We start from the raw sequence: 144,179 nt of genomic DNA, 5'->3' as shown, positions 1-144,179 counted from the left end.
AAAAGGTTACCAAAGTGAAAAGGGGGCTCTGAGGGCTGGTCTTCTTTGCAGCCAAGAGACAGGAGTGGAATGAATTGATCAGCTTTACATGGGAGAGGAGTGCCAAGGATAGGCTAGCTGGTGCAGCGAGCAAAGGAGAAGAGCATGCCAGCCCTTGTAAGGTAAGAAGGATGGTATGGAGAGAGCCAGCAGCTAAGGTGAAAGCAAGCTGGCTATGGACAAGGAAACTAACCAGAAAATAAGCTAAGAAGAAATTGTGCTTGTCACAGTGACTTGGACAAGCTGACAAAGTTCGCTAAACATAATGGGCCTGCTATCCCTGTTAAATGGTTGAAGCCTTTATATTAGTGACAGCTACAGAACAGACACTGTGCTTTGTCTATGTATTGCAAACACTGTCTCAAAAGAAGCTTTCTCGTGCACTAAATGGAAACAGATCACTTGGAAACTCTTTCATTCTGAAAGATTAGGGCAAAATGTATTCACTCCTAGTATTCATAACAAATGCTATAGCAATGGTAAGGTAAGCATTAGCTAATCTATCTGAGGAGGAAAATATATTCCATAGTATAAATGGAATTGTTCAGATTTTCTTTTAAAAACACTTTACTACATGTGTTGGGAAGCAGGTTATGATATGGCTGTGCCCCAATCTTGCAAATGTTGATGGAACCAAAGTCTGTAAAATGTACTTTCGGTAATTGTATTAAAACCCAAATGAATTCATTACCAACCAATTCGCCATGACATGAAACAGCAGCAACTTTGCAAATGTCACAGGGGCTGTATCTAATTATGCTGTAGATGATTTGGACTTCTGGCTTTTACATGGTTCACTGAGGTTCACTGAGGTTCACTGAGGTAAAACAACATGGTTGTTTTACTCCCCATGGAAAAATGTGCTATAATTTGCTACCCAGCAGAACAAAGCGTGTGGCATAAAGTACTTTACTATTCTTATCCTTATCTTCTTGCTTGCAGACTATGCAAAATTCATGTTGAGCAGATTTACCCAAAGATGTTTAAAACATTCAATTATAGGTATGTCCTTCACTGACGAAGTGTAAAGCTAATTTTGGTGGCAAAGAACTAAGTGACGCAGAATACGCAGACACTAAGGGCTTGATTCAATTGCCTCAGCAAAATTCTCTCATGTCATTTGAGACACTGGAGAGTTTGCATAGGGCTGTCAGATATGACACCCCAAGAACCTAAGGAAGACTTACGCAGTTTTGGATTTGCATGTGAATGCCATGCGGGAAATCCTGGGCATCTCAAATGTCACTAAATGCTTGTGTTTAGGCAGCTGAATCAAGCTCTTACTGTTTATATTCCCATAATAGTGATGCTCACTGGCAGCATATGAAATAATTCATTTTTATTCCTTTTGCTGGTATGGGCACAACCTTACTTTATTACAGTAGTTCTTTGTGTTAACTTCATTGAGTTTTCAACACTACTTTTGAAAACAAGGAAAATTCCAAAACAAATTGTATAAGAGTTTAGATAACAATGGCTTCAAAAGAGAGCATTAATCAAGACCTAGCCCCTGGTGCCTCAATAACTTTCAAAAGGAGACAAACAGTGTTTGTTTTGCCTTTTTTTTTTCTCAGCTCAGACTGTCCAAACTGAACTTAAGCCTGGGGCAAAATGAGTTAAAAAAAAAAAAAAGCTAAAGCTGAGTTAAAAAAAAAAAGAAGAAAAGAAGTCTATAATACTCATAATCAAAAAATGAAGGAAGGCCCAAATCAGATCTCATCCCAACTTTACAATGGTATGATGACATTGACTTCTACACGATTGTGTTGATGTAATTGAAAGCAGAACTGCTCCAGTGCATTATACTGGAAGCATGGCAAAAACACAGAATTTACTCTTCACAGATGATTTTAAAATATAAAATTTTAAAATAACCTATAATGTCTGTTTGTACTGTTGTAAATATTTATACAAAGAAGCTTTTGGTATTTAGAAACTGATTGTCCCCTTTCACATTTTTCTGACTGAAGTAAGTTACCTTCTGTTTAAACATTAAATTTATTTCTACAGCACGTCAGTATGATGTCACTAAGAGAAGATCAACATCTGAACTAGGGAATAAATCATTATAAAAGAGGAAATACAAATCGATTAGACTGAAACATTATTTACTAAAAGAGTTATGTTTTTGGAGAACAAATGTTATCAATGAGAGTGTAGAAAGGCATTAATGAGAAGACCCTCAATTTTAATACCTATTTTTTATTTTACACACCTGACAGATGTTTGTTCTGTGTATTATATAAACCATTTGAGTGAAAATGTTGTATATTGTCCTTATCTTCACAAAGAGCCATAAGTGTCAGCAGGGTTTCTGTATATGAATGTGACAGAAAATAAGGTGCTGTAACAGCGTGCTGTGCAAAGTAACTGAACAAGAGGATAATTCACCTCTTTTGCCAACAAAGACAACTTTCTATATACAGACTATATGCAGGGAAACAGTGACTATTATTTTAGATCCTCTAGCTGGGTTATCTGGTAAAATTGAATGAAAGAAAGACATTGATTAAAAATGTTAAATCTTCATTCAGAATTTGAAAAAAAAAATTCAGAAAATGTTAGTCAGTGTCTGCCAGTAAGCTGGTGCTATGCACTACTAGCCAATATGCTATAGGTACACTATGAGAATTTTTATGTATAAAAAATAAAAATACATAACATATTTTGACAATGCAAGACAGGTATTTAAAAAGAATCTGAATTTTTTTGTTCATATTTATAAATCATAGAGAGGGCTCCCTCTCTGCCAGAAACCTGAGCCCATTGTTGCTAATAGCTAACATAATGTTGTTTTTTGCCTCTTTTATTATTCGTGGTATCACACGCTAAGAGAGGATTTAGAGTATAGTGTGCAATTGTAGTGGCAACAAAAAGTGACTCTAATGAAGTAACAGACTGCAATTTGTACGTAAATCTACCTGGCAGAAGCAGAAGCCAGCCTGCTCCTGATGTAGCAACAGGAGAAATTGCGCCCCGGGCTGCACAGTTTGCTTCTCCACTGCTTAGGCCTTGACTTTCCCAGGTGATTTGCTCTTTAGATGAAGCAGGTCTTCTAAGCAGATCTCTGCTTATAGCAGTTTAGTTGTGATCTGAGGTGCACAGATAGTAAGCAAAAGCAGGTAGATGACTTTTCTGTCCTATTAGTTGATGGATAGCCTGCAAACTGGCTCTGCAGTGTAGACTCAGATTGTAATTGTCTGCTTTCCTGAAACAGCACATTGAATGTCAGGGCTGGAAATGCTTCAGAATACACAATTTTTTTACACAAATATTTACATGAATACAGCTTTTTGCACAATATGCAATTCTTGCAGAACTCCCTTTCTCCTGTGTGCATCTCTTCCCACCTTTTGTGATTATTATTTTGCAAGAGGCTTGGCCTCAAGAGAAGTAAATTGACTGAAAACAGATTGACTAAAAACAGATGTATGAAAACTCAGTTTGTTGCTTGCTTCCTTGAAGGTCAGTAATAACCGTAATGCCTGGGAGAGTAGATTCCCAGGCAGGCCATTGGGTGACATTTCTTCTGTGCACTTCTTTCCCACAGTTTATGGAGCTGATTCAAAGCTCATGGAATCACTGGGAATATTACAGTTATCTCCTCTATGTCTTAGGTCAAGTCCCCCAAGCCCCAAAAGAAAACCATTTCTGACCAGTACACTTTATTTCATTTGAATGCTTGTGTCTCTTATGAACAGTGAGAGTGGTTTTATTGACTCATACAGCACGATCGGGCAAACGTCTGACAGTGGCAATGTGCCAGGAGGACTTTCCAAAGCACCTGCTCCTCCTGCCACTTGTCCTGAGTGCTTGTGACCTCTGCTGTGACAAGGAGAGAGCTGAGTGCCTCCCGCTCTGTTTTCTCTTGCCATTCCTTCTGCCTTCCTCCCAGCTTGTTCTAAGTTAGATAATGTAAAAGTTACAGAACTCCTCATGACTAAGGATCTACCTTCATTGTGGTTTTCCTGTAATCCTTGCAGTACTGCGGTGGCCTAAGTAGAGCATTAGCCTTACTGGGAATGTTGTTGTCGATCTGCAGCAGCTCCCCCCCCCCCCTTTTTTTTTACTGTTTTTTTACTGGAGCTACACTGTGGAAGACTGGCAAATCTGAGAGCAACAGTGCCAGTGATCCGCATGCACACTCCTCTCCCTCTTATTAGCTGCTAAAGCAGAAACAGGACAATTCCATAAAATCCCTCCTGGGGATTTTTCATGTCACTTTACTGTAGCTACAGATAGTGAAGGGAGGAGCAGGAAGTATAAGAATGGAGACACATCAAGACAGGAGAATTTTCTACTTATCCCGAAATACAGATGGGTTTAATGCAGATACATGTGCTTGTTGTATTGCACTTACCTCTTTCTCTTCTTTAGAGGCAAAAGATGGAACTTTCCCATGAGCGCAAATGAAACGATTGGTTTGAATTAGATCTATTTAGTCATAGAGCTGTTGTAGCTGTGATGGTGTAAGAATATGAGGCAGGGCAAAATTTCTAGGTAGCAGTAGTATGTTTTATTGGATCAGAGAGTACAGTTAGAAGAAGTAGACAAACTGTCAGGCACACAAGCCTTTCTTCAGATTTGAAATAGAAGTCTCACTTGAGTTCTTTACTGTGTGCAGCGTCTAAGGACTGTCCTTTGGCCACAGTCATGTGTTTCTTGAATTTTAGAATGCTTGTGTTTCCCCCACCTCTGCTCATTTCATTTCCATTCAGTGACTGGTCCTGAAGGGCTAGATAGCTTTCCTCTCTAAGAGAGATGTGATTTGTGAATTATTTCACTGTTTATTCTTTTCCTGATGCAGTCAAAATAATGCTCAGAAGTGGTGTTGTAGCTGGTAAGGGATGTTCAGTCCAATTTTTGTTTGTTGAACTTCTTGGGACTTTTACAGCGTAGAGTTGTATTAGAAATGGTTTCTTTTTGGCTGTGGGGAGTTATTTAAGATGGAGTCAGGGAAAAAATTTTCAGCTCTTTGTTTTTTATTATATTATGTAAGTGTTTATCTGGACAGAAAATTTAGGCTTTCAGAGAGGACAAGCTGTTCAGCTCGGAGTAGTGAGCGTTTAGATAGACTGGTAATGGTGGAGAGCTGAACAGTTCCCTCAGCCCCAGAACTAGGCTGTTGGGTAGTGCTGTGATTTTTTCCCCTGGCAATTTTCTCTTTACAGAGGTAATCTGTTTAGTCTTACACCTGTTTTGAGGCAGGAGTTCTTTAGCAATGGTTCAAAATCTCAAGACTAACAGTTATGCCATAACAATGATGAGTATCAACTCAGCTACATAAATGAGGAACTAGAAGAGAGAACAGCTCAGGTACATGACAGAAGAAAATTCTTGAGCTTGCTGTTCCTTGGATTTACTTAAAGTAGAAGAAATGTTATAGCTCTGCTTACTTAAAGGACACTTAATGGCTTGCTCTTGTTTTTTCAGTTTTTGTAGGAAGTATCCCAGAGGAAAGGTGTGGGTTGTATCAGCTGGGAGGAGAATATCAAACTCCCAGCTGTGATAACCATCTTGTGGCCACTTACGGCACGGAACAAGAGTTAGGGACTCAGACCTTAGGGAATGCGTTTGAAATGCTGCCAGTTTAGCCAGTCCCTTCCTACTCTTGAATTCAGCTGCAATCATGTCAGCCGAGAAGCTGGATAATATGGTAGCACAGTAAAATGGGAGCTGGAAAAGAAGTGTTACCACGGTAAGAAACTGATGAATCTACATTAGGGGATTTGTTTCATACTGGGCAGCAATTCTTTTTGCTTACTTGATGGTGATGCTTTTACATAGGAACAGAGGAATAAAGACAGCTTTTGAGTCATTAAATCTAGGCCTCCAAAACAGCAAATCTCAAGCCCTGAAGAAAGATAAAAGCACTGAAATTCAAGATTTGGATATTGGTTCCCATCAGGGAGAGGGACAAGTAGAAGGAAAGAAAGTTGTTCTCTTGACTTGGAAAGACTGTTCTAGCTGCTGAGAACAGAGGACACAAGCCTCTTCGTGTTTACTGGTGAAATCATATTTCAGAAGTCCAGAGAAGTGTCCCAGTGCCTATTACATTAGGCTCTGGAGAAGTACAGTGAAGCTTTAAAATACCCCTTTCAAGAACTCCAGCACCATTAGGACAGTCTTCACTGTCTCTGTTTTCTGATGCTGAAGAGGAACCTAGTATATTGCTGCCTCATAGAAGTGTAAAGTCCAGAATTTGGGTAGGTATCGCAGGGATCCAGAGCCTTTGCGAAACCATATCCAAACGTCCCCAGTTTGAGATCTGAGTTAGAACTTCACAAAGATAGAGGCTCATAAGACTTTCAGGGTTTCCTATTTTCAGCTGAAGCAGGAAAAAAATTGTTTCAGCATTTCTGTTCCCATATTTCAGAAAAGAATAGGAAATTAAGTTTCCTTTCTCTCCTTTGAGTTTTAAATTAGTATCATCCTTTGAACTAGTTCTTGTTCAGGTTGGGCTTCATTTCACCTGATCTGCCCTTCCTTTGCATATTAGATTCAATTCTAGAAAATATTCTGATCAATGTAAATATAGAATCAGAAAAGGGTTCATCTTCACTAGGTAGATTATACCAGAATCTGAATCTGAGCTATCTTTTACAGAGGAAAAAAAATCACACATAATGCCTGCTTGTATTTGCTCTGTAATAAATTGTGGTAAAGTAAATTATTTCAAGGTAATGAAGCATTCAACTGGAAAAAAAGAGGAAATGGAGATAATCTGAGGATAAAATTGGCACAAGAGAAATTTGATAGAAATCCTCAATCTCTTTATCAGCTAAGTGGGAAACAAGACTGTTTTATCATGTATTTTTCTGCAAGGACATTTTACATCCCTAAGTGCTCAGTGAAAACTGATTTGATGGAAGAACTGCAGCACTTTGGGTGTGATTTAGGTGTCTGGGCCTCTCTCTGCTCTCTTTGGTGCCTGCCTCAGCACCTAGCCAGGCTTTCCCTGAATGACCCCAACTCTCTGCAGGAGCTGAGGTACATCCATGGCACCTCCCACTGCCTCTCTGCACATCTGCCACTACCCATGCTGGATCTATGATGGTGTGGAAGTGGTGGTGGCTTCGTGAGCTGGGACACAGAATGGAGCCAATGCTAGGAAATGTCCTCGCTCTGTCCCCATTCTATCTCTGCAGATGATGCGAGCCTAAGTTGATAGTACACCAGGCTGTTTTAACTTGTGAACACCTGCAGGTGTTTATAAACTGCTATGTGTACCTGTTGCGAGGGACAGACAGATATGATTATATTCGTCATGGGAATTATTTTGCAAAAATTACTTTCCTAGTTTTTTACATGTTTTTAAACATGAAAGGGCCCAGTTTTCCTCCTGTGGTCTTATAACAAAGTCAGTGGGCCACATTTAGATCAGAGGTGTGCAGTAGTACTCTCAGAGAAGGAACCTTTTTCTGATGTTCCTAAAATAGTAGAGCTGCTGATAATAAATGGCTATTCATTGACTCTATGAAGAGTATGACAGTAAAACTGGAATTGAAATAACACTTTATTAGAGCTTCAGAATTCAGAGGATCCTTCATAAAATGCAGTAACTGTAACCATTTATATCTGAGAAATCTGTTACTATATAGAAAGACTTGACTGCCTTGGGTTTTGTGTAGAATATAAGGCAATTTGGGGCTGATGTTTATAACTGTTTCTTTCCTTTATGAAAACGTTTAAGTAACCCTGATCTGAGGTATGATACTGAGATTGATACTGTTTTAGTTGACTTTGGTAACTACAAAACTTGCAGCTTTGAGTGATGCAACTTAAATAGGTTATGTTTGGAGATTTATGTTGAGGTACCAGTAAAATGGTACCAGTAAAATGGTGAGAAATAGATGGGAGGAAAGAATAGAGTTGCAGGCCCAGCCCTTTTAAACTTATTTATTACAGCCCAGGTTGTAACTGAAGCAACTGAAGTTGCATCTGTTTACAACAGTGTGGTTCTTGTCCTGTGATAACAGTACCAAATGAAAAGGGGAAAGCTGATAGAAACACACATATTTACTTTTGGTATCTAATGGATGCCAAGAACCATTCACAAAAAAGCCCGCATAAAACTGCTAGAGATAGTCAGGCCAAATTATAATCTTTTTTTCCATAAAAAATCAAGTCTGTTGTATAAAAAATACAGTGGATATGAGAAAAACTATGATCTAAATACACTGAAAGAATTGTCTACCCATGTTTCAGTAACTCAGCCCTGAAATAAGCAATGAAACAAACATATCTGGATTGCCTTGGTTTTTTAATAAAACAGACTTCCAACTAAAGGCTGAACACGGACTTCTATTTTGGTATTTTGATAGTGCAATGGCCTAAAAAGATTTAGAGCATGACTGCAGAAGCAGTATGAGTTTTGAGCTCATATTCATGGATGATATTGAAAGACTTAAGAAGAAAGACTCAGGAGTCTTATATCCTATAGTGAACTCAAGACTCAAGATATAGGACCAACATAAATGAAGCTGTGAAATGCAAATGCTAAAGGAGGGATGGTCATATTGTCCATGTTATATATAAGCTTTCAATTCATATCTGAAATTTATTATTTATTTTGAGTTTGCAAAAGCTAGCAGTGATTTTCTGAACTGGTCACCAAATTTCAGATATTGATCATGGGGAGAAAGGGTTAAGTGTGTTATCCCATTTGACAAGGACTGGCTGATGCCTCACCCAATCCAAATATAAGGGAGGTGTGAGTAAAGAGGTGAGACAGAGAAATGCTGATGTGATTTGAGCAGACCTGAGACAAGAGCCCTAAGGGCATTCGGGTCTGAGGAATGCTAACCAGTTTTTGAATGAAGACAAGCCCCAGGAAAGGGCAGTGTTGACTGCAAGATAGTCACTTATGGAGGTGACTCATGAAGACATGTGCCTATTTTGCAATGACTTTGGTGGCATTTAAGCAGGTGATTAAATGTTTTCTTTAATAGTGGTAGTTTTCTGAAGCAGGGGCTTTGGTCCCTATACTTTAGGAACAGATGGGGTAGAAGGTCACAAATATACTTTTTATTGAAAACATTACCTTATAAGAAAACAAAAATCAGATTTCCTCCTGGCATTGAGTGAAGGGCTTAACTAACTATTTTATTAATATTTGCTCCAGGAGTTCTGTTGTTGTTGTTGTTGTTGTTGTTTGTTTTTTAAGAGGTCTGGAAAGGTTACCATGGCCTTGAGAAGCAGTAACATCCATTGGAGTTATGACTGGGTTGTTGACTGAGCTCAGCACCATTGAGGGAATATGCAGTCTGACCAGCTCATCTCTGCCCAACAGGCACAATGGCAATCAGCGGAAAAGTTTATATAGCAAGAGGGAGTCTCAGGTAGATGGCAAAGGGATAGTCTGTTCGTATCAAAGAACATAAGCCACAAAAATGCATCTTTAACCAAGCTTTCACATTAACTGTCAAAAATACTTTTTTCAGTCATATCAGAAACATCTTTCTGTTGAATATTCCTTTTCATTAGATGGTCCAAAATCTTAAGGCAATCCTGATTATTGGTGAATGTGATAAAGAAATACTACTTGCTGCTCTGAAAGTAAGTAGTCGAAAAGCTTTAGAAAATTTCTGTCCCCTGAATCATCTGGCTGAACCAGAAGGTACTGCAGATGTGTAGTGTCTGAGAAGCCCAGCTCAAGCTTGGACGTAAGAAGAATAACAGTCTTATCAGCAAGAATATTTATTGTTAGGGGAAAAGTTCTCAAAACAGCAGAGATTTGACTAATGGCTGTTTTTCTAAACACCCCTGGGAACTGCTTTTTATATGTGAATGAAAAATTCAGATGGCAGCAGATGATAGTAAACAAACACAAATGCTCTCAAAACATAGCTGAAAATGATATTTTTCCGTGTGTAAACAGCAGTATTGCTAATGCTAAAATGATCCCCTTGATAAAGGTGATATGAGATTATTATTTCTTTTCAAGACTCATATTACCAAACTACGCTTTTAAACTAGAATAGTTTTTATGCAGTCATTCAGGAAAACAAACAAAAGAAAAGAACTACACTGGTCAGAACAACTACGCTAGAAGTTGATATCACAGGCAAACTTTCATGTTGGCGGTAGGCAAAGAGCTTAGAAACAGCTCTGCGAATTACAAAAGAAGATGGTGCTTGTAGCTTTTTGCTTTTGAGTTGTTGCAGACAGAGGAAAGGGGCCCACCAACCTATCATGAGGTCATCAAAGAGCACTTGCTTTCTTCTGGAGGCTGGAATAAGAGGCTGAACAAAACCAAACTTAAGTAACTAAAATTAAAATTAAAAATAAAAGAGAAAAGTGTTTTTATATTCATGAAAAAAATGGTGCCATGTGTTCTGTAGGTTACTATATTGTGGTAGCTAGTAAGCAGTGGGTCAGTGCTCCCTGAAACTTTGACAATTGAACAAAAAGATGATCCTATTTTGAAGAGTCAGATCCTGAAGCCTTTCCTCAGTTTTCCGTTAAAAGAAAGGATGCATTGATCCCTTAGCATGCCAAAGCAGTAAAAAGAGAAAACAAAAGACATGAACATTCAGGGTGAAATTGCATAGGTCTGTGGCTGACCTTTTACAGAACAGCAAAACTCATTCACTTTGGGTGCACAGTTAAAGTTATCAAGTGCAATGAAGAGCAATTAAATGAAACCACTTGTTAAGAGTTTTGAAAGAATAAAAGATAGGAGTCATTAGTCTTTGCTTCATATCAGTGCTGTGATTTCCCAAATGGCACAAGAGCCTGTGTGTGTGGAAGAACAACTGGTAATTTCCAAAGAATATTAACTTTCTTTAAAAAAGGAAAAGAGAGAGTGAAACAGGGAGGAAATTTTAATCTTCAGTGATTTACAGAAGACATAATAGAAGGAAATGTTGAAAAAGCCTATGTTCTTGGATCTGGATCTTAATAAGTATGATGTAAAGATAAAAAAAAATACTTTCCACCCTTCCTTAAACTGTGTTTATGAAGTCCTCTTTCATCTCTTTACACAGACACACCCTGTTAGACTCCAGCCTCCCACAGTTCACCCCCTGAATTTATGAAATTTCATACTCTTAAAACACTCATCAGATTTGGCCATGAGAGCTGCAAATGTTGTATCAGGTGCATGGCACATGGTTAAGCTATCACACTCGATAGCACAACTTAAGTGCATGTGAAAACCCTTTATCTGAGAAAGAGAAAAAGGTTGTAAGATTAAAAGCCCTTTGCTGAGGTCCAAGAAAGGTGATTTTTCTGAGCTTATACAGTATTCCAGCACTTCTCCCCTGTGGCTTTAGGTATTCAGACAGTAATCCTTTCTTTTTGATTTAATTATTTAATGTAAAAGCTCTAGACAATCAGTAAGCAATAGTATTCAGTATTTGGCTTCTCTAACAGTTATGCATTGAACCATCAACTTCAGAGTTCACAGAAAAGGTCTAAGGACATAATCACTAAAACTGAGTGTTGATTGATCAATGACATGGTAGATACTGATAGGACTTGCAGCACACAACACCTGTTTATTAAACTACAGCAGGGCACACAGTATGGTGGTGCAGATTTTTATCAAAGTTATCTCAAAATTTATAATTTCAAAAAGTATTGACTTTAAAAAGGAAAGGAGTATCTTGTTTCAGAGTAAAACAGTGCTGTTGCTGTTCTGGTTGTTTTTGCAGATGCCTGAAGCATATTGTGGCATAGTTACCCTTACCACAGGGATGGGCTGTCTATTCTGTGCATTGCAGGCATCTAGATTTTCAGCTTAAAAGCAATGGAAACTATGCCTAGAATTTTACATTAGGAATGATTGTTCACATCAGTCAAGCTGTTTGATTGCAATGCACATGGTGTCACTATGATTGAAAAGGGCACTCGTACGGGCTGATTCAGATTTCTAACTTGCTAACCATTGTATCGTCACATATATGGATTATATGTCTGTTTTGTATATGTATCTAAACATATACATACCTGTAAAGAATACTCTCTCACAAATATATGTGTGTGTATATATATATTATATGTATATATATATAAAAAATTTCAAATGGAAGGACCTAGTCCAGTTGTCCTTATTTAAATAAAAATTGTTTTATTCTAAGTGGGAAAGGATCTTTTGCCTAAGCAAAGACTGCAGAATTTCTGAGTTATGTGATTAATAAATATTTACTAAATCTGAATGGTGAGAGCAAGATACTATGCTTAGATCTTCCATATTTCTAATATTCAAGGCTTTATTTAATTACCAAATGCAGCAAACAAAGGACACTAATACTAACTGGAGGCCTGGAGTTTTGGGGAGTATTTAGATTGGAAATTCTCATATAGTCCAAAGGTTTATGAAGGGAAAGAAAAGACTTTCTGCAGCTGGAAGAGATTGTGCAAATTTGTAAAAATTGAATTTCCTTTGCCACTACTTGAACTTTGCCTCTTAGATATACTTCCAGTTCCCCCTCTTACAGATCCTGTGTTAAGACTGTCATGGATGGGACAATGTGGCTTGGAGTGGTTGGAATCCATCCTCCAGTTTGCGTTAATACCTGAGGAACTTCCACAAATTGTTTTCTTCTCTCCTCCTGGTATCCCATTGACAGCCTTTTAGGAATTGAACCCACTCATGAGCACAACCTCTCTCCATCCCAAGAAACTGCTGTTCCTTGTTTACTGTGGAGAATTTGGCCATTGATTGAAAATCTACCTATTTCAGTTTTATACAGACTGACTACCTTATTCACTTTGTACTTTAAAAATAATGCATTATTCATAATGATGCTTTCAAACCAGCTTTAATCTGCATTTATGTGATGAAGTATATGCAGCTGTGAACTACATTTCGTTTAGCTTCAAAATAATCTGATGCTAGGCTATGCCTTACAGGGGTTTATTGACACAGGTTAAGGATGATTTTGATTAAGATAATCTCTATCAACAGCTAGTCTATCTATTACACAAGATATTATTCTCCTGTAATATGTTGTTTTGTTTTTCCTTTGCACCAGGTTCAGTAAATTGAATAGAGAGTACTTGCATGTGCTATAAATACCCAAAACAATTGCCTTCCTTTATTATGGTCTTCTTCCCCAGCCAGTACAGCCTTATTTAAATATATGCATGATCTAGTTATACCCCTCCACTGTGAGCTTTGGGGCATGGATCATCTGTATTGCTTCTCAGTATCATGTTTAGTGCAATGTGAGACTAATTTGTGACTAGAGATTCTCAGTGTTACTGTCCACTAGAATTCAAGGTTATTTTATTTTTCCATTTCTGAACAACAGTGGGAGGGTCAAGCCAACATCTCATTAATTTAAAATAATCCCTGTGTTCTGATGAAAGGAGAAAACATCTGAGCTCCAGGAGATATGTGTTAAGATTTTTATAAGAACCGTCATGAATATATGCAAAAGTATACTGGTGATAAGTATATTATGGTATAATCAAAGTTTTTCATCTGAAGGAGGGGATATCTTTTTAAAGATACCATTCAATAAGATCATGCTTCACCCTATTGAACATTATATTGTTCAAAAACTAATTATAATTATGTCCTTTGCCCAAATCTAAGTGCATATTAAAAATGATGGATTTTATGGCTTTTTCATGACATACATGAAAAACATTTTAAACATTCATGATATTTAGAAGACAGAGCATGCATTTGGAGGAATTGTTCTGGCTTCCCCCTCTGTCCTCCTAACCCTTTGCAGAAACTGAACTTTTTGTGCTATGTTTCCAGTAAAAATAATGCTACAAGATTTTCCATGCCAAAAACCTAAAATAACACCCTTGTCTTCAGCATTTTAACTTCAGCTGTATTACTCCTTTGAAAAGGGAATGTTGTTATTTAATTGAACTGATACTTGCATGTATTGTATGCCTATCTTCTACCAGTGATATTCTTTTTATTATGACTGGATGAAAATCTTCCATTAATTTGAAAATTAGGTCTCCAATTACAATTTGAGATTTGTTTTTAAAAGTTGCTGCTGCTATGAAAACATTCAAATTTCAGACTGGAAAGTTTATGTAGTGAAATACTTGCCTGGCGCCTGAGTTGTAGTTTAGATAACCCATGCTCTGACTTTTCTATGAATCAGGCTTCCCAACTGACTTCACTGTTCATAATACCCTGTGGCCTTGAGACCATCAGAATCTTTTCCACAAGAAGGAAGGCTGTTGTGAAGATTCATAGATGAAACCCAATTTTCTTTAGGAAAATAGTGGGAATGTATAACCTCTCAACTACAAATGCCATCTAGCATCACAGCAACGTTTCCAAATTTTAAAAAGTTGCTTTGGAGCTTTGCACCCCAAACGAGAGATTTTCAGTGGGGGGGGGGGGAGGAGGGGGGAATAGGGGAGACCCAAGAAAAATCAGAGCAGAGATAGTATTATCCCATTTTATTTCCAGCAGGACTGCTAAACCAAGGCAGTTTTGAGAGAATGGGTGAAGGTCTCTTTATTTTGGTTCATCACCTCCAGAACAGTCTGATAAATTCCCATTGTTTCCGTATCTCCAACCATCAGTGTAAATGTCAGTTGCAAGTCAGTGGGAGAATATGCTTATCCCTGTGCCACTCTTTGGCCTACTTGAGAGGGGAAGAATTCACCAGTCCTCTCAAGGGCCTAATGGAGTAGCGCATGAGGAGATGAGTAGGTGTTGGAGAGACAACCAACAAAACTTTTGATTCATAAACCAAGCCTATGTGAGGTGGATTAATGAGAAAGAATAAACATAGAAACCCCAAACCTGTTTCTTCAGAGCTGCTTTCAAAGCACAACTCGGTGTTGGACACAAACAAGTCATATCCTATGCTTCTGTGACTAGGACTTAATCATGACATCAAAGTTACTGCAGATCTCTTTAATCTTTGTGCATAGATATGCCTGGTTTGAACACTCGTGTTTGACATCAGCCCTTCTCAAACATCATAAATGGGGGGGGGGCAGGAATTTTGCCTTATGTTCCGTCCTTTTTTTGCTTCTGACTGAAGAAGGAAATGCAAGGAAGGTGACTCCCCTTGACAAGGGCTAGGGCATTTTTCAATTATGCTAGTAGGGAAGCATTGTTTCATATTCCATGGCCAAGTAAAGGAAACAGTAATATCTCCTTTCCTTCTACATGGGTTAGTATAGCCAACCAGCAAGCTACAGAGGGACTGGCCACATAGTTCTCAGGAAGGATGCAGGCTGCGTTATGCTATGAGCTGTGCAACTGAAAGAGCAATTTTTGCCTGTAAGATCTAGTCCTTCCAGATTGCTCATTCTTGATTAGTTTGGCTCTGCTCTGCTCCCACTGTCGGCTGGATTTGTAATTTACGTCAGCTGACTCAAGTGACCATTACAGTTTTATTTCCCTCCCCTGCCTGAGAACCTGGAGTGAAAAATGTGGAGGTAGTACGGTTATTAACACAGATTTAGATTAGATCTAGGCAGTCATGTTTAGAACATTATTATCTTCTTCAGCATTTTAGAGAGGTTCATCACTGTTGCCTTCTGATGGACCTGATATTGACAATTTCCACTGTACAGAGGAGTGATTCCATTGGGGAATACCAGTGTATGACAAACAATTAGAATAAGGTTTATATTTTTCATGTGCCCAGTTTTGTCCAGTTGAGTGTATTTGTCCTTTTTCTGTTTTTGTTTTTTGTATTTTCAACTGGACCTTCTTATGAAACGGGAGACAAAAGTTCCTGGTAAAGTACTACCTCTTGTTCTGTGTGCAACAGTTTTATCTGATCTTCTAATCTATGCTTCATGGGCAATAGTGACTAAAGAATCACATTTCTTTACAGCTCTGTCTGGACTACAGCGATAATGATCTCTGCTTGTGAAGGTATTCCTTGCAAGGCAGCTGCTACCCTTCACTGTGAAATCTGCCATATACTCCTCTCCAATTACTTGATACATCCATTGTATGATTAGTAATCTTTGGTACCTGACTGTAAATCCTACATTTTGGACACACACCTTTCTTACCATCTCTCTTTGCTTTAAAATACCTTGGGTAGTGCTAACTAAAATCTTTGTTTCTTTTTTCAATCTTTTGTGCCAATTTATCTTAGAATTTGCTTATAATGTACCGCTTCCTTTTTATTAGTTTTTTAGAAAAATCTCCTCCTGTACTTCTTTTCTATTTCCTTTTATATACCACCTGTCTGACTGACTGACTTATGGTCAGTATGAGAATATATTTGATTTGGTTTTGGAACTTGCTCCCTTTTCCTGTCAGTCCTTCATATACCTTAAATAATATTTTTACTTTATTTTGATGGCATTTTCATGTGTCATACCACTGTTGATGGTTCTTAGCCCAGCCAGTTTTCCTTTTCAGTGGCCTCTCTTCTATCCACAAGATGAATATATGCTGAAATACAGTACCTCCCATAGGTGCTGATCTTCAAGGCCTGTCCTGTAGGCCATTATCATATTGCAGCAGACAGTTGCTATTGAGGTATTAAAACCTGTCCATTAACACAACACAGTGTTTTCACTGATGTCCCAATTTCCTGTGGTTAAATGACAAATGCAAATCTCAATTTTCATTTCATGTAAGCATCTAGCCCTTGCAGTTATGTGGGAAAAGTTTGAAACATGATACATGTTATTGTAGAAGCACAGAAGTCAGAAAGCAAATATAAAGATCACATTTTTTTGGTAATATCTTGATTTTTGGAGGCCTTGGGATTTTTGAGTGTAACTGGCAGTACTGTGTCCTTGATAGAGATTTTTGGAGGTCAGTTAGGAACTTAGCATAGCAAATGACTATCTGTGACTGTTCCTGTCACTGGTGCCTGTGGACTTCAAAGGAAAAAAATATCGAGGTATGTAAATAAATCATAGGAGCCAAAGGTCTAGACTTAAAAAAAAACAAAACTAAAGCCTTTTTCTTATGAGTGACAAGGCCCTTTCACACTTCATCCTCCTGAAAGCTTGGTTAAAAGAGCAGCTAGGCCTCAGAAACATCTCATGTACTTTTCTTCCCTTGTTCTTTTTAGTGAAAATATTTGGATAAAAAAGGGATACTTGTTTCCCAAGAGTTCATCCACCTCTTCTGTTTATTCTCTACCTGGTGTCATAGTCCTCTAAGTTTTGGCACTGTAGTAATTTCCATAGCAGTCCTGCTGTTATGTCACAAACAGAGGATTAGGATTTCAGATTATTAAGTAGAAAAAGAAAGATGAATATTAAACAAAGACTCTATCTTCAAGTAAATATCCTTAGTAATGTACCATAAAGAAAGAAAAATAGAGGAAATTTCTAGCACATAAGCAGAATTGTATCAGAACAGTATAGCTTTTTCCAGCTTTTCCACACACTCCCAGCTGGACTTTAAGAATGCCATTGTCTTTTGTCTTTATGCACCATTAAGAGCCCGAGTCTGTATTTTGGGGCAGAAGAAAACCCTCAAGAAAGTTTTAGACCCAATGATTTAGATTTTAGTCACCTTTTCAAAAAGTTGAATGGCAGGATCCCACCTTGATTACTGGGCTGGATTCCCCAAATGAATATTGCAGAGAGAATTCCTGTTATGCAGAGGCAGAGCTTGATGCATAGGACATGGACTGGGAGAGCAAAATGAGGCTGCTGCTCACTGTTTTTAGGATTCAGGGTTGTGAAAAATACCTGAAGTTGTTCTAAGAAGGCCATCAGTTACAGCCATCTCTAAGGCTATTCTAACTTGCACTGTGGATCACAGCTTTCTCTAAAACAGATAGAGAGGTTAATCAAACTGGCTTCAGATCACATAAATAATTGTGCATTTATGACTTTAATTAAAAGTACTATGAAGCAATTAGAGTTTGAAACCGTGAATACAGATCTCCAGGTGTAGCTTACATATCTTTGATGCAAGTCAAAGTAATCACTAAGGGCCACATTGTGCCGTCAGTATTCCCACTGGGTAGTTGTTTATTCTCCGAGCAGTCCCTTTGCAACTGAGCATGTTTAGAACAGCAGAATCTGCTACCAGCAACTGACCAGAAGGCAGGTAACAACCCTCTGAAAAAATTATGGAGACTATTTCCATTTTTTTCTCATGTCTCTGCTACAATGAAAATAAGGCTTTACGAGAGGTGTATTTTACAATTGCCAGAATAATATTTCAGTGTCAGCTATCCAAGTCATAGCCTTTCACATGACCTCGCAGATAGGATGACTGTAATGTTCTGCTCAGCTATAGCCCTTGGGAAATCTGCACTTGTTCCTGATTAAAGTTGTAGCTTGCCTGAGACACAAACATACAGAAATAAGAAACCAAACATGGGCCAGTTCTCAGACCAAGAAAAAATAATGTGCTGCTTTCCATGGAACATGAGCAATAACATTTCCAATGCATGTTTACTGATACAGTAGGGACACAATTTTTTAGCTTCATTTAAAAGAACCAGGGCACAGTCTAGGAGGCTGGTACTTTACACAGCATATCAAATTTCCAGGAGTGTTATTTTCTTATGTGAAATATTTCTCATCAAAGTACTGAATGACTTGCTCCAGATGTACATTTTAGATGTTCTGAGACTGAGTCTTCTCTTGCTTACATCAGAGTAAAAGATCCTGAGGGTCTGCTCTGAGGGAAAATCAGCCCTTGGTATATAGTGCCTTACGTGTGCATGCAATCTCTTACACCAGTTCAGTAGTCAGAGCAGGAGATAATGTCAATATATTCTGCTACTGTGACTAACCTCCATAGTTCCAGTCTGTGTTGTGTTAGAAGCAAGCTGGAAACATATTGCATCACAGTATGTTGCTGAATGCAAAAGCTTGCATGGGCTCCCTCTTGCAGGAAGACCTGTGTGTCAGTGGGCCAGAGTTGTCTGTCTGCCTGTATGTCTTGCTTCTTTCTTATTTCCATTTTAGAAGACAAGATTCCTGATAACCTAGCTGCTGGTAAGGAAACGAGTCCTAATTTTCTGAAAGTAAAGGGCAGAAATAAGAGATAGCCCTTGAGAGGCCTGGATAGACAGTCTGCTACCATCTAGTTCAGGCAGGTTTTCAGGACTACATTTGCGTTTCATGTATATATTAGTGCTACATGGACAAGTTAGTAATGCTGTGACATGTTTATTTATGCATGCCTGCAGCAAGTTACTGTGTAATTTGCCCCTACAGTGGTTTCATCTGCATATACAATCACTATAATTATATTTGCAAATTAGGTATGTATTCATGTACACATGTGGGATAACTGTATACACAAAATTTTGACTATTTAGCCTATAAAATTTTTCAAGCAATCATTTATCGTATTCATTCATCCACTTTATTTGCATAAGTCTTCCTTCTGGGTGAGAACTATTGCAGCCTGCAAATTACTTTGTTCTTATCTGCTCTAGAAAAGACATTTACTGGCATTAGTACAGCTCTATCTATAAACTAAGTTGTATGATCCGGTGATGTCAAAACACTCATGTCCCTCTTCATTATGGTTTCCATTCCTAATAGTTAGAGTGCCACGCCCTCCGTAGCTGAGATATTCCCTGTAGCAGTTTAGCTATGGCAGCATGGTCTAATCAACCAAACATTTCCACAGCTTTTTGGGTAGGTTTCTGATTCACATTGAATTCTGCGTGGTTGTAGGTAAATTAACAATGGTTAACCTAGCTGGTTCAGAGCTAGCCCATTTTTCCCTACTCTGTGCTAATCACAGTCATGTAGACATATGCTAAGATAACCAGGGAAGGAAAAAAGAGGGAGAATTTAATGCCACTGAGGATTTGGGGACTTAGGGTTTTTTTTTAATTTTCTTTTGTGGGAAATTCATTTTTTGGCATAAGATGCAGTGTCAAAGGCAAGGAGAGAAGGTTAAAAATGATATCTGTATTGAATGTTGAAGTAAGATAAAATTGTTTTCTGTGCTGTCAGAGTGAAAGAGTCTTTTACTTGTAGGACCATCTCACAGTGGCAAGTGGTGACAGGTTGCCACTGCATGTATGTGGCCTTAAACCATGGGGTAAACCCCTCCGTGCAGGCCTCTACTGCTGGTGAGTTGTGTGCCACCATAGCCCCCAGCTCCTCTGCGAGCTCCTCTCAGTCTCCGTTGCATATACATAGGCAGTCGTAATATCTACCTTTCCTGTTCAGGGAACAGGAGCAGACTGCAGCAGGATGAGGTAGAGAGCACAAGCTCGGCAGAAGGGGGAAAGTTACTGAAGTATTTAGGCAGCAAGCAGATGACCAAGGCATATGAGATGGATCCCAGTTTGGGGGAAAGCCAGAAGGGAACAAGAGGTTGAGAGTGCGAGAGGTGGGGGAGACTGAGGTTGCATGAAAGATGGATACAAAAGCAAACATTTATGTCTTTCTGTGCATTTGTGCTAACTAGGATTGATTCAGGAGTTGCAGGCACACTACCACCACTCACAGTGCATAATCAATGTTTGTTGAGGAAGCCCCGGTCTAGTATTCCCTCTGGGTCTTTAATTGAAGGAAATTCTGTAAAGAAGTTGGGAATTAATTGTTCACATTAACCAAATTATAAGACAGTAACAAAACTCTTGTAGTGTCAATGTCCTGAGCCTTTCAGAATCAGACTTGGGAAACAGGATATGGGATTTAGCATGCTGAGAGGAAAAAAACCTACATTTATTTAGACTACATGAAAAATAACAGCAGAATAAAGTTCTCACAGTGCTGAGAATCCCAAAGGATTTAAAACAAAGATCAGCCTTCTTCAGTAGCAGGTCTGCAGGTGCAGGTGGCTCTTATTTCCCAGAGGTCTTTGAGCAGGAGTCAGAGGAGGAGATTTCAGAACAATTCAGAAATGGATGTTTAGTAGTCAGAGGGGCTCTCATACGATTTTAGGGTAGCCTTGGTTTGGATTAGATGAACAGCCTGCTGCCATCAATTCCTTTTCCAGCAGGATTCATTTAACTAGTCCTGATAGGTTAGCCTTCAAAACTACTGCTGAGGCCTTCTGTGGGGCTGAGAGGCTACGGGGAACAAAAAAGTAGCTTCCTTCACATTACAGGTGCATACTGCTGTACACCAGGTCAGTGTGCTAAGGCTGTTAGAGCAGGGGAAGGGGCAGCTGCAAGTCGCACTTCAAGCCTGAAGCTGCACTGGGCCCTTATGGGAGTCAGTGCTGCCCGGACAGGAGATGCATACAGTTTCACCTCCTTTCCTTTTGGTGCAGGAAGAAAGGGCACCGTAGAAAATACTCTGTCATTTCTGCTACTTTTGGGTGGTTCGTCCTCCAAATTTTAGAACAATATTTTTCCAGGAAAGCCATGTAGGGTTTAGCCCAATATAATTCCAAAAATATACTGTATGTTGTGCCTCCCAGAAATATCTTAAATGTTAAGGAGCTCCCTGCTCAGACTGGACATTATGGGTTTTATAGGACTTTTTTGAAGAGGGAGATTTGCCTTCAAGCCCTTGCCAAGATATTGCCTTCCCTATGCGACTACTGCTGACCTGCAAACTAGCTGCATTTCAGTGGTGCTGCTTGTGCAAAATCTGAAATGTATTTTGGGATAAAAATAGTAAACAAATGTTAAAATATTATCTATAAAAAAATTCTGGGGATCCTACAGTAGCTTTGTAATAATAATAGACCCATTAAGCTGGACTTTGCCTGTAGCTTCCACTGAGGAAGCCAACTGAAAAGTTGCAGGCCAGATAGGTCTCACAGCATGGGTCTTTTCAAACTGCAAGGCAAAAAGGAGTTATTACATTTGGCAAGGTTGGAAGTTCTTTGTTTTCTGAGTGAAGAGTTAATCCTTAGAAAACAAGATGAGCTGGATTTAGACTATACATTCCTATATCAGCACATCTGAGAGCTTGTTTTGGAGCATAGGTTTCTTTTTTTATTAACAAGGATTAATCAGAAAAAAACACACTACCAGAGTAACGGTATTGGAGAACTCAGACATTAAAGGTTCTGAAAGAAGAGGATTTCTCTGTTGAGGAAATATTGTTGCTATGGGGTCCCCATCACTGAAAGGCGACTAGAGTAGGCTGTTAAGGCGTTCTGACATTTTGTATTGTTTCATCAAACAACTGTTCTTTTTCCCTCACTTTCATGAAGTCATGTTTGTGACTGTCTTGGAAACATAGTCCCTGTTCTGTAACGTTGGGTTGCTTTCACATCTTGTTAGTATTTGATTACTCTTACCTTTAATGAATCATTATTCTTATAATTTTGTTCTGAGCATAATTATGTGGAAAAAAAAGTATTTGGGCTGAGAAACCAGAAGAAAAGGGGGATTAATAGTGTCAGGTTTAGCCTCTTTTTATTTTAAGAGGAGAAACATTATTTGAAGTGAGATGAATGAGGCAAACCGAGGGATCTTACATTTTGCTCAGGACTTGTTGAGGTCCTTTCATGGCCAGCAGGTTACTTTATAGGAGAAGCAACTATTATTTTATTTTCAAGCTGTAGCGTGTTGCCACCAATCCTCCAATTTCTTGTTTTCCCCATAGGAAATAGTAGCCAGGGTCGCAGCTGAACTGATAACTGTCTCAGGGTCTTCAAGCTTTCCTGAAAAACTATTATTTGGATTAGTTCTAGATCAATACAAAAGCACTGTGAGTTATTTGGAGAAATATTTTCATTGGTTTCAGTGGAAGCTGAGGTGGGGTAGTAGGGACAATCCCAGAAAAGCTTTTAGCACTTGAGTTCCATCTGATTTTCCTTGAATTTCTGAGTGCTTGCTGAATGTTCAGAACCTAAATGGATTTAGACTGTAACTAGTGATCCTGGTGATGAGTCAAATATATTGTATTGTCTCCCAGATTGCACCATTATGTTTTAATGCATTTTCATGAAAATGAAGTAGCCATCTATGTCTCTGTATTTGTAATCTGTTCTGGCACAGGGGCGGGTGGTCTTGAGTCTTTAAGTCACTGTGTAAAATGCTGAACCTCTTACAGCATCAAATTTTGAGAGAGCAAGGGCAAACAAAGAAACGTGTTTCTAAACATGCATTAACTTCAATGAGGCCAAGGTATTTAATGTATCTTAACATATCTAATACGCTAACATTTATAGATCTCAGTATACCTAATATGTAAATATTATAATACCATAAAATGTTGTCCTAACTTTGGATATAGGAGTGATTATAAATCTTTCTTTAGTTTTTCTTTAAAAAAAGTTTTTTTCCACAAGCTAGTACTCTTCTGTCATAGCATCTTTTTCTTTTAGAGAGAGCTACGTGAATTTGGAAACTGTTTTTTAGCTTTCCAGAAGTTTGATGCTATAGGAGTACAGTTCTGTTTATCAGAACTTTGTCTCTGAAAGCTTAGTTTCATATTTTAATTCTCCTGTAAGCTGTATCTTATTCTATTTTATTGAAAGAACAACAGGTATATTTTTATTAAAATCAAAGATCAATAGAAATAACTGAGCTAAATAATTTTTATGAAAATATTTTATGGTATTTGCTTTAGTGTAGTCAATACAATTTTGCAACATTGTGCTAAAGAGTAAGAATTAGAGAAGGAAATGACTTGCAATTGTCTGTTTTCTTTGATCAAGATGAAAGAAAGGAAAATTAAACTGCATAAAGAAGAAGAGTAGTTACATCTAACCAAAACATTAAAATATAATTTTTCAGTTTGTCGTATGTCCTTTTTAGATATTAGTTGAAAAAGACATTATGGTATTTTTATATACATGCAGGACTTATGAAAAAGGTATTCCTCTGCAAGCAGTCTTCTGAGCATACTTGTTAAAACTAAAGAATTAAGTAATTGCTAAATTTGGTAAATCTTTTACTGAGTAACTTTAGACGCTTCAGCTATGCTTCCAATTAATTTGATTATTTTGACTATGATTTAATTAACTGAGCGACCCAAATGATGTCAAGTACCCTGCAGTCACAGAGCTAAACGTGGTTCCTGTCCTGCAGAGCTCAAGGTACAAAGGTACCAGGATCCAAACCTTGCCTGGTGACTCAGTGGTCACATACAGCTTAGCGGGAATAAAGTCTGTTGATTCTGAGAACAGAGGTGCTGAATTCTTCCCAGAGAGCACAAGGTAGTTCAGAGCCTCACATAGGTCACTGGGGAAGGTCACTGTGCTCTGCTCGGGCACCACAGCTGATCCGAAATTGTTATCGTTGGATCTCTGGCTAGTGGAGTAGCGTACATACTACATCATGCTACAATGTCAAGCACTGTGAGGCATATTAAAGATGCTAGAAAGCATTCAGCTCAGAACTTTCTTTTTTGTGCATTTGTGGGGCTGACAGGCCTCCTGTTTTAATGTAATGTAATTCTTTAATCAGTCCTCCACATTACTATGCATTTGTGGAGCTGTTGTAAAATGTAATTATTAAATGTGTAACATATAAAAAAAAGTTCAAATATGTGCATTAATTCATAACACACAACTGTTACACATAAATAAAAAATACATATTTAAAAGGCAGAAATATATGTCTATATGTTACTTTATTTTTATTTACTGTCAAAAGTTTTATGTGGATTTGTTCATATAGAGGCATACTAAGGGTCTTGAAAATTTGAATTAAATTGTGATATTTTTACAAGTAAGCAACATGAAACCTGTTAACAGTTACATTTATGATTAGAACATTAGGTGCACTTTGTGAGCCCATGTATCCAAATAGCATATAGTTAAGGGGCTCCCAATGTGATCAACAGAACTTAAAGCCTTCAATAACAAGAAATTTTGTACCATGGAAATAAGTCATTTTATCAAAAGAAACCAGCAGGAATAAGAGATTTGTAAGGCTAATCTTATTTTTAAGAAGTGAAATGTGTTTTTGAGTAATTTGCTTCAGAGTTGCCTATAGTAATGAAATTTTGCAAATGTTTATTATAAATTTGATGTAGAGCGACAACAGAGGTTAGGCATGAATTAACCTAGAAGAAATGCAAATGACCTTCCCTAAGTTCCCTTATTGAGCAAGCTGTGATGAGGGATTGAACCAGACCGTGCTTAACATTGTCAGCAACCAAAATGAAACATCACAAATTGCTTTATCACCAATAGCAGATGTGCAGGTGATTTTCACCTATTGCTGTATTTTGCTAGTACGATATGCTATAGGAAGTTACCTACTTCCAAATCCAGTACCTGCAATAATAGTTGCAGAAAAACGCTGATGAGCTTCCACTGAAAAAGCAAAAAAAGTCTAAAGCAGTTGTGCAAGAGTACGTAAATGTTTGAGTAGTGTGGATGCTAGTTTTTCAGGTATCTTCTATGGCAGTGTACAAGGAAAGCTACAGAGAAGTATAGACCCTAGCAGTAATGATGATATGGTGTTATGAAGGATAACTCTTTTTAGACATTGAGCTGAAATATTTCTCACAGTGCTCCAGCTGCAGCTTTGACTGCTTGATGCATCACAGGAAGGATTCCTACCTCTTGCCATTGCCATCTTCCTCTGAATAAATATCCAGCCTGATACTGTTAGAGAACAAATAACGTTTCTATAATATTCGTGAAGAACAAGATACCAAATCCACCACAGCATCAGGAAGAGAATTCCTTTTATTGCCCTTAATTTAGACTCTAAACTCTTTGGAGCAAGTATCATCTTTTTGCTCGGTGTTTGCATAGTGCCATCCTCAGAGAAGATTTATTCCATAATTTGAAATTCCCAGATGCTCTAATAATGCAAGTAGCAACATTCTGAAGGAGTATCCCCAATAATAATGCTCTAATTTGCCTTAAAAAGGGTGAAAAGGGCTCAGAGGCTGTTGAACAGCTTTAACAGAGAAAAGCACTTTTCTGTAGGCGATTGAAAGATTTTCTCTCTCTTTTTCATATTAAATAGTACTTCTTTGTTAGCTACCAAATGCAGATTTCTCTTACTAAGGAGGGTTAACCATACTGAAGAACGACATGGGATGTGAAAGATGCTCAAGGTATAGCTGTCTGCTTCTTCATTCACAAGGTTGCAACCTGTTTCAGCTGTGAATTCCTAGGTTTGTTCTCCCATAACTTTGGCCTGGAAAATTAATTTGACCTGGAAAGCATCAGACCTGCCCTGAAAGCAATGGATCATGGTGGAATTTCTTCAGACTTTAGAGAAACAAACTGCTGCTGAGTAACAAGTGAGATGGCTTTCTGATTATGCTGCAGAAAGGTACTTCCCTTATTTCATTCATTCACTGTCTAAATAATGGGAAGGCTGAAACAATCAAGTCTTTACAGAGCAGCATTAAACAGTATAACCATTGATTAAACATTGTTCTCAATGTCAAATATCACCCGAAGAATCCTAGCCTTTTAACAAAACTGATCATAAATCTCCAAACAAAAGAAAATGCTTGTTGACCTTTCTTCATGACCTCAGAGACTGCTGAATTGGACGGCTGAAATAAATCATGGCTTTGGCTTCATGTTTGATGGTGTATTGAAACATGATACTACTCCAGCCTTCTGCTTTTGCACTTGCTGCTTAGATAAGAAAAGGCAGGCAAAGAAGAACATTTCTGGAAGGGTTCATTACTGCGTAGGTAAACAGCAAATGCTTGCCACATAGGGGCACTGGCATGTTTATTGTAAAGGTTCAATGAGTACTGTGGGAAGGACAGAGCAATGTGGTGGAAAGTCAGCTCCTTCTGGCAGGGCCTGGCAGTTTCTAGGTGGAGGATTTATATCATTGACCTTTATTTATTGAAGGTTTGTTGTCTTATTGTATATTGTGAAGTGAAATGTTCAGCATTTCTCATATCAAGTCCTGCTTCTAATGCTATGTTAGAAAGAATATTTTATGTAAACAGAAAAATTGCACAAGCAATATGGATTTTATGAAGCTTGAACTTCCCGTTGAAGTTAACTTCAAGTTTATATGTACAAAGGTTGTTTTCAATTGGTATTAACAAAAACAAAACATTATTGAACTACCTCATTAAATGATAAATTGACACCATAATTGAATTGTACAGGTGAAAGCTTGTAGAAATATAACTGTAAGAGAAAAATGCCTTGTACATGGGGGAAATTGTATTTCTGTAAAATATACTTTAAGATATTGTCCCTTAATTGTGTGTGACCATCCTAGTATCATGTACAGTCAAAGAAAGAGCAGTAATCTGGATTCCATCTGGTTTTAGTTGCTCTTGCAATTTTCTGATTTTGGTTTCCTTAAGTATTTGCATTTCTACTATAGCTGTGTGAAAGCTGTGACTAGGCCAAATGTATTAACAGCCTTGTAGATTTTTCAGGCCTATTCTTGTTAATATAAACTTTAATATCACATTTATTTGGGGGGTTCATAGGACATGTAAATGTAGCACTAACTAGTTCCACCACCTTCACAGCTTCCTTGTGCCCAGCTGCCAGCACAAGGCTGCTCTAAGGAGCCAAAGAATCAGAATTTCTTTTTTCACTTTCCTTCAGGAAAAGAATAAAATAAAGTTGTTTTAAAATAAGCAAGGAACTACAAACTTCAGAAATCCTGAGTCCACAGCAATTAAAACACACCCACCCACCTTGCTATGGTAACCTAAGGAGCTGTTTTTCAGTGAGATTCAGACATTTCAGGATGGGAGGGGGGGACAAAAAATTACCTTGTTCCCACTGATTTAGATGTTTAAATCCCTTTGAAAATCTTGCCTACAGTCACATTTAAGGTACTTAGCCATCATACTACTTGCAGTCCTCCAGTGCTGGGGAGCAAGGAACAGAGGAGTTAAAGAGTAGATCATTTTTAAGATATCCACATGAGGTAAACATAATTGATAGAACTTTTTAGTCTGATGTTTAAAGATAAAGCCTGTTTGGAGGAAAGCTCCACTTCTGACATCTAATTCTACCTCTTCAGGCTTCAGCAAATCAGTTCTACCGTTTCTTTTTTGATTTGAGCCTAGAATGAGTTATTATTAATTTGGTAAAACTTCACTGATGCAAATTAACAATATGCAGTAATCCTACCCCAGGATATGTCTACATGCAATTTATACCAGAAATAGACAGCTCTTCTCAATGTACAGTGTTATTTACAAGAAACAGTAAAAACTGTTTTACCAAAAATGCTACAAAAAAGCAGCAGTAGCCCATAGACTATATTAGCTATTTGCATGTTTGCTGTATCTGTGCTTTTTCTTTTTTCTCTACTATCTAATGAGTAAATCTAGAAATTGTTTAAAACATTGTATAAGAATCTTGCTTATAATCAAATCTGTTTTTATTTTACTTTTGCAAGGACTTCAGTGATGCAAGTAGTATAATGTCTGTGGTCTCCCTGCTTTTATTGATGTATGCTCCCTTGTTTAATGAATGCTTCTTGGATCTTGGGTGCTAACAAGGAAAACATGTATGTCTCAGCAAGGTTATTCCTTTTTTATTGTTTAAAACCTTAACTTCACACTGAAGCCATGTAATTTATTTATATGAATCCATGTAAGATGCATTCTGTATTGACTGTATTTTTCAATCCTATCTAGAACTTTTATTTTTAAATCTATAATTTTGCTTCTCAAGTTCTTTGGGATATAGAATTGCTGTGTATCCTGTACTTGTCACACTGGCACCTATCATACACTTTCCCTCCCGCTGTCTTCCCTGCTCTGTTCTACATCATTTTTAGGAACTGGGGAGAGGAATGGTTTTCAACAGTATGAGAAAGATCTTGATACTGGATTTGAAGATCTTAGCATTTGTCATTAGTAATAAATCATCAGATCAAACTCATTCTACTGTAAGCCCTTGAGATTCTTGGAGCTCTATTCCAAATGCCTCCCTGGCAATGTCATCTTAGTTGTTAGCTGTCTGCAGTAGTGATAGTGATCTGTCTTCACATACTCAGTATCAAAATATGCAGTGGTAAATAATTCAGATAAAATGGAATTGAAACAACTCTTCAGATGCAGCTGGTGCAAGTTCAACAGTTTTCCAGGAGGAACCTACAGTTGTCAGTACTGGTTGCAACTCTTTAACCTATTTTTCACCTTTCTAAGGATATGAATAACAAAGTGATTTGATAAAAAGGGAAAATTCTCGCTTATGCCAAGCCAAATTAAAATTGAACGGGCCTTTTTCTTTAATGTTTATTTTAAAGGAATGCATGACAGAAGAGCTCTATAGAGATCTCAGACCAGTGGGGGAGAGAAACAGTAGGCTTTGTTTGATTCTGGAGTTGCCAACTCAAGCTTCACTGTAGCATGAGAAGATAAAGCAACTGGAACAAACTTTAGAGCAAAGTGAAATGAAGATGCAGCAGCTGGTAGCAGGTCTTAAATCCCAGGCTATTCTGGTTGCTAAAATCCCTCAAAAGTATTTATCAAAAGCACCAAGTGGCCATAATGTCAAAATAAATTCCATGGAAGCTTCTGAGGACTGGAACTTGCTTAATTGAAATTACTGAGTTCACAATGTGATGTGAAAGCAGCTAAAGTCCATACAGTTCTCAGAAGGGAAAGGTACAACAGAATATTTCCCAGCAGTAAATAGATTTTTTTCCTGCTTTGTTATATCATGTAGAAATAGAAAAAAAAAAAACCACTTCAAAGCAAAATCAGAAAATGGAGCCTTAATGATAAGTTTAATCATATAGTTAGCAAGGCATCAGTAACCTTGGATGAGGGAGACACGATATCAGTTAAACAAGAAAGAATGCAGCAGTCACACTCATTAGAAAAAGCGCTGGAAAATAAACAAAAATGCTAGAGTTCAAAGTTACCATACAGCTGCATGCAAAGGTAGAAATGTCAAACTCTGTGGGTTTCTTTTCATGTTTTCTAGTTATTGAACTGACTGCAGAATTATTGCTAATCAATAAATACACCTGGGAAGATTCTTTAGATGTTTTCTCAGTTTGTTTTGCTGCTTTTTATTTTTGTCTGGAATGCATTTCATTAACACTTAGTATATGTTTACAATACTAAAAAAGACAAACAATCTAGACAGACTGTGGTGGAATAATTCCAGTCAAGTAGATAAATTCCCTAAGGATGGTACCATTGCAACTCCATGGGAAAGCACAAGATCCCTACTTTCTCTCATGTCTCTAGCTGACTAAAAAAGAAAATGGAAATACCAATTAATGTCCACCTTGCTCAGATAACATGATAGGATAATTGATGGAGAAAGAAGATTTTTAAATGGGAAAGTGAAATTTTAATGAATCTAGGACCACATTGTGTCTGGCCCCTGTTCAGAATTCCTATGAGCTGACTGACAGCCTTATGAATGTTATGGGTCAGTCAGAATTGCAGCCTAAGCACTTTCCTTCCTCTTCCTTAGATGATTAAATCCCACAGGCTGAGCAAAGGTATGGGCCTGACCACAAGTCCTCAGCAGCTCAAGGGGAAGGAAAGGGAATGCATGTTACTCCTTGCAAAGCAAGATCTTTGCTTATATGCTGTGGAGCTCTGGAAAGACTTTTGATTTGCATATGATCTATTGCTAAGTGGCAGAGTATAAAACATTAAAATATGAAATCATACTTTGTAATCCATTAAGGATAGCTTCACAGATAGCGATACTTTCTTTGCTAGAACTTAAATGTAATAGTCTCTTAAAAGAAATGAAATCACTGAATGGGTCCCATTCATATGACAGTTTAATTTTGCCACGTGTCAGTCAGATGGTATATCCCTAACACTTATTAGCCCCTCTGGACTTCCAGGGTGCTGATACTGTATAGGAACAAACATAGTTTTGGTAGAAAAAGTATTTAACCAATTTTCCAGTAGATAAATCTGCTTCAACAAAAACTTCTTTGTTAAATCATAGCAATTTTGATCTAATCTTTTTGTTACAAAAAAGGAAAATATTTTTAAAATATCCAAAGGCCCATTTTGATATTTCTAATGAAAGCTTTATTTCTAATTTCAAAATAATTGTTTGCTTTTAAATTTTATCTTATGGTGTTTCAAAGGGAATTGAAGTCCAAATTAAATATTTCAGATTTGTCAAGGTACAATACTTAAGCCGATCCATTTTATCCTTCCAGACAAAGGCAATTTTTTCTGAGACAGAAAACCCATTTTCTGACAAGGCATAAATAAGCCTATGGTATAAAATAGGCTTTTTGGACTACAATAATTAATAAGATTTTTAATCTTACATAAAGCACTGAGTAACTTGAGTTACTCACAGAATGAACACCCTATAGTCATGTAAAAATTTAATAAATTCACAGAAAAGTAGAAGCTAGCACAGAGTCAGCAAGACTACAGCTCCTTCTGGAGTGATAAAGCGGGACTTTCTTCAAAGCCACTGTCACAAAGTTATATGCACAAGTACTAAAGAAACGCTAGAACCTTATTTCTTTGATCTTGTATTGATTTCGTTGAGAGTCTTGAATGACTATGACCCAAAGTAAACAAAGTGTACAGAGCAAACATCTTTTTTTTAACTTTACAAAGGTAGGCAAGTATTAAAATTCTTATTTGGCAGCTACGAAAGACTATGAGCTGCTGAAGGTTACACAGGCAGGCAGGCAGTTATGAAGTTGGGGAAAGAGCCCAGTACTGATACATTGTGAAAGCCCTCCCTCCCATGCTACCCATCAGAAATAATCCAGTGAGAAAGTGGAGGAACTATTCAGGCCAGCCTCTCTCTGCTTTTTGGCCAACATACCTATAAAGATCCTAAAGTGCAATATTCTAAATTTTTTAAACTACTGAATTGTTGCTAGTTATCACCTAGGTCCTGATGAAGTAAAGAGCTTGAGCACCAATGTTAAGCCCTTTGACTTCAATGAGCTTTGAGTCAAATGCTTTTTTGTATGCATACCCTTTATTGTAAGTGTTTTCTGATGCAAAACAGAGTCTAAGCTGGTTACATCATCTGCTTGCATACTAAATCCTCCAGTTATATGTAAAAGACATTTTTTATTGTACAGTTAATTAATCAAATCCAGAAACGCCTCACTTGTTCAAAGTATCCAAAATAGCATCATATGGCATTGCTCATTAAATAGCATCCCATGTACACAGTATAATATATGTGAGGATCTGGTCCTGCAAGGAATTTGGTCCCCTTAAGTATCATTCCTTCTTTAGAGCTAAAGATATTGAACTATCGTTGGAGGAGTTGCATGAAAGAAACATCCTACCTAAAGAAATGCCAAAATGTTTTTTCTATGAAAGTTCTTGCTGTGATTTAGAAACAAATTATATGATTTTTTGAATGTAATTCTAAAATAGAAAGTAGTATAACATTTGTTTTATTTAAGACAATTTCAGCAGGGTAAGCTGAAAAAATTAGGTTAACATATGTTTAAAAATAAAAACAAACCCTTCCATATGTACACTTCCTACAGCTATAAGGAACACCCAAACTCTAGCCCGGAATGATGTTTAGAAAATCTCAAGAAAAAGTATTCACAAGGAACTCATCTTAAAAGCTAAGCTGAACACTTCTGCAGATCTACCACTATTTTATTTCACAGGCTTAAGTAGCTGAATATGTGATATGTTTATTCCTCTGTTTAGGATAAATAATCATTCTGATTGCACTCTAGTCTTAATCATCTAGTTCCTTTTTTATATTTCTTTGCTTCAGAAATGTTTATTGTGAGATGAGATCATCCCATATGTACAGACATGCTAATGACTAGTTTCAGCTCTTCAAGAAAGAAAATCTCAAATGAAAACATTGCACAAACACAAAAGGCTTTGGCAGTAGGTCTTAACTAGACCAGTGTAGCTATGAATATATTTGAGGGGAAAAAACCTGCTTTTCCTCAATATTTGGCTTGTAATTGGAAAGTCTTTCATATTAATTTCATTCCGCATTGTTTACAAGGGAGTGAGAGTGAGATTGTTTTATTGGTGACCTGGGAAATAAATTCTACTCATGACAAATATTTCTATTGAATTAAAAATAACAAAAAGCACCATTTCCCAAAAATGTAAACAGGTAAACAGTATGCTGAGGAGGTAGATGGGAAGGGCAGCTAAGTCACATAGGCAAATAAAAGGAAAAAATAGGGATGGTCTATGTCTCCCAGAAACTTAGCTGGGAAGCTGTTGTCTGAGTTGAAAAATGAGTATTCTCATTAATATTAAAGTAGTATAACAGCTTGTCAAATATGTGTGAGGACTATGGAGAAAGTAAATGATTAAGCTTTTTCTAAGCCCTGAATAAATAAATTACTCATCTGTAAAGAATATGTCATCGGAAGGAAATGTTTATACAAGGGTGAAGATAACCTTGTACTTTGCTACATTTTGGTTCCTTCTAAAGGAAAACATCGTGAGTAAACCTCAGCTCTGAGAAAATGGAACAAAAGCAACATAGGAAGGAAGAACAGACCAAGTAACTTCTTTGTTCTTCCCCATGATGTGTGTAAAATGAACTGTTTGTGTATAAAACACCACATTCAGATTGGTGAATTTCTGCTTACCAGTGATGGTATGGATTATTTTACTGACTTATGTATTCATATTTATTTTTTCGTATTCAAGGGAATGGGAGGGTAGAAGCTGATGTGAAAGTTTCCCCTTTTGTTTTTGGCAGTCATGGGATCCTGCTCGTGGAAGGTACAAGAGCTAATGTTTGTATACGTGGGATATGCTAACAAATACTATTATTGAGAGAGGATTGTACATCTCTTTGCTGGGGGGAGCTCTGGAAGGAGCTCTCATAAACCTGTCTAGGGCAGGGGAATCATCGGGGTCTTGACAGCTTCATTGCCCTGAGCAGCCTCACCTGGGCTCTCGCCTACGTACCCTCCACCCATGGGCCCAGGAGCACCATTTAAGCTCAGGCCCAAGCCCCCTGCTCCTTCCCTGAGCTAGGCTGTAAATAGGCCTGTGTCCAGCCCTGTCTGACCTGCTGGCCAGGGTTGTCCTTGGGTGTCACTAGTTGCCTTGCAGCTGTCTGATGATTGCAGGACTGTTAATGGACCCTGCTGCTGTCGCCAACCCTGCCCTGGCCCCCTTGCTCAGGTATGGTGGGGCTGGGTGGGTGACCTTGGCGCTCATCTCATCCACCCCAGTGGAGCAGTCTCACTCTTGCTGCTCCCTGGCAGCCATGTCAGCCTGTAAATCAAGGGCTTAGGCTAGCTAACTCCACCACCACCTTCCAAATCTCACTGTCCACAGTATAATGGTTAGTCTTTATAGCATGCCTTATAGAGGGAAAGGAGCTACAAACACAGAAATAATGTTGCTTTTGGTAACATCCTGTGGCATACCAATGCTTACTGAGAGGAAACAAGGCAGCAAAATCTTAAAAGATGATGATCTAGCTTGGAATAGCATGGAGAAAGGGTTTTCTGTGTCTTAACCTTCCTCAGTGAAGGGGGTGGATCTTAAATCTTTAGCCTTCCTTTGGAGTTAATGGGTGGGACAGGAGGAGAAGGGAGTAGCCATCTTAGATAACAGAAACAAGAAAGACTTCATCTCAAAAGAGGGAAGTTTCAGCCTAAAAAGATATAGAAACTGAGGTGCTAAACAGCCAAGGAACATCTTTATCCTTTCCTATCACTATAACTGTGTTTTATTATTTTACCTTAATAAAATTTGCTCTTTTACTACAAAACTGTGGGTTTCTTTTTTAAAGAGCGTAATTTTTGTCTTCAAAGCTTGCCTATTGGTAAAGCTGCCTGAGCAGTCCGAAACAAAAGATAGCCTCTCTTTCCCAAAGGCATGCTGGGAATGAAAAATGGGAGTACTGGGACCTCTAATATAATTGCCCTTATGTATGTGAAATACAGGAAAGCAGGCCCCTATCGCAGGGGCTCATTTGAGAGCAGGTAAGATAAGGGCCTTGAATACAGGCTTTCTCCCAGCCAATTTCCAACTTATTTTAGAGGCTTGGATGCTCTTCTGGACGAAAGTGATTGCAACAATTTTCTTTAACTGTAGTCACCTCACTGTTGTACATTCAAGAGTGCATCTTCTACAGCACTGCAGTAGCTTAAAGCACCTGTACTTTAGTCAACATTATTATTTTTCCTTCCAGACAGTTATCATTTTAGGATTTTATGGTTTTATTTTTAACTTACTGAAGTAACTGAAGATGCAAATAGAAGCCTCAGTGGGACTTTCGAAAGCTGGTTAGTGTTAACTTGAGACAATTTAGGTGGGCAGAGGCTTTTGAAAGGTCTGCTTAGGCATCTAAATCTTTAAGTACCCTAATACCTTTAAATATCAGGACCTTATAATTGTTATTACAGGCTTTTAGGGACAGCCTTTAAGTAATAAGCCCTATTTGTAGAACAAAACATCTAAGTACTTAAGCATTGCTATCAAGGTAAGTTCAAATGTGTATACTAACTTTTCTTCAGATCAAAACAGTGCAGCAATATATAGAGGATGAACAGAGCAATTGGAATGCTATTTAAGATTTTTTTAAACTTTTGCAAGAGGAAAAACTTGGACTGAGATTTTGGTCTAATACATTGTTTTTGGAATGTTATTTAAATAGACAGCTCCCATGAAGTGACAAGTTCATTCTCACTTGTCATTTTGGCAGATCTGCAGTAAGTTTTCTGTTCCCATGACATCTTGTTTCTCCTTAAATTTCTCTCTGTGTGAAGTCTGAGAAGCTATGGTTTTGCTACACTTTATATTTTAAACTTATAAATATTAAGGGAGTATTAATAGTACTTGGAGTGAATGATCCTCTCACGGCTCACCCCCTGCTACACTTGAAATTATTGTCATTTCAGTTGCTAGCGTAATGCAGCTCTGTAACACGCAGCAGTGTCAGTTAAGACACTCCCCTCTTGGCTACATCTCTTATGAGGCAATAGGTTCCTCTTTTTCCTTCTTTGCCCAAAACATGGGAATTTCCACTCAGCCTCAAGAGACCACCCACCCCTGAGTGCTGCAAACAGTTACTACGTACTCACTGTGCGTTTCCCAATAAGGAATGAAGCCAAATTCTTTGACCTTTCATTTAGCTTTCACAGTAGTTATGTTCCACTGACAATGCATTGTCCTGCCTAGCATGTTCTGCAAGTCTGTCCATAAAGCCAGCTTTAAAGGAGAAAGTTTAGAAGTGGCATTGCTTGCTCGCTAATTAACTTTGCAGACATTCAGAAGCCAGGAGTCAAGTCTCATAGCCCTGAGTTTAAAAATAGGCATTTAGGGTTATTTGCCTCTCCCCTTCTCCCCTCTACAGAAGACATTATGGTAGCACTGTTCAAAGCCAGCAGCTGCCACATCTTGAATTCTGTATATAGTTCTGAGTTGCCCATATTGCAAAAGGATTCAATAGCATTGGAGAAGGTTCACAGAATGGCAAAGCAGGTGATCAAGGGGAAGGAACGGCTTGGAAGAAGGAATAAGAACACTAGGAGTGTTCACTTTGGAAAAGACTGAAAAGGAATCGGATGGAGGTCAATAAAATCATTAGTGTCATGGGAAAAAGCAAATGATTTTTTCCTTGCCTCTTCAGCTACAGGAATTGGGAGATATCTAATGAAACTACCATCTGGCGGTTTCAGCTAAAACAAAAGGGCGGGGGGGGGGAGGGCTAGGTTATGAAAATTCTTGCCCCAGGAAGCTGGGAATGCTAAAAACTTTCATGGATTCAAAGTGACCATACAATTATCATGGAAGAAAAATCCTGCAGGGCTGTTAAATATACTACTTCTGATTAAAGTAGTCCTTGGCATCCCAACTACCGGAGGCTGAGAGTTTTCCAGGGAAGTATTACTAAGTGACACTAATGTTCCCTTTTCTTGATCTTAAGCACCCAGTGTTGGCACCTTTTCCTGTACACTCTTCACTATTCTGTTTTTTTTGTGCTTCTCTGCAGATTTTGAAAAGACAGCACTGACACTGCTTGTCAGGTTTTTTTTTCCCCACAAGTATAACTGCATCTGTCATGGTGATTGCAGCACTCTGTCGCTGAGAGTATACTAAAAATGAAAGTCCTCTCCAGACAGAGGGGATTCACAGCAGTGGGGGGGAAGGCTTTGATTCACTTTTCTCTTCTGGCAGAGGCCATCCTTATCCCCCAGGGAGATTCCTGGCACTGGCCCGGCTCTGGCTATACTCTCAGACAAGCACAGGCCACCTGGACAGAGCGAACAAGGCTCCGGAGCCCCAGGAACTGACAAGGGAGCTGAGTACTTGCTCAGCTCCTGTCATCCATTGATGCCTGCCCCCCACTCATGCTCGGTGACCCTGTAAAGAACAAGCTGGTGTCAGGAGTAGCCTCAAGTTCGGAGTTTTCCTCAGGAGTTTTCCTACTTACAAAGTGTATTCCCCATTTTAGCAGGAGGGTACTAAGGACACTTCTGGGAAGGTCTTGTCTGCTTAATATCAGACATGTGACATTCCCACAAGACTATATGGGATATAGAAAAACAGTTGGGCAGGCCACCCATGTTGCAAGTAAATGTGCTTCAAAGTATGCTCTGAAGTATAAAGTCCTCTGAGACACCTCTGAATGCTGAAATACTAGCAGTTAGGTGCTTCAGCAGATAAGGAATGCAAACAGTCAGTGAATTTGACCTTAAAACTCTCCTTTGATTGCTCATAAGATTCAGCATAGGCATTATGCCATGTCCAAATAGGCAATTTTTTACAATGAAACATGGAAATACAGGCATCATGGTCTTGATAATGAAGAAACTCCCCCCAGTATACTTTTGGACTCCTACATTGCTTTGTGTGCATAGCTGTGCAGGATTAAGAAGGGAAGAATGATAAACAATCTTTCCGTAACTGGGGATGTAAGAATCTGAATCAGTGGGACTTTATCGTGACCCAGAGACGGCAGGCCTCTGCTGGCTATGAAAGCCTTACTTTGGCCAGCTTAAACTTCTAGTGAAAGCAGGGAATAACGCAAACAGCCTTTATGCGAATGAAAATACATTCCTTATAAATAACAGGAGGCACTGTGAAGCTCACACTTCTCTCTCCGTTCCGCTACACTGCAGTGATCTTCTCAATCCGACTGCTGTATGCTTATGTAGCATAATTGGTGAGGAGAGCCTCCCAGACAAAAGCTGTCAGCTACATAATAGCTTCCCTTCACAGTGAATCAAGCTGAGTTTCTTTAGCATATTTATTCTTGCACATTTTAGGGATATCCATGTTCCAGGCAAAGCAGCCTCTCATTTCTCTGAATGCGTTATGTAATGGGTTAGCTCCTTAGGCAGGTAGGATGCAGCCAGAACTTGTTTCCTTGCTTCTTGCTGGCAGCTTCCCCTCCTTGTTAGACCAGAGAGCTCCAGTTTGAGAGGCTCTGATGGAATTCAATCCAATTAAAGTTGGGATTTATTGTGGCTCTAGTAGCTTATTCTGCCAAGAAGGTTAACTGAGTAGCCTGAAAATGAGCTATGAGGAGGGTTTTGTGAGCCCAAATTGTAAGCAGAAAAATCTGTCTATTGCTGGGGCTGATTTCAGCTGAGTGCCTGGATCCAGTGGGAAGAGGCAGCCCTAAGGTTTGGCTCAAATAGGGCAGTAGGTGCCAAAAGTAAGCGAGTCAGGTAGCTTATATTCTGAGCCTTGAGCACTTCCCGTACAAACTCATTGAAAAGCACAGGGTGTAAACCCACAGCAGAGATGCAAAGGAATCTACTTAAGCTTCAACGGAAAATTCTGCTAAGGGGAGGTCTCTGATGCTGTGTTCAAGGTGGTTTGGACAGGGACTAGGAATTTCAGGCAACATATACACATGCCAGTATCCTTAGCAGATGGTGTAGATCTCCACTGAAGAATATGCCAGCCTGTGGGGTATGCAGCACTTCAGCCTAACTATATGTTGAAGGGGTAATTCAGTGTGTTTTCTTAACTCTTCTTTATCAGTTCCTTGGTCTTTTGGACTCCTACATGTAATGTGTTGCACATTAAGGAAGTTTTGTGTAACTCCTCAGCGGCTAATTTTTCCCTTTTTCAAGTTTGACCTTTGCTGTCTGTGAACATGGCAATTAAACTGATCACCTTTCACTTTACTTTAATCCTTGAGTGCTTTTTGCATTGCCCAAAAATAGGAGGAGAAAAATGCACCAGCTGACTGGTTTAGAAAAGCGAACCATTAATTATATGTGCTAGAGGGGAAACCCAGAAAAGCCTCCTTTCCCTCTTTTGTATTTCAAAGGGATGAATTATTTTCCACACACGCACATGTAAAATGGTAAAATGGTGGTGGAATTTTCTGACGCTAAGAGCAGCTGTAAGCAGAGCCGCTAAAGCAGGCATGTTCCCTAGAGAGGATTGAAGTGAAATTGCTATGGTGTCATCACAAATTAGCTGGTGTCTCGGAGTAGCCGCCTTTACTGCAGAACTTTTTCTCAGCCTTGCTATATTGGTAAACCACCGAGCCATGGGAAACTGAGATTAAAACCCTCCTCCAAACTCATTGTGGGAAGAGTCCTTTCAGTTGCTACCATGGCTACTATATATAAGCCAAGGTCATTGTTTGTTATGGTTGTAGCTGTGCTGAGCCTGTTTTTTTAAGCTGACAGCTGTTGCATATCAGTGGAATTAAATCATGTTTGAGGCAGAAATAGTGTAGGATTATTCTAATTCAGGTGAGTCATGCGAAGAAGCAGTATCTATCCTGTACAGAGATATTTCTATCTTCTCTGTGGGCCAATCTCTGATCTTCATTATCACAGTAGTTTAAATAGAGAGTAACGCCTTATTATTATTCTGCATCATTTAATAAGAAAATCAGAGTGTGCTGCTATATTTGAAGCTGCATCTCTTCAGTGGCACAGTATAGCTTCATACTGATAATTGGATTTGAGTTGATAGTTACAAAAGCGATTTAAGCGTGTGCACTTGCAAACTTCAGCAGGTTTTACAGATGCATTTTTCTAAAACTAATGACATTGCAGGCAGTCTGTACTTGTGTTAATTTAAGCCATATTATCCTCTGAATTAATCAGATTTATTCTGTGTGATTTTGGTATCAAACATTCACAAGCAGTTTCCAAAATAAGATCAGCAAGAGATGGGGTGTAAAATAATAAAAATAAAAAAGGCCTGTCTCTTTTTAAATGTAGGGTTGATTCGGCTATTTTTTTTCTGATTTTTTTAATTAAAAAACATTACTGAAAAGTATCTGAACTGTAAGAAAATCTGTCTTGTATTTTAAATGAGGCTTCTACACTAAGGACCAGTTCCATACATCTAGTTAAACCACAGCCTAGGACACAGAGAGCTAGTCCAGTGCTGCTTTCGTGTTTTCTGGGGAATACTAAAGAAATACTGTGGGAATAGAAAAGGTCAATCCAATTCCTAGTGTAAATTAAAGCAGATTCTACTTTGCTCTGATGTATATTAACTGGAATTACTTTCTCCAGTAGCTCTCAAATGACTTCCTGCTTGTATTGGTTAATGTTGATGCAGCAGTCTAGCAAGGGTTTTGATATAGAGGAGCAGAAGCCAAGGCTGCAAATGCCATGTTGTGTGATACTGGATAAGACACTAACCTCTTTGGGGTAGTTTTTCTAAGTATAATATGGAGAAATAAAATATAAAAAGTGCAGTCATTTTGTATTTTATTTATTTGCATTTCTAAAAGCTGCCTTTCATGTTAGCTTTCTGAAATACATAATGATGATAGTTGCCAGATGTGTATCATAAAAGAAATATTGCCAACATGCCCATTCCTCTACAGAGAATTTTCAATACTTCTGCATTAATTATAAATGGTGTATAACAACATATTTGGAATCTGTATATTAAATATCATTAATCTCTAAATATCTTTGTTTAAAAGATTATATATAAGCAAAACTGTATATCTTGTTTCATATGGAGAGTTGTGTAATACATGTTCTCAGATGCATCCATGACCTTAGTTAAAGCTTGCAGTGCAGGCGCTTATTTTATTTTTCTATCATTTCCTTTCTGACAGTGTTGACAGTGAGCCAAGTGAGCAGAGAGAATTTCTATCTTGATATAATGCTGAAAGGCTAAATCCATCATTTTTCCAGGACTGAGTTAATGTTCAGTTTCAGAAACTCATATGGACTAGAAAGAATTAAGAAATATTAATTCTCTTTGCTCTGGAGCTGTAGCACATTGCAGTATTTCTGAAAGTAAACAGAGTGGGTATTTGTTAGTAGGGAGAATAGTTGATGACAAATTCTTGGGTAAAATTACTTACAGGAAGATAGGAAATGAGTTAGGAATCTAAGGAAAAACTAGCTGTCTTATAGGCATCTGAACAAGTGTCCCAATGTTTCCAATTTCAGATGGACAAAGGAAGGGGAAATGTATCAATAGGAATTACAAATCACAAATTCCTTGCTTCCTTCTTAGCTTCATACCAGCCTTCTCTTAAACTTTTAGCGCTAGGCACCAAGGGGCAAGGCAGGCAAAGGAGAGATTGGCTTTATTCTGTGTATTAAAGGCTCCTCAATGCAGACACTGAATAGAACTTGAATAAGCAATTTGTTTCTGAAATTCATTGAAAATATCAATAGCACTGCAGAGAAGGGGGTTCTGAAACCTGCTTCAGCAGCTTTTCATATACTATATAAAGCAGAATAATAGAATAGTTTGTATGTTGTGACTACAGTTTTACTAGCTAGGAGGAATCCAGAAGGGTCCATGATAATACTTCCTTATTTCTAGGTTTTATCTTGGTAAATAAAATGCAGAAAATATGGAGAGGTAAAAAGAGTCGCCTAAGTGGGAGCACATTTGAGGACTAGAAAAACCAGGACTTGGTACTCTTCTGTTTGCTCTAAGGAATGTATCAGGGCACTCAACCACTAAATTACATTGTTTAAATTAGGTATTTCAAAGAAATAGCTTTCTAGTTGAGGGAAAGGGGATTTCAATAGCATCATCCGGTGCATTCTTTGGGGATGACTTGCCATTTACATATGGCAGCACTTGAGATGGATGTCTTCCTGCAGTCTGAGCTCTCCCCTGTCTCTTTGGTATCTGAATGTCTATCGGGTTCTTGCTAAGATCAGGTGGGAAAGGTTGCTTTCTGGCCAGAAAATTCAGGTGAATGAAGGGCAGGGAAATACTGAGGATACCTTAGAGGATGCATTAGTTGCTCAGAAATGAACAAAGTGAACAAATAATTGCTCGGCTAATTTTTGTTTTTCTTAGCAAGCGAAAGGAACAAGAACACTGAGACAAAGGGCTTGTTTACCTAAGACATCTGACCAGATTTTCCAGATAGTATAATTAAGCAAAAAACTCTCACATTTGTTCCAGAGCAGTGTTTATACATGCAGGTTTTACTGGCACAGCAGTGACAGAGCAGTCGTTGTGCTAGAGAAAGGTTGGTCAGCTCCCCCATGCAGAGTAGCCTGCATATTGCTGTGAGCAACTGCTTTTAAGGCCTTTTCTAGATTTGGAGGAAAGAAAGGGTGGGGATGTCTTTCAATTAAGTTATTGCAATTCACTTTAAAATATGCTCTTTAACAGTAATATAGATCAGGTTTGACATCTTCATTTCCATTTTAGCAGGTCAAATTATAGCTCCATAGTCCATAAATCTGTTCAGTTAAATCAATGAGAAAATATCTTTTTTTTTTTTTTTTTTGCCCCCTCTCCCCTTAGGCCCAAGAGAGCACCCATACCCACAGCTCTAAAGCATTATTCTCTACAAATCAAGCTCTTTGAAAAGTTGATGATTTCCTAACCATACCATGCTCCAGGAAAGATGAAAGAAGACAGTCTGAATAGACAGTAAGTTAATTCACATAGATTGTGAATAGATTGAAATATGCTTGGAAAGAGAAAAGCATGTCAATCAAAACTTGTATTCACAAAGGCTTTTTTCCCCAGAGTACCTATAAGTCATTTTTATTGTAGTCTTAAGGTGCACATATGTAAGCAGTAAAAGCAGTCAGCCCAAAGGGCTGTCCAGGCTTTAAAAAACAATACATGCCTCTATACTAAGAGAAAGCGCACACAAACAGGGCAATAGTTTTCTTCTGTACAGGTCTACGTAGTAATTTAACCTGAGATTTTCTTTGCTGCTGTTCCCCCAAAGCAGCATCAATAATTGAGTTTCATGCATATTTAAACCCAGAGCTGCTCTTGCCTAAAAATATCTCCTGCTTTGATTATGATTTTCCATTGTGTGATGGCACAAGATTGCAATTTGGCAAAACAAACATGGCCTAATAATTCTCTGTACTCTCTTTAGTTTTCTTTTCAAAACTGAAGAACAGTATTTTAAGTATATAGTTTGCACTTAAAAACATTGGTCATCATTGAAAATAAGTACTTAGAATATTTTTGTATCAGATCAGTTTCTTTTAGAGTACATAGACTGGGTGATGATCATGAAATGAATAGCCAGTTAATATTTTTATCCTAGTATTTGGTGTGCAGCCTTGTGCATTACTTACTGTCCATCATTGAAATATGGTACCTACAGAAAGATTAATTTCCTCCTAGATTTTTCTGTAGTAGTCTCATGATATTAGGGCGAGATTTCATTTAAAGTGATTTAACCACCTGCCAAGGTTTTCTGTGTCTAATTGTTCTTGGACATTTGGCTATTTTATCTTTTGGTATTTAATACCATTAATGACCTAGCTCTTGGCTGTTTATAAATGATGGCTTGATAAAATCCTGTGAAGTTAGGTGGTAATTTTCCTGCTTTCCTACTGGGGGTGGAGGATGGAGGGAGGGGAAAACATTAAACCTAAAATTTGTTCAGACTTGACAGTTTTGTGATACTTAACAGGTAACTTTTCAGAATGTTTAGCCTATAAAAGTCCTTAGAGAAGTCAACAGTAGTCTACTGCAAATCAGACCCAGTGTGTTCTAAATTTAGTTCCCAGAGTATAAGAAATGCATAGTAGCTGTCTGGGAAAATGCGACCTGGTGAGTACCATGTATCATCTTAGTAAAGGAGGCAAGGATAAAAACTAGTCAAGGTAACATTCAATTGCCTTGAATATAAAACTATCTTTTTCCTGGAATTTTTCTTGCTTGATTTGTTACCCAGCTCAAGTTATATACAGTAAGTTATGCAATAAGGTCCTTAAGACTTCTCATAGCTTGAAAGACTAAAACAAAAAAATAATATATGCATTATGTATTCTGCTACAGATTTGATATTTGTTGAATAAACATTTCAAAAGTTGGAATTTTCAGCTTTGGGCAAAGTTTGCCAAACAGCAGAACTCAGTTGTAAGTTGTTCATTATTGGAATGTATTTGAAAATTTTGACAAGCAAATGACTGCCTATGGATTATTAGCAATGCATATTCTTTTGATAATTGAGTCTGAATACACTTACTTAATCATGCACTTCTAAATCTATGGTGTGTGATTCCCAACCACTGAAAACAATTTTATGTATATTTGCATGTACATCTGTATTTGAATGCAATTGTATGGAGCCAAAGTTCTACCGGTCTCAAATACTTAAGTATTTCACAAATTCTGCTCCTATTATTAAAGTGATGGATTATGCCACTCTTTCAGCCACGTAGCTGAAACAACGGTAGGCCCATCAATTCATAATTTAATGAGAAGGAAGGGAAGAAAAGAAACAATTTATCAACAAATTCAAGAGTTTAGTCATGATAAGATATTCTTATCACCATGTGAACTTTCAGGCTACAGGACTGAGCACAAAGGGTACAGCTTTCATTTTAAGGGTTAGTTGCTGTTGTAATTTCTCTTCTGCAGAGGTTACTTTGCCCTCTGAATTCTCAACAAGCTGAAACTTGGCAGTCAAGTCCAGTTCAAATCCTTGATTGTCAGGTCCAGTCGATCCAATATTTTGAGCTGGTGACTGGTGATAATGTAGAGTTTTAGATTCATTCCTGTAAAGTTCCTTTAAAATTGAGTAATTTTCATGTCTGATCATATTTTGGTCCCAACTGCTGTAGGCCATAGGCTTTTTTTCATCTGTGGATCTAGAAGCATGTTCTGTTTTACTAGTTTCATTTAAAAGCCAGAAAGAGGTTTAAGCTTTAGCTAATTGTTAATCCCAGCAACTTTAGAACTTAACAATGGGGGGAGGGAAGAGGACTATATTTTAATTTTAATGCCCGAAATGCAGCAATTTTTCTGAATAAGCTTCTTTATAAGTGTTTACAAAGGTCTTAGTTTGTATGCAGCAGACTTGACCACACAAATACATTTTCTTGATCACTTGTTACTTATTGTTATTAATATTACATTAGTATTTGAGGACTTCAAACAGTACTGGCTTATTCTGCTACACATTATACAAACATGTAGGAACAGTCAGTGCACTGAGAAACCTCTGGTCTAACTTGAGACAAGATACAACAAAGGACTGACTAGTAGAATCATGAAGGGAAGATAAAAAGCCATAGAAAAGATGGTATAGCTAATTGTTATATAACCAGCTGTTGATTATCTTAACGAGTTTATATAGTTCTAATTAGCTTAATGCTTTTCTATTGCACTCTTCTGTTGATATGTAACCATGTCAGTGCAGGTTTTGCCAATGTGACAGCACACACAGAACACCAGAATGCATCACCACTATATTATGGAGCTGTTAGACCTCTTGTCAAAGAAACCCAGATGTTTTATAGATGATTAAAAGATGCTTATCTGTACATGTTACAAAAATTCCTGAAAGAAGTGATGGCAGATTTAGAAGTTCATTTTAATAATGTTATTGTATAGGTTCTGCAACATGCTTTAGTGGCTAAATTCTACTTTTCTGCAGTAGGTTGACCAGAGCATGACAGCCTCTTTTCTCATATGAGGTAAACCAGTCAAATCTGTACCACTCATAAAATTATAAAAAGAGAAAAAGTGAAAATCCCTTAGACTTGGTCTGGCCTTGTGCCCATTTCAGGAGAAAATAGTTTGGCTACATGACTTTCCCACAAAATTAAGACAGCAAAATAAATAGAATCCATCATTTGCAGAAGATGTGGCTTGTTTTATTGTGCTTTCATCTTCTTTCAGGAGTACAGAGTCCAGCTAGTTAGAAGGCATTGTGCTTTTGAAATTAAGATACTCTAGACTTAAAAGAGAAAGCATGCTATTCTTGACCCCCTACAAAGGAAGGTATTAGAAGAGCATTTGTTTTCAGCAGCTAAGCACTGGGTTAAACGTGCTCTAGGTTAGTAGAGCAAATCATCTGTTCAGGTTGAATGTGTTTGGCTTTAGTCTGTAAATAACAAGGCACATTTCCAACAAACAAGGATCTTGAATTGCATTAATTAATTCATGAGACATCACATTTGAAGAAAATGTGTCCTGTTGATTAACTTCTTGGATGGGAATCAATGGTTTCATTGCTCAGCCGTATCAACTTTCTGAGTATCACCACTGTGAGTTTCATTAAAGAGAACACAATAGATTGCACATGGCTGATTGAGATATACCCAGGAAGCAGGTCACTCTAGAATTAATATACAATCCTCTGTGAATCAAGCTGTCCTGTTGGCAAAGTAGTCTGCAGAAAGGGAGAGAAGGACACACTCGAGGGCACTGAGTCACAGACGACATTAAATCCGACTTCTCTTTTAAGTAGTATGAAATTATTTTGGCAGGTTGGGTGTTTGCTTGCTTGTTTTTGTTTGCTATTGTGAAAAAGGGCAAGAAGCTCAAAAATAGGGGAAAAGAAAAGGTGTGCTTTTGGTAGTTATAGAGAAGTCAGATGGTTTGACCAAAACTTTCCCATTGAAAAATGGGACATTTTTGAAACTAAACTCAATGAGTTGTTATATGTATTTTCCATCTTTCTGTCCCATCTCATTATCTTTCCCCACTGAAGACAATGGAATCTAAGATATTTAGGATTTTTCATATTTCCATTTGTATCTTTTTCAAAGTGAGGAAAGTCTTTGAAAAATTTGGCAAAAGGAAAACAGACTACAGGGATTTTTTTCTCAATTCTTCATATTTTTATAGCTTGGGAGTTACCTCTTCTGCTACATTCCATTGCAAAAAAAGAAAGAAAAGGCGAAAACTTAAGTCGCGTGAAGAAAATCATGGTGTTCTGGAAAGAAAATAAGATAATGTTTTTCCTAAAAACTTATTTGAACTTGCTCTGGTTACAGGAAGTGTAGGCTCAAAAAGAGTGCAGGAATCTCTGGAACATAACTTCTGTATGAACTGTACAGAATCTGGAGACTCGCAAGTTAAATGTTGTCTTCTTTTATAAAGGGGACAGCTTCAGCTATATCCCGAAACATGGTGATAACGCTGATGGGATGCCCTGTCATATGGACTGTTACTGTGGAATCCCGCTGGATCTGAAATGCTCCAACACTGCAGCGTGTTGGAATATCATAGCATTTTATTTTGTTTTAATGAGTTCCTTTTGCTTTTCTATTCCCTATATCTCTTCTGTATTGAAAAGTCTTCATTGTTTTATGTTTTTATTCCTGTTTTCAGTGCTTTTCTTGTATTTTTTTTATTCTGTAAGAGGGAGGAAAAACTTTCTGAAGTAAAAATGAAACTGGTAGGAAGTTCCCATTCACTCTGCAATATGTAGAGGCTACTGCTGATCTACTAAGCATAAACTCAGCTGCAGAAATGTTATGTAGCTTCTTCTGGCAGTGGATTCAGACAACCGTGCAGGGGGTAGCAAACTTCTGACCTATTTGCTAGGATGTTTTCTCGTGGTGCACTGATGGATTAAGGTACAGGCCCCTTCAGGGTTCAGCAGCAGCCCATGTCAGCTCGTTCTTCCTTCACACTGTGGCTGGTACAGTGTGCAGCAGCCCCCAAGCACTAGTACTACCCTAAAAATGTAAGCATAAGTGGCAGAGTCTTTCCTCAGACACTCTGTAAGTCTAATAGCCAGTCCTTACTGGCTTTTGTGTGAAAAGGAGAACTTAGCATGTAAGGGCAGGAATAAATTTCTACATTTCCTAGCATTTTTCAAATTCTTCTCCAAAGATTATCACTAGTATTGTGTTTTACAGACCTTTCCAGAGTTGAAAGCAGTTTTACTTGACATTGTTTGGTAGCTTGAGATGGACATATGGTTATAAATGTCTTTCCTTAACTAAAAGGGAACTGGGTTCCTGATTGGGCAGAATATGCTGAGTGTTGAAAAGATAAATAGCATTTCTCTACTAACATCTTAATGACTTTACTGAAAAGCCCATTTAATATCTTAAAAATTCACATTTCACATGTGGTGAACAGTTGTATCTTTCTTTCATGTTTCTTTGAAGTCATCATGTGAAAAAAAATCATCTCAGAATTTTTTGAGTGTCTAATATTAACAGCAGTTGTATATCTGACTCCAGCATTATAGCTGGCTGTTGATACATGCATACCAGAGCCGAAAACAAAGCATCAGGCCTTTATCTTAAATGCCACCTGTGTCAGAAAATGTCAGTCGCCAGCTTTTGAACTTCTGTTTCATTAAAGACAAGAAATTGAGAAGGAGGAAAGGGAGCTGGGGAAGGACAGAGATTCCAAGGCAAAAGTTCCAAAAACAAACTGAGGTTTCCTTCCAATCTAGGGAGTGCACCAGCAAAGCCCCAGCCTGAAACAAAAGGTCTGTCCCTGAGAAGCGAAGGAGGAAGGGTGAGGCTGAATTTTGTGTTTTAATGTGTGCCTTAGTTCCGGATGAGTGTTTAGCTCAGACCTGAAACACAGTTCTTGCTAGTATCAAACATGGACAAGACCAATTTGTTTCAACTGGGATATACTGCTTCATAAAAGCTTTGTAGCCCATAGATGGACAGAGTGGTCCATTTACTCTGAGACTGATAACAACTGTGATGGAAACCAATTTTCAATCTAAGCCCCCTTTGACAGGGTTTTTGGTAACACCTTAAAAGTCTAAGTGGGAATTGAGTATTTAACTATTTGCTGTTTCTGAAAATTCTACTCTTACATTCTAATTTCAGGAGCTGAATTCTAAACTTTAAATACAAACTGAACATCAAACTCACTGTTTAATAAAATGAGATGAAGGCATTTGATTTTTCTTTCATGTCATTCTTAAGATGGGATAACTATCAGTAAAATGACATTAAAAAAATAGCTCCTCAGTGATGTCAGTTTGTCTCATGGTGCAGAAGGCTAGGAACATGTTATGGAAAGTTTATATAATAACACCAGATTATGGAACCTGGAAATATTAACATTGTGGGGTTGACGTTTTTGTTCATAGAACTTCCAATGGGTCAAGCTTGTGAGCCATAAGCAATAGCATTATCTAATTCGCAGTGTATGTGGGTTGGAATATTTATCAGATGTTTTTTGCCCTCCCATTCTGTTTGTATGAATGGAAAAGCATTTACTGAAGAGTAAAAAAAAATTCCTTATGAGCTTACAACAATCTCTGCCTTCAGAAAGCTCAATGAACTTTGAAGAACTGGGGTACTAGGACCCTAGAACAAGAAATAAGAGCTATTTAATTGCTTATGTTGCTGTTGTCGGTGCACAAACTTGTGACTGAAGACCGTCATATCAATAAGCTCTTTAAGATAAGAAATAGTATCTTAAGGACACTTGCTCTGTTTAAGGGAAAAGAAGTGTTCTAAGGCACAGTGGAGACCTTAAAAAGTGGTATTGGCTTGTTATGATTGTAATTCATATTTACGTCACTAGGGTTGTCACAGACTCAAAAGCCAGACAAACTGAGTCATCCTGGATAATATCCAAAACCTCCCACATACAACCTGAAAAAGATTGTCCTTCATAAATTACATATATATCCTAAATATTCTATGCATTTTCTAAAGAGTTACTGTTTGATACCCTCAAGTCTTTCACGCTGCAAGAAACTACTCATACATGGCAAATAATATACTAGTTTCTACTGTTTTTTAGTAATAATTGGAAATCCTACCAGGAAGGTGCCTCCTAGCTATTTTTTAAGAAATTCATGTGAAATCATTGCTATTCTGGAACATGTTGCATTACTCACATTTCTATAGACTGGAATTCAACTTCTAAGTCCTAAGAGAGTAAGAAGAAAATAATCTCCAAGGAGTCTCTACTTCCCAAAACTGTCACTGAGATACAATTGGGCTTGCTTGGCAGTTTCCCAGCAGCAGCTTCCCACGAAAGGTGGGGACTTGCACAGAATCCAGCTAACTTTGGGAACTCTCTGGACAGTCAGTATAAAAGGGCTTAGTTTGAGCCATATGTTCACCATGTGCTGAATCACACTAAAAGGCATGATGTTTAGCTTTCTGAATCGAAGCTGACAAATAGGCTGTGCTACATCTCTCTTGCTCCAGGGAATGGGTTCTAGACCAATTTCCAGTTGAATTTTGTAGAAGCGGGAATAGATGCTTTGTCTATGTAGGCTTCTGAGCTCACCGTGGTTGATGAACCCTCTACATGAAATAGGCTGGTGGTTAACTGATCTGTACAGTACTCAAGAGGGCTTTATAACTACACCATTTATTGCTCCCGCATCGGGAAGTACCAGCTGCCAGTCCAGCTTATCATTAAAGGTATCTGAGAAGTTTAAAACTCATAATACGATTTGTTGATAATCAGAGGGTATTATACTTTACAATATTTGGACCTTGGTAAAAATTGCTGTTACATTTAACAGTCTACTTTATCCCCACTGTATCAAATTTCATACGTTGTTTCAGGTTCTGAAGTCTGAATAAAATAGGCTTTTATGATATCTAACAGACAACAGAGCATCACAGCAGTTTATGAACTAAGTGGATTCTTTTAAAGATTATGTTGGCAACTATTTAAGTGTGGGAAGTGCCCCTTTTTTAGAAACTTGTTTGCCCGCCTACTTGAATCTCATAATCTCTTTTAATTGCTGTCTATTTATTGGATTCTGACTGAAAGTTGCAAAACATGCCTCTGACTGCATACATCCGAACACATTTAGATAGCACTTGCCTTAAGCAATTGGTGCTGTGAAAGCAGCCCTTATGTAAAAGAGTCAACCCCCCCCCCCATAAACTAAAAAAGAGACAATGTTCTATCATCTCCAGAAACAGACTTAGTCCAAAGCTAATGCCAAGCATGCTAAAACAGTGGAAAAACCCCAAGCGTTATACGTCAGCTTTCCAGGAGCTTCCACAAATGGTTCCTGTAGCTTTGGACTAGTGCAACGAGAAGACAAGAGACATGAATCTTCTCGCCAAGTCTAACAATAAAATCATATGCTGCTTGGAACATGTGTCTTAATGTTGCATATAAAACAGAGCAAATAATGTTATTTATGCTTTAAAAATGCTTTGAAATATACATGGAGCAGTGCAAAAGTGAAAAACATTTTTGGACTAGTCTAATTATAATCATACTCGTCTGAAGATGTGAGAATTAAGGTTAGAAAGGGTAGGTTCTCCCATTTAAATCTTTTATTTAGCTGGCTGTAAAAGGTGGTCTTTCGGATGAATGTTCCCTGACCTAAATAGCTGGCTTGATTTGCTTTTTTCATCTATCATCTCCTTTATTTTTCTCCATTAAGATCATCAGTAATCACATTTCATTTTACTGTAATTATTAAGATTGGGACCTGGTTACTTGCTACTATAACAGTGCAAGGCACAAAATAGATACCAGTTCTGCCAGGAAGAAAATATCGAGGGGAGGAATGCAACAGATCAGAATTTCAGGGAAAAGGGTCAGAAGTCACTAATATGATCTGAATGAGGAATCCCTTAATAAAAGTAAGTTCAGTGACCTGTTTCTATTCTAACTATTAATAATGATGCTGGTATGTCCTAAATGGAACACTTTCAAAGTACAGGGCGATGACAGAGTTCTGCTTGCAAAATCCATTAAATAAGATTAGAAAGCGTGTGACTGGCTACCCAGCAATTCGACCACGTGTGCCTTCTCCCCACATCCTTGCGCTGCCTCTGGCTCAAATGTTGTAGCACAGAAAATTAAGGCCGTCAGTTACATATAAGGGTTAAGAACTCTAATGAGGATTTATGATCTCTGTGCAGTCTCCAGGGAGAATAAGCAGACTGTTCCCTGCCAAAACACTCCTAAGCTGCCCTGCAGTGAGCAGTGTTACAGGAAAAGTACCAGAGTTGGACATGGGGGAGGGGGAATAATGGAGGAATAGGGATTTGTAGCTGTCAGAATCTTACCTGCTATGTGTATTCTTCACTCTTACTTCAGTATACTTCCTATTTTTTTTTCTTCAATAAATGCATTGTAAAATTGACTTAATTTAATGTGAAGTTGATTTAATTCAGGTAACAGGGTAGCAGGTATGTCTGCTGCATATAGAAACATCCTTAGAATAATGAACTAGCTTTCTGGAAAAGATTTCTTCTCTCTTTAGCATGTGGTAATTGCTAGGAATCCAGCCTGAGCTAATTTTCTTCGTTTCTGAATTTCCTGATGCCTGAGACAATTTTTGTCACTGTAGTGCTCTCATGGAAGATGGTGCTTATCAGATTGTAATTAAAGATTGCAATCATTGGGTCTAAAAACTTGTGAATACAATTTGGTTTCAGCTTCTATCACTTAGGTAGTAATCAAAGAAAAAAACACTTCTGGAATTATTTCTGTTCTCCTATCAAAACAGAGTCATGCTGTCTGTCACCTCTAGTAGCACAATTCAGCCCCCTTTTGCACAAATTCAGCAGTAAGCAGACATTCAGATACATAATTCAGACTTTCAGATAAGTAATTTCGCATAGGCTTAGAGGAGAGAAACCCAAGCGCCCCCCCCCCCCCAAAAAAAAAAAAGAAAAAAAAAGGGTAATGTGAACTACAAATCTGTGCTTGGGACAGACTTATATGCCCCAGCTGTGTGAAGCCTCCAACTGGAATACGCACCTTTTCAGAAATCAAAATCGAGCATCTGTTAGACATAAAACCAAAGCAAATCATAGTTGATTCATTCCACTGCTCACTGAGCAACTTGCTTTTCTACAGCAGTATTCAGACTGTGACAAAGGTGAGAGTTGAGTATAAGGGTTTACAAAAGCAGAAGTTAACTCACGTGCATATGCTTATGATTGACATCATTTGAGTTTGCTCTTTAAAAACTGTCCAGTTCACACTGAATCTGCTGCATACTAGTATGTTCAGTAGGGGTCAACCCAACCTTGAACATAAGCTGGGTATTGTTTTTCCACTGTACAGCTCTTCCCCATTAATGATGAAGTAGTAGTAATTTGCCAATCTCAAGAACAGAAGAAAACAAGTTGAAGGGAGGGTTTTACTGTTTGGCCCAGGGAAGGGCCATGGTGACTTCACCTAAATAGCCTGTTCAAACATAACGTTGCATGTCCTCACTTGTGTAGCAGTTTATATCTTATTTGCATAAGGTGTGTGAATGAGATGCATCTTTCCTGTGAAATAGGAGCATTTCTGAATAGTTATGTAACAAAGGTATTAGTGTGCTTGTCTGCATACATAATGCTGAAGGTAAAAGAATAGCATGTGAAACTGGAGGTAATGTGAAAAGCTTAACTCTTCTATAATTTCAAATTACATTTCTGTGTGTCTTTGGTCAACATTGTTCCGCATCATAAAATGCTGGCTATAAGAAATGCAAATTACCCACAAAGAGCATAACTATGATTTTGAATACGCTATGCAGCTGTGAGTTCTGCTAAAATTGGGTGAGTAGCAAAAGAATTTGATATCATCTCTATACACTAGATAGATTGATTCCAAACCACACCTTAGCATATCTGTGAAGTAATCCTCTTTTGACTTCATTGGGTGTGTTAAGCAAATGAGTATCCATGTATAACAGTTTATAAGCAGGAGCCCACACCTTTCCTCCTCCACAGATTATCTAGCGATTCAGTTCCAGCTGAACTCAACTTGGAACAGTTTGGGTTAAACTGGATGTCCAAATGACTCATTGAAATTGGTTCATAAAATTGGAAGAATATTGTTCTGGAAGAAAGTTAGTGAGTTGAAGGTACAATCTAACAAGACCCAGGATGCCAATATCTGTTCCAAGCAAGTAGGTGGTTTCTTTATGGAACGCACGTATTTTTGGATAACGCTGAGACATTGCCATAAGGAACTGTAGGAGGATAGCAGATTACAAGCCAGGATCTTAGAAAAAGTCAGAGGTAGGAAACAAGGAGAAGAAATTATGGGAGTTTGTCTAGGTCCAAAAGCCTCTTCAGAATGCCTCTGACGTTTGGACCTGAGAAGATCCAGAAGAGAGACAAGTTAATACTTTTTGAAAAGATATGGTATTGTTTCTGTGAGGTCACAGCTTAGATTTTATGACTATTTTTGTCATGAAATGAAGGGAGGCAGTATCACTGCATCCCCTTTTCCTTTTAGTTCCACCACTGAGCTCAAGCATCAATCCTGTAACCCTTTGACACCTGACTTGGCTCTTCTCCCAGACAATGCAGAACTTCACTGCCTTGTCTGAATTCCCTTCCAGCATGGTTCCTCTTCCGTGCGGTCCAGAAGACCAAGGCAGGTGGCTGACAGCAGTTGACTGAATTGTCTTTAACCACTGACAGAAAATGTGTAAAAGTCAAACTAAGAATAAGTACATGAAACACAGTAAAAGCAATGAAAGGTCACAAAATGATGATGAATCACGGTTCCTTCCAACACTTCACTGTTAGACACTAAAATCAAGTAATTCATTAGAGAAGGAGGAAAAAGTCTTAATTTTTCTCCATTCCTCAAGGATATTCTCAGAATTTGTTTTTTAATTTATTGCTTTAGTTTTGCAGTCTCATGATCAGGTGATAATAACTTGCCTTTATTCACTAGCAAAGCCTTTATGGTTTTCCTCTTTCAGAGCATGTAATTTCTTGGTATTTCTTTCAAATAATTTTACCTCTTCAGGAGTTAGGTGTCCTGTCTAAATTCCTCATCTAGATTCCTTCTGTACTAAATGGAAAGATAGGCACTTCCCACCTATCTTAGGTTTCTATTTTAAGATGGCCTGAATCATCATCCATGGGAGGTGCTTCTCTCTTTCCATTAGCATAGTGTTTGAGTAGAGAAGTAATTTAAACTTGATGTTTAAATTTAGATAGCTGAAGTTAGGAGTGATAAATCCCCACCCCTAGAGACTGTGACAGTAGCTTAAACTACATTTTTCCTTCTCATTTCCAAATGAGAATAGAGCAGTGTTTCTAACTGTTGATGCTATGTGCTTCTCACTGACAATCCTAAAGCAATCTGATGTGAGACTATTTTATAAATATCTGTTGAGAACAGCAAAAGCAAACTACAGTTTTTGGTCCCTGGAAGATTGTACTGGTATTCATGGATAGGAGGGAAATTTGTTATTGATTTCTGGCAACTTCTAGTAACAGAAAGTTCATTGGCATTATTTTGTAGATTGAATCTCTAACAAAATTTAACACATCTGATTGTCATGTTACAGAAGAGGCAATGTTTTCAAACTCCAGCTGCTAAATCTATGCTAGCTTAGTGTTGTAGAAGCATGTGGTTAGTCCTTTGGGTAGAACTTGCTTAGTGCTAGCAAGTGTTTTGGAAGATAGCAAACTACTTATATCAGGAGAACATACATATATATGTGTGCGTGTGTGTGTGTATACATGTATATATATGCATAAATATAATATAAATATATATCAAGTCTTTGCAGGCTCATATATAGTTGGGAGGGAAAAAGGTTATTTGAGTTCCATTATTCCTTCCTGATTTCTTCATATTACTGCTCTTGCCTTGGTATAATGCACAAGATTTGCTTAATATAATAAAATCTATTGACAAATATATTTTTGCTAAGCAACTTAATTGAATAAATCACCTCATTTTTGCTTAAGTTAATTATGGGAAGGTGAGCCTAATCCATAAACACAATATGGCATTGTGTTATCAGTGTTATGCATCAATACAAATCAGTCTGTAAGTAAATAGCTTTTGTGGTCTCTGGAAAAAGCCATGGCCAAATGTTGTTTCTTTCAGGTATTTATCATTAAATATGAGATAATTATATTGATGTCCAGAAGATGTTCAAAACACACTGGCTGACTTTAGAATTTTCTTTTCTGGTCAGTATTAGGGCAATTCTACGTATACTGGCATGAGCTGTGAAAGGGGGAACATGACAGTTTTCTCAAATTTCTATTTAATGGTAGTGCTTAGTTTGAGACACATGTCATTTAATTTTTGTATGTTGAGTTCTGACACCCATATGGAAGTGCACAGGAGCCTTGGTTCTTATCATAGGAAAATTAGTTCCTAGGAATCTTTAGTGCCTAAGGATCTTTAATTGACTTTGCAGGATTAGAGGTTGCTTTTGAAAGCAAGAAAAGAGCTTCACAGAGCTACTGTTTCTCTTGTAAAAGAGAATGAATAAGGATAGAGCTTTTCACAATGTGTTCAGCAGTATGGCCTTTCAGTCTATCAAAAAGCCTGTGTTTGCCACAGGTTTTCCCACTTCTTAAAAGGAAAAAAAAAAAACAAGAGAAAGGCTGATTTTTGAGCCTAGCTGATCCAGAGACAGTTCAGCAGTGTTTCGCCTCTTGCAGTTGTGGGAATGCTAACATCGCTCTCGATTGCTAAAAGTGCACTTAGTGAGATGGACTATAACATTTAGGAAATGCCTTTCTTCACAAGTTTTGATTATTTGTATTACTTCAAAGTAATCTGCCATCTTGCTAAAAAGTGACTTCATCTGGGAAACTTGCAGCACGTTGCAGCCAAGTGTCAAAGAATGCAAACAATAAGATAAAGAATGTGAAAGTTTAATATTTACTTAGCGTTTTAAAATAGAACATCTATTCCAATATACGTAGGGTTTAGATGCCACAGACAAAGGGAGAGCACTCTTCTTAGAATCAGTGCACTCTGCAGCTTTTCTCAACCTGTAGCTTTCCCTTTTCTGCTTTTCAGCTTTAATGAGATTTTTGCATGCAATTTTGAGCATTTTCAGGGTTAGTTTACATATTGCCTTATACTTGTCATCGTCTTTTTTTTTTTTTTTAGAATATTATTGAAAGGAAGGATAACTTGGAGGTTGTGCATAACATCATACACTTGCAGATTTGTAGAAAGTTAGATAGTTTCTTGTTTAGGTTTCTCACGCCATACTTAAGGAATTGGAAACAAGCCTGAGTCAATACAGTTAAATACATGCATTGTGTAAATATGGCCACATCCCAAAGAGCAGCATTAAGTGGACACTGGACATTGGATAGGTTTTTGCTGATGTTTTGTACGTCAGTACATCCTGTACAAAGGAAAAGATAAACAGTTACATATGTAGGCACTTTTATGACCAGGTTTTCAAAACTTAGAATACTAACAGCTAGGAGGTTGCTAGTTAATCTACCTGAATGTAGGTTTGGATCTTTGCTTTAGGCTTTTACTGTTGAAAATTTTGGCCATAGATACTCAGATGCTGTTTTCTAAATCAGTGCATTTCTGTTTTAGGCTGCAGGCCAGAATAAGGTTAGCCCAAGTCTGCACTGCAAACTCAAGGTAGCCCTGCAGGTGCTGGGATTTTCAGCATTACCCTAGGAGCTGAGGTTTCCAATACGCTACTTGGGAGAGCTAGTTCTGGAAGGAATGGACTTTCAGAAGAGAAACCAAGCATGAGTTGAAAAGAAAAGCTGAGGAGGGGAGCATATGACTTACCTGATTCAGCCAGCTGATGGGCTCTTTCCTAAGATCAGCAGCCTTGAGTCCTTTTCTGGTGGTAGGAACCATTCAAGTAGCTTAGTGTGTACCTGCAAAATCCCTGTCTATCATTTGCTCATACTGGCTTCCTCCCACATGTTCCCTGAGTTCCCAGCAGGTTTGTACGAGTCCACTGCTGTCCCTCACCTATTAGGGATCCGTCTTCTCTCTTTCTCTCTCAAAAGAGAAAAGTATCTCTTTTGATACTGTTAAGTTATAGGTATCAGGCATGCTGGAAGAGTGCCAATAGCAAGGTATAGGCTGCTGGGGGCTCGTGAGCACTGCGGTGCTTGTGAACAGTTCAGCTGTGGCCCTCGTTAAAGACCTTCTCATATGGCCACGTATGCTAGACTGAGAACTCCTGGGCAATCCTGATTCTCAGCTCTTCAACTTTTGTAGCATCTTACATCTGAAAGGTATTTGGGGGCTAATGTTCTGTTGATACAAGCATGCACAGCAATCTCCTTTTGGTTTCCTGAAGTAGCTCTCAGTGTCTATGCTTCCATTACTGTACGGTCGCACAGTATTTTACGAATGCTGTATCAGAAGAGATTTAAACATTTTGGATCATGGGAAAATCACTGTGCAACATATAGGGCATCTGCAAAATTCCATGCAATTATTGCAATCTTTTAGCATCACATAATTAAAATGGAATTTAATAATACTATAAACGTAATGATGCATAAGAAAAATATAAAAAAATAAAAAAAATTGAAACGCAGTTATTTGCTTTATAGAAGTTGGACATACAGAACAGGTATCCCTGCACTGTCAAATATACCAAAATATAAAAATATTTATGCTGAGTTTAATTTAAACAATGTAAGTCTAAAGTCAGCTGAAGTATGTAAGACTTTATCAAGATATATCAAGTAAATTGCTCATATTTGGATCCTAACAATAGAGCAAATCTAACCCAATGTTCAGTACCCAGCAGAATGCACATAAATTGTTAATTCTGCCTGACAGATAAGTGGTTTGTTTGGATGTGTGACAGTTTATTCCATTTTTAATATATTCAGTAGAAAATAATAAACTCAACACCCCAGAGGTGAAAATAAGTGTGGAAGCACTTATCAGTTCATGAATGTGTGGGAAAAATCTGGCTTTGTTATTAGTTGTGTACATCTGGCTTTGTTATTACTAAAATAGGTGCTTCTGTAGTTAGCCCCTTAGACTCTTGTTCAATAAAGTGCTTAAGCATGTGCCCACATTTTAGCACCGAGTAATTCCATTCCCGGTCACCAAAGCATCTAGTCAGGTTTAGTAAAATTTAAATATGCATTAAAATGGTAAGTTTGAATGTTTTGCTCAGAGACTCTTCTAATGCTGAACTTTAGCTCAACATCATAGCAATGGCACAATGTAAAGAGAAATGTGCCTCTTCTTTCATTCTAAGGATTTTATTGATAGACCGTTTTAAATTAATTAAATCCATTTTTAATTAACTTTACTCACACTGAACTTAGAGCTTGGTGTTGTTTTACTGAAATTAATCAGCTTTGCTATCAATTAGATTTTAAGTTAAAAAAAAAAGATATTTCAATCCACCTCACACTATGTGAATGTTACACTAAAAAACTACATCTTACCTGATGCTGATTTCTAATTTTTAACAATATAGATGATAATGTTTTAAGCTAATTTCCACTGAAACTTAATAAAAGCAAGTTTCAAAGTCTGAGAAAATCTTGTATTCCCCAAAGGGCAAACTATCAAAGTACTTCATTGCCATAACAATAGCCTTTTGGTTTTAATAGCCTAAAACGCAAATGACATCTGCTGGCTATTTATGTTAATTATGCTTTTAAATTGTTTATGGCTACACCAGAGGATATATTCCAGGCTCTCATTTCTATTAATAGATGCCTGCTCTGGAGAGCATAAAAAAACTCTCTGTCCTGTCTAGTATCTTTATACATAAGACAGTAAGTCCCATTCTTATAGATTGCCTGATCTCAATTAAAGAGCACAAATTGCTACTTTCCTTTATTGTATTTGAAATATCAATATGAATGTACAATATGTGGTCATCTAAGTTTTGTGAAGCCATTTGTGAGTGCTTGAAAAATATGGAAGATTATTTTAGAAAGCAGTTTTGTTTTATGTTTTCATAGACTTCAGTGTCCTGTAATCCTTCAGGCATAGGTTAAGTTCTGTTCAAAGTGGAAACCGAAGGGATATTTATCTCAGCTATCTAAATGTCTTGAGATTAGACTAGAGTGTAAATAACATAAATAAAGTGAACTTTCTTACTAGGCTTCTATTAATTTCTGTTTTGATTAGCCGGAAACAATTCAACTGTAATCAGGGTCTGAGCCAAAATCAGGAACTGTGGAGTTATAACATTTACACAATGTTTTGATAACAACCAAAGTCTTTTGAAGTTCTGACAAAAGTTCAGGTCTGCTTTTCTTTTACCTCTGGCAATTCAGTCAGTTCAGTAAAATTAAAGAAGAGGCACAGATATAAAAATTTTCTATAACTCACTCTTCACTCACCCCAGTTTTAGGACCACTAAGAATGTAACAGCTTGTCCATATTACAGCAGCTCAAATATTCTGTCCCACCATCACTGTTAAGTCCCCATCTCTTTCTACACCTGGGAGGAGGAAGAGAAACAACCAAGTACCTATTTCCCCATGGGTGCTTCAAATAATAGAAAATATAAGATATACGGAAAAATAAGAAAAAGTAAATGATGGTAGCTGTTTTAAATTTGAAAATGCTATGGAAGGATCTCTCCAGGAGATGCATTGCTGTGATAAAACTAGACATTTTTAAAATTAAAATACTTATTCATAAGCTGCTATTATTAAATTCATTGCTTTTTTTCCTTAGCTAGGAAATAGCCTCTTGAGAAGTCTTATCCTGTTTTTTTCAAAAATGTCCTTGAAAAGTATATACTCACTGCAGACAAACATTTACATGTTGCAACTCGTGGTTTAATAGTACAGATAAAAAAAAATCCATAAAAACATATTACATACATATTGACAAGTTGGATAAGAATGTAAAGTCCAATCCAGGAACATGTATCTGCTACTTTTGGCACTGAATAAGCTCAATTTTACATCTGCCCTGTCTAAGTGAAAGATTGTCTAGATATGAAAAGGCAGAACAAATACTAATACTGAAGCTGAAGAGCTATGTGGGGTGAGGGTAGGGCAGAGAGCAAACATCTGCTCAAATGAGGTCTCCAAGGGCAGAGCACCAAAGCTAGTTAAACACCAGAACTGAGAGAGCTGGTGGGAAGTCCACCCTTGCAGGCTTTATTAACAGGCTAGACAAACATATTTCGTGAATGTCACTGGTGTAATTGATTTGCCTTGCTCCAAGGCAACGATTACACACCTTCTCAAAAAATTGTTTTTTCTTTTTTTTTACCCCTTCATTAGTATCTCTGACCACTATGCTTTTTCTTGGTCAAATTTGCCTCGCTAGGTCGTCTTCAGCCATTGGAAGTCACAGCTAGAATAATTCTACTGCTTTCTTTCAAGAGAGGAAAATAATTGAGAAGAAATCAGGGCACATTGAATCTGGTGGCCAAGTTTTCATTCTCTAGTGGTAGATTCCTATGTAAAACAGCTCTCTTCTAACAATCCAGGCCACAGGAAGCCCACCTCTCCTTGTCTTATGGTCTCTGAAGTCTGAAGGTGGGATTCAGGTACCATTCCTAGCATACATCTTAGGATTGTATGCGTGCCACCTAATTTTATGTACTTTACCAAAGCCTAAATTAAGAATTTGGCTGGCCTAGCCCCCTCCCTTATCAGCAGGAGGAGATAAGGCTCTCCAGAAGGTGATTCAGACCTTGGCTAGCAGAATTGCCTTCTGGAAATGCCAAGTTCTCTCCACTGGCTACAGGTGGACCCTAGGAAGACAAGGTGCCTCAGCTGAATGGGTGCATTCATTTCATGTGAATTGAGGCTTCTGTTCGGTAAAATAAGGGAATTTTCTCAGAGAATGGGACTGCAAAAGTAAAGGACTGTCCGAGTTAAAAGTTAACTTGAATGGTTAATTCAGTGTTTTGTCTATTTAGGATAGGCAAGTCCCTAGTGTTTCAGTAAGTAAGGCAGAAGGTGCTTTGCAATGGTAAGTCGTAAGATGTTGGCATTTGGAGGAAGTTCAGATAGAAGTTCTCAAAAAGACTGCTCTGTTACTGTCTGTGGATTATTCCTTCTCAGACTAGGCCTGCAATGTAAGGAGAAATAAGTAAATAAAACGGTCAGTAAGTTTTTGCACGGAGAATGGCTCTTTGCCTGCTGAAAGTGATGTTTATGTTGGTGGCTTTGTGAGCATGGCTATAGGGAACAAAAGAAAAGCAGGGCTTTTATTGCCTGTGAGGAGGGAGGGAGAGGAAGAAAAGCACGAGATGGAACAGATTTGCCCCTAACAAGAAAAGGGTGGGAGAGAAAGAATGAGAAAGAATTTCTTCCGCATGTGTTCCCAAGTCAAAACACTACTGAGAAAGTGTCTGCTTGTCTGAGCTCTCTGAAGGTCATTTGTACCCTGGAATCTTTGGCAATAGTTTGAGATATGAGATAGGTACACTTTTATTCACTAGAAATGAAATCCCAAATAGAGCATTTCTTTTGTGAAATTAAGAAGATAACAAATGACTGAGAGCCAGTTAGCCACACTGCTTATATCATATTGGCCAAATACATATATGTGTGTATATGTATTCTACATATATGTGTGTGTAACTTTGCAATACTGTACTGCCTAAATCACAGTAACTGTCATAATTAAGCCATATTTAACTAAAGAATCCCTACTTTCCTGAACATAATAAACAAAGAAGAGTTTTTTCAGTTCCCATTTCCTAGCCAGAGTTTTAATGCAGAAGTGTTGATGTTTTCTCTTCCTTGTTTATCAGTAGTGCCTATTCATTACTGGTATATGTTTTGGTTAGTGTATTGTGAACTGCTACAGCTACTTCTGAAAAATTACTATTATGAAGAAAATTTAGTTCATATTTAGAAAATAAATCTTAGGACTATAAAGCTGACATAAGGATATCAACCAATACATACTAACCAGATTCAGAACAAGGCAAAAGAATATCTACTACTAAGACAATCTGCAAACCTGGAAAGAATAGAGGTCATAATATTTCACAGATATGGCAGAGTTAAGATAAACAGTGTAAAAATGAATTTTGATCTTGGATTTTTTATAACGAATGAGTCAAGGAATTCAGCTTTAGTCATTTTTCTATCAAATTAAAAAAGCAGTACAACATAAATGTAAGTTAGAATTGAAACAGCCTCGAGACAGAATAATGGAAAAAGTAGCCAGCTGAATCCATGCAGTATTTCAGCACTGTGTACTTCCTAATATCTGCACTATGACTCCACTGATAAAAAATAGTTCTGAAATTTGACCCATCTCCAAGTCAAAATGCAGGTGATGAAATCAAGAGTATCTTATTGTGCGTGAAATGTTTAATGTTTATATGACATTTGCCAGATTAAAAATATGAATTTTGGTACATCTGGATAGTACAGGAGGAGACAGGAACAGCTGCAAAAATTTAAAATGTATTATGAGCCATAACTTTTTGTCCTGGACTTTTGAACTTTCTGTCTTTGGCCCTGACCTTTCCTTCCTGTGCATACCAGATAAACAAAAAAAAAATTGTACTGTAGAACTCTGTGAATCATATTTGCATTTATAAGTTAAAATTACGATAAAGGAACTTTCATTTATTCACAGAAAAAATATTATTTATCAAAAAAGTAATTTTATCCAGAAATACAAGGATTACATTACACAAAATAGTCTTACTTAAGACAACAGTTTTAATGTAAATTGTTCTCTAATTTCATTGCTCTCAGTGGTAAAATCATTACATTATATAATGTTTTAAAGTCACCCTGGTTTCTGTGAGAAAAGTCATCCTTTTCTTTGGGAAGAAATCAATATATTGCATTTTTTTCATTGAAAAAACTAAATGAGATACCATCAGAAATCCGAGTAAAAGAACAAGTGGATCGAAAACGTGAACGCTTGCAAAATGTTCAGATTATGAAATGAAAGTTGTAGCTTTCACACAACACTGCTAAGTATAATTTTTCAGGTAATTTTATTAGGGGAGGCCTTAGAGGAGACCTTTCAAATGTCTTATGTACATTTAATGATGCCTGCACTTTAGTACCAAGATATCATGGTAATTTTTCATAAATTGACAAGATCTTGTGTATAGTTGCAAAATGCCAGACATGTCTACATTTCATCAGCCTATGGCCACAGAGCCAAAGAATGAGTGGAGTGACACGCACGGCCTTCCAGAAATGCTGTATTTGGGATTTACTCATTTGATTTGATAAAACAAGAAAACACCTGCTCTCTTGTTGGAAAAAGAAAATTAATTAATATTAATTAATATTAATACTCTACCTAAATATAAATACTTGTCAAATGAGCAAAGTTATAGTGTTTCATGTTCTAACAGAAGTACCAATTTTGGAAAAAAAAAATTTTTTTTCTGTATAATGTTATACTTCCGAACTGTATATGCCCCGGCACACAAAATACTTTGGTGTAATTTCATGCAATAGCTGTCACTAGAAGTTAAAATTTACCCAGAGTTCCCCCCAAATGATAGCCAGATTATTTCCTTATATTTATCACAAGAACACGTTACAATGCCTTTGGATGGACAGTCCTGTTGTACACGATAGTAAATGTTCATCTGAAGAGCAGAAGCTATGGAATCAAATACAAAATTTTTCTATGAATCTTACAACTCTAACATGAAGTTCATCATCTGTGGCTCACGACTAGGCTCTGTTGCTGGATAGATAAATCCAGGGAATTTCAATGCAAGTATCATCATTTAGTTCTATTTCCAATTTGTATTAAATACATTTTTCAGTGAAAGCACTTAAACACGTTGTCTGGTGAAATATTTCAGTCCTAAACTCTGAACCTCCTCATTAGCTTCCCTTTACCTCACTTTTCAGTGTACCAAATTGTAAAATACTGTTTCATCAGGGATCTCTTAGTAATCTACCTGCTTGGAAAAGTTCTTAAACAAAGTGCTTGAACTTAGTGAACCTGGACAAGTTTAATGCTAAGTATACTCTTTAGTGCTTTGCTGAATACCAAAGGAGATAAACATGCTTACACGATTTGCTGAGTTGGGGTTTAGCTATGTAAATTAAATACATATATTATACAGCAGTTTGTTTCAACACAGTACAAGTCATTAAATACTTTCTAAAATTCAGTAGCCTAGAGCAATACTGAAAATTACACTCTGGGATCCGATGCCTTTCAGCCTGCTAAGACCCAAGCTGCATTATTGGACAAAGACCAAGATGAAAGACAGAAATAATAATATGAGAAGTAAATATATATGAATATGTATCTATATCAATAGTTTTAGGAGAACTAATCAGTTAGGGATTCAAAATTTCACACGTAAATGAGCCAAGATAATGACAGACTGGAGGCAATTTTCATTCTAAGGTGTGCTTTTGTAAGGGGAGACAGCCTGTCACACAAGGAATGATGTTGTGACATTTGTCATTATGGGGTCAACCAGGAGGACAAGAATAATGAAGAATCAGTTGTCACTTCCGCTACAATGCAAAACAAAAATTTCAACTATTTTTCCAAAATATCACACCTATGCAGGGATAGGAGGAAAACTACAGCTTACTGATGGACTAAAGAGATAAGCAACACGGACCACTGCAAAAAGACAAATTTAGAGACTTCTGCATTTTCAACGTGCTAGTTGAGAAGGATAACCAGATCTAACAATTAGAGGATGTGCAGAGACAGCTGGAAGGGAAGTATTTCTTCTACATTTCCTTCCAGCCCATTCTGAAAGTTAAGGAGTGCCTATGATATTAATTCCCTTTGACATCAACGGCTGATGACAATAGACCGCGATGTGTGGGGGTGATGCTTGCCATATGGTTTTTGACACAGTTGAAGCAGCTATTTTTGAGGCTGGATAAAACAGAAGTTTTACAATGTGATATATGGGATGGAAACGAGCTATAGTTAGGGTAGTAGTTCTCCCTGTTGGTCTAAAGGAACTGTTTATAGGATGTTTGGAAAATATGAACTGGTTAGGTGATCAAAGCAAGAGCAAGATGACATCTGTTCTGCTGGAGTTTTATGTAACTTTCATCAAAGGGGAAGAAAATAGAGTAGCTTCTCTTTTGAACATTCCTACTGGATTTTGAGTCAGATTTTGAGCTGCTAGTTTGATTTTCCACAATTTATAAAGGTACCTCGTTGATCACTTCTGCACTGCCTTCTGAATGCTGAGTCCAAGGCAGTCAAGATACAACTGCACAGGACCGTTTAATGAGGATATGACTGGCTCATGGTCCCAGTGGCCCATGTGAGCAACTGGATTAGCAGAGGCTATGCCTCCTTTGCTAATACTTTTTCTTTTTTTCCTTCAGGCAGTCACCAGCTGCCTTCCAATGGGGATGTTTTGCCAGGAGGAAAAGCAAGTATAAAGTGAGATACTGAAAACACCGCCTGGAAACCTAGCCTCTAACAGTGGCCAGTGCCAGATAAATCAGAAGCAGCCTGAGGAAATCCAGAGTAGTGACTGATGAACTGATTCAGGGAGAAATTCTTTCTAATCCTTGTCAGAAATTGTCTCATACTTTGACACAAACAAATTTAGATCTGAAAATTTTATTCTGCCTGAAAACTGATGTTTTCACTGGTCACTTAAAAGGCCAGTCCTTTCTTCCCAGCTACCTAAGTAAATGGCATTTACATCAACAAGTTAATTATGCCTTGTGTCAAAAACATTACCTTTTAACTTCAGTGACTGTCCTATTTTATTAGCAAGGTAAACAGCAGCTCTCTATTTTCTCTCCTCCATGGCCTTTCATCATTTTGCACACATCTGCTAAGACCTTTTCTATCTGACCTCTTCTACAGAACCTCAGGCTTTCCAGTTTCTAAATATTTTTAGTCCTCTACAACTTGAAACCCTTCTCTGTTTTTTTTTTCAAGCAGATTAATCAGAACTGACTGTATTATTTCAAATGAAGATGACTGACCTATTGAATATTATTACTCTTTTTTATTGCTGTGTGCACTCCTTTTTGTAATCACTGCTGCCCAATGACAGGGATTTTCATTAAGCTGTGTTAGCAATGTTAAGATTTTTTTTTTCTTTGAACAGTTCATGTTGACATAGAAGTATCACATATGTACAGTACATGTTATTTCTTCCAATGAACTTTTATTGACATTAAATTTCCTCAGTCATCCCAGTGATCATTCATCCAGGTCACCCTGAACTTATTCTGGGAAGAAAAGTTCAAAAATATTTTTAAGAATAAAGAGAAAAATGGTTGGAATCCACACCTAAAGATACAGGGCTACGCCTTTTTATAATGCTTTGGTGTAATGATTTTCAGAGGTTAGTGATCAATTCTTTGAATAGATGCAGGTGAGTCACTACTTAAGCATTTAAAGCCTTCAAAAGTGCATACAAAAATACTCCAGCCAAAAAAGAGCGCTTGACCACAATATTTAGCATTGTTCAGGAATACAATAAATTATACAGCAACTTATCCTGCCAACATATCTTAAAAAGCTACACAAAGGACCTAGAACCAATATCTGAAATGCAATCTGTAGTTCTAAGATAAAGATTGAAAGCAAGGGGAAAACAAGTGCATTATTACAAACCTATGTTTTCAGTGCCCACTGCTTATAGGATTATAATGGATTTGACTGCCTTTGGTATTAGTAATTTCCCAGATGAATCTGTGGGTGGAACAAAAATGGGGAAATGAAAACTGAGAGGGTATTGTATGTTTAAAGTATCCACCTCCACTTACAATAATTTTTGATTCAAGCTGTGCTATGCCTCAATTTTCCCACTTGTAAAGTGGTTATAGTCAGAATATGCTTTTTCACTGCTACTGAACTGCCTCTCCCACTTCTTTGTCCCCCTGCGTTCCCCCGTTCATTTCCTCTTCTGAAGATGAGAGACAGCATTAGCAAAACTGCTTATCAAGTTTACTTGACTCTCTCCCAAGGGTCCCACTCCTATGTACTGTCACGCCAGAGGTTCTCTGTGTGCTGGGACACAGCACCCCTATACATATATCTACACCCCTCAATGATGGGCTAAACATGTTCCTTCACTGGCCACAGAGTTTTATCTCCCTGATGTCTGCCAAACTTCATAAACCTCACAATAGCAAGATCATTTCGTCATATATCTTTCATCTTTTCATATATATGAAATTATATGCTGTATCTCCCCAGGTATTCAAATATTATGAATTAGTGTTAAATGAATAATAGAGGCTATTGATGATATATGATGGAAGTAAACTTCCTTTCCCAGATCTTTAATTTTGTGAACATTTAATTTGAAACTCTTTAAATTGTAACTCATGAACCAATGTGAAAAAATGTGTAATGAGTAGATAAAGAGTATTTTATGCTGCTGGGATATGGCAGACTTTTAGTTCACCACATTAGAGAATGGTACAAAGATTTACATTTGAACAAAAACACCTCTCCCTCAAGACTGAACTACTCAGTTTCAAGCAGCAGAGATTATTTTACTCTTCTCTTTCAGATATCTTTATGGTATTTATGAGTGGGAACCTTTGGAGCACTGTTCTGCTTAGATTTCTAACCACCTTCAATAGCATCCTAGAATTAATTAGTATCCATCTTCTTAGCATAAATTCCCACTTCAGCATTCTGTATAATTGCAAGGCCATATCTTAATCTTTCAGCTAAATTGTTGTGTAGTTAGGTCACTGAACGCACGCCCACAGTTAATTATTTTATGACATTGTTTTATTGTAATTAATCCTTTTGAGTCCTTTCAGGAATTAAAATTTTAATCTAGCACTTCCCCTTTTCCAGGTTTAAACTTTGAGAGTGAATTAGAAAGAAGAGCGTGTCAGCAGTAAAAGAAGTTGTAAATGTCATTAAATTCTAAACTTGACAAACATTGTAAGTGGTTTTAGCCAGAAAAGTCATCAAGGGTCTCTGGTTCCTTTCATTCCTTCCACACTGCTGTCATTAGCTAAAAATAGTTTTAGTGAAAAATTCATGGAAACTTATCTTGCAGTGCAGGAACATGTAGTAGACGTGAATCTCTTTGGCAATACCTACACTCAGGTTCCTTCTTTTTTAACCTGTATGTTAGAATTTCTGTTGAAGAGTGGTAGATCTTAAATCTAATAGAATTTGACTCAACTTCTATAAGGTTGGCGTACAAGAGTTAAGGCAAATTAGTTTAAAAACACACTGATTTCAGCTGTTGGAGTGCTACATATAAGGAGTTCATTCCTGTACTTTCCAATAGCTGTGGATTGTTGTTTTTAATTATAACCTTATTTTTGAATATTAGGATTTTTTTGTTTTCCTGTTTTTGAGAAGAATGTATTGTAATCCAGATATTTTCCCCCCAAATAATTGATCAATATTTTAACCATTCACTTACCTCATTTTAGTCTGATAATTCTCTCAAGAAAGGAAATGCAAAAATAGAAAGATGTGACATGGACAGATTGCTTGCCTACCTGTTGAGGCAGGAAGCAGCATTAGCAGAAACCCGTGAAGGAACAGATGTGATGAAAATGCTGACAAAGAAGCAGAAAGACTGACAAATGCCTAAACAACCTCAGAGGTACTGCAGTGGCTGAGGATGCACTTCTGTGTTTCAGTCCAGGTGACTGGGCCCAGTGTCTAGTGTATTTACCCTGCTGCTCCACTGAAACTTGGCACTGATCAGTGTCTCTTGTGGGTTTTAGAAAGTGCTGAAGAGAGTTGGGCAGCCAGGATGCTTATCCGTATCGAGGGCTTCATATTTTGGGTGATTGTAGTGAACAGTTACTCAACCTGTAGTCCTGCAGCTATGGATGAACCATTAGAAATCTAAAGAAGTTCTATGAAATAATGGCAATTTTTGCATTTTTTAAACACACAAACATAGCCTTTTCCCAGAGTTGGCAACTCCCAAACATTTACTGGACCTTTTAAAATATTTGTAATTATAACAAAAATTGCAATATTGGAAAGTAATAAAACATTTCTACCTACTTAGTTTAGTTTAATTTAATTTTATTTCTTTTACCACTTCACCTACCAGTTGCTAAACAATAAGTACAAACTGTGCCATGGTATTTCTTGGAAATGTTAGATGGCTTTCCATAAGAAAAGCTGAGAAAAAAATACATTTCCACAAGTATAAGGCAGGATAAAAACTAAGAGTTTTCCAAACACTGAACAAAGTAGGTAAGGTGAAAAAAGACAAAATAAAAGGATGACTGTGGCATAAATGAGTGGTAACTTTCATTCATTTTTGGTAATGAGGGTTTAGTGAATGTGAAAGGAAAAAAAACACAAAATAAGTTAATGGACTGACTGTCATAATAGGGGGAGAGTTAAAAGAAAAAGGCTGAAAATTAATTATATGAGTAGAATGTGGTTAGCTGGCTTGAGCTTCTGGAAGTACAGATGTCTTGTCTGTGGGCACTGGTGGGCAGCTGGCCAACCCATTCCCTCAGGCCTCTTTATGTAGTAGATATCTACTGCAAAGGACATCTATTTCTGTGGCTAATGAATGGGATGCAAAGACTGAAGAGTTATGTTATCTTTAAGAGCCATGATTAAATAAACAAACAAAAAAATATCAATTTGAAAATGAAAAGTGAGAAACAGAAATTTCTTATACACCTGAGGGGTAAAGCAGCTCCTCATCCCTGTATTCTGGCTACCTCATGTCTATAAGTTGAGAAACATCTCCAGAAGTTTATCGCCTGAGACAACTTCTTGGACCTAGTTCCATAGAGCAGAGACAAATTGAAGAGGGAGCTGTATCATTTGGAAGAGGGGAAAGAGAGAACATAACTAAAATAAATGAACTTCGTTCACACAATGTTGTCAGACAGGAAGTATCAAAGGACATTTCCTAGCTCAGAGAGAAATGAAAAAGAAATATGATTTCTGATGAGAGAGCCTGTGAGGTCTGTCCTGAGCAACTCAGCTGCAGTATGCATGCAGGGTTTGGAAGCAAAATTAGTACTCTGTGGTGCGGCCTGAGCAGTCACTGAGCATTCAGGTTGTCCAGCCTTTACATTTAGGCAGAGCTGTGGCTTCCTGCAACTTTATGTATTATAAAATTTCTCAGAGACTGGGACATGTGGAAATGACTAAAACCAAAACCATAAAAAGATTCATGAAGAGCATCATTTTGCCTAAAAGATATGTCAGACCACACAAAGCCTGCTTGATGGCTTATTTATTTACATATCTGGTACTGTTACAATATGCTCATCTATCTCATCCCAATGAGCAGGAAGTTTCCTTCCTTGGAGATATTCAAAAGCCGTCTGGACACAATCCTGGGCAATGTCCTCTAGATGACCCTGCTTGAGCAGGGGATTGGACTGGATGATCTCCAGAGGTCCCTTCCAACCTCCACCATTCTGTGATTCTGTGATATTCTCAAGATATTCTTGAGGTAACTTACCACAGAAGTTTAAGACAAACCACTCCCTCTCCTCTTTGAGTAACAACTTCTTCCTAATGCATGTACACACACTCCAGTTTTCAAATGCTGGGCTAAAAAAGGAATGAGCCATTCTGGATGATAAGTGATAATTAAAGTCCAAAATTATAAAGTCTTCACATTTAATCTCATTTAGTCACATTTAGACCTTCACAATGGTTTCTAGAGCCTGTGGGGCTTTGCTGGTCTCAACTGGATATGGGTATGGGAACAAAGGTAGTTTCTTGGGTACTAAGACAACTAGAACTTTAAAGATAAACCAGCACCTTAAAACTTGATGTGGACACTTGCAAACTCAGGGCAGGGAGCAGATGCTGAAAGTCCTTCTTCCAGTTACCAAAAAAGCAGCACAGCATCTTGCAACAATTTCCACGTCTGGATGGACCTGAGGTATAGCCTCCACCGCTGCCCCCACCAAGTAATACATTGCTAATATAATATTAAAAATTGAAGTCTTTAGAAATAGCTACCCCAAATCTCTCTTGCAGGTCAGTCTTCAAATATTTTAGAAATATTCTGCTAATAACTAGATTCCTTTCAGAGGTAGTCTTCTTAGCAACTGGTTAATAAAAACAAAGCAGCGCAAGGAAGCATGTGTTAGGGCAGTGGATTACTGAACACACACAAGGACACATCAAAAGCATGGAGAGAACAAGCAAGGCCCCTGAAACGATTGTTCCTCTGCCACATCCGGCTGGCAGTAAAACTCTTTTAAAGGGTTTCAGTTCTGAGTGCCTTAATCATGGGATTTGTCTGGCAGCCTTTCAGAAGTGTTGCTGCAATTACCTTTTTTTCTTGTAAGCTAGGATTAGTTTAATACAAATGCAGGTAAGTTGCCACATGACTACACACTATTTGTTTAGGATTTCATCCAGATTTCTGGGAAGAGAAAGACAGTATTATTTAATATACCTATTTGGATGGACACCTATAACTACCATAAAGGACAAAATAAATAGCATGGTAGTAGAATATCAATATTAAGTGTGCCTCTATTTGTTATGGAACAGGAAAGAAAAAAGAAGGAAAGAAGACAGAAGAAAGGAAAGAAAGAAGAAGGAAAGAAGAACCATACCCCATGTTTGTTTGGAAAATGTGACATGGGAGTTTGACACAGAAACAAAGTTTTTAGATGCTACCAATGACTATTTCAAGGAACAACTAGTTAGGGAGTATAGGAGTGGAGAAATAACCCTCCTCATGGTTCTGAGCAGCACATGGGACCTGTTTCGAAATGTTAGTGTTGAAGAGCTGCACTGGAACAGTGACCATAGCTTGCTTTGAGTTCCTATCTTTGCAGAAACAACAAAAGGTTTCCACAAAGCTCCCCACATCCACCAGATTTGTGCTCAACAGAAACAATACAAAATGAGGTAGCTTGTTAAACACAAAGCTGGATAAGAACGCTAAAAACAGTTAAGTTCTTGTGGGTGGCAATTACTGAAAAATACCATGTTGAAGATGCAGCAAATTTATACCACCAATCAAGAATAACTTGAGAAATGGTGAAAGGAAGCTGGCACAACTAGACCGCAGAGATAAGGCAAATTATTAGAAGAAAGAAGTCATCCTTTGAAAAACTGAAGTTGAGTCCAAATTAAAAAAAAAAAAAAAAGGCAAACCAATCCATAGATCCATAGGTATGAGATAGCTGTCCAAAGAGTCTGTGGAAAAGACATAAGTGAATATGAAATCATCCCTCATGCATATCAGAAGCAGCAAGCCTGTCAGAGTCTGTAAGGCAAACGGTTGATAAGGGTATAAAAAGAGCACTCAGAGAAGATAAGGCCGTATCAGGGAGGCTAAATGAGTTCTTGGCATCTGTCTGCACTGTGGAAGAGGCAGGAGAGGTTCCCCTGCTGGAACCCTTCTTTGCAAGGTATGAATAGGAGGGATCTGCCTGAACAGTAACAAGGCATCAGGCACAACTGACACTCACCCCAAGCTCTAGAGGAACTCAGGGAGGAAACAGCTGAATCACGAACTCTGATGTGCAACATCTTAAAACCACCTTTGTGCCTGAGTTCGTAAATATGACATCAATTTTTAATGGTATGAGGGGAGATCTGGGGATCTACAGGCTGGCTAGTCTGGTGCCTGTACCAGACAAATTAGCAGAAACTATAATAAAGCATAGACTCGGTGGCCACAAGAATAAATAGGATTTTTTGGGGTATCAGCACAGCTTTTCTGTAGTGGGAGCACACCGGAGTTTTCTGAAGGCATTCATAAGCATGTAGATAAGAAGGCTGAAACGATTTACATGGTTTTCCAAAATACTTTTAGATCTCTTGCCAAAGGCTTTTAAGGAAACTAAGCAACCATGAAATAAGAGGGAAGGTCCTTGCTTTGATAAATAATTGATTTAAAAATAGGAAAGAGAACAGGACTAAGCAGTCATTTCACACAATGAAGGGAGATCAACAAGGGTGTTCCATGGGGATTCTGAAACCACTGATGTTCAACCTATTCACAGATGACCAGAAAAGGGGGTGGGTACTGATAAAGGCTGATGATGACATTAAGTTATCTAAGGTAGTAAGACTGAGCACTGACTATGGAGATTTGCAGTAGGACCTTATAAGATGGACTGAGTAGGTAATAAAATGGCAGGTGAAACGTAATGTAGGTGAAGGAAAAGTGATGCACACAAAAACAATCTTAACTTCACTCACAAAATGATGGTCTCTGAGCTGATCATTATTACCAAGGAAATGGGATCTTGGGATTATGCTAGTTCTATGAAAATCTCAGGTCAGCACTCTACAGCAGAAAAAAGCAATAGAGAACAAAATGGAGAACACCATTATGTCATATAAATTCACAGTGCGCTTGCATTTTGAATACTGTGTCCCATCTCAAAAAGCATCTGGTAGAACCAAAGAGGATGAACAAGGATGATCAGAGATGTGGAAAAATGTCCATAGGAGAAATGACTTAACTAGGATTCTTCTGCTTGGAAAAGAGGCAAATGAGAGAAAGAGAGAAATCTAGGCAAGGTCCAAACGGCTGTAAAGAGGTTGCATTTTTCAGTATTTCACAAGTGTATCAAATGAAGTAAAGCTAGCAAATGGCAAGCTCAAAACAAAGAAAAGGAGGCAGTTCATCCCTTGTTTTTCATATGTGGAAATCCCTGCTGCAGGATGTTGCAGAGACTCAACATTTACATAACTTCAAGGGAAGACTAGACAAGTTCACAGAAGAGAAAGCATTTCTGGCTTGCTTAGCCCCTTGGCTGCAAAGGCTTAGAGGCTGGGAAAGTACTTGGAACACCTATCATATATGCTTGCCCTGTTCTTAGGGTCTTCCCTTGGCACTCTTTCTTTCTGGCCACTGCTGCAGACTGGATGTTGGACTAAATGGACCTTGGTCTGACCCAGTATGGCTGTTCTGTTCTGTTCTCCCCCATGCTATGGGTTCTGTGAGGCCTGTATTTTCCTCATCCATCTTTTTCCTATTCTTTGGACCTCCATTTTCTATGTCTTTACTGGGGACTGTAGTAGCACCCCCAAGTCTTCACCTTCTTCTATGCCAGGATTTATCATTATCTCCTTTTACAGTAGATGGGTGCACATCACAAACTCCATCTACTAAGAGTTCTGTGTCTTGTCCTGTTCTTTCACTTGCATAAGGGTCTCCCCCAGGTGGCTTCATGTGCTCCCACTAGAATGATGTGCTCTTAGGGCTTCTCTGTGTCCCTGACATCTTCTCACTAGCAGGCCTTCTCCTTCTCACCCCATTCAATGCATCAGGACCACCTTCTTGAAGCTATCACTTAGTTAAACAAATACAAGAGCTCCATTTGCCCCTGTTTTGCTTCTACGGACGAAACACTCACAAAAAGATCAGTGTCCCCATCTTTGGAACTACTGAAGAGTCCTCACTTTTTTATGCACACATACATCCCTAAAATTGAAACACTTCTTCCTTTAAGTGACTGTTACAGAAAACAAACTTTGTTGTTTTAAAACTCCAGTCCTTTTCTGCTGGATTATGTCACCAAAATTGTTGTGAATTTAAATAAAACATGTAGAGATGGGGGGAGCTAGAAAACAGATGTTGGTACTCAGACTTTCTAGGCAAAGGAGATGAACATTAAAATCACATAATAAGGAAAAACAGTTCAATTAATATACTGTGGAAATTTAGGTACTCATCTGGCAATGAGCTGTGTATGAATTTATGTGGAAAAAATGGTTAGCTAAATCAATTTGATATGTACACTATTCAAAACTTAAGTGGCACCCTTCTAGTACTTACTTAGATGGAACAAAATTTAACCAAAGGTTTTCAAACTTTTGTGTTAAATTTTGTGGCATGGAAGTAGGAACCAAGAAGTACCAAACAAAATGTTTTTGAAACAAACAGGTGCCATCACTTGTCAGGACTAACTTAGGTAAATGTTAGCTTGATGATTTTTAGCAATTAAATCAGGTAGAAATTTTGGTAACGGTTGCCTAACTCCCCCAGTATTCTGTCAGCTATTACATTCAAGTATATATATGAATTGCCCCAGTCTCAGCCAGAACAGTACTGAAATACTTTGGCTTACGGTTACCCCTTTCTCAGCAAATCTGTTGCATCGATCAGACTCGTCAGTCCAGAAAGGCTATTATATTATCAAAATAAAATAAAAACGGATGATGAAAGTGTCTGTTGGCCTGTCCTTCCTAATTTCTTCCTATGGGAGCAAAAGGATTTTATTCACCTCTCAGTCTCAGTGGTAACTACCCATACTTTAATGAATTATCCAGATGTCTATCCTCCACTAAGCGAGGGAAAAGAGATGGAGCTATCCCATTTTTTGAATTAAATAACTGTCCATCTAGACTGCGAGGGAAAGAATACCTTTTAAGAGGACAGGGGAAAAGACGTGCAATGTAGGACACATGAAAGAGACCTGTTACATTGGATCTGTTATGCACGGAGAAAGAGAATTTTGGTACGCACCTGGAATAGACGGGGAGGCTAGGGAGGGGAAAACAATGCTCTAGCAATAACCAGCTACTTTTGCTGTCCTCATTCATTCCTCCTTCAAGACATTCTTGTGCAAACATTCCTATGCATCCGCCAGCATTTACTGCTTCTCCATAGGCGCACGCCCATCTTTGCACTTATTTAGCTGAGCCGTATTTATCCCTTCTACATCTGGACAGCTTTATGAGCAGCTGGGTGGTGGACAGCAAGGGTCAGGTGCCCGACAGCGAGGGGCAAGTGGGACTGGAGGCTTCTGCGCCGCGCTTGGAGAGGAAGGGACCAGGCGGGCAGGCCTGGCACACGGAGCATCCAGGGCGGCGAAGCCCTGCTGCCCGGGGCGGCTACGCAAGCCGGGCGCTGCGCTGCCTTCCCCGGGCTTCGCAGGCTGCTGCGGGGCCCCGCGGCCTGCGGGCCCCGCGGCCGCATCGCCTGCGGCCCCGGCAATGCCCCGCTGGCCGGGGATCCCATCAGCCGGGACGGGGGCGCGGGCGGCCACGTGCCCGGGCTGCGCCTCCTACAGCGACACCTCCCGGGGCGGGCAGCGCTCCGCGGCAGCCCGCGGCCCCCGCGCCTAGCGCGCCGCCGCCGCCGCCCCGAGCAGCGCCCCCGGCCCCGCCGCCGCCGCTCTTCTCGCGAGAGCTGGGCCGCGCCGCCGCCGCCGCCGCCGGGCTGGCGACCGCGAGCGCTGCGGCCCCGCCGCGCTGCCCCCCTCGCCGCCCGGCGGGGCGGATGCGCCGGCGGCCATAGTTTCGGGCGAGAGGAGCCGCCGCCGCCCTCGCCGCGAGCGCCGCCGGCGGGCCGGGGCGCCTCTGCTGCCGCCGCAGCCAGCGGCGGGCGGAGCCTCGGGAGCGGGCGGCGCTCGCGGCCTCGCCGGCCCCCCGCATCTCGCCTCCTCCGAGCGGGGAAGAGAAGCGAGGCTGCGCTGGGCTGCGCTGGCCGCCTCCGCCGCCAAGCTCCTGCCTCTGCGGAGCCGGGATCAGGTGGGAGGGAGGGAGAGCGGGCGGGCATCAGCGGCCGCTTCCTTCCCGCCCCGCCAGCCCGGTGGCCCCCTGCCGCTCGCTTTTTCAGCCGCGGGGGCTCGCCCGGCGCGGCGCGGCCGCTGCTCCCCGCGTGGCGCTGTCAGAGCCACGGGCGCGGGGGGGCCGCCGCGGGGAGGCGTCCCGGGCTGACGGGCGGGCCGGGGGCGGCGGGCGCGGGGGCCGCGGCGCCCTGAGGAAGGCGCGAGAAGGAAGGAAGCCGGCGCGCGGGGGGCGGCGCGGCCGGCTCCTGCCGAGAGGAAGCCGGGGCGAGCGGAAAGCGGCGGGGGGGGGGAGGAGGCGGGCGGGCGTGCCGCCCCTCACGGCGGCGGGGAGGCGGGGGGCTGCCGCGGTGGGCGGAGGAGCGCCGGCGGCGGCACCGGCAGCATCATCACCTGGCGCTGCGGCGGGGCGGGGCGCGCGCGGCGCCTTGCGTTGTCTCCGGTGCGGTGCAGCCCCGGGCGCTGGTTGGCGGCTTAAAGCTGTGGAGCCGCCGCCGCCGCGAGGGGGGGTTCAGAGCAGCTGGGGTCGCCGCGGGTTGTGCGCGGCCGCCCGAGGAGGAGACATGGAGGGGAAGCAGCAGCTGCTGACGCCGTTGTCCGGCTCCGCGGAGCCGAAGGCGGTCGCCGTGCCGGGGGCCGTTGATGAGGAGCCGCGCTCGGAGGACAGGGATGCCGCGGCGGGCGGCGCGGGGCTAGCGGCAGCAGTGGGCGATGCGTTGGGCAGACCGCTGGGTCCCACGCCGAGCCAGAGCCGCTTCCAGGTGGACCTGGTCGCCGAGGGCTTCGGCCGCCCGCCGGAGGCGCCCCTGAAGGCGGCCGGGGAAGGCGGCGTGGCCGGGAAGGGCAGCGAGGAAGCCAAGGGCCGGTTTCGGGTGAACTTCGTGGACCCGTCGGCCGGCGACGAGAGCCCCGGCGAGCCCGGCGGCGGCAGCTCGGAGGGCGGCAATGTCAGCTTCCAAAACGGCGGCGACACGGTGCTCAGCGAGGGCAGCCTTCACTCCGGCGGGCACCACCACTACTACTACGATACCCACACCAACACCTACTACCTGCGCACCTTCGGCCACAACACCATGGACGCTGTGCCCCGCATAGACCACTACCGCCACACGGCCGCCGACCTGGGCGAGAAGCTCATCCGGCCTAGCCTGGCCGAGCTGCACGATGAGCTGGACAAGGTGAGCGGCCGCCGCGCCCCCGCCCGCCCGCGCGCGCGCCGGCCGTTACCCGGCGGCTGTTGGCCGTTATCCGGCGGCGCGGCGCGGCGCGGCCCGCCGAGGAGCGGCGGCTGCCCCCGGGCCGGCGCACCCTTGCCGCCCGCCGGGGCCGCCCCCGGCCGCTGCGGTGACATCTCGGCGGCATATTTACTCCTCAGGGTTTGTTTTCACTCTGGCGGCTTGTGCGTTGGGCTGGAATGTAGGTAGGTTTCTGTAGGAGGCGAAAGCCCGCCCTGCTCCAAACGATACGAGCAGTGCAGTTGAATGGAGTCACTTGTATCTTTTTGTTCTCTTTCAGTTGGTGCAGTGGGTGTTTTCTCCCCTATATTTCTCAGAGCTAGACCCCCAGCATAAGAGAGAGTTACAGCTATCTGCCTGCAGGGCAGATGTTTTCTCCAGAACTGAGGGAGGGTCTCCTGTGGAGTAGATCAAGCAGTTTTTCATTTCTAGTCTGTATTGCCTTCAGCAAATAGGAAGCTCCAGGTCTGCAAGGAGTATTAGGTTGGGGAGGGGAATGAAAATGTTTGGAAGAGATACTAAAAAAAAAATAGAAGGATGCACTAGCTTTTAGTGGTGACGAGATGTTTATCTCCTAACCAGCTGAAAAGGCATGCCATCTCCCCTCTCCCTCTGCACGTATAATGCTGAAACAAACGGTCTTCTTGCATGATGCTGAAGGTTGCATAGATAGAGTTGAGGCTCCTTCGTGTTAAGCAATCTCTTCAGTCGTGTTAAACAGCCCTGCCTGTGAGGGCTTTGTGATGAAGGCTTCAAAATTTTTCAAGCTGTGCATGTCAAGTTTTTTCTTTTTTGGAGTAGTCAGGATGCTATTAGAGATGAGGTACAATGAAAGTTTATTTGCATTATCTTTATTAAAAGACAAGCTTTTGCTGAACCTGAAATTAATTTGATGTAATTCTTAGATCCTATTAAAAGGGAAGCCACATTAGACTATCACAATGCTGTTTTCGTGCAGTTTGAATATTGCCTCTTGGTATTTGGCTGTGCTCTAGTAAGCACATATTTTAGTGGGTTTTCTGCTGGTTTAGTGAAAAAAGGGAACATGTGGGTTACATCTGAATGAAGTGAAGAATATTCTTCTTCCAGAACTCTTTTCATCTTATCTTTCACTCCTTATGTGTTTTCTTATGGAATTCCACCTATGTTCTTTTAAGGTTCTCCTGTTTCTTTTAATATCTTGCTGTGTTTGACATTAGCTTATGTAATATGTGTCACTGATAAGATTCCTTCTTTATATATAATTTATGCTGTAGTTATATAGTTCCTAAGATTATGTAGTAGCCCACATACTATTGGAAAGAGGCAAGAAGAAAGATGTACTTAATCTACATGTTTTTAAGGGTGAAATTCCTGCCCTTTAAAGTCAATGGGATAAACTTATTGGTTTGAATGAAGCTGTCCCGAATATGTTTCCCTCCCGGCCCTGTGTTTTTCCCCACACCCCCAACTATCTATAAGGCAGTTCAGTGCAACTGAACTGACTTGTGATTTTTTTTTTTTTCATCCCTTAAGTATGTTTCTTGAAACCATGACTCTTCATATGTTTAGACATAAGTCATTTTTGACGTTGTGAGGAAGTATCTCTACAGCACATCTAAAAGTAGATATCAAAATCATTACTAACTGTAACAATAAATTACTGTTGCTTTTTGGGTCCTCTCCTAACAGAGTTAACTGACTTTCTTCTTTAGTCTGATTATAAGTTAGTATTCAGTGGGAGTGACCAGTTACTGTTTTGTGCATAGTTAGATAGGCTGTATATAAAGCCATGCAACATAGATGAAAACAGGCTGAGTTTTTTCCAAATTTCTGACTTCTGGTCCACACTAGGATGAGAGGGAGGAGAAGGGTGCAAGTTCTTAGATATTCTTTCCTGTAAGCAGAACATTACCTGAATTTTTAACCTTGGCAGCCAAGATTTGAATGTGTTTATAGTGTAGCAGTCAAGGAAGTGCTTTATGACACTATTGAGACATTTCAGCACAGAATTTAACATAGTCTAAAAAGCATGGTTTCTTCATATTTTATTAGAAAGCATAGCAAGGAATTTTCTTGGTAGGTTATGGTATATTGGAGCTGTGGGTGGACCTGATTCCTGGATCACTCTTAGAGCAGTTGCATTATAAGCACTATTTAAGTCAAATTACTGTTTTCTAAAATGTCATGTATTTGTTCTGTGGTGTAGATAGGTATCTACATGAAGAAACTTTTTTTTTTTTAAGTGTTGTTTCGAAAAAAGAAAAGGGAGGGGGGAACGCAGCCTGTGATTTTTTTTTTTTTTGTTATGCTGGATATTATACTTCACTATTCATTCTAAACACTGTCACGTGCATAAACTTCAAAAGTTAAGTTGATATTCTGTGTAGTGAGTAACTTGGCCATTCTGTTTTAAGAGGTTTCACTTTCAAAGCAATTAACATGGTAGGAAGCAATGAGACTTAACTTGAAGAAGGGAAGCACTTCTTCCACTTCAGAATTACAGTAGTTTGTGTGAGATAATGTTGCAAACACCCACCTGCATAAGGGTGTGTCGTGCATAATAATAGCATTGAATACTTGTATTTTATACTCCAGAAATGGGAAAAACATACCACATCTGTGATTGTACATTTGCTTTCTGTCCAGAGAGAGTTACCAACGCTTAAATCGGGAAGGTGCCATACCTTTTTCTTTTTGACAGAAAAGATGCTCACAAAACTCCATTGTGCATTTTTGTTTGTTTTTTAGCCAGACTTTCAGGGGATCTCTTGTCTCCATTCCCAAAGTGACTTCAGTTCCTGCTAATTACTGGTCATGGTCTCTAGTGTTGAATAATACCTTACACTAAGGATAAGATATTTTCCTGACTTTTACAAACTTGAAAAATTAAACTCCTTTCTTTAGCTGTGATTTTTTGCAGTAACTTAACTTTCACAGTATGTGTGTCAACAACTTAGTAGAGCAGCTGATATGGCCTAGTACCATTGAATAAAACTGGCACTAAATGAAGATTACTATTATGCCTACCAAATGCTTCATTTGCTGTAGGAGATAACAATTGTTTTCGATTTGGTTAGCTTCTTGACCTGGTGCATCAAAGTTGGCAGTTATTTTGTGTCAAGATTGATCCAAAACTCTGTTTGCTAATAATGTGGTTCACTGCTCTGAATTTAGCCATTTTATCTTACAGTTAAAGTTTGCACTATTCTTTTTTCCTTTTGAAAGGTAAATATATCTTGGGACTTCTTCCAGTAATATTGATGCTAGTGCCAATTAAAGGGCAGAAAAATGTTCTTCTTAATTTTGTTTACAAGATTCATATGTTTAACTATTTTTCTGGTTTTGTTCTTACAGAAAAGCACTGTTTGAGGAAGATGCACATATACGTACTCAAGGGGTACCTTATGACAAGAGTTTGTCTTACTGTCATGGTAGGATAGGTGTTTAATCACCTCAAGTGTTATTTAGTCATTACAACAGTAACTTTTATAGCACAAAAGTTAAGGAATTGCTCTTGAAGCTGGTTGTGGAAATGCACCTGGTGGCTGCTCTGATGCTCTAATCTGGATGAGTTGTGTACTACTGGACTTGATCTACCATGGTCCATTTCAAGCAAGGGGGCTTGTCTTTGGTTACCACTGGTTGTAGATAGCCAATGTGATCAGTCTGTTGCTTATCCAATTAGTATGAATTAATCCTCATTCTCTTTAGAGGGATGGTAGAGGGAATTTGGTGATGCTGTTACAGTCCCTAATCTCATAGATACAATGCTGCTTTGCAGCAGCATCAGTCTCCAGAGATTTAGAGTTGAGAATAATGATTATTGGCAAAGAAGTTGCACGGCAACCACATATTGTGTGTTGTAGGATTTTGTTGCAGTTGCAGCAGTGTCCTCTCCTGTGGTGGGGGGAACTGCCTTCAGACATCAAGAAGATTAATAGCCTAGCGCTTTTTTTTTTTTTAATTATTATTTTTTTAATCATCTTGCAGTTTAGGAATAGCTGTTCTGCCTAGGTCAGCTAAATCTGTAAGTAAAACTATAGTATGTAAAAGGAGTTTCATCTTTACTTTGAAATCTACCTTTGTATCTTCCTAAATGGAAAAATCACCCTAATGTTACAGACCTTATGGTTCTGCTCTCTAGAAGGTGAATGCCTGTAAACATTCAGAATTGGGTGGTGTTCTAGTTACGCACTACCATGAGTTAGTATATAATATTTTTAGTCTAGCATTGCCTTAATTGGCATGGTTATTTTTTGGAGAAGAAGAAACTTTGCAGTATGTGAAGGATTTTGACTTAACATGTCTTTTGTTCAGTCACTTACAGCTGCAGTAAGTAGATGGTATGTGAACCAAGCCCTCTACTGGTAGTTTTGTTCTGTTGTTTGATAAATGCTTAATGAATATACTAGTTGGTTCCCTTGACAGACTAGAAGGCACTGATCTCTGAGAAAGATCTTTGCTTTCCTTTCCCCCATCCCCCCAAAACAAACGACATTTAAAAATGCAGTTGTGCACTCTGTTTCCTCCCACACAGAAATCCATGCATCTGTCCTCTGATCTTGGAGACAGAAGTAAGAAAAAAGGCAACGCTACTGATAGTTTTGAGGCAGGATGGATTGACTTTGACTCGGGTTAGATAATTATAGTTTTTTCAACTATCTTTCTGGCTTTGATTTGTACTTTCTTGAAAGAGCATTGTGATCTTATATGGTGACTGTTAAAATGTTAACTAAAGCTTAATGAAAAGGTTGCATTTAGCACTGCTTGTTAACAAAGAATGTTTACGCTCTTGAAAATGGTAAGTGACTGCTGCACATCTAACCTTTTCCTAATTCTTTGTTTGTTTCTAACAATATCTGTAAAGAGAGCAGAGGTCAGCTAAAGATGCACAGAAGAAACTTTAGAAATTGCCCTTACTAGGATCATAAGACTAGAAGATGATTCTAGATTGCTTCTAGGCTATCAGGTTAGCTGACCATATCATATAAAGTCTATGTTTTTAAAAACTAGTCCCTCCCCTTTCCCCCTATTAAATGAAGACTGAGGACCTCTAGCAGATCGAGGTCTTTTAATACCTTGTTGAATCTTACTCATGGGCGGTAGGCTTCTTAGTTCTTAAGTCAACATAATTTAATTCAAACAGCTTCTTTCCTTTCTAGTTGTTCTTTATATTTTTAAAGAATATTTGAATTTTCTTTCTGAACTTCATCTTACTAAAAATAAAACAAGGCAAGGTCTTTTTAGTCTTGTTTTCTGGACTTCCTAGAAGCCTGTAATTTAACTGTTCTTGTTCATCATTCTTAAAAACATTGAGCTCCATGCACCTGTACCCAGAAGAAGTTTTACTAGCATCACATGAAATGGCATTTTAATGCTATTTTTTATCTCTGATTAGAAAATCCTCACTTTACTTGTCCTGATATCACACTTGCCTTTTTTTCTTTCTTTCTCCCTTTTTCTTTTTTTTTTGTTGATGATGGTGATAGTTAATATACTGCTCTGTCTCAGCAGTGATTTATATTAGTCCTCCAGGGTTTGTGTTTTATAAGGACCATGTGCATTTTGTAATTTTAAACTGCATAATGAATCTCCTAATCTGTTCTTTGTGATCATAGTCCTTAGTCCAAAATGCCTGTGGAACAACAGAATCCTTGAACCATCTTCAGCAAACCACTAATATTGTTCATGCTACTTTCTTTTTGTTTTATTGCAGAGAAGCTGGAGATAACTGAATGATGTTAACAAGTTATAGTTGTACAACCTGAGGGTGGGCTGCTGCTGAAAAGAGTAAACTCTTGTGCTCTCTCTTGGGCTAACATTTGTATTTACACAGCTTTGATTTGGATATGGGAACTAGTCTGGCTTACAGAAAGCAAACAAAATAACCAAACTTGCAGAAAGCTCCCACTGGATAACCTGGGTCAGTTTTCTGATCCTATTCGCTGTGCCCCATAAGCACTAATGTCAGCAGAAGAGAAGGCCTGGTAATTTGCAGGCAGAGAAGAGTACAACTAGGGAAGGTGGGAGTGCCCTTTTGGAGGAGCCTGGCCTTAATAAACTGATCTTAGCTGATATGCTGTCACTATCAATAAGACTAGTTCAAGACCAGAACCTGAAAGGAAAGCAATAATTTCTCAGGTTTGACAGATTTTTCTTTCAGTGTAAGCTATTTCGGAACTGGTTAAAGAGGAAGGGGCTGCGGAATGAATGTTAATCTTCATCTTCAGATTAACTTTTTCCCTCTTGGTAGTGTATTTGATTAGACCTCCTCTGATTTCCTTTCCTGGAAAAAAATAAAAATTCTTGCAGAGAAGGAGATTGGCAAGATTAATATTCTGGAGTAATTTGAACTGGTATACTATCTTCCTCCACATCCTTCAGAACTTTTTCTTAAACCTCATACAATATTCAAGTAACATGGGCAAACACAAATCAACCTTTTCTCCTTTCTTTTTTATATAGATATTAGCAATTACAATATGCTCATTTGTTGACTATTAAAAAAACAACTTACTACCAGACTTAAAATTGTTATACTTTTCTTTCAGTACTTTGGGAGTTGTCCAGTTCTTGCAGCTTGAGCACATGGAACACCTTTTATTTATTTCTCCACTTCAACATGCTGATTAAGCTTCATAAACTTACTAAGTAAAATGTATTATCTGTGGCTGATGAATTTAGCTGACTTAGGATTCTGACAAGTAACAAAATAATTCTTATCCAATCTCAGTCTGAAGCCTTTTAGTAAGGAAGCTTGTCTCTTGCATCTTCATTTCCCGAGTTAACTTTTCTTCTGAAAACTTACTGTATCATATTATTCAGGTTTCTGAATTCAAAGAAAATAGCAACATCTGTTGCAGCTGTGGAGAGAATGCAGTGCCAGGTTAGTGTTTCAACTTACTCTTATTTTAAAGATTTGCATGGTGCAGAAACCCTTAAGACTATTCCTAGTAGGGTACTTTTGAGCTGGAAGCAGTTTGGCAACTTTGGCTTGAATGTAATGTTGCACCAGTACAAGTAAGTGCTAGGCTGTGTAAATCTACCAGCCTGGTACTAGCTCAGGGTACTGTGCCTTTAGCTGTATCTACCACTTCATGGTATAACTTGGCAAAAGTTCAGCCAATGCTTAATTGATTTATTGGCCTGTTGGTTTTTTTTGGAATTACTTCTGTAGGCTGCTTATCTATTATAAGACTATGGTTTAAATGTTTTTCACAAACTCATTACATTTAGAAATTGAATTCTAATTAGAAAATGAAATGTTGATAAGGTTACTCATGCTGTACTGTGGTATGATTACCCTCCACCCCCAACTCCTGAGTGGGAAACACATAATATTCTGTTTTGCAGAAACAAATGAAAATTGTTTGTTGCAAGAACTCTTCACATTAACCTATTTTTTTGAGGTGGTTTAGAAGACTTGGAAATTTTCTGTATTGAAAGCAAGTTTTTCAGCAAGACAAAGAGGAATTCTTTTAGCTCTGTTTACAGAACATCATATTTCTTGACCCATACTTAAATATGCAAAACTGCTATGCAGGTGTCTTGCTAATAGAATTTGATTCAACTCTTAAGCAATTAAATGCTGCATCTGCTTCGTTCTGGAGAACAAGAAAATTGATGAAACACTTAAAAGCTCTCTAGCTGTTAGAGATGTATTAGCTTCATGTTGTTCAGATATTCAAGTGAAACCTACCTGTGTTTAGAACTGGATCTGTTGTTCAGAGAAGTGTGGTTTCTCTTTTCATCTCAATGGATATCCAAAGGAATATGACGACCAATATGCAGTGATGAATAATTACTTTGGTTATCTTTCACAGTACAATGATTCTTGTGGAAAGAATCAAATTTTTTGGTGTACTAATTGAACTAGTAGTTTGTTTCTGGGGAGGGCAGGGAATGAGTTAAAGCTTTGAGCTCATGTTCCTCACCAGACGGTCCTAATTCTCCACTGTAAAGATCTGTAACATCTGCAGGGTAAGATTTGACTTAAATTGGAAAGGGCCTACTGCATATATATACAAAAGCAGGAACATTTATTAAACATAGTGTTCTGTCAGAACCAGAACTGGGATGTGAGTTTTCTAAATATTAATGCATATGCTGTTCCTGGCTAGGGTGCGTTCTCAAGGTGTGCAGTACCGTATGTGTATTTCTTCCTTATGTTGGACAGATTGGTCACACTTGCAGTTTGTATGGTAAGCTGTGCCTCCTTTTTTGTGACTAGATGTTAATGATGCCATTTCCTGATAGCTAGGATAAGTGGAGGCTTTTCCAGATATTTCCTGGCAAAGGAAGAAATTTTTTTAAAATTATTTTTTGATGGTGGCAGATTATGTTGATTATTTCTTATCAGAAAGGCCTGACTTTTCCTAGAATATTTCTAGGAGTGAGGAACATGAACACTGTGAATCTGTGATAGAGCAGCCACATAGAACAGCTGCTGAATGCTGAATTCCCTTTTGGCTTTCATTTTCACATGATCAACTTGCCCAGAGTATTCATTATCCTCCTATACCTAAGGAGGGGCATGTGAATTGATATGTGAGGATGTAAAGAGTTTTTTTTAATCTTGTTGCAAAATGCTCTTATTTTCTAGGTAATGTTTTTGGTGTGTGTGTGGGGGGAAACACTATTTAAATTGCAGACAGGAGACCAGACTCTTGTGTACCTGCAGCACCCTGTGTTTGAAAGGGTTCAAACCTGGTCATTGTATGCTGGGTGCAAGTTTTCAAATCTTGCTATCTAGATTTGAATGCTGTCCCCTGCAGTTTTCCCTCCCTAAATATAGCTAGTCTTTCTCTGTTTATTGAAGCCCAGATCACAAAGCTTCTAATCCTTGACTTGTTTTAAAGAAATTTGAAGATTTGAATCTGAACTTCCTGTACCATTGTTATAACAATTAGATGAAATAGCATTGACACTGTCTCTGTTTCTAGATGAGTTAGCAAGCAATCTGCCTTGAGAGAGACTTTATTTTGATCAGATGCTTAGGTAAGCGTTGCTATTTTTTTTTGCTTATGAAGAGCTAAAAAAGCAAAATTCATAATGGTGCATTAGAGGAAGAAAGTAAAGAAAGGGATATGATCAAACTTGGAATATTGTGCAGTGTTCAAATGCCTGGATTGCTTAATGTGAGGTGACTTAATGATTGTGAAATATTGCTATGACTGCCATCTGCTGCCCTGAATTTTTCCCTCGGAAGGAATTTTTCCTAAAATATCTGGGGAAATACAAAAGAAAAAGAGGCAGGGAGGGTTTATCATAAACTTTGATTAAATTGTGTAACTTGTGGGGGGGAGGGGACATTTCTGTCTCCCTCAGCTCCTTTTTTTCTTTTTCCCTGCATGTCTGTCTTTTGAGGTGGTCAGATCAAGTACATCAAGTTCAACCAAAGACAAGATTCTCTTTATTTCCACCAATTAAAGTGCTCTTACGTATGGGCATTTCTTCTTGTTGCTTCACTTGCAAGTTGCTTCCAGTCCTTTTTCTTCAACCAAATGTACACCAGAGTGAAAAATCCATTGCTTTGGTGTGGCTAGTAAGCTATACTTAGAGATCACTCAATAAAATTGCATGCATGTAAGACCTAAGTGGTGGTGACATTAATGAAGAAGGCTCCTATCTGTCCTTTATAAGTACCCCATTGTGCGATGAGAGTGGTATACTGTTAAGCTGAAATCAGCTGCCTGAGTAAGTTTCTTGATAAAATCTTGCTAGCCTGGCTAATACTTAATTCTGCTGCTAAGAGTTGGGAGGAAGAACAGATAATTCTCTATCCTAAAAGAATTAAAGTAAAAATGGATTTTAAAACTGAATAGTATGTAATATACATCTATAGAAATACTGCTTAATGTTTCTCTGTCAAAAACAGCATTGAGTGCAAGACACTGAAATATGAGCTGATGGCAGACACTTGTAGTTGACTAGTTCTTCAGTTGACATGTTAATTGTAATTTTAAATTTTTCTTCTGTCTTTAAAACTGTTCCACTGTAATCAGAGTACTTGGCTTAAGATAATACTAGTGTTCTGTGCTTGTTTTAGTCTCTTCTAAAATCTCTGGAAGTGGAAGCCAAAGACATTTGCTGCCATATTTTAAATATGTAATTGTAGAGAAGGTAGTACAGCCAGAACACTTAAGTTTTGCTCCCTTGGCTGTAAACACAAACCATTGGTTACTAGTTTCAGTCAAAGAAAACCTTTTTCAAGCTGTTCATGTTTGATTCAAGGAATCCAAGTTTTGAGAAAAGATCATGTTTTATCTGGGTAATGTATTTCCTGTTGCTGTAGGTAACTTCTGGGTGCCATTGAATAGATTAGTAGACTTTTTAGGTTATGAATGTAAAGGTATTGGAACCAGAGTGCATAGTAGCAGCATTTCATCTGCGCTTAAAACAAGGAGAAACACACTGCAGTGGAGAGATGATGCGAATTATAAATTCGAGGAGCAAGTTTGCTATAACTCGTTCCTGGCTTAAAACTAATCAATGAAGTACATGATAAGCAAGGCATTGACTGCTGAATTTTTTTGATCTGCAGTTGATAGCTGTGATCTAACACTATACATGGCCAAATGTTTGTATTTATTTTTGGCGTTTGAGAGCTAACGCTCAGACATTGATCTGCATTATTTGTATTGATTGGTATTCTGTAAAAGAATACTTCCTTTGAAAGAATAGTCTGATACCGAGCTCTACTGATTATGAATGTATTATTTAGTATAAATGGTTTTTGAATGACTGGCTGGTAGGATTTCTGTTCCCAAAATTCCTTGAAAGTGTGTAGGGTTTTTCTTCCCCCTTTTTTTTCTTTCTTTTTTAAATGAAAATGCTAAAGAGGGGTTTGGTTACAGATATCTTGACATGTCCTTTCTGCCATTTTTCTTCGGTACTTGCTACCTGACTGGTGTTTTTTCACTGGTAGCAATACTGATCACTCAAGCTTTCAGTCTAACTCCTGAAAAACCTACTGTGGAATATCTAAATCTGTTTCTTGAACTTGGCAACTTTATTTTTAACCAAAGAATTATCAGGAATTTGTAAGCTGCTTTATGTGTCTATGGAAGCCGTTCTCTTTATAAGTAACAATCTTTAAGTGAAAGATAAAACTGTGTTCAGTTGGGTATTACCCTGCTTGAAGTATTAAATGTACTTGCCAGATTGTGTTATATCTGTAGATAAGATGTAATTAGAGATGTAATTAAAAGGTAAAAAGTGATAACCTACTTCTGGTTTTAGGATCTGTTCTTTCCTCACTCTTCTTTCGTCAGAATGAGGGCTGTAATGAAGAATGAATCTATGGTTGGGCTCACTAGTTTAATTTCTTTCTTTCTTTCTTTTTTTTTAACGTGGGAGGATGGCAGGATGAGACTTCTAGCAGACATGTCCTACAAAAAAATCTTCTGTAACATGCAAGTGGCGCTCAGACTAGAGAATTTTAGTCATATGTTAATACTTCCATTTTAAGACACTGCAATCTTTGTATCTGAGCAAGTATCACCAGCTTTTGAGTATCTTCTCAACTTTGTAACCAGCAAAACTCTCCTTTTACATTATTGTATCCATGAAATTCAGAAGTAGATCAGCACCTTCTATATCATGTGAGTCCTTCTAATGCTTTCAAAACCCTTCTTAAAATCCAACTCTTTTGCTTTATAATTCAAATTTCTAGCTTTGATGGACATAAATTTAAAACTTTCTGGCAACATGAGAATGGTTGTATTAAGTCAACCCAAAAGTCTGTCTAGCACAATATCATATCTCCAATGCTGGCTGCTCAGGAAAGAGTATAAGTAACAAGGCAAACATATAATGATTGATTCTTCCAGCAATCTCCAATTTAAATAGTATTCTTGTGTTTAATAGCTTCTGTTTTTTTCTTTTTTTAATTCTCAGTTCTAATTTCTTTTTGAACCCATGCAATCTCTTGTCATCCACATAATTTGTGGCAAGTAGTTGCACAGCTTTTTCTAAACTATGTGGTAAAGTTTCTCCTCTTGTGCTGAAACTGCTGCCTGAAAACTTTGCTTGATGGTTCCAAGCTTGTGTATTTAAACCCTAAATAAACATGTCCATGCTAACTCATGATAACTTTCCTATCTTCATCTCAGAAGAGGAGTGGTGAGGAAGAACCAGAACTGAGTGCAGTATTTGAAGTGCAGACATACTGCCAATTTTTTCATGGTTTACTCATTCTGGGGCAATTTTCTGGTTTTATCTTCTGTTTCTTTCCTACTAAAGAGCTATTCTCAGTGTTCTGATTCAACTGTTACGGAGCAACAATATGATAGTTCTGTGAAATTATTTATGGTAGTTCAGAAAAGACCTCATTCATGAATAGTGAGAGCTGTAGACAGAGTAGGGTTTTTCCACTGTGTTTGTTTTTACAGGCATTGAGTTTCTGCTATTAACTTCCAGTTGCTGTGTCTTATGAGATTCTTCAACGACTTCTTTACATCCTTGGGCCTTTTCCTTTTGTTTGTTTATATGATCAGTTCAGATATAATGAACTGTGTGACAGTGCTTGTAATGCATCTTTTTGTTGATGCTTGTTTAAAAGAATTCTGAATGGTTTCCAGCTAGGCAGAAGAAACTATATTATGTTGTTTTATTATGTTTTTTTGTTTTGTTTTTCATGAGTTGCCCTGTTTTCTCTAAAGTAGGTAGCTTTGTTTTGATTGCTGCTTACCGCAGGTAGCTTGACTGCTTACGTTCTTGCTATCTTCTGGCTTACTGGTCTGGAAGGAATTTAAAGCAGATTGCCTCTTCTTTCTCCTGCCTTTCTTCTTTCAAAATTGCCGAACGTTCAGAATCTTTCAATCTGGTGCTATTTCAGGTGAAATAGTAAGTAATATTTTTTGGTTCTTGGACTTCCATGTTGTTCTTCAGAAGCTCATTGCTAGGATTTTTGATATTGCTCATGTAATAAGTAGTTTGTGTCATACAGCCATCATTTTACAGTTCTAAATAGTAAATTGGTGTTCTTTTTAAAGATGTAACTCCTTCAAGCAGGTTTGGATATTGGTACAGACTGTATAGTTTCTGTATCTTAATGGGAAGGAGGCTTGGGAAAACTTTAAGCTCTCTCAAACAGAAGGTCCACTTGAATTGTATTTTGGCATAAATGAAAGCAATGAGAACATCTAACACAGTTTTAGGGGTAGTACTTCTGAAGCAGATCAGTATAGAGAAGATGACAGCTGTTTGTCAACAATAGCATTGCTAGTGTTGCTAGCTTACAAAAGAAATTATCTGTGCCAATAATGATTGCTCCTTACCAGAGTGTTGTTAAGTGGTGCAAAATATTGTTCAAATAGTTATCTATAATACTACTTTTCTTTTAGACATGTTTATTTCCCTTACAGAAAACATTTGAAAGTTGTCAGAGCTGGCTAAAGTGTGTTTCAAAGTTAGTGTTAAAAACTCACTATGATTTGTTGTTAGTCTCCAGAGCAAAGTTAACTGAACATTATCTGAGATATTTTGAACAGTAGTAGGTTAAAGTGAATAAAAATAAATCGGTGTCAGCGGATCAAGTGAAAGACTGCTGAGAACTATTTTTCCTCTCCTATAGTTAAATACTGAAATACTTTGTATTCTCAGTCAGACAATCAGATCTGAAACTTTGCTTGATAAAGAGCTCATGCACATGAGTCTCAGGTTGTGATGTAAGTGCATGGCTCTCTGTGACTGTCTATTTTTTGCTAGTTCCTTTTTGAAAGGGTGACGACTATTGGGGACAGCTTTGCTGTAGTAATGAACTTGTGCCTCAGTGCAAATTGAGATTATATCCAGATAATCAAGAAACTACTGATCAAAGATTGCTCCTTTTTGGAGGGAGAAGAACAGAATTTTTTTCATCTTTCATTTTTCTTTCTTGAAGAACTATGAAGACTCAAACGCAAGGTATACTTCTTCAGACCTTCTCTGTTACAGGAAAAATTGATTAATGGAAAATATATCCTTTCTACTGTATAAAGTCTAAAGATTGACTAATAATGTGTCTTCCTAGACTTGAATAAAATCCTAATTCCTAGGAGAATTGGGTTAATCACTAGCATTTATGATTTAGTCCATCAGAATGGACTAACTGTTCTAAAGAAAATGCCATTAAATATTTTCATGTCTATAGCACCTGCAAGATCCTAGGAAAGCTATTTTCATATATTTGCTAACATAATAGGGTGCTACTGTGGAGTAGAAGACTTGAGAAAATATGTTCTTACATAGGTTGTAATTGCCATCATCTTCTTTTTACTCCGGTTTACTAGGTGGACCAGAACTATTTTGAAAGATTAGCAGACAGATCAGTCTAGTCCATTAGATACATAATACAACAATAGAGCTTATTTTTAGTAGCCTCTCTGGACAACAGTATGCTTAAAATCACTCCATAGAGATTTATAAGTTTTAAAAAGGAGACACAACTCCTTTGCTCTTTGTTTCTTTGATTACTGGTTAAATAAAAGCATTAAAATGTGTAACCATTTTTTTTCAAAGACTCTTAAGTACAAACCGTGTATCTGCACTTCTGTATGGTGAATGCAAATATTAGCATGCTGCAAATGCAGTGTTTAAAGACCAGATGTGCTGGATATACAGTTTAGTGTCATCTGATAAAAATTTAATAGCTGGCTGAATATCTTTGCTAGTATAGACCACACTTTAAATTATTTTGCCTATAAAGAACTGTTTATAAAAGTAGTCACTGCTGTTGCATCACAACAAAGTGGCTGGGTCATCAGGGTTATTCTATGCATACAATATATCTGGCAATTAATTTTTTTTTTCTTCAGGCTATTAAAAATATCACAGGGTGGGGATGGAAAGAAGAATCCAAAAGGGCATTCCAGAAGAGAAGGTGGAGGGCTTGCCCATTCAGGGAAAGACTTAAAGTTTCTTTAACAATCCTGGAAATTGTTAGTTCTCTCTGAGGAATTTTTGTCATTATGTAGTTAGATCTTAGCAATGTAAATGCAGTGCATGTCCTTCTACACAGGTGTTATTGAATACACATTTAAATTCTATACTTCAAACTCAGCCTCATATTGCAATTCAAACTCTTGCTTCCTGTGCTCTCAGCAAAAGTAGGGTACACATGTGGGCTTATAGTAGTCATGGGCCAGGTAGCCAGCAGTGTTTACATTCAACTCTGGGTCAATATCAGTAGAGGTCTCTCATGTCTATTACTTGAGAGGGTTTATGAGTCTCAGTAGAGATATGGACTAAGTAATCATACTGATTCCCATTTCTAAGGAGAATAGTGATCTTCCTTCTTTTGCAACAGCTGTGGAGCTTTCCAGAGTTTTTCCCCAAAATATCTAAAGCTAGAAACCTGGGATTCTCCTAAGGAAAAAGAAGTCCTTTGGTAAAAGTTCTAGCACTTTCCCACTACAAATCTTAAAGGTATAAATTCAGAAACAAACCAAAAGTATCAAATTCTCACCAGTGAAGTCACAAAGATTTTTTTCTTTTTTTGGCAAGACATTTAATAATTCTGCAATATTTGATAACTTTTTTTAAGCACCTGTCACTTTCTTCCTACTCACACTCTAGGTAGAGGAATAAGTCTGAAACTAACTAACGAAAACTTCTCACCACCCCTGTTTTGAGCTGTGTTAACTCTTTGAAAATTTTATGTACTGTCTTTCTGTAGTTTTGTATTTTAGCAGCCATAGTCTTAACTGTGCGTAACTGTAAAGTGTGGTTATTTAAGAATGTAATCTCCACAAGTAACGATTCTTGGCTATTGAGACAGCTGGCATGCTACATCTGGATCAATACATTTTGCCAGTCTTTCCTCCCACAAACTGAAATTTCTTAAAAATGGTGGATGCCTGTAAAATTGACCTTTAGAAAATATCAAGAAATTGCTGTGGGAAGATGTAGCAAACAGCTTGCCACTAACTATGGAAGCTGCAGTGAGGACTGTAGAAGATGTATGGAAGTCTCTCATTCTCTTGAAAGTGAATTTTGCTATCAGTGATGATTACTCTAAACATCTCTAAACACAAAACTCCTAGGCAGGTAAAAGCATAAGCAAGTTGTCTAGGCCTCTTCTATAATTGGTGAGGACAGAGATCCATTTTTATACTGAATCATTCTGTCTACAGCTCAATTGATGAAAGAAGGTGCTTGCCTAATTTCCTGTTCTCCAGAAGTGAGTTCAATGACAAGAGTACCATGCTGAGTAGCAGAATATGTAGGTAAAAAACAGTTTTGAAAGTGAATGGCTGTTTTCTTGATTAAAATGTTTAAACTTAACAGAACTGCATCTTCAAATACTTCTGCAGACACTGGAGCTGGAAAAGAGAAGGATTTTTGTTTAATCTTCTTGATAGTGCTAGCTATTTAAACAGCTTCAGTGCCTTATCCTACTAAGATGAGAAGAAGCTACAGCTGTGAATTCTTTCTATGGAATTTGTGCATGCGGAAGAGCCCTTACTGTATGGTATTTGTAATTGGTAGCTGGTCACACTGGAATGGCAGAAAAAGAAAAGTTAAATGCTCTAGTCCATGTGGTTCTTTGGCCTCCACGTTTTATATGAGAGTAATAGGAACCAGAAAAGATTAGCTGCAGAAGTTATTCACTACACAGGACGTTCCAAGTCAGGTGGACTGTGAGAAAAGCACAGAGTATTCAGGTATAGCCTTCTGCTTAAACTATGGAGCCACAGAGGTTATACTTGGATTAAAAAAAATGTGTAAACTTAAACTATTCTGTCAAAAAAGTGAAGAAAACCTTAGAACTTAAGTACTCTAAGAGCATTTAATAGCAATCCCTACCCTTTAATGGATGTCATGTCCCTTCCTTGAACCTTCCATGTTACTATATTTGAAAAGAAACAAGAGCAAATGAGTTCATGTTCATACACATTCATTTCAGTACTACCTCATATATATATAACAAAACCTGAGTGTCTTGCCTCTAAAATAAGCATGCTGCTTAATTTACACAACTATTAAGTGTTTCAGAGCTCTCAATAAAGCTAAATAGCAGTTCTTATTTGACGAGAAACTTTTACAGACACCAATATCTTGCAAACTGCATATGAAAAGTCTCTTCTGGCTAACAAGTCTTTTCTAGTCCACTTCTAATAAATGGAGAGGCTATTCATAGTTGGCACAAATAACTTATTGTTGTACTTATGAACCCGTACTGGAGATGAAATAGCAGATTATCCATACTTCTGAGTGCAATGTGGTACAGCAGTGGAAATTTCTGTGTAGAAGGAGAATTTAACTGTTTCTGGCCTAAATTTCTATTCAGTGTACAATGGAACCATCGACATGTGAATGTGCCTTATCTTTTCTTAAACAGTACAAGTGAACACTGAAACTTTCTGTGTTCTTTAGACTTGCTAGATAATAGAAGACAAAATGTTTTGTAATAAATGGTTGTGCCAGTAAGACTCTTTCTGATTCGAAGTGCTAGAGCCTTCAGTCTTCTTTCTCCTCCCCTCATATCCTTCCTCTCCTCAGCTCTGGGATATATTAGTGTTATCTTGACTGTTTACAAAGATCTTGCTGTATGTGCATTGCTGTTCTAGTGAGATATGAAGATCTTACTGTAAGTGTATTGCCATTTTAAAATAGTGCTAGTGAGTTTTTTTTTTTTCATTCAGTATGTGACTTGAGTAAAAGCATTGTGTTTCCTCACGAGCACAAGCATGAAAAATACTACTTCTGCTTTATTTACAGCTGAAACCACAGTGGTGCTTTATTAGTCTGGTGTTAAAGGACTAAACTTGGAGCCTTGCGCAGTGGAATTCTTTTGTGCCCACACTTTGTAGTATCTATGTTCTCACTGGTGCTTTATTGGGCACCCACTAGCACTGATAAACAGCAATAACCTTTCAGCTATTAAGTTTTGCATGTACTTGAAAATATTTTCCTAAAAAATATTGCATAGTGTAGAGAGACAAGACCTACAAAACAAAACTTTCTTGTATTCATAGCGTGCATAACTTGGAACTGATGTGGTAACTGATAACTCAAAAGATCAGTAATGATCCATTATCAGCTTCACAAAATAAGACAGGCTGAGCTACGGACTTGGCTGAGCGTTCTACTAAAATCCATAGCTTGCTTAAGTGTGTAGATTCTACCAATATTCAGCCAGCCATATAAACCCTGAGGTATATAACTGTCTGTTACACTACATCCTAGAGTATTCTCAGCCTTCTTTAAAACCTGAATGTGCAGTAAATTAAAATTTCTAGCTTTAAAAAAAAAAAAAATAAGTGCTGTGACTCAGTATTACAGCATTTAACTACCTCAGTCACATATGACATTTCAACACTGTAGGACATTAAGATACAGATTTCTTCCAGCCCTTCCCTGCTCCTCCTCTCACCAGTCTTTTCAAAAAACGATTTTATTGTTTCTTATTAGAAACATGACATTGTTTTTTGTAATACCAAAAGATGTTATCAAATGCTGGCACTTGTCTTAGCCAAAGTATTAAAAACTGCTTAGATAGTATAAACATGACTGCCTTTATGCCAGATTTTGAAATTAAATTGGTTGCAAGCATAATGTGTTGCTTTTCTATAGTAACACAAATGTTTTTTGCATGAAAGAATGATAATGTACAGTTACAGAATTGCATGCTCGTATGGAGATTTTGTTGTCATTTTTGAGAACATGTTTATTAAACTAGCTTTAGGATGTCATTTGTGTACTGGGCTGTGTTCGAGAGTATTCAAGGTGATCTTGGGATTCTTTCTTCTCAGACTGCTGTGGCTGCTTAATTTAGCAATGTAGAGTACAATGGGAAAGTAAACTTTAGCATGGAAAGTCTACAGAGAGCTTAAGTTGCAGACACTGACAAATTTCTATACCCATTTTAAATTTTCCCATGGTGATGCAGCATAGTATAGAAATAGAAGTGCATTACATCAAATAGGGGGTTCCCTGCTCTTGCTTTTGCAATTGGTTCTGCCTCATTAACTGAGATTTGTTAGAGCCTCAAAGTATGAAAGCTTTCTCTATGTAGGTTTCGGAGATAGCAGAGCCAGGCTTTTGTAGTCAGAGAAGTTTCTTCCTTCTAGATTTTCTTTTATCTGCAAATAAATTTTACTTTCTCTGAGGGATTGGAAAGGTCCTTGTAGTTATCTGTACAGTCTGTTAGCACACTAGCTCTGTTTACTGGTGCTAGGGGGAGCTTAAGGAGGATTCCTCAGTGAAGCAAACAAATGAGCTCGTGTTAATGAGAACATTGGGCTCTTCTATCCCCCCAGCTGTGGGAGACTATCTCGCTACCTTGAATTGCCTTCAGAAGTTTTTGTATATATGAAAAGTCAAATATCAAAGAAATGTTCTTCATTTTAGAAGGGCCTGGCTTATAGTTTTCTGTTTATGTTTCTAATCTGTCCTATGCATTAACAAATCTCCCCATTCCATTTTTGGAGGTGGGTGGGGGGCGAAGGGGAGAGAAACTTCTGTTAAGTGTTGTTGGAGACAGCAGTACCCGATGAGAAAAGCTATTGGATAATCAAGGCCTTAAAACCTAAGAGTTCTGATTAATAAATCCATCTTCTTGCATTTGGGGGAAAGCCATCTGAAGGAAGGGTGATCAGGGATATTGGAGCAAGATGTAGGCTCGTTCTTTCCTGTTATGAGTACCTGAGTTGGGCAAGAAACCTGATTAGGATTTCCATCTCTTCAGTTCTTCTGGTTTAGGCAGGTCGGCATAGGCTCAGTGGGTGAGTGGCTTATAGCTGTATGTATTAGAGAAAAGTTGGCTAATTAATATTCTTTTTCACATATAGATGCAAGAGTTAATTCCATGAAAGATCTTAAATGTAGCTGCTCCTCAATTCTCTTCTTGGTCCTCATGGTTTGTTTTTGTTTTGTTTTGTTTTTTTTACTCTAAATGAATCATATGCCATTTCTTACTTGATTGGTTTCAAGTTTGGGTGTTTGGATATGAGCAATCAGCAAATAAACAGATTAATTGGGTCAAAGGCTATGCAGAACTCCAAGAAGTTACAGCTGTTAGTTCTCTCCTACCAGAAAAGTTACAGTTCAGCAAATTGGGTAGCTCTCTGTTCCTTTTCTCCCTCCTGAAGACAAGACGATGTACCATTTAAGAAAGCTCTCTGGTGAAGGTAAACTGATGGTGATCCTGCCTAGTGTTGGAAAGCTTATGCCACACAGGATCTCTAGAGGTCTTGCAGCTATATCTGTTTTTGAGAATTGCATATCAAAGAACGTGGGTGAGAAGCACTGACTTGAATCTGTGCTAAATACCTTTGGGTTGTGTTGATATGATCTGATTTTATTTATTTATTTAAATCTGGTTGTAAGTTTACTTCTAATCGTGAGGGAGTATGGATGACACCCTCCATAATTGCCTGTTCTATAAGATTTCCTCTGGACTCTGTGCTGTTGGTATGTATTTGGTATTAGTGTCTCAGGAAGAGAAGGAGGGGCAAATTAATAAAATATCTCATAGTAAGCTTCCTGACTTTGTGTGTGCTTTCAGCACAGAACATATTTCTTAAGTATGAGTTGAGTCCAATATATTTGGACTTATTTAGCGAACAGTTTTGCCCTTTACCTCATTGGGATTCAGCCTCTAATTGCTTAAGTGTTACTTAAGCCTCTTGGGATGCAAGCTGCTTCACAAATATGACTTGAGCTGGTTTATTGAATAGTATTCTCTGAATGGTATTCAGGGTCTCTTCTAGTGTATTCATTCTTTATACTTGTTGCCTTGGATAACTACCATACTTTGCCCTGAGTGCTTCCTGAAGATTTCCCTACAGTAAGTGTAGGAAATACTTAACTATTAAGTTTAAGTATTTAAAGGTTCGTTTGGCTTGGCAAAACAAAATGGCCTCTTGAAAAAGAAGCATGCAACTTCTTTTTTTCGTTTTCTTTCTTCTTTTTAATGCATGTCAGACAGCCATTCAATGCAGAAGTCTTGACTAACAGTTGAATTGTAAAGGAATGCCACAGGTTGGTCTCTACGCATGTGACTGATGTTTTCTGTATGTCATCCTTCCCTTCTAAACAGGGAAGAGCTTTTGGAAAGAGACTTCTTCCCTCCTTCTGTCTGAAATGCTGCTCTCCCACCTTCCTTTCTAGCAGCATCATCTTACAATGAATAGTAGAACAATCTACAGGGAAGTGAATAATTTATTTCCTGAAAAACTGATCAAATGACAGCCAAGTCTGGACTACAGGAAATGCTGTAGCTGAGACCAATAATTTGTGGTAGAACAGTGTACGCTTTCAGATTAAGAAATAAAACTTTGTGCCATATAAGTCACTGAAAGTGAAATTTTGTAACTCTTATAGAAAAAGACCAGATACTTGTTTCTTAGGGCTTTAGGACTGATTCTTAAAAATATTTATTACTCTGACTGCTATCTATTTGAATTAACTGAAACAGAATGCCTAAATTGTGTGTATGTTTGGTTTATATTTCTTGAAATCCATGGGCAGTGTCTTGTGCAAGGAACATAGAGGAAAGCCTTAGTAATTTCTGCCTTGCCATCCTTTAATTTATTTTCTCTGTTTGCACAAGCAGACTATGTTTCTTACAACTCGAGTATAAAATTCCTTTGGGACTTGATTAAGCACATAAAAGATAAACGGTCTCCCTTTTTTCTAGGAGCCCTTTGAAGATGGCTTTGCAAATGGAGAGGAAGGAACGCCAGCTGGGGAAGCAGCTGCCACTTACACGCCAGATAGTAAAGGGGTAGTCAAGTTTGGCTGGATAAAAGGTGTATTGGTAAGCTGATGTATTGTACTCCAGTGTCTTAAAAAGATACGATCTTTCTAACAGCCTTATTTTTGGAGGACTGTATTAGCTCTGTTTAAAACAAACAAACAAACAAAAAAAACAGGTATGAAACTTGTGAAAAATGTCATAGCCTTAGTAAGGGTCACTTTTATACTTGTATGGAAATTTAAGAAAAAAAATTCTTCAAGGCTTCAAGTTCTAAAGGGATCATGGTGTCTTAGCACAGGTTTTAGAGTTCTGAATTTGTGTAATTTCTAAAAAGCAAAAAAAAAAAATCTACTTTTTTACTAAACAAGCATCTTAAGTCACACAGGCATGTGAAAATGGAGAGAATACGCTTCTGTGTATTCACTTTGGATCTAAATTTTTGGACTGAAATAGAAAAGTTGTTTTTAGAGAAGCAAAAATTACTGTGAGGAGAGTATCCACATGTGCAAAACTTGACTTGGATCAACTACTCAAGTCTTGTTGAAGCTGTTAAGAGAAGATGACTTTTTGTAAGCTGTGGAAGTCTAACACTGAACACTAGCATAGTCACAGTGGTTAAAAACTCTGGGACTCTGTGACCATTTGGAGTAATGAAAATTTATAAGGGTGATATGAGGGATTTTATTACAAGTACATATTTATTTATTTTTAGTGTTTTGGCAAAGAGAAACCATAATTAATACATACTATCCAAACCTGTAAGACTTTATGGTGGAGGCTGCAAATGCAACACTCTGTTATCAAATACTGAACTCAGATTACCTAATTTTAGTTCAGTAATCTTCTTCAGCTCCATTTTGCAACTGTCTTGTAAGTCTTCTTGCTTGTAAGTTTTGTGGAAGACAGTCTCTTCCTTTTCAGTGGTTTTGAAACTTGCAACTAGTATTTCCTGGTAGGCATAAGTTGCCCAGGTGAGTATTTCCTGCTCGGGTATTTGTTTGTTTTTTTATTTGAAGATAATATTTAGTATGTTATTGCTTTAGTGTTTGAAAGAGAGATAGTGGAAGATCTAAAACGGGTCTCTGAGACTGCTCAGTATGAATTTTGGATCCTTAAGGTGGAGGCCCAAATGATTTATTGTTTTGTCGAGAAATGCTAGTAGTGTCAATTGTTGATGTACTGTAACTTTCTTGGTCAAGGTAGTAATTTTTTAATCACGTTTAGGTTCCCTTTTATTCTTTTTAATCTAAGACCTAAACTTGTTTGTTTAAAGAATCTGTTCTTGTGAAACAATTTGAGAAGCGGTGAGGGAAGACTGTATGATAATTCAGACAGTATTAAAAACTGAAATGAATAATCAGTGGAAATGACTGCAGGTGTGAGACTATGTAATATGTATGTTTTATTATCTTAGGTACGATGCATGTTAAATATTTGGGGTGTGATGCTCTTCATCAGACTATCATGGATTGTAGGACAAGCTGGGATAGGTATGTGTACCAATGCTGTAATTTTTTTTTACTTCAATGGCTTTTAAATGTGCAATTCAAAAGAAGTGTTGATTCTGAACTTGTTGTGAGACGGGCAGAAAATGACCTTAATGTTGCCAGTATTTCAACCTTACCAAAACTTTAATCAGTGTGAAGTTACTTACACATTGTCACTTAGCTACAAGGTATATATAATTTAAAACTGACGTGTGTAGGTCTTCAGTAAACTGTAGAGATAAACTCCTTTTGATCTCCATTTACTAAAATCTGCATATAGACTGTGTAGTATATAAATAATTTTCTTCAAAGGCTTAACTTAGCATTGAACTGTAAAAATTCTCACCTAGGATACAGCTTTTACCCTGCTGATGAAGGACACATTACCCAGTCTGATAAGTTTTGTTTGTATCCAGGAAGTTTTCTTTATTCCTCTTTAGTACAGTAGTCTTTTACTTCAGAGTGTGCAGGGCTGCATACAGCAAAAGTGTGTCAAATTTGCCAGGCTGATTCTTTAAACACAATTAATTAGAAGATTTGTATGTTTTAATACTGCTGAATGTGCAATTTTTTTCCCCTCTTTTCCAAAAGGTCTGTCTGTCCTAGTTATTGCAATGGCCACTGTTGTGACAACTATAACAGGACTATCTACTTCAGCAATAGCTACAAATGGGTTTGTAAGAGGAGGTAAAGCTACTTTCATAAATCTTTCAAAGTATTTTGTCATCACTCTGAAGTGCAAACTTTAAAGATAGAGCCTCTAATTTCTTCTGTGTCTTTTAGCATGGGAAAAATGAGTGACAGTATAGGTAAAGAGTAGGGAAGAGTTGGTTTTCTGAGGAGCAGAATTTTCCTAATTTTCTTTAAGTAATCATAATACAAATGAAAAGTCAACAGTTAGTCTAGCAATTTGATTTGGTTAGTAGCTTGATTTTTCCAGTGTGGGAGAAGCGTTATCTATTTTTAATTTTTGGAATATAAGCACTTTCAGAAAGACCTGTCCAGGAATGAATAGGGGCTTAATATTCTCCAGCATTTGCATTGGTTAGGGGGTGTGTGTGCTTGTATGTGTACATGTCCTGAAATAGAACTTACTAATTAAGAAATACATTCTATAATAGGATGAATTGGACTTTATATGAGAACATACAAAGAGACATGTTCTAGTTCTATCATGAATATATATATATATTTTTATATATATTTATTTTATATATATATACACACACACACAATAAATCTGCTCTGAAAAGAGATTCTTCAGTCTCTTTCAATTATCTCCAGGTTTCCTGAGGATAATGGTTTTTGTTCACTTTCATGATTTATGCGCTGTTGTCAGCAATTCTGTACCTACAAAATAATTCTGTAAATGACCAGCGTCTGACATACTCAAATTGCTTCATGATCCTGTAAAATGGTCACTAGTAGAATCTGTGGCAGAATTAAAATAGAAGCACTTAAGTTCATTCTGTGCATATCCAAGTCTGCTGATGAAGAATGAAGACAAAAACCTATCACAAAGTAAACAAACCCAACAGAAAAGGTCGGCTATGAGTCTTAGTTTTATGTAAAGTAGATATTTCTTCAAGAAATGTCAAGTAGATATTTCTTCTTTCTAGATATTTGTTTGTGAAAAACCTTTAGTGTCTGTTTCTAAACAGCACTTTTTAAGAATTCTGATAGGATACATATTTTTGAATCACTTTTGCAAAATAGTGCTTTATTGAAAGCTTTGAAGTGCTTAATGACAAGAATTGGAGAATGATTTCACAACTGTTTCTAGGAAACTTTTCTGTTATGTGCTATTTTTTTTAAATGTTGATTGTTTAATGTTTGTTTTTTAATGTTGCATTCTTACAAAGTATGTCAAAGTTGGGTACCTACAAGCTTTCCACAGTAACTGTAATGCAGTGGAGTTAAGGATTTCATGTTATTTTTCTTTCAGCCTGTCACTCAGTTGTCTCAATCTGGGATTGGAGGTTTTCCTTGATTGCACAAATCTTAGCCTTACATTGGAATGTGCCTTTGCTAACTCTCTTGGAATTTACCCTTCCCTAAAGCTTGAGATACTCAAGTTTTTTGTTTGTCATATGCTGTGTTTGAGACAGTGTGTTTTTCAAGCTCAAAAATGTGAAGAATTGGTTCTGAGAAAAAGAGCTGTCATGTGATCATTATGACAGTCTCATTACAGTACAGAAAATTCCTTTGGCAACAGAGTTAAGAAGCAAGTCATGTAGGTTTGGAACTTGAGGGGGTTTATTTTGATATCTTTTGCCAGTTTCATGAATTATAGCTAATTAAAATATGTAATAGTAAAATTATGCATAGTCACTTTGAATAGTTTTGGGTAGGGGGGAACCCCAATAATACCATTTTCTGTGTTTTATACCTTGTTTTTTAACCTTGAAACAGGTTGTATAGCTGAATAATGTGATGTGGTGTGTGAGTCAGGTGATTACTTACAACTTGTGTATTTTCTTAGAAACCTGAAATATATTCCTGAAACTTCAGTGCCTTTTATTGTACATCTCGAAAGATGCAAGAATAAATAGTGTCACATTTGTGTAAACTTAAGTTCTGTTGATTCCTGTCCCTTCCTCATAAGCTCTTCCGTTTAATCTTAAATAGCATCCTACCCCCCTCACTTTTTTTTTTTCCTTTTAGGAGGTGCATATTATTTAATTTCCAGAAGTTTGGGACCAGAATTTGGTGGTGCCATAGGTCTGATTTTTGCATTTGCCAATGCTGTTGCAGTAGCAATGTATGTTGTTGGTTTTGCAGAGACAGTTGTGGAGCTGCTCAAGGTAAATGGACTGATTATTGATTACCCTTATTGAGTATTGATTGAGATTATTGAGAATGAGTTATTGAGAGCTGAGATTATTGAGAACTAATTACCTTGCCCTGATTACAGTTTAAAGACATGAAATGACATACAAGATTACAATATCAGTAAACTATTGCTGCAGTTCAGTGGCTTTTTGATATAAAATAGGTTTTCATTGGTGTCAGACTGAAGCTTCCCACTCTGCTTATCTCATCCCTGAAGGGATAAAATGCAAAATCTGTGGTAACCTCCAAGCCAGCAACTGAGATAGAGGGTAGAAGGACAGATACATGATGTGGAATCATGAGGAATTAAGGCTTGAATTGTTATCAGTGAGCATTTTGGCTTGAATTGTTATCAGTGAGCATTTTTTTTCTAAGTGATAGCAGCTTATATTAAGCTCCTTTTTAAAGAAGTTCTACTTATTAGAAATAATTCCTTAAGATAAACACAATAAAGTGGTTTTGTTTTGTTTGTTTTTTTTTACTTTTTCGGGAGGGGGGATTAAATATGACATTGAGAAGGACCCAATCGTACTCTTCTTAGATGAGAAGAATTCTGGGGTGCATTAAAAGAGTAATAGTGAACATCAAGTAAAATCTATTCATAAATGCAAGATGGTAGCTGTTGCCTTGCTGGTTAATTTAATTCTCTGGCAGCTGAAGACAGGCCATTCTGTTTGGGGTTGGGTTATGAAGCAGAATGATTATTTCCATTTGGGATGATTCAGTGACATTTAAAACAAGACAAAACCAGTATTGTTTTGTGCCCATATAGGGAATATAAAATAAGCAAATTTGTGGTATAGAGGTTAACTCTGCTAATAAAATTTAGGTGGTAATAATAGAATTCTATTCTGCATTAGGAGAGATAAGCACTTGTTGAAGTATATGACTGTGTCCTTTTTCCTAGGAACATGGAGCACTGATGATTGATGAAATGAATGACATCAGAATCATAGGAGCTATCACAGTAGTTGTACTGCTGGGTATTTCCATTGCGGGAATGGAATGGGAAGCAAAAGTAAGGAACCGTTATCTTTTTTCTTTCTTTCTTTTTTTTTTTTTATTCTTTGGCTCATACTTTTATCTATATTCTTCACCTCAGCTGGCTGATTTATTTTTAATGTGTTTTTATTTAGTGCACTCAGGAGTAGGGATTTTAGGGAGGTGGGGGAGTGAAGATAAATGCATTGCTTGGATCTACCACAAAGGAGAAAAGGAGGAAAGAATCTAGAGGAAAGAATCTACAGAAATTAACTTTGGCATGTACTGTTAAGTTAAATAGCACACTTCTGTAAAAATTATTTAGCTTTCTCAGGTAATCCTTCATTGTATCTAACTCCCATTTGCAATGGTATCTGTATGCTCCTAACTTCAGACAGCACTGTGCTCCTTAATCTCAACCACTTAGGTTTTTGCTTTGAAGGAATGATTTATTAGGTCACTAATAATCTGGTCTCTGTGATTTAAAATCTCTAGCAGTATCTTGCTTTTGCTCTGCAGCATGAACAGTTCCATAATAATAGCTTGCATAGAAATATCCCCATTGTTCTAATGTCTCGATATCAAACCTGAGCTGTGGTATCACTGCCTCCTTATCACCTCCTCCTTATTAGGAAATTGGTAACTTTTTTTTTTTTTTTTTAATCCTGCTCAATACAAACATCAAGGCTTGTTGGCTTGGTTTCTGCAACATGGAAGAAGGCAGGTAGGAGCTACAGTAAACAGCTGAACCTGTCCAACAAGCATTTCGTGTGGGTTAACATGCAGCTTAGCACAGCAAAACACTAATACTTTCTTCTTGATAATAGTTACCTACAATGTTCTCCTATGCCTTCCCATTTTCCAGGAAATTCTGTAAGTCATGGGGACTCTATAATAATGCCTCTGAAGTAGACCTAAAAGCTTATAAAGAAAGGCTGGGATTCCAGGAAAGTATGTTTCAAAAATGACTTTGCAGAGTTCCTGTTCTCTTACCACTCAACGGTGTTGAAGTCTTAGGAGCTCATTCTTTTTCTAATGCCTGAGACTTTCCAATGTAAGGAAGTGATGTAGAAAATAGTCTTGCCTCATGGAGAAGCCTAGGTTCACTACTGAATAAATCCAGTTGTGCCGATTGTTCTGTGGTGACTTCATGTTGAATATCTTTGGGCTTATTGAAGACTTGTTTCAGCACCCAGCTGAATCCTTGCACCTCTCACCTGTTCTACTGTAGGTTTGGCAATGGAGAGATCTAAATATGATGGACAAACTGGTTTCTTCAGGTGGTCTTCTAACTCTACTGTTGACTGTCACGCTCTTTTTATCTCTGTACTACCGTTTTACTTGAGATTGTGTGAACTGGCAACAGCAATGCTACAATGCTATTGTATATTAGGTTCTGATCCTAGGCCTGAAAAAAAATCAAACTAGAAATAGTTTTCCCTGAGACACTGGCATATGCCTTTATGGAGAATCAAATAACTTGGAAGATAATGGAGCAGGGTGGTTGCTTACCCAAATATAAAACCTAAAGCATCTTGATCTTCTCAATGTCTGGATTTATCATTGCTCACACTTTTGAGGTTTTGGATAGTTTAAAATGCTGTTTTATTAGTATGGTAGAATTTATGATGGTTTTAATCAACTTTAGCTTAAAACCTAGGTTGTAATAAGAAAGAATAGTCACAGGAAAACTGGAATTAAAAAGCAATGTGTGGTAATCTTTGCAATTTAATTTCACAGAGAAGGCTGGAGATAATGAGACTTGAACAACATAAGCTAGTCCATTGTATAAAATAACAAACATGCTATTTGATTCCTGATGTAATAGAAGTTTTAATAAATATATATTAAAGTATAAAGCAAAGTATTATCATCACAGTTAATGAGACTATACTGCTAGTGTTTGTGTACATTGCATTTTTTCCTCTAGGTTTGCTTGGTCTACTCAAATACTTTATTTCTTAATAGGCTTATGAAGAAGATAGTTCTTTTAACTACTTTGTCTTTAGAGGAAGCACTTTTTGGGGGGTATAGTAATAACAAATTCCATTTTGAAAAAAAAATTAAATTTTCAAGTTACTCATACGTCTCTCTTGAAAATCCTGCTACTTGTTCTCTCCAGCATTCCTTATTTGTGGAATACAAATATTAGAAGACATAGCTGAATTTTGAATTTTAAATATTTATATTTTAAAACATATTCTTAGTATTGTGACTTAGAGCTGTGAAAAACAGTAGGTTCTTCTGTCTGATTGTAATTATTATATTTCAGGCGCAGATAGTCTTACTGGTGATCCTCATAATTGCTATTGCAGACTTTGTCATAGGAACATTTATTCCTTTGGACAGTAAGAAGCCTAAAGGTTTCTTCGGTTATAAAGGTGTGTTGGAACAGTTAATATCTTAAGTAATATCTTTGCAAAGAAGAGGCATGCTGTTGTAATTGAATGAAACATCTAAGATAGCTTATAGTCTGTCCTATTCAACTATAAAGATAATTCTTCCTGATTCTTTCTTCCTGATTCTTTCAGACTTTTGTTTTTTATTCCTTAATCTTAAAGTTAGAGGGCTGAAAATTGGTCCTGTAGTATTAATTATACTAACTTAAAAAAAGTAACATTTTGTGTACTTCTTCTATTTTTAAAGGCTGTTTAAGGTTACTCTGACTTTTATTTTGAGCTGACGTGAATTAGAACTTACCTATCTTAAAAAGGTTTCTGCGTACTTTTGTGAGTAGGGCATACTGGTGTGATTTTGAACTTTTTCATGGAGCTAGGTCAGGTAGAATTGGCTAATACTATAGGTTTCATACAAATGTTAGCACAGATCTAAATTAACAAATCTTTCTCTACAGCTGAAATATTTGCAGAGAATTTTGGACCAGATTTCCGAAATGAGGAAACTTTCTTTTCTGTATTTGCTATTTTCTTCCCTGCTGCAACTGGCATACTTGCTGGTGCAAATATCTCAGGTGATCTTGCGGTGAGTAGTGAATTAGCAAATTCTGATCACAAACACTGAGTGTATACCTGTATCATGACTGTCCAATGAAATTTTTCTTTCAGGATCCTCAGTCAGCCATACCTAAAGGAACGCTGTTGGCCATCTTAATTACTACATTGGTTTACACAGGAATTGCAGTATCTGTAGGTAAATGGTGGATTTTATTATTTTTTTAATTTTATCCTTTCATATTCATTCTGAGGGAGTGCTTTGATATAATTTATGTAATTCAGTTTGTCTTTCATGGATAAGAAAGCAATCCAGAGCCAAGGCTTTCTACTCTTTGTGGCTGGAGAGAGATTCAGTTTTCAGATGCTTTTATCTTTTCTAAAATGAGTGATACTTTTTCAAGATTAGTGACTGCTTCACACTAAAGATGACGATTAAATGACACAGACTTCTCACTGATGTTTCCTAAACTGTTGCAGATATTTGTGTTGGAATTTGTATTTAGAATTTTTTGGTGGGATAATCCTTGGATTAGAAAGCTGCATTTTCAGAACATATTCACTTAGCAAACAGCTGTGCTGATTGAAGATGATGGAAGCCAGCTATTTTACCTGAAGTAAATTATGAGATGATCGCACAACTCCCTAGCAAGGATGCATAAGCAATAATTCCCAGTAAAGGGAGGAGAGAGTTATATCTTTATCTGGCCAACCCGCTTCCAGAAGTGTTGTCACACTCAGAAATATCTGTAGCTTTACTTTTGCAAGGAGGAGAAACAATCATAGACTGATCTGGGTCTTGTATAACCTCTCTTCTCTGTCTCTCTTCCCCAGCTCACAGTGTTTTGACTATTCTGAGTAGAATTTGTCTTAGGGTTTGATGCTTTCTAAATCTGTTTCGCTCCAAAGCTGCAGTGGACACTCAGGGTTTTTCCCCCCTCCCTAAAAGAATTCTACTCTAGTAATCTCAAGAACATAAAATCATGTCTTGCCTGTTTCTTGCCCTTGATCTTAAATGGTTTTATACGTAGCATATAAATGAGTTTCTGGCAGTAGTAGTCAATCTTCTTATATGAAAGACCTTTCCTTATCTTAGCTGTGCTGCCTTTTGAATGAATTTTATAAGAGTACCATTGATCTTACCACTAATGATACTTCCTTTCTAAAGATACCAATCTTGCTAGTCTGCCTCTGTTGGCTAACACTGCACTGTAGCTCTGCCAAATAGTTGTTCTCCAGTGATTGTGCCCTATGCAGGATAATGACCTGCTACATTTATCTCCTAATTAGGTTGACCACATAGACCTCTGCACCAAATCTGAATGTTTTAGAGCTTGAACCCACATGAGAGCAAAATGATCATTAATATTCATTTCCTGGCAGAATACATTAGTTGTCTTTTAAACACAAGAAACTTCATTTTTCATTTTGCAGAAGGAATACTTTGCAAAGCCAGCCAAACATTAAATTGTTTAGTGAATAACGATATTCTGTCCTACTTGCCTTCTATAATTTACAATTAGAATTCAGGTAATTAAAAAAAAAAAACAGTTCTATTATCAGAAGTTAGAGATTATAAAATGAAAGATAGGAAGTGAATAGTTGGCTTTTTTTGAGGCATTGGATCAGGAACTGGACAGATGTGTTCCCCTCATCCACCCCTTATTCCCCACTATATACTTCCAGTGTAGTGGTGAGCAGGTCATGAAAACTTTGAAGGAGCTACAAATGTTACTGAGTAGTAATATCTGAAGGGGACAAGAACAAATGGTATGTGCTCACTTTGTATGTGAGGGTGCTTACTTTCATATTTAAGGTATCTGAGTACCGTGGTGACAAGGTCTTGAAGATATTTTAGATTTACTTAAATATTTGCATGGTCTGTAGTAAGTAACAGGTTTAGGAAACCGAGTAAAGGTGGCTTAGAAGGTGAAAATTGCTAGCCCAACTGCCAGAGCTAGAAGGCCTATTGCAGTAGTATAGCAGTTGTAAGGGCAAAGACCGTGCAGTTCCTATTTTAGCAAGGGATTTGTGCAGATGTGCAGGTGGCAGTATTAAGACTGCATAAGCAACCTTTATTTTGGTATACTGAAATTCTTGAATGACTTAAGAACAACATTCAGATTGCAGTGTATTTGCTTAAAAACATACAAAAGCCCAGTAAGAATAAACTTCTGAGTGGGGCAAAGACATGCTTTCTCTACACCAAACAATAGGGCTAATTCATGAGAGGCTGATCATAGCCATTTGTAGCACCAAAGAAGTTAAGAAGTCTTCTCAGTTGTAGCCTGAGCATTCAGGGTGATATCTCTGAAAATCTCCCTGTTTGCATGTACTTAGAGGAGGATCTGCTATAAATGCTTTGTTAAACTTATCAGAAGCTTATAGCATAGCAAAACTTCATTTGACTTTGACAGGAGCATACTTTTGAATGTCTATAAGAAGGTGAAACTCTGTTTTTACAGAAAGAGAACCTAGAGATTCTTACCGAAAATGTTGCCAGAAACCATTATAAATAAAACCTTTCTGAATTAGGGTTAAATAAAATGTCTGAATTGATAGGTATATCTAAGTATCTTCTGCTGAGGATACAGCTTGACCAAATGGCTTTTGTTCTGCTTTCTCTTGTGGTAAGGCTACATTAGATTTGTTCATAGTACCATTGTTCCTTCATGTCATACTTTGACTCCATGTGTGAAAGAGCTGCCAGCCAGCTGTAACTTGGAGAATGAAAAAAGGAAACAAGAAAGAGGAGGGCTGTGATACTGCACTGTAGCTATTTAATGGGATGCTCAGCTTAAATGAGTCTGCAACTGCAACGTATTACCAACAAAAAAGTATTTCAGGAATGTAGGTTCATTCAGAATATATGTTATCTAGAAATACTTCAACTAGTAAGTATATTGTGACATTCGCTATATACCATTTGAATGGTGTGGGTAAATAACTGCATAGTGGGAAAAAAAGCTTTTTTCTCATACAGAAGTTTTCATCCCAATTAAAACAAAAAACCCCAACCCCTCCACATACCCATAAGAAAAGGTCAAGGGATCAGTATAGGAAACTTACTGAAATTTACCAAATTGGGCCTGATAAGCAACTGAAAAATAAATCTGAAAACTGGAAGTATTAAGTAATGTCCACCTATCAGGACCAGGTGCTATTCTAAACTGTTACTTAAGTTCTAAAAGCTAGGAAACAATCTAAGTATGGTATATGTATTTAGGGACTTTTTTGTCAAAGAAAAGGAAATTATTTCATATAGATAACAGGCACTGTCATTTGAGAAATTTAAACCTATTCTAATATGCTTGTAGTACATCTGTGCCCTCCTTTTCACTTGTATTTTGCAAATAAGTCATTTAAGTCATCAACAGTCATATGCTTCTGTTCCCAGGACCTCCTTGTCACTTAAGTTCTGAAAAGACCAAATTAAGGGTATTCTTCTGGCTTTTACTTGTCTGCAGATTTCCCTGTTCTATTCCCCACTACTTATTTAATTCCTGTTCCTTGAAACATTGGCTGGTGTCCAAACACAAATTAACTACCTCAGTCATTAAACCTGGAACTCCATCTCCTGTAGTTTGTCTTAAAAAAACCAAACCAAAACAAACAAAACCCATTAAAGAAAGACTTGCAGGCTTTTTAATCAAATGAGATTATTCTTAGAGGCTGAAATGCTGCATCTTCACAGTTTTACTGAACAGTAGATTTATAAAGATTATAAATAATCACAAATGAATTGAAGACAGTGGTTTTGAAGTGGTAGAACTTGATTTAAAAAAAGTAAAGCAGAGCATGAGCTACGGGAATATGGGGTTTTGTTTTTCACTAAGAAATCAGTGTTTAAAATACAACAGAGACTGCTATGATGGAAGTGTTAAGTGTCACAAATTGGCATGCAAGTGTTTCATGACAAAGCACCCCCCCCCTTTTTTTTTTGAATGGCTGACCCATATGACTGCTGAGTTGTAGAATCTGTTTGTATATTTATGCAAAACTAGAAATCAATATGTTGGAATGAGATTAAAAGTTGTGAAAGTTTTCTAGAAGCATGTTTCCATAGGAAATGTGTAATAATAGACTCTGTAAACTGAAGTATGTGTATGAAACTTTATAACATAAGTCATCTTACATACATCTTAGTATCTCATTCTCGATAGAGAGAAAGGGGGAAATTCCAGGAAAACTATTCATGAAATAATCTAGGAAGGTTAACTTCCTCTCTTGATCTACCTCCGTCAAGCCAACCTCTTTTGTCACTGTAGCCAAAAATATTTAACTGTGGAATCATCAAACTTCAACATCTAGGAAAACAAATAGCTTCAAAACTGTGCATACCTATGTATATGCATACATATGTCCCACAACAAAACTCACTCCACTAAGAAATCTGAAAAAAGAAAAACCATAAAATCAAGTGGTGGTGCATAATACTAACTTCAAATAAAGTGCTATGGGAAATTCATGACTCAAAGAAATAAAATGCTGAGCTAAAATTGTGCTATTAAGCTTTTGCAATTCTAGTGAGTTACAGCTTTTGTCTGTACTAGAATTTTCCTTTTCTTATTTACTAGACTCAACTTTTTCTAAAACTTATGCTATTCTCAAGCAAGAAAGCAGATAGTTTGCTTATTTGTATTTATTCTTCATGGTGAAAAAGTGCTTGAAACTGAAATCTCTTAAAAATATGGTTGCCTTATTTTAATGGTGCTCTGTGAAAATATGCTTACCTAAACAGGGAATTGAGCTTGACACATCTTAAATGCTAGGCCAGTCTGTTAATGGTTATTTTTGTGATTGGGTCCGTTTTAGGTTCCTGTGTTGTTCGAGATGCCACAGGGAACATTAATAACACCATTATCACCGAACTGACAAATTGCACGACTGCAGCTTGCAAATTAAACTATGATTTCTCATCCTGTCAGACAGAATGTCACTATGGGCTGATGAACAATTTCCAGGTATGAAGGTTTTTCTTAAATCAGTTTAGTGTGCTCTGTGTGTGTGTTTTGAATTGCAAAAAAACCGTTGGCTAAAAATGCCTATCTCCATAACTGTGAGGTTAATGTGGAATAGTTAAGTGGTACACTCTAGTATGTAGAAGAACAGCCAGATAACTTTATTAAAAACCTCTGGGTATTTATACACAGGTGGTATAAATACTTACTCTTCTCCTGGGTAAACTGCTTGGGTTAGGTGGTGGACTGCAGCTTGCTCTGTTTAGATGTTTGAATGCCATCATTCACTGATGGGTACAGATGCTCTCATTGTTAAATAGTGAGGCATAGCAATCGTAGGTGGCCTCTGCCAATAACTTGTTTGTGTCCTAGCTTTTTAAGTTTCTTAGAAAGTATGTTGACCTTTTAAAAAGTTGCATACATTTATCATAATATCATCTTCAATGGTAAGGATTTTGTGAGTTTTCATGAAAACTGATATTGCTGTATTAAAAACAAAAAAAAACTTCTAGAGGTGGGGTATTTCATTGTCTTCAGCCTATATTTTGCAGATAATTGGGATGTTTGTGGACTATTAATAAGGGTTTGTGAAAGAAATTTGCTTTGTAGTAATCCATCTCTGCCCTATTTTTTGGGTCATAAGCATACAAAATGGTTGAATGGAGATAAAGCTGAAATCCGCTAATGTGAAAAATGTCAGTTTTAACAGCTTGTATGTTTTGGCTGGAAACCTACATGTAGGTAAGGCTGTCAACCTGTCTGCAAGGCAGGCTGGAAAAGTTAATTACTGTTTGTACATGCCAAAATAATGTTCCCATGCAGACCATTCTATTACAGTAAAATATATTTTCTTGAGTGGAATAGTTTGAATGTGTGTGTGGTGTCACTTTGGGTTTAGAAAAAGTCTATATTGGAAATATTTCAAAATTGCTATTGTGGGAGTAATTATTCTGCAATATCTGTTGATTGTTTTCCTCATTTGTTAAAGCTTGAAAGAGCCCGGTACATCCTCCAATGCACTCCTGAGAAGAGTTGTGAAACTAGCTTCCTCTGTGTCCTTTTTCTTTAAGACGTAACGTCAGTGAAATTGCTCATCATAAACGTAGTTTGTATTTCTGATAAGTTAGTCACTAACGCTCTAGTTTCTCACCATTTGGTCTAAAACAGTACTACTGCCTCCCAAACTAGTCATACTTCTCACTGTCTGTAGAAAAATTAGTAGGTTCTGAATGGGAAAAGTAAGTTTTAAAGCCAAGGCCTGCGCAGAGAATGCATTCCCCATAGTGCCCCTTTTTTTTTTTTGCTGGATTTTGAAAATCTCAGCATAGAGACTGCAGAGCCTTTCTGGGCAACCTGCTGCAGTGCTGAGCCACCCTCACCGTGACCTTTTTCTACCTAGTATCCAGTTGGACTTTCCCTTGCTGCAGCTTGTGCCTGTTGCATCTTATCCTTTCCTGTGCACCTGTGAGATGAATCTGATTCTGACTTCTCAGAAGACATGACAGTGAAATTGTTCGCATGAGAGGCTATCTACCTATAGAGAAATTATGAACTTTTGTTCATTTTTCTGATTGAACTTCCCCTGACTTATTCAGTGTCTCTGAATAATAGCTGTTAGGAGAGGGTTTTTTATATACAAGTCACAGTCAGTGTGTGTGGGCCTCAGGCTTGAGCACCTCTCAAGCCCTTTGTACAAACATAGCTTCTTTCTGTAGGATAAATAACTGAGGAATAGTACTTCACAAACAAATTAATCTCTAAAGTGAGTGAAGATGTCTTTCTTACAGCTTGTAAGCATATAGATTCTAAGGCTGAAAGTGCCAATGACTTGGTTGAAAAATGAGTGGTATTTTATCACTCCTTGACACTTTGTGCTGCATTAAGTCCTTTCAGCAAAGAATGGATTTTTGTGCTTAGACAGATCTGGTTTTGAGTGTTTTTGCTGAACAGAAAATGGATGACCTGTAGTAAGATTTACCTGTGGAAAGCTTAGGTGGTGCTAAGAAGCTTAAACCAAGAGCCATGTGCGAGAGAGGCTTAGAATCAGACTCTGTGGGATGGAAGCAGGCTTGCATGAGAAGACCATCTTCAGTTCCTGTCTCAGTCATTGCAAATGAAGAACAGTTCCTGGCAGGCCTTGGACATTCCTCTGCTCAGTGTCATAAGGGCTGTCAGCTGGTAGCAGAGTTATTTGAGGAACTTGTTTGGGCTCTGTAAGCCTGAGCCTAGAACTTGCCTATTATTAGTTATAACTGTGGGTAATTTAAATGCAGAATGTGGTCATATTCCTATTTTGAAGTATATACAAACAGTTTTTACAAAAATGTCTAACTTTGGATGAAAGTCAGAAGTAGCACAAAACTACAATCCAAACGCAGTGTAAGAGTTCTGCTAAAACACTGTGAAGGATGGAGGCTGTAAAACATTTTAAAATAGTTTGGGGATAAGCAGGGGGGTGTGGAGGAACACTTTGTCCGTGTTCACTGTAAAATTTTAAAAGATTATAAAGAAGCTGGTGTTTGTTTTCGTGTGGCTTTTTTTTATGCTCCACAATGGCTGAACCAAATAACTGAAATTAGTCAAAGTATGACATTTCATTATCTCAAATGTTTGAAATTTTGTTTAGGGAACTGTCTAAACAGGAAGTGTCAAACAAACATAAATCCCTTATCAGCAGTGACTATAGATTTCTCGCTGCACCAGTGGTAACAGAACAGCTCTTGCTGAGTATCTGCCCTTCCAATTCTGTGTGATATGAAGTTTCACTGCTATAGCCATCTGCATTTGTGGGCCTCTTGGTTTTGTGGTCATGGATGGTTTTTAACACCATGGTTCTCCTGGAACTGGTTCTACTTTTCAGTTTTAGAAATTTGCTTATTTATTTATTTAGCATTAGTAACCTAGGTTGTAACTTAGCTTTTAAGTCGAGCAAATGCTGTCTGCATAAACCTTGCTCAGACTTTTCTCAAGTTTATAAAACAGATTTAATATTCAAAAAGGAAGAACTAAATTGCAAGGAGTTGATGCGAATGTAGTAGAATAAAGGCCTTGAAATAACCGAATGTTTTAAACTGATTGGGAAGAAAAGGGGGGAGGGTAGAGCTTGTAAATAGGTACTGTCCACAAGAAGTCCTTCAAAGGAAGATTGATCAAATATCCTTGCAGGGGAAAAAAATTTCATGCTGCTTCAACCAAGGTTATTCTGTATTATATTCCCAAAACATTTTTTTTTTTTCCTGAAACATTTGTCAGTAGAGCATTTACACTCTTATATTCTGGAAATATAGTATAGGATTGTTACATTCTGGCATTTGTAGCTGTAACTTTCTTTTGAGTATTAAAACTACTTAATCCAGGGCATAGGAGGAATAGCTTAATCTTATGTAACCAAGTATGAAAATATTCAAAGCAATGAGTTAATACAAGGGGAAAGGTTAAAAATGTGTTAGCAGATAAGTTTTAGTATTATGAAAACCTTCACGATACCTTTAACTACCATATATGTATTCATTATATATGGTAGCATAGCATGTATATAGATATATCTATCTGAGTTGTATGAATAAATGCATGCCCTACCTTAACCTTCTTCCTTGTGAACTTCAAATATAATCCAGGAAATCTTGTCCTTCGTTCCTTAAATGACTAACAGCTACTTCATCACTTATGTTGGGTATATGTAATTCTTTCACTTCTTTTTAGCCAAGGCATGCCTTAAACTGACTGATGATACCTAATGTAACCTTGAGATTCAGTTGCCCATTTGAGAGGTCCAGCAGTCTGAGTCTGACCTGGAGAAAAACACCAAATTTTGCCGTTAGCTTAGCCTTAGGAATATGAATAAAACTTCATCAGATACCTGTATATTGCTTCTGGGAGCACATCCTACTTAGTGAGATTGCTTGGGACAATTGGATCTTACAACTTCAAGTGGCAGCAATTTAAAAACTAGATGCTTCTGCATGATCTTTTTCCCCTTCGGTCCCCATCCTGCTATTCTAGATGAGATTGCCAGGATGAAAGAGGTATGTATTTCAGTGCAGATGATGCAGGACCTCATTCTGACGTTGATACTCTTCTTAAAAGACATCATGCTGGGTTTGATCCAGTGACTAAAATGTCAGCTTTTCAAGATGTTACCAATGATTAAACACTGGTTGCCTTCAAGCAGCTGAGGCTTTTGTTTCATAAAGAACAGTTAGTCTAAGTATTAAACCATGACTGTTGTTAAATACAGTTTTGTATCTTAATTCACTTGACACATGCAGAGCTTGATGCAGCTATGTAAGGAAATGGAATAGAAGACTAGTATAAGAGGGTCTTTAGGCTATAAGGTCTTTAGACAGAAGCTGCTTGGTTTATGTTTGTAATTTTTTTATTTATTTTTTTGTCTTATCAACATTGGTCTTGTATACTCGGCCTACTGAGCTTTGTCACTTACAGTCTACTAAAAGTTGCATATTGTATATGATTCCTTGGGGTTACAAAGTCATCTTAGGATGTGATCTTGGCATGGGGGAGAGGGGAGGGAGAATAGGAAGCAAACTTGTTCTGTCCTTATGGTTTTGAATGGGAAACAACCCTAACTTCCAGTGACAGAGATGATGAGAAACAGATATGTAGAAAGGCAATAAACTTTCCCAGGATGTTCTCTGACTTGCATGGTTTTGTCACTTGAGCTTCCTGAGGTCATGTTATTCAATGGTTGGTTAGCCACGATATGTAACAACTTCCATTGCTTTTTTTTTTTTTTTTTTTTTTGGTAAATGATTTCTTTTCCAATCCTCTTAAGAGCCCTTGGAGACTTCTATCACAGATCATTGTGATCAGAGAATTACGTGGTTTGACTATGTGTTGCCTGAGGAGCCACCTTCTCTTTTCTGAAACTAAGATCTGCTTATCCTACCTGAGCTGTTCCCTAGTTCTTACTTTGGAAGAGGCATTGATATGCGTTCATGATGTTCAAACAGCTTTTAAGTGGAGGGTACATGATATTTTATTTTTCTGTTTACTGGGTGCTTAATGTTGTCATCCAGATGTATAGTATATTTTTTCATACTCTTTTCTTAAAAGATTTGTGTCTTGCTTTCAGGTGATGAGCATGGTATCAGGATTTGCACCATTGATTTCTGCAGGTATTTTTTCAGCCACCCTTTCTTCTGCATTAGCATCTCTTGTGAGTGCACCTAAGATCTTCCAGGTGAGTACAAAAGCAAAACTGTAATCTTTCCAAGAATAATTTTAATTAAGTTTTGAATCAGAATTTTGGAAGGGGACTCTGGTATACTGCCATCTTGATTTGTACCAATTGAGATCAGTAGATAGATTGATTTTAATGTTTACTTGTTGGAATTGGAAACTCAATATAACTATGTACCAATTCTTGTATAAGTCAATTTACATTGATTTTCTTGTTGGTGTTCCTGGAAGTATTTTGCTTTTCTTTTTCTTTTTTAAACTTAAATCTCAATCCTATGACTTCTCTTTCATTCAGTAAAACTTTATATCCTCTAATGATCTTCAGAACAAACTCTCTTCCCCAAAAGTTCAGTAGGGAGCCAAACATAGGAGTTCTGTTGCAGAATTCAAAAGCAAGTGTTGAAGCAGAAAATTAATGTAGCATTAGACAAACTTTCCGCTTTCTGAGGAAACATTTGTTTTGTCTCTTTAAAAAAAAAAAAAAAAAAAAAGATGAGAACTGTAAGATGCCAGTAAAGTACAATAGTCAACTAGATATAGAAAAGCAAAGCTTGTCATTATTGATAGAAGTTACTGAAGGATAGAATGTAGGAAATGCATAATACAAAGACAATTGCAAATAGAATTTTTACATCTTGGCTATAGACCTTCTTTTAGGAAGATAACATATGCAGTGAAAGACAACATTAGTATGTGTTAATAAGGGTACATTTTGAACAAAATGCTAACTTGTGAATTTTCTTTCTTAGGCGTTGTGTAAGGACAACATTTATCCAGGGTTTCTAATGTTTGCTAAAGGCTATGGGAAGAACAACGAACCACTGAGAGGATATCTTCTAACATTCTTAATTGCTCTTGGATTCATATTAATTGGTTAGTTTCAAATTATAATAAATCTCAATATCCTTTTGTTCTTTATGAAGCATTCTATTCATGACTTGATGAGTGTCCTTGAGGTCTAATGTACAGTTTGTTTTTCAAGTCTGCATTCTAAATCTGTTTAGTCTGAGGATTATTTTCTCCTGTCTTCCAGATCTATCTCTGTCTAGAACTAGAATAAATCTGAGTTGTAGCTATACCACGCTTTTCCTAATCATCTCAGATCTCTAGTTTTAGATACTGCCGATCAATGAAAACATATCCTTAGCCTGAAGTAGAGAGATGTTATACAATGTAAATAACTGAAATAAACTTTTGTATTTAATAATTACAAACAGATATAATTACAGAGTAATTACAGAATTGCAGTAATAATTACAAAAAATAACCTCAGTGAATGGCAAACTTGCATGAACAGAACTTCTTAAAGTGTGGTGTTCTGTTAAGCTACAAACAGTACAGATGATTGCTGCTGTTGCCAAAGATAAAGGCTTGTCTAGGTAGTGATGTCTTGTAGGTAGATGGCAAACTAATTGTACTGTGTCCACCCACATGCTCTATGCTGGTGCTATTAAACTTTGGTTCCCCATTTGTTCGTTCATCCTTTCCCCATCTCTGTTTAAGGCAGGTGTAGTCATGCTGTCTCTGTTGCAGCATGCTACTCAAACTGGATTGTAATGAGCAAAAATTTGTGGACTGACATAGGACATTCTGCACTTTGGTCATGGTTCTTTGTGGTGGGGGGAGTACACATACAAATGTTTCGTACCATACTGCCTCAAGGAAAAGAGAGCATCAGACTCTTTCCTACCTCCCTAAAGAAGGGGAGAACTCATCACTATTGCCACAGGTAGTGGTTTAGAATACTGCACTAACAGCAGTACTGTTGATCCAACTCTTTTTTTTTTTTTTTAATGAAAAGGTGGATGGAGGTGTTTGTCAAACTGCCCACAGTAACTTTGTCTGCTGTTCCCATTTGCTATGCTTGACTGTCTCTTAATCTTATTAGGCTCTCATTCTATGCTGTTTGAGAATTGAGACTTTAGCTAGTTAGAGACCTACTACATATATATTAATGTTCTGTGCACTGGTTCTGAGGTTCTTCAGAATCCAGTACATAGCTGCACTGTTTGATCAAGCCACACAGGGGAAGAAAAAAATCTTATTCTGAATTATTTTGGATATTATATTGAATTATTTTGAGCAAGTATACTACACTTCAAAACAGGTGTGGAAACTTGGTAGTATGGAAAAAAGCTTTTTTTTTTTTTTTTTAACTGAAAGTTACACTTCCCAACTATTAGAAGATAATTCAGAATCAGTAAGTGACTATTAGGTTAATACATCTATTTGTTGTACAAAAAGGGCACACTACTTATTCCTAGAGAGCATCATAAAATAAGGTTGTTTTGTAGCAGATTTTTGACTCTAGAATCTACAAAGCCACTTGATGGTATGTTTCATAACAGCTTGCTTTGTTTTTGGTTTTACAGCTGAATTGAACGTCATTGCTCCAATTATCTCCAATTTCTTCTTGGCTTCATATGCCTTGATTAACTTCTCTGTATTCCATGCTTCTCTTGCAAAATCTCCAGGTAGGAATTACGTTTTGGGGGTGAGAGTTTAACCTGCAATTTCTAGATGCGCAAATATATTTTAAAAGGTATTAATTTTTCTGCTTAATTTAGTTATTAAATGTCTATTTGATTTTCATGGTGCATTTCAATTACAAGCTTAATATGGTGTGTGCTTGGGTCTTCTGAAATTTTTGTGGACTAAGCCATCCATGACTAATAAAGTTTGGGAGTTACTGTTTTTTGTCATCTTTGCTGAGGGAACACAAGATAATTCAGTTTTTATTTAGAAAATCTCTGATAGATCTATGGTGGTATCTGTCATTGCTGTATCCTGTGATGAAGTGCCTTTAAAGGCTATTACTTGAAGAAAGCTTTCTTGCTAATTCAGTATCAGGAGTTCAAGACCCACCCTTTTCTCTTCTTTGAATTTATCTCTTAATATATGTAGTCTCCCAATGCAGAAGAAACCAGAACTGCAAGTGGTATTGCCGTATTTCTGTAGCCTTTGTTTGGTGTGGGATGCTAGTTAGAATAAAGGAATGAGCCAGGTGAAGACAACTGAAGAACTCAGTCTTGAACAAACAGATCTCTTGTCCCATCTGCTGTAGTTTCATGCTGAAATAACACACCTAAAAGGTTCTTATTTACTGAAGTGGTAGATATCCTGATTTTTTTTTTTTCAGAGCATTTACCTAACTTGGTATCTAGACAACAGCTGTATATGTCCTATACACTTGTTAATCTTGTGTATGCTGGTGGGTGTTTGGTGTATTTACCTGACTTGGATTAACTTGTGGGAAATAAGGGCGTAAAACAGTGACAGTCCAGTACTTTAGCATATTCACATTCTGTTTGGATATGTCTGTCCTTTTTCTTTTTAATATGGTGAAAATTTCTGGTCATGTAAAAATACTAAAAAAACTACTAACTGGTTCTAGTTATATGTGTGTGTGAAAGACTTGCTGGTAATCCATGTTTGAAACCCTTTGAAATCAAAAATCAACTGTAATGCAAGCTATTGACACAAGTATCTTCAAACTCTCCTTTTGAGACATGCTTTTAGGCATGCAAATGTTTCTCATCCTGCCCTCCATGTAAGAAAGATGCAAATTAATTTGAAATGTGTTGGAAAATCAAAATGTAAATGTGTCAAAGTCTTTATTTTATACACTGCTGAAACTGTCATGCATTACCATGAAATGCAATGCAGAGCACTGAGGAAGGAGAAGAACAACAGCTACTGCCTTCTTCTGAGTAGTGATTAAATGTTTCTTCCCCTCTTTTCTCCCTGTCTTTCACATTATATTTTGATTTAGGTTGGCGCCCTGCTTTCAAATACTATAATATGTGGATTTCTCTTGTTGGAGCAATTTTGTGCTGCATTGTAATGTTTGTCATTAATTGGTGGGCAGCACTTTTAACATATGTCATAGTCCTTGGACTCTACATTTATGTCACTTACAAGAAACCAGGTATGTATGGGAATATCTCTTGATTTTTAGTGAGGGGAGGGAGGCAGAGGAAGGAGAAAGTCATGGCCTTTTGAGGAAATTGAGAACTTGATCCTGTTTTGCTGGCTAGTTCAAACTTCTGTTTCTGGTCTTCCAGTTGTAGTGAAATGCCACTGCAAATGCCTCTATGTTCACTGCTGCTGTTCCCTACTCCCCCACCACCACAAAAAAATAATTTATCAAGGTGTTTATCAAACATGTTTGTTCTTAAATGTAAACATTTGAAGGAAAGACGGAAAGGTGCATATGAAAAGAGCTTGGGATGCAGTGCTGAAGGCACCAGAAAAGCATGTTTTGTCAGATGGAGCAGAATTGAGTCAAAAAGTGTTCCTGAAGTTGACAATAAGGAAAAGACAATATACTGGGCTATGAAGATTATGAAATACTTGGATAATAAATTCATTCTAGCTAGCAAAAGTAGAACATGTATGGTAACAACTAGAAAGGATATCGGGAACTTTCATTTCCTCATAAAAGTAATAATCTTAAAGGAACTGCTAAATCTAGTCTTTGCCCTCTTTCTTTTTTCATTAGAAGTTATTCATTAAAGTACTTGACCTAATCTCATACAGCATTTTTTAAACTACTTTTCCTTTGCTGTGACATAGAATGACTAAACACGTCTTTTTCCCCCCCCCAAATGTTAAATTTTAACTCTGAAGTTGTTACATTCTTTGAAATATAGGAAGCCACTCAGCTCCATTTTTTTTTTTAACTGTAAAATATCAAACTGCAACTTGTATTAGAAAACTTTTACAGAAATGTTATCTTTAAATAGAATTGCCTGTTTAGCAGTAGGGTTTGTTAGCCAGTATTGTGCAGAATGTGCTAAGATGTAGCTTAAATCTTGTGTGTTTCTAGTTGGTATTGAACATTCATTTTGTGATCATGTAGTTTGATATTGAACTGCTTTTAATGAAATATTGAAACTTCAAATCTTCCCACAGATGTGAATTGGGGATCCTCAACGCAAGCTCTGACTTACCTAAATGCACTGCAGCATTCTATTCGTCTCTCAGGAGTGGAAGATCATGTGAAAAACTTCAGGTAACAGTTACGCTAACACTAAAGATGGTTTCCATTAAATTGCCCATTCACTTCCTATGAGTTGTAACAACTTGGAATTGCACTATCCTGGACAGCCTCTGGGATTTCTGCATTAGCATTTTATTTCTGATCATGAGTGCACTTTAGAAGCAGGTCTCTTGATGCCAGTTTATGGCACTTTAGTTTGCATCATGGACTGGTCTTGGGACCTGTGAATGGGATTCCTTTTTGATGAAACTGAACTGGAAGACATGCTTCAAACTGCTAATGGGCATTCAGTCCACGTGATCAGGCTAAAACTGGTCTAAAGTAAAATCCATGAGAACGTATAACGTGGATGTTGGTTCCTCAACGCAAAGCTGTTTCACGTTGGAGATACTCTCTTACTGCACTGCGCTAATGGCAAGCAGGCTACACTAGCATTCTTCACACAACTGAAAGAACTGATTTTTTTATTAGCCAGCATGGCTGCCCAGAAAGTGTCCTACTAAAGTAGGTAATTGCCTATCCTATAGTATATATGCTACTTTTACGGAGTAAGCTATTCTAGAAGAAAAGTGCTTCAAAAAATATTAACAGAAGTCATTGACTTCTTAAACTGTTCCCTCTGAATAGAGAGAATCATAGACTGGACAGGATTTCACCAGGTGAGCTTTTACAACCCTGCACTCAGCTGGCTCAGGACAGAGCCTGATGCAAAGTTAGATCCGACATTGATGTTAAATCAGGTTGCTGAGGGACATATACAGTCAAGCTTTGAGTATATCCAAGGATGGATTCATTGGGCAATCTCTTCCGATGTTTGACCACCCTCATTAATTTTTTTTTTCTTAATACTGGAATGTCCCATGTCATATCTTGTCAGTTGCCCCTTGTTCTTTTGCTGTGCACCTCCAGAAAGAGTCTGACTCCATCTTTTTCTTTGGCCTCTCACTAGGTAATCGAAGACAACAGTAAGATTCCCTCCTTAGCCACTCTTTTCTTAAGAGTGAACTAACTTAGCTGTCAGCCTTTCTTTGTACATAGTGCGCTCCAGCCGCCTAATAATCTTGGTGACCCTTTACTGCTGACCTGTCTCTTTTCAGATTGGACAGTTCCCTCTTACATGCTGCCCATGCCCAGCATAGAGGTTTACACCACTGACGCTTAGTCTAGTGAATCTCTATCAACCCTTGCAGCTGCAGTTCTAAGGAATGTCTTATTCTGTCATAGCTGGAGTATGGTCAGTGTGTTAGCAAGGGAATCTAGCTACTAAAATCTTCTGTTATGTACAGAGGGAGACTTTGCCTGCTTATGGCAGAATTCAGTAAGGAGTGAGAGGTGAGGGAGAGATTCTTGATACAGGTGCTGTTTACTGTTGAGTTTAATTCCAAAACCCAGAACCTGGCAGAGATGGAGTTATTTCCAAAGAAAAGATTGATGGTATTCCATGTCAGTTCGGAAATATTCCAGTTCTGACCCCTAGCCTCTCTTGGAAGTGACTAAAATTTTCTTAAACAGGTATAGGGATAGATGTTTCCAATGTCTGTGTTACAGACAGTTGAATTAAGAAGTGTCGGCCAATTGTGGCAGGTACTAGCACAACCTCAATAGTTATTACAGTAAAACTGTAAATTACAGATGTATTAGTATGAGTATTAACGGAACTTACTATTTCCAAACTGAAAACCATTGGCTGTTGTTGTGGGCATAAAATGCAAAAATTGAAGACTTACTATGAAATGGCTGTTCTTCCTGAAGTTGTAAGGCTATATGACAGTAAAATCTCTCATTATTTACAAACACTTTACTATCTCTTGCATCCTGTCCTATCATTAACAGGAAAAAAACAATCTGACTTCAGAAACTTGTTTGTTGTTGCTGAGCTATCAAGAGCAGAGATTTTCAAACTTTTTCAAGTGCAAATCTAAAGGCTGGCATAAATATTTGATAATACCTAACTGTTATCAGTGTTGTCTACTGGGAGTCTGTTTTGGGTTGCAAACTTTCTCGTATGAACAAATATTATAGGAAAATTCTTTCTAACTGTGACTTTCTGCTTGTGCTGATACAGTTTGTGAATGCTCTGCTGATCAGCATGCATTTGAGGTTGCATCGGAAGTACTTTAGTTCTTTCATTTATGAAGCTAGTATAGAGCTTTTTGGCTTGTAAACTTAATTGTTTTCCAGAAGAGGTATAGTGCTCCATGTAAGCCAGTTTTAAGCACATTGGCAATAGGAGCACTCCTTTGTTGCTCTTTTTAGCGTGACAGTGGTTTCTAACGCATGGCAAAAAGTTTTGGATTTCAGAGGTACATCCTAAAACTAACTAGTTTTAGTATGTAAAATGAACTGGAGCTGTTATATGGATTGAGACAGAATAGCAAATTAGCTTTGGTGATTTTTTTTTTTTTAATAATCTTCTGAATTGAATAAGACTGGATACTTCAACTTTTAAAGTTGATTAGAAAGTTGCATAGAATAATTTGCAGCTGTTTGGCTGTGCCTTCTGAATGATAGTGATGCAAAAGCATGTGATTCCAGTTTTTCTGTTTGGTAGAGATGAATCTAAGCTAGAACATGAAAAGGATGCGACCCGAAAGGGGTAAAGAAATTCATCCCTCTGACTTAGTCTTGTCTAAATTGTGTTTCTTATCTTCTTTAAATGTGTAAATTGTCAGACTTAGGTGAATTATTAAGTTTGAAAACAATTAATTAATCATTGGTACACTGACAACTGTGAAAGATTGATCTTTTCCTAATTTAACATAATGTAAGAGTACATGAGTATACTACCTCTCCTGTGAAGATTATGTTCTGATGCCCAATATTTTGAAGAACTTATTTTCACAAAAAAAAAAAAGTAAACATAACTCCACAGGAAATGAATTCTAACTTTTTTTCCCCCTTCAATTCACTATTCCAGACCTCAGTGCTTAATTATGACAGGTGCTCCAAACTCACGTCCAGCTTTGCTTGACCTCGTCCATGCTTTCACCAAAAATGTGGGTTTGATGATCTGTGGCCATGTGCATATGGTGAGTGTATTCCTTCTTTTTATTTTGAAGTTATCTTGGCTTTTTTACAGAGCTGTCATTTTTAAATGAAGTGCAAAAATTGAAATTTCCTGTGGAATCCACTCATGTAGGGGTCACGACCTTTCCAGTTAGCTGTACTACATCTTCAAGAAAGCTTTGAAAGCTAATATGGCAGTTAACATAATTGTCAACATCTACTTTGCATCTTTTTCATCCACGTGTGGATAGAGGAAGGCTTTGCAAATAGGAGTTGTGCTGTAGGATATGCATGATATGTATGGGAGAGGGGGAAGCTTAGCAAAATTAGTATCTTTGATCATTTGGCACTTAAATGCTTAGGAAGTTTTATAGGAGTAAAGTTGGATTACAGTCTAAGCCTCTTCTGTCTTTGTGTCCTTCAGTCTCATGTACTTGCTCGTACATTGGACAGAGTGGTCAGTCAGAACGACTAGCAGTGTGCAGCTAACCCATCCTTGGTGCCACAAGGCAGTTGCTGAGGCACCATGGCTTACCTCAACATTTTCAGCTTAACTTGCCATTACTTGTAGCCACACTGGATTTTTTTGGAGTTTGGTTGAAGTTAATTCAAACCTATTTACATAATCCTTGTCATGCTTTTCCCAAACAAATAGAGCTGATGCAGTTGGCTCTACAGAAGTAAGTAATGGAAACTGGGAAAAATGCTAGGTTTCCTTCCCTGTGTTATTGTTTCAGGGAGATTGATTGCTGTGTAGATATTTTCTTATAAATCCTGGTGTAAAGTAAACCCTCTTGAGCAGTAAATTAATATCAATTTAGCCAATGGTTAAAAATTTGCTCTTACCTTTGAACTAGTATTTATCCCTTCAGTTATCTGATAAGTTGATTCCCCTCTCCCCTTTCAGCCCAGCCCCTAACGTTTCACTAACTTTCCTCCCTGGTTTCTGTCAGGATAAGAGGATTTGTTTGTTTGTTTGTCTGCATTGATGCGACTTCAGCAATCCTCTCTTTTTTGGCGGGGGCGGGGGGGAAGTGCCTTTAAACACAAGGTTATGGTCCCTTTAAGCACAGGAACAGAATACATCTGTAAACTTCTAGGCCAGACTGGTGTATTTTTGGAGGTAGGGGGAAGGAAGCAAGCTTCAAGTAACTGTTCTTCAAAATCATGCTGTCATGAGTTCAGTTTTAACTATGTTTTAAGGTGGGTGTTGTTCTGTGATCTGTTCCAAAGCTTAAGTTGACTACAGAGAGGCTGTTGCATCCCTGGTAAATACTGCTAAATATGTTTTAGCATATTAGGATTGTGTGATTTTTTTTTTTTTTTTTTCCTTTGTATTTTAAGGAGAAACTCTTTGTATTGCATCAGTAAAAACATTTAAGGGAGTGTGAATTTTAAGTATGAAGCTTTAATACTCTTATATGGGCTTACATTTGCCACACTAAATGAACAGGACTTGCTTTTGATGCAACTAGCAGATCATAGCAAATTGAGTTAGTGCAACACAGAACTTGTGTTTTTAATTAAGCAAATATTTGCCAGTTTTATCTTCAGAAACTTAAACTAGTTAGGTTGTTAAAGAGGTAGGTTGTTCATACTACATATGAAGACTTTTGTCAATTCTTTTAAGGTCTTCTTCTGCGCCCAGCTAGTATATTATAACTCTGTCTCTATAAATTTATAATCTCACAGTGAGCGCAAAGGACAAACTGAGGAATATCTGAGATGTAAGATTCCATAAATTTAATCACTGCCCTTCACAAATAGGGCTGTCCTGAAAAGAATAATGTTATATAATCATTCTTGTAGAAAAGCAGTTGTGAATTGAGAATTTTCTGGGAGCTTATCCTAAAAATGGTCTGGATCTAAGTTAATGCTATCGTCTTTGAAAGCTGCGCCACAGCCGTTTCTGTTTTCAAGAACGGGGCTCCTGTGTTCTTGATCATACTTCATCCTGTGTTCTGCATTTTGCTGTTGAGGAGGAGCACAATGATGGAGATAATAAAAAGAGAATATGTAAAGAGAAGACAAGGTGGACTGGAACACCTTTTTCATTTTGCTGTAGATGAAATTGCTACTACAGATCATAAGAGGGTAAAATGATGTAAAAATAAGTAGCAATGTAAAATAGTAATGCAACTGAAGATCTTAGTAATTTGAGGGAATTTGATAGGTTTGTGAAAGCTAGCAGCCCAGGGAGGAAATGTAGTCAAGTTACTGGTTTTGTGAGAAACATAAGAGACTGGGGCAGTTCTGACACTCCCTTGATGGTAAATAGGACAGAGCGGTAGTCTTGCTTTCTGACAGTTGATGCCTTTGGCTCCTCTAACCTTGCTTTCACAGTCCGATGATCTTGGATTAGCAATGCAGATTTCACATTGTGCTTCTGCATGTTGCAGTGTATCTCACAAGAAATAGTTTTCATAGAACTCCCGTAGAGATGCTACTATGGCCAAGGTTTTCTGAAATAGCAATAGTAGGATTATGTATGAAGGGAGACAGACAAACTCAATTTTAGTACAGCTTGAAACAGAGTCCCATAAAACCTAATATTAAGTCATCCTCTAGCCATATATCTTTAATTACAAAATCCTTTTCTTTTAAGACTATGTTATGCTTTGGAGGACAAGCTTGTGCCACCTGCTGGTGAGTTGGTTGTGCTCTGCTGGGACAAGAATGCTTAAACTTCAAGAATCCTTTCCTTAAAAATGAGAATCTGGTCCACTCTTTATTTTTACTGCTGTTGGAAGTATGTTTAATTACTTTAGTTCTTTTGGATAGTGGGGAAGCATGTTTTGAGGCTCTTCAAGTTTGATTTGGATTCTAGCAGTGAATTTGGGGCATTACTACTGCTGATACTCATACTAGTTGTTCCCTCTCCCATTGTATTCCCGTATTTTGAAAGGGTCCTCGGAGGCAAGCCATGAAGGAACTGTCGGCTGATTTGGCCAAATATCAGCGATGGCTTATTAAAAACAAGATGAAGGCCTTTTATGCACCAGTGCATGCAGAGGACTTGAGGGATGGAGGGCAGTACTTAATGCAGGTACACTTGTCTTTCTCCCTTTTTTTTTTTTTTTAATGGAAGTGGTTTTTTTATTGTGCATGTTGAAGTATTTTCATTATGCAATTTTATCCTAAAACCTTGACTTGAAGTTTTCTGCATTTAAAAAAAAAAAAAGTAGAACTTATAGTTGTTTAAGTAACTTAGACTTTAAAAATATTTTTGTGTTCTCCTTAGGCTGCTGGTCTGGGTAGAATGAGACCTAATACCCTTGTTGTTGGATTTAAGAAAAACTGGAGACAAGGTGACATGAGAGATGTTGAAACCTATATCAATTTATTTCAGTAAGTAGAAAATGCAGAAGTGTATATAACTGTCTTATTATCAAATGTACTGAAATGGAACATAAGTCAAAGAATTTTTGCCTAAAGAGGATCTTAGTTGCACAAGTTCTCTAAGAGTTTTCAGAAAGACTCTCAAATTTTCCACATTGGTGATCCAGCAATCTTCAATATAGTATTGTTGGTTTTTTTTCCTGATGTGGAAATTAATAAGCAACTGTTTTATAGTTTAAACGGCTTGGGTTTTTAGATAATAACCCTTTCTGCATCTAGAGAGATTTGGGGTGGTGGTATGAGATTTAAGAGTTGCTGTCTTTAGACTTAGAACTAGTGTTTTATGTGTCAGTCTGCTGAATGCATTAAACCATATGTTCTATTGAAAGCAGGGTTTTTCCTACAATTTTTGCACAGATTAAGTGCAAAGAATGAATCTATTCTTATGCCAAAGTTGTATCTTCCAGTTAGTGTTCTTATAAGTAAAGTATTTCTTGTAGATGATACACAGCACAGGATGCGCAAAGTAATGCAGCAGCCAACAAGCAGATGGGAAAGGAAATCCCAGTGTAATTTGCCAGTCCTGAAAGGCAGTCCAGTTCTGGCTGAAAACTCTTATAGAATAACTTGTGCTACAAACACATTTGAGAAAAGCAAAACTTGCTTGTCACACTTGTACATGTTCTGTTTTGTTGTATGCTGCTTAACGGGTTTTAACTGCTTTACACTTCTCCTTTACTGTGCCTTGGGGCGAAAAAAAGGAAGGGAAGGGGGGTTACAAGTAGAGATTAAAACGGGGGGGGGGGAGGAGGAGGAACAGTTCCCTCTGCTCTAAGAGAAAAGCAGGAACACCAAATGCAGTGGAAAAATAGGGGGAAATGTTGGGGGAGGGTATTGATTGTTTGTTTGTTTGTTTGTTTTGTTTGTTGTGATTTGGAATGGCTTGTGCTGAAAGAACTCCTATGGCCAAGAAAGTCATGTCATCTTCACACAGATTACAGAGGAACCGCAGCAGGTAGTAGCTGCAGGTCAAGTGTCTTTTTGGATGGAAAATTTCTGAAGTGCCTGATAGAAATGCATCTAATCTATAGTGATTTGGAAAATTAAATAATTAAAAATGTCCAAAAACTGTTGCTTCTACATGAACCTCAAATTGTTTCTTGCATTTACTATAGTATATGTTGGTACTTTGAACGCTTCACATCAGATCTTACCACTTCAAAAAAAAGTGTTTAATGAGTAAAAACTTGTGAGATTTCTGTCTGTGGAAATGACATGGGAGTTCTGTGCATTACAACTGTTTGTAATGAGATATTTACATTTAAAGCACTGATGATTAAATGCTAACACAAACTGTGTGATATGATTAAGTTCATATTTTTCTGTTGAAATCTTGGGTTTTGTCCTTCCTTTTACTGACTTTTACTCAGCTGTTTTTTCAGGCTTGTTGCCTGCTTTTACAATAATGAAGGTTTTCCTCTTAGTTTGTCTTTTAAAGGAACAAGTTTCTTCCCAATCATATATAATGAAAATAGGTACATTTAACTTGTATCTAATTTGATTCTAAGTTACAACTTCACAGCTCTTTAAATCCCCAGATGTTTTGGAAACATTTCAGGAATTTATAGGTTTCAGTTCGAGGAGACTTGCCCAAAATAAATTGGGGAAAAAAAAATTATTTCCCAGTGTATCCCATCATCATCTCTGCAGAACCTGACTGGCTTGTTCATATTGCTTTTTTTTAATCACTGTTTTATATATTAGAGTGAGAGAGAGGAAATGGAACGGATATCTTTTTTATATGTTGCTTTTCATGATATGGCGTTCAGTTCACTGGTGCAATTGATGATTTGGAACTGCAACTGAAATTGTAATACAAATTTATGATTTGGGAGTTTAAATAGCAATATTAAATCTCTAAAATTTGTTGAAAGAGGGTGTGTAAAGTAGGTTCTTGGGGAAAGAAAAGTTTATAAAAGGTTATAACACTGTTTTGTTTTTGTTCCTTTTGCATAGTGATGCCTTTGACATTCAGTATGGTGTAGTTGTCATCCGCCTAAAGGAGGGCTTGGATATTTCTCACCTTCAGGGACCAGGTAAGATTTATTTTGTTTCCTCTGGGGAACAGCTGTTCTAATTTCCTTTTAATACCATTTTCTGAAGATGTTAAAGGAAGATATCTATAATAAGAATAAATCATGTTCAACAACATGATACAATATATACAACTGTCTTTATTTGTATGTTGTATGTAGTTGCTTCCCAAAGATTTACTGTTTACTGCCACAAATATAAGAGGCTAGCAAATTGATATGAAGTACTTAGGATCCCATTCCAGAAACTAAGAAAATTCATGTAGTAAAAGTTGCATGGTCCAAGAAAACTGGGTCTTTTTTGTTGTTTTTTCCTCCTTTCTCCAGACTGCCACCACTTAGACATGACATTCACTAAGGCAGTCTGCCTTAAGTTTGGAAAGGTATCTTCAATGTAGAAGACTTGGTTAAACTTTGTAGGTAGTGGTCTTGAGCTGACTAGTATAACTTCTGTTGATTCTCAAGCAGAATAACGAAGGAAACCCCTGAGCTTTGTTGGCAACTGTGTACTGAAATTGATAGTGTCTAATTTGTCCATAGCCCGCTCCATGCGATGTGGCTGCAAAGAGGAAGAGTACTCGTGACACGTAACACATCCTGTGCAGGTGGTACCCTCCAGAAAGAGGGGAGGTTTTTTCCTTTTCTGGACGCATATGAGCATGTTAGGATTTGGAGGGAGGCAGAGAACTTGTTACTGTGTGCAAAAAGGCAAAGGAGTATGAGAAGCAGCAAGGAGTGACCCTGCAGTGTGAACAGGGGAATGCTGACAAGACCAGGAAATCATGACTCAAAGGTGTCAGAGAGACTTACTAGTATCTGCTGGGGGTGGTGTTGAGTTTACTTCAACCCAGGCAGCTGGGATGCCCAAAAACCTGGGAAGGAAGTAGCGGGAAACTGAAGATATTTTCAGAGGAGGCATCTCTTTGTACTTCAAAGTAAATTTTTTGTTCTTTCCTTGTTCCTTCTCACCTGTTTCAAGTGTTTTGGCTTTTCCATAGCAAGGTGGTTGTCATAGAGTTTAGCCAACTGTGAACAGTCCCGGTTATAATCACACATATAATCACATAATCACATCACCTCTGCCTGATACCATTTGGGACAAATAAGTGGTTTATAATGTGGGGTTGTTTTTTATTTTTGTTTTTTCTTCCTTGAAGAAGAGTTACTGTCATCTCAAGAAAAATCTCCATGTTCCAAGGATGTCATAGTAAAAGTGGATTATAGCAAAAAGGCTGACACAGGCACTTTGACAGCTTTTGCTCCATCATCCAGTGAAAAAACTCATGCTCTGCATAAAGGTAACTTTCTAGTTAGCAATGAAATTTTAATTCTTATTATTTCTCTCTTTTCTTCCCTTTTCATGGGGGTAATACTTAAGGGGTGTGTGGGTGTGGGTGTCCGGGAAACACAGAAACCTCTCAGGCTTTCCTAGCCACTGATGTCTAATCACTTAAATATTTTATTTTAGAACACACCAGTGTATATAAAATAAGTCTTTAAGATCCAAGCTCCTAAATAAAACAGTTTGTGGACTACAAACCACATGGGATATTTTGGGGTTTTTTAAAATAGTTAATGAGATTGGGTGACACTCAAAATTGTTTGAGAATCAGGCCACAAAGCTATATATTAAAAGTCTGATTTTTAAGGCTGCTAAGTGTAGGAAGGATATTTTCCTCTCAGATTAGTTTATTATATATATATTAAAAGACAAAAATAATTCAGGAAACTTTGACATTACAGTAACTGACTTTACTGTTCTTTTTGAAGAACAAGCCTACAGTGACTTTATAGTTAAGTGAGAAATGTGGTTTCCTCCCTATCCCTGCTCCCTCCCCCCAACTCCCTGAAGTTCAAATCATTCTCAGGACATGGTAGACTGTGTTTGTGTGCTTTTTCATATGAAATAGCATTTCATTCTACACCTTTGTTTTCCAAGTTTTCTGGGTTTTCTTGCTTTTTGTTTGTTTTTTTCTTTTAATATACACAAATTGTGTTTTCATTAACATCACAAAAGAAATTAACCTTTTTATTTTGTATCTTTAAACATTTTCCAGAGGAGGACGAGGATGGAAAGACTCCAACACAGCCACTGTTGAAAAAAGGCAGGCATTTTCCATCTTTTTGTGTTAAATCATTCACATTGTTAATTTTGGTTTTCCTTTCATGCCCCTCCCTCCTGCCCTCCCTCCCTCTCTCCCTCTCTCCCCCTCTCTCTGCATATGTAAATATATATATACACATATGAGAAAGAGTGAGAGGAAATATCAACCATACAATGTTAGTTTGTTTCTCTGTATTTGAGTTGAAATACAATTCATTTTCAGGGATTAGGCTGTGGTAAAATGAAAGTTTATGCAAGTTTCCAGAGCAAGTTGTTGCTCAGAAAAGATTGCACATGGGTCTAAAATATGAATGCTGGATTTTTTTTTTGAACTTTGTTCTTTATAAGTGACATCTGAAATATATTCAGGAGCTTGCTTAGTTCTCTGGGTCTCAGATATCTTACTGGGTCATTATTTGATTTAGGAGTAAGGGAAGGATTCTCCAGCATTGTACTCCCAAGTGCTGCCTTAGTCTATTCAGTGTATCTACAGCCATAGTTGTTGTTGCAGTATTTGGGACTGTTCAGTAGCTTGCAAAGCAAGAGATGATATAGCCAATCAGTGAGATTAACATCTGAAATAATGAAAACTGTTTATTTGAATAATTACTTCACAGAGATGAATTAAGCAGTTTTGGGTTTTATTTCAGACTTTTATGAGAGTTAAGTGATACGTTTGCCTCGTTGTCAACTTTCCTGACATTTTCTTCGTAACTTTAACAGCTAGAAGCTATTATGGTTTCATAATGAAAACGGAGATTATGAAGTACAAGATAGCAGTTTGGAAGAAATCCCAGTATGCAGTAAACTAGTATGCTTATTTAAATCAGTCACAGATGTACTGTAAACTTTAAAAATTCCTCATAGAATAAGGACCAAGATGGATATCAAACTCCTGCCTCTTGTTCAAATTTAGATTTGAGCTAAGGGAAAGGAGTTAGGATCTTTTTGCATAGTTTTAAACATATTTGCAAATATTAATCTCATTGAAACTGCCATTGTAATCTTGTTCTGATAAGTATCTCTGCAGTAGATATAATAATTGTCTTGACAAAACAGTCTATATTGTGGTTCAGAACCTTGCACATGCAAAACATTACTTCCGGCAAAAGGTAGAAGTCCAACAGTTAGAACTAGCTTTTCTTTTGACCACATGCTTAAAGAAAAAATGGATTTAAGAAATGAAGAACAGTGCTTCAGAGGGGATTGTTATTTATAAACGTCGTCTTGCTTGGTTAAAGTAACAGAAAATTAGAGTGTACATGTGTTTTAAGGGAAGTAAGATCTTTGTCATATGCAAGAGGTAGTAACAGCACATGATCTAATGCTCTGAAGTATGTATGTGATATTAGTTTATACAGTCATTTGTCTGGACAACTTAAGATCTTGCAAATGATTTATTTAACGAGTCTCTGCTAAATGACTTGGAGTTCTAAATCTTTAAGTGCTGAACATGTGAGTTTGCAAAGTCCCTAAATATTGCTTAGTGTATATTCATTCAATCAAAATTAGTCTTGGGGGGGAAAAAAAAGTTAGTTTTTTTTTTTACTTAAACTTACAGATATCACAAAATATTGATATTAAGATGTTGCATTTGAATTTTGGGTTTATTAAGCAAAAATTTTTTAAAATAAACTGCTTTTTTTTGTTTGTTTGTTTTGCAGACTTGAAGAGCACATCTTCTCCTTTAAACTTGGCTGACCAAAGACTTCTTGATGCCAGTACCCAGTTTCAGAAGAAACAAGGCAAAAGCAATATTGATGTCTGGTGGCTCTTTGATGATGGGGGTAATGTGTTTTATACTTTAACAAGTTTTTAAAAAAAATTTTTTTTTGAAATGATTTTTAATTAGTTGTTAATAGATATCTTTCAGTCAATTCATATATATATTACAAATTTATAGTATTAAACTTTCTTAGAAGTTGCTGTGTATTTTGATACGTTCCTAAACTCTCGTCAAAATGCAGGTTTGACGCTATTGATTCCTTACCTCCTTACAACCAAGAAAAAGTGGAAAGATTGTAAGATCAGAGTGTTCATTGGTGGAAAAATAAACAGGATTGATCATGACAGAAGAGCGTAAGTTTACCTCTCAAAAATTCATTTAAGCTCAATTTAAATGAAACTTAGTGCACCATAGATGACTTTTACTGCTAGCTTTCTTTCAATTGTTGAGCAGGGGTTTGACCATATTCTATTCCTCCTTCCCCCAGAATAGTTCCGTTGCCCCCAGATTGTGCTGGATGAGATGATTCCTCAAGTTACACTAATTCTTCTGTAGTATTGTCTAACACAAGCATTTTCTTTGTTCTTCAGATATATTCTGAGTTTGGCTTTAAGGGAGGGTTTTTCTCTTACTTTAATCTTTTAAATATGTTTTTCCCCAAAGCATCTTGTTGATTCATAGCAGTATGCCAGGTTTATATAACCTAGTACTACACAAAGAGGTCCCCCCTGCCTTCTCTCTGTCTATCACACTTATGTTGCTTTTTTCTTTTCTTTCTTTCAAACTAGTGTTTTAGTACCAAGTTCCTGTCTATTTACCCTGTGAAATAATTAGAAATACAATTACTGTATAAAGGCTTATTTTACTGATACAGGATGGCTACTTTGCTCAGTAAATTTCGGATAGACTTCTCAGACATCATGGTCCTTGGAGATATTAATACTAAGCCAAAGAAAGAAAAGTAAGTCTCATAAAATACTGTTTGTTAGTTGAATTCTTGATGTCTATCATAAATTTAGAATATTTCTTTCTTTCCTACATAAAAATTTTGATAGAGTAGACCCCATAACATAAAGTGTTTCAGAAAAATGCAGGAAATGAACTAAGCAGTAATCCTATTTCCAATAATCTAGAATTTTGTATTTTTCTTTTTTTAATCTCTAGCCTTTAGTCTTTAATGTTAGATTTAGAAAAATGCAATTTGTGTGGTGTCATATCCTGTAAACAAAGGAGGATTACTCACAAAAGTTTAAATGGTCTTAATCTTGCTTGTATGTTTAGTTTAAGGTAATGAAGCTCAGTCCTTAAATAGCCTTCATGCGTGCCCCTCCCCCATGTGTGTATATACATATGTGTGTGTATGTATATACGCACACACGCGCGCACACACACATATATATTTTATAAATATATATATATCTTTGGCTTTTAAGTTGTGACTTTTAAACTGCAGGGGAATGATCGTACATGTGATACTCTGATTTTCAACAAAATATGAACTGTAGATGGCTTCCAGTGCAAATACCTTTTTAGTAGTAGAACGTGTCTATAAAACATAAAAATATCAAGGGATGGTCAAGCTAAGGTTGATCTCTTCCCTTCAAGTTTTCTTTAGTAGGTTGAAGTTGCATATACTTCCAGACAGATTTTTTTTTAAATATATATATCTGAATAATTTAAGTTACCTGTCAGTTGAGTCATGCAAATTAGGAAATAACTGTTCACAACTTTCACAGCTTGCTATATAAATGCTAATATGCATTCTTTTATACCCTGATTTTTAAATACTTGTTCTTGAATTTATAGAGTACATCAGGTAACTAAAATGGTAGGGTACTTCTGGCACTCTGGTGCTTTTTGGATAGCTTTTGCCCCCAAGATGGGGGCCTGCTATTGTAAAATGTGTAAACTTATTTGTAGTGCTTGTCTGTGCATAAAAAGTTGAGATTGTAGAATTACATGGAATTATTTTTATTCTTTATACAGCACAGCAACTGTTAAAAAATAATAGAATATTGTTGGTATTTCTTTTTGTTCTGCCAGAAAACAACAGCAGATCATTTTAATTTTTTTCCTTTTGATGAAGGTGAAGTCAGTCTATCAACTACCTTTAGTGAACACCACTGTCACTAAGGTTAAGGGTAGAAGAAATTGATATTCTTTATATTGTGCGGGGGTTTCCAAAAGGGGAACATCTCAGTTTGAAAATGGATAGGGGGGAGTGTTTAACAGTATGGATGTAACACATTGCACATGCTGATATTACAATGGTATTATTTATTATTATTATTATTATTATTTTTTACCTTTCAGAGTGTTTAATTGGGAAACCATAAAAGATGGGCAATACTTTTTTTTTTTCTTTATAAAGCCATTCAGATAGCATCAAAATTAATAATTTCATTGGACATAAGGCATACATTTCAGGCTTTTTTTTTGTAACCTCTCACACGTCTCATGTGTTAGAGAAATTCCACGACAAGTTGTCTTTCCTAATCTATGGCAGTCTTTATTTTCTGTTCAGAAATCATGTGGGTAGAGAAAGGGTGAGAGTGATTGTTCCTTCTAATACAAACGAATGACTCCTTCGTGTTCTAAGGTTTTCTTTTGTAGTCCTTGCTCTAATATCCAAGTAATTTCAGAATACATTTCATATTCTAAAGAATGCAACAGGAGGACTGTAGACAACATAGCTCTGGTTATCTGGATTTGAACACAGTTCTTAGACTGTACTTGAAAGATTAAAAGGAAAACAAAAATATCAAAGCCAAAATCCTAATGGCACTAATGAGAGACCTGAGCTGTGTTTTTTTTTTTTTTTTTTGAAGTGACATATTAAACTCCTCCTTTGAACTTAACTCAGAATAAGTCATTGTAATGTTACCACATGCCTTGTAAGATAGTACTGTTCAATTTTCAAGCAACTGTAGGATAAAAACCCTTGCAGAAGTTAATTTTTTTTAAAACAGGCTAAAACTTTTTTTATTTGTGTAATGAACAGTGAAAGCTTCTATAGTTGTCCCTAACTGATTATAACATCTATCCTTAACTTCTGTATGTGCCTATGCAAATAGTTGATTTGATATTCTGTGTGCAAAAAGGAGTGAAAATTTTTCAGTTCATCTTATTTTTACATAGTAGTAAAACTTACTTTACTGTAGCATGAAAGTCATTGCTGATGTACAAGCTAGTATCAAATCTGTTTTAACATGGCTGTTCACTTAATCCTTTCAGTATTGCAGCTTTCGAAGAAATGATAGAGCCATTCCGACTTCATGAAGAAGATAAAGAACAAGAAGCTGCAGATAAAATGAAGGAGGATGAACCTTGGAGGATAACAGATAACGAACTCGAGCTTTACAAAACAAAGGTTCCATTTTCTTTAAACTGCTGTGTTAAATGTTGTCAAATGCACCACACACCCCTCAGCCTCCTACTGGTATTTGTGGATGTGGTATCAATGAGCTGACTCTTGTTACTATCTCTTCCATAGTTATGTTTATGAATAGCTGGTGGAAAGCACCATCTAAAACCATTTAAGTATTTCACTGGAGAAAAATAATAATGTAATAAGTTTATACTATCTACAACATAAGTTCTATGAATGTGGCCCTAAATTGCTTTCGTACAGTTTTAGTCAGTTGTTTAGTGGTTCTTGTGCATGTAAGAGTCCAAACTACCTTCTTGCACTTTGTTATTAAAAAAAATATATATATATATATAGGCACAGATTGACTAGAAGCTGATGACAAGATATCTACATATTATTAAGAGGTACAAAGGGAAGGAAGACTTTATAGTTAATGAGCTAGTTAATAGTCTTGCTATTCCTGATGTCCACAAACACCCCCAAAATTCTTTTTCAGTGAGATAACTACAGTGATTCATTCTTTTGTCTGCTGATAGCTTATTTGTTTCTGCAGACGCTAGCCAGCGGAGCTTAAAGACTTCAGCTGCTCTGAGAACAGTACTATAAGAAATGGTTAATTCCAAACGTTTGCTGAAACAAGCACTAAAGTTGACCTGAAAGAGAAAATTGAAAATGACTGTATGAATAAAATCTTAAGAAGTCATCAGTAGTAGGATGTGGAGAACTGCTTAAGATGCTAAGAAAGGACAGAGTAGTATAAAAAGGAGGTCCATTATGGAGAGAGGCTTGGCAGATGAAGGTGGGGCTTCACTTCTGTCACAGGTGCTCACTACTAGCTTACAGGCAATAGTTAACCTTTGGGAGTGTTTAGGGGACTCTTGCTTCCAGCAACTATGGAGGAGGATATCATTAATAGAGGGACTATCTTAAATTTTGGTTTAGCTTTTGTAGTACTTGGTTTATTTGCACATCTTAAGCTTACCACTTTTTTTTCCTCAAGGCCTTGGAACCCTAGATATCTCAGAAAAATGAGCAAGTTATCAAACTGAGGGGGAAATGCATGCTTTCTATTAATGACACATACCAATTGATCGTAACTGTTCTTTATGTTTCTTGAATAAATGAACTTTTTTAGTGTTTATATAAATAAAAAAATCTTCCTAACAAGTTTCATTTTAATTGCAGACTTATCGCCAGATTAGGCTAAATGAGTTGCTTAAAGAACATTCAAGTACAGCAAATATAATTGTTATGTAAGTAAAGGATTTTTATGGTTACCCTAATTGATACAGTATTGTAACTTGAACTGTAAATATATGTAAATACAGGTTAGCAAAAAGATGCTGCCTTGGCAATAAAGCATAGATATACTGAAGCAAGCTTCTTTTCTGGAAGTAATTTATTAGCAATACAGAGCTACTACACCAATGCATACAGAATGGCTGTGTGGTTTCATGCTTCTGATACGTTACTTCAGATGATTAACTCTACATCTGCAATGCAGCTTGGGCTTCTCGCGTTTCCTCAACTCTTGCATGCCAACTATTCCCTTCTCTTTCAAGTCCTTCCTTTCAACTCTGCATTTTCTAGGAAATGTCTCTAGATAAAGTTACCTTTGATCAACATGGTTATCTGTGGATGCATTTCCATGGAATTACTTTTTCTGTAAAGAAGCAGAATGCAGATTGCAAGTTCCTTACTGCTTTTCTTCAGGAGCCTGTTTCAGAGCTCCATGGAGTAGTACAGCAAATGAGGTTTGAGCAATGCAAGTAAACTTAGTTTTCCAAAAGACAGCAATACCACATGTTTTGGAAGGATTGTGGGAAGGGTAATTAGACCGCAACAACCTAGCACCATAAGTAAAAGTTGTATTTTAAGGACTTGAAGAGTCTTAAAAGAAACTTGCTCCAACTGAGAAGAATTCTCCATGAAGCTTCCTGAATATAAAACAGTGATAAGAGACCAAAAGTCAGGTGTAAATAGATGCAAGGCCTGTGGTGCTTGAGATATGAACTCTTTAACTCATTAATTGACTTCTGAGGTAAAAAGTAAAAAAAGGACAAGAAATTGGACATAATATCCACCTCTTTGCGGAATCATATTTACATCTCTGTATGGTATAACCTCTACCAGGTTTTTTTAATTGTTTTTTTTTCTTTCCTCTTGTGAATTATAGGAGTTTGCCAGTTGCACGAAAAGGTGCGGTTTCTAGTGCACTATACATGGCCTGGTTAGAAGCTCTGTCTAAAGATCTGCCACCAATTCTCCTTGTTCGTGGGAACCATCAGAGTGTTCTTACCTTCTATTCCTAAGAGTACTGCAAGTGGGACAGCTATGATGAAATGGTACTTCAGTGCCCAGAGGAGAGTGACTGAGATGCTCTATAGATTATTAACATCACAAAGGCAAAAAGTGACTCTTCTTCCACTATTTCACCGACTTGAAAGCACACAAGGAAAGTCACTGTATTTATAAAGTTGTGACATCTTCAGTTTTATTCTAAATCTTCTGTAATTTAATCTTGCTTAATGGGGGAGGATTCCTTGTTAGACTGAAGAACAAGACAAGCTTTTTCTTTGCTATTTGAATAGCAGCAATAAAAGTGTTTTATTTTTGATCAATGAAAGGATTATAGATTTATAAAAGCCTTTTAGCCTTGAGGTGCCTTCTGAAATTAACCAAATCTCATCCATACATCCTATTTTGTAAATTTATATAGAATGTCAAAATCTGCCTTCGACTAAGAGTTTAGATCAGACTTCCTTTAGTTTCTAGTCTCTTCCATATTACAATAAAAATGAATGCTGCTTTTCAGTCTTCCATTGAGCTATTAGTTCTTAGTACTGTATGTTTTCTATTGTTCAGAATGTTTTTTTTAATATCTGTTAGATTTAAAATAAAGGTGAGGATTGGGGCAGGTCAGCTGGAGTAAGACAAATTCCTGATGTTATTGTCAAGACTGTGTACTACTAAATTTTGTAATAGTTAAAATAAAACTAATTGTACTAGCTGAGAGGATCCTTTTCTGAAATTTGACATTGTGTATTTCTTTGGCATTAGTGTGAGATACACAGCTAACATTAGCTGCCTTGGTGAAGGTGTGTCAGTCTTTGCTCTGTAGCTCTAACAAGAAACTGAATTAATGTTATAGGCCGAGGCCATTTTTCTCATTTAAAAACAGTAAGAAAACAAAGAGACCTGTCCTAGCTCTTGGCCTTTTACATTTTGGTATCACTTGCAATTTATTTTGAAACAAAACTCAAGTTAAGGCTTGAATGAGGAAAATATGGTCAATGTGCTGCCATCTAACAGAAAACAGTAAACACTATGTGGAATCTTGCTAGGCCATCCAATATTAAATACAAAAGCTAAAGTTCTCTTGCATTTTTCAACGGATAGTTAAAAGGACCACTAGTTACTAGGGGAGATGTTTTTAGGTCAATTCATTCAGTTGTCAGCAAATACACTTAGTCTTATGAAATAATACTCAGGTTTGATCATCTTGCAATTTAACTTTATCCCATACATCCTACTTTATACATTTTCTATGTTTAATAAAGAAACCGCCAATTTTATGTGCCCTTTCATTGTATGTTTTGACTAATACATAATTTGTTCTGCTATGAACACCTACACAAGAAATTTCACTTGAGCTTATATACAAAGGTTAATGTGAACTATTTTTAAAATTCCTATATATTTTGGATAGAAAGGATTGCCTAAAAACATTTCACAAGCTTTTGATATTAGTATTGGACCTGTTACTGGCTCAGTTTACCAATGCTTCAGTGACTTTCATTTAAGGATGCACGGAAAATGTGTATTTTTATGCTAAATACAAGATCAAATTGAAATGTAATAATTCCTTTTGAAGGGCAAACCAGTTAGTTATTGTGTCACAAGATAGAGCTGTAAGTTGTTATGATACAAGATAAAAATGTTCTACATAGTGCAGTATACACTGTGGTCAGGTTATCGGTAAACTGCAAAATAATCTGTTTTTTTGTTTTTGCTGCTGGTTTCTATCAATTGGATTTGAATCTATTGAATCATTTCACTTTTAGAAAAGAGAAACAAACCATCAGGTTTTGCTGCTAAGTGTGAGGTAACTGATGCCAGCATGGACCCACCTTGTTATGATAAACATTGTGATAAGACAGTTTGCAGTAAAAGCGCTGTTTCTTTCTGGGTGTGTGTGGGGGGGGAATCAAACTTACTGTTGTGTCTATTACAGGTTTTGCAGTGGCTGTTGGGGGCGTAAGAATGTCACATTGTGAATATGGAATCATTGCCATTTTTCTTGTTTTGTGGGTTACTTTTTTCTTTTTTTTAACAGATGGACAGTAAGGCATGGACTTAGTGCTGCTATCTTAAAAATGTGCACAGGTACACTTATTTAAAAGGGTTTTTTTTGCCCATTCAGGAAACCATTGCTTGTGATCTGTAACACAGAAACCAAATGAAGTGTGTGTATACATGCATATATGTGTATAAAATTATATAAAATATATCTAAATATGCATATGGGGATGGGGAGGGTAATGTCTGTGAAATAATGTAGGATGCTTTTCACATATGCACTCTGAGAAGTCCACTAACGCTAGACACAAGGTCAAGTTTCAAGATTATTTGTTACACTAAAACTTCAATGGTTAATGGTAATTGTTAGCAACAGATGTCAGTTAGTGGCAGTCACTCCAAGTTCTGCTTTGATTTTGATGCCAAATATAGTTATGTTCCAATCATTGTTAATGACTTGAAAAATGAAATATAACTGACACATGGCAATTCATAACTTCTTTAGATTAGGTTTCTTTGTATGGGTTTAGAAAAACAGCAATAGCTGAAGAAATAAATTATTTATTTGTTTGTTCACTTATGTTTGTACTTAGGTTTCCTTTTACATACATTCTTTTTATATGCTTTCCTGACATATTTAAAAATAACTGAAAATAATTTAAAGATTTGAGCGTTAGTGGGTAATGATCCACTGGGTTTGAAGATGTAATATTTGATACTGTTCTGTAACTGTCACACACAGGTGCTTTTCTAATGTTTTAACGTAACTATTGCAGTTACTACTTTGTACCGAGGGTCACTGCAATAAAAGGAAGTGAATTCAATACAACTGTCTTGTCAAAAAAAGCCTTTTTTATTGGTGGGAGAGGGGGAATCGCATTCATAAATTAACTGATTAATGCTGGAAATAGTTCCCAATATGTGAATCTGTATGTTGCATGCATCTGGTGTTGTTTACCTTTATTGTGGAATTTTACGATGACTGCTACTAAAAAAAGCCATTCAGGTGACTGGTATGAGACGAGTGTTTTGCTCTCAAGAGGAATGCCTGCCATT

General features: G+C 37.6%; 1 protein-coding gene across 1 annotated transcript; it reads left to right on the top strand.

Moving 5' to 3' along the window:
* The first annotated feature begins 77,233 nt into the window (after positions 1-77,233).
* Positions 77,234-143,952, top strand: SLC12A2 (solute carrier family 12 member 2). Its single transcript, XM_067316742.1, has 27 exons — positions 77,234-78,049; positions 99,714-99,833; positions 101,188-101,263; positions 101,852-101,947; positions 103,925-104,064; positions 105,000-105,110; positions 107,346-107,454; positions 107,928-108,055; positions 108,139-108,223; positions 112,840-112,988; positions 118,078-118,185; positions 118,934-119,057; positions 120,557-120,658; positions 121,957-122,112; positions 123,099-123,198; positions 126,104-126,215; positions 129,098-129,238; positions 129,434-129,540; positions 131,548-131,627; positions 132,782-132,922; positions 133,682-133,729; positions 135,393-135,515; positions 135,696-135,807; positions 136,329-136,415; positions 138,689-138,824; positions 140,010-140,077; positions 141,001-143,952. The coding sequence occupies exons 1-27, from the start codon at positions 77,435-77,437 to the stop codon at positions 141,134-141,136; spliced, it is 3,510 nt and encodes a 1,169-aa protein (XP_067172843.1). The 5' UTR covers positions 77,234-77,434; the 3' UTR covers positions 141,137-143,952.
* Positions 143,953-144,179: the final 227 nt, after the last annotated feature.

Source organism: Apteryx mantelli, chromosome Z (genome assembly GCF_036417845.1).
Source record: "Apteryx mantelli isolate bAptMan1 chromosome Z, bAptMan1.hap1, whole genome shotgun sequence".
In the NCBI taxonomy this organism is placed as follows: Eukaryota; Metazoa; Chordata; class Aves; order Apterygiformes; family Apterygidae; genus Apteryx; species Apteryx mantelli.
The sequence above is the reverse complement of the archived record's forward strand: the minus strand, read 5'-3'. Positions and strand labels throughout refer to the sequence as shown.

Coding starts and splice junctions, on each gene's coding strand:
- SLC12A2 (XM_067316742.1), top strand. CDS start 77,435: ATGGAGGGGAAGCAGCAGCTGCTGACGCCGTTGTCCGGCTCCGCGGAG. Junction 123,199..126,103: donor GATCATGTGAAAAACTTCAG/GTAACAGTTACG, acceptor TCACTATTCCAG/ACCTCAGTGCTTAATTATGA. Junction 126,216..129,097: donor TCTGTGGCCATGTGCATATG/GTGAGTGTATTC, acceptor GTATTTTGAAAG/GGTCCTCGGAGGCAAGCCAT.